Raw genomic sequence first — 144,179 nt, 5'->3', positions numbered from 1 at the left:
TATATCGGGCTGAATTGAATATGAAAACAATTATTTTCCCAAATTAAGTCTGAAATGAATTGTAAAGAGCGTGCAAATCATAAACAATGTAAATGCTAACTCTGTTCATTTGGGTTCTTTAGAACATCGTGTAGATCAGTGCTTCAGGATACAGATTTTACAAGGACATCAAGTGGTGACCAGCACAAGAGTGTTACTAGTACAAATGTTACAATGTATTCATATTACCATGAACTGCACTAGCACAACAATATGCAAAATGATTAAAATAACATTAAATATTGGCGAACTGTGGCAAAATTACTCTAAATCATGAAATAAATATTGAAATAAATCATTAAATACTTACAGTGACCCAAGAACACTACAAAATTAGTAAAGCAAACAAAAGTACAAATAAATAAAACACAACACAATGGAAATAAATCACAACACAATGGAAATAAATCACAACACAATGGAAATAAATCACAACACAATGGAAATAAAACACAATGGAAATAAATCACAACACAATGGAATAAAACACAACACAATGGAAATAAAACACAACACAATGGAACTAAAACACAATGGAAATAAATCACAACACAATGGAAATAAAACACAACACAATGGAAATAAAACACAACACAATGGAATAAAACACAATGGAAATAAAACACAACACAATGGAATAAAACACAATGGAAATAAAACACAACTCAATGGAAATAAATCACAATGGAAATAAATCACAACACAATGGAAATAAAACACAACACAATGGAAATAAATCACAACACAATGGAAATAAAACACAATGGAAATAAAACACAACACAATGGAATAAAACACAATGGAAATAAAACACAACACAATGGAAATAAAACACAACACAATGGAAATAAAACACAATGGAAATAAAACACAACACAATGGAATAAAACACAATGGAAATAAAACACAACACAATGGAAATAAAACACAATGGAAATAAATCACAACACAATGGAAATAAAACACAACACAATGGAAATAAAACACAATGGAAATAAAACACAACACAATGGAATAAAACACAATGGAAATAAAACACAACACAATGGAAATAAAACACAATGGAAATAAATCACAACACAATGGAAATAAAACACAACACAATGGAAATAAATCACAACACAATGGAAATAAAACACAATGGAAATAAATCACAACACAATGGAAATAAAACACAACACAATGGAAATAAAACACAATGGAAATAAAACACAACACAATGGAACTAAAACACAATGGAAATAAATCACAACACAATGGAAATAAAACACAATAGAAATAAATCACAACACAATGGAAATAAATCACAACACAATGGAAATAAAACACAATGGAAATAAAACACAACACAATGGAAATAAAACACAATGGAAATAAAACACAACACAATGGAAATAAAACACAATGGAAATAAAACACAACACAATGGAACTAAAACACAATGGAAATAAATCACAACACAATGGAAATAAAACACAACACAATGGAATAAAACACAATGGAAATAAAACACAACACAATGGAAATAAAACACAACACAATGGAAATAAATCACAATACAATGGAAATAAAACACAACACAATGGAAATAAAACACAACACAATGGAATAAAACACAATGGAAATAAAACACAACACAATGGAAATAAAACACAACACAATGGAAATAAAACACAACACAATGGAATAAAACACAATGGAAATAAATCACAACACAATGGAAATAAAACACAACACAATGGAAATAAATCACAACACAATGGAAATAAAACACAACACAATGGAAATAAAACACAACACAATGGAAATAAAACACAACACAATGGAAATAAAACACAATGGAAATAAATCACAACACAATGGAAATAAAACACAACACAATGGAAATAAAACACAACACAATGGAATAAAACACAATGGAAATAAAACACAACACAATGGAATAAAACACAATGGAAATAAAACACAACTCAATGGAAATAAATCACAATGGAAATAAATCACAACACAATGGAAATAAAACACAACACAATGGAAATAAATCACAACACAATGGAAATAAAACACAATGGAAATAAAACACAACTCAATGGAAATAAATCACAATGGAAATAAATCACAACACAATGGAAATAAAACACAACACAATGGAACTAAAACACAATGGAAATAAAACACAACACAATGGAAATAAAACACAACACAATGGAAATAAAACACAATGGAAATAAAACACAACACAATGGAATAAAACACAATGGAAATAAAACACAACACAATGGAAATAAATCACAACACAATGGAATAAAACACAATGGAAATAAATCACAACACAATGGAATAAAACACAATGGAAATAAAACACAACTCAATGGAAATAAATCACAATGGAAATAAATCACAACACAATGGAATAAAACACAACACAATGGAAAGAAAACACAACACAATGGAACTAAAACACAATGGAAATAAATCACAACACAATGCAAATAAATCACAACACAATGGAAATAAATCACAACACAATGCAAATAAATCACAACACAATGGAAATAAATCACAACACAATGGAAATAAAACACAATGGAAATAAATCACAACACAATGGAATAAAACACAACACAATGGAAAGAAAACACAACACAATGGAACTAAAACACAATGGAAATAAATCACAACACAATGGAATAAAACACAACACAATGGAAATAAATCACAACACAATGGAAATAAATCACAACACAATGGAAATAAAACACAACACAATGGAACTAAAACACAATGGAAATAAATCACAACACAATGCAAATAAATCACAACACAATGGAAATAAATCACAACACAATGGAATAAAACACAACACAATGGAAATAAATCACAACACAATGGAAATAAAACACAACACAATGGAAATAAAACACAATGGAAATAAATCACAACACAATGGAATAAAACACAACACAATGGAAATAAATCACAACACAATGGAATAAAACACAACACAATGGAAATAAATCACAACACAATGGAAATAAAACACAACACAATGGAAATAAATCACAACACAATGGAAATAAATCACAACACAATGGAAATAAAACACAACACAATGGAATAAAACACAATGGAAATAAAACACAACACAATGGAAATAAAACACAATGGAAATAAAACACAACTCAATGGAAATAAATCACAATGGAAATAAATCACAACACAATAGAAATAAATCACAACACAATGGAAATAAATCACAACACAATGGAAATAAAACACAACACAATGGAATAAAACACAATGGAAATAAAACACAACACAATGGAATAAAACACAATGGAAATAAAACACAACTCAATGGAAATAAATCACAATGGAAATAAATCACAACACAATGGAAATAAAACACAACACAATGGAAATAAATCACAACACAATGGAAATAAATCACAACACAATGGAAATAAAACACAACACAATGGAATAAAACACAATGGAAATAAAACACAACACAATGGAAATAAATCACAACACAATGGAATAAAACACAATGGAAATAAATCACAACACAATGGAATAAAACACAACACAATGCAAATAAATCACAACACAATGGAAATAAAACACAATGGAAATAAATCACAACACAATGGAATAAAACACAACACAATGGAAATAAATCACAACACAATGGAAATAAAACACAACACAATGGAACTAAAACACAATGGAAATAAATCACAACACAATGCAAATAAATCACAACACAATGGAATAAAACACAACACAATGGAAATAAATCACAACACAATGGAAATAAAACACAACACAATGGAAATAAAACACAATGGAAATAAATCACAACACAATGGAAATAAAACACAACACAATGGAAATAAATCACAACACAATGGAAATAAATCACAACACAACGGAAAACATTATCATTTGAATGTAGCATTGTTGTCCCATTATATCCTTGACAATAAAAGATCTCCTATCAGTTGAAATCACTTTCGTACATTACGCTGCTTCTGAATTTAATGGACATCTTTTATTTGTGATGATGAAGACTTTTCTTGTTAAAGGTCACCATGGCACCAGGTGCAGGTGTATTTCAGTTCACTTCATGTAGCCATGTGTTTAGAAAATGGGTTGACAAATGTCCTAGCTTGCATTTAACACCCCACCGAAGCATTCACAGTCTGTCCAAAACCTTTTAAAGGCTGCCATTCAGTCCTCTGTCTTCAGCCATTAGGTATTCCCCGATCCAAATGATGATCAGAGGTTCCGACATGAATAAGTGATGCTACATCACAGAAGATAATCCTGGAGCCATCTTCCCCCAAAACAAAAGCTTCGTTCCGCTCTGGGATAAATCGATGTGGTACCAATCGCCTGAAGGGTTTAATATGCTGTAAACTTTATGAGGCAATGTAAACACTTGATGTACTTTATATTAATGAATGTGTTCACACCACCATGTTCATGACAGCCAGTATCTTAGCGCACAGTTAAGCATTTCCAGATTATTATTGGACATCGTCGACCAGCTGACGATTGTCAAAAACCCTTTGAAAGGGGCCTGGGTATCTCAGCGAGTATTGATGCTGACTACCACCCCTGAGGTTACAAGTTTGAATCCAGGGTGTGCTGAGTGACTCCCGCATCCAAATTGTCCCGGTTGCTTGGGAGGGTAGAGTCACATGGGGTAACCTCCTCATGGTCACTATAATGTGGTTCGCTCTCGATGGGGAGCATGGTGAGTTGTGTGTGGATGCTGGATTGATGGTCTCAGACACGGAGGCAACTGAGATTCCATCGCCACCCAGATTGAGGCGAGCCACTACGCCACCACAAGGACTTAGAGTGCATTGGGTATTGGGCATTCCGAAATGGGGAGAAAAAGGGAGATAAAAAAAAACTTGAAAACAGCACAGAGACCATCCTGACCAGCTGACGAGTGCGCAAAACCCTCAAAAACCAGCAAACATGCCCACCTGACAAGTGCCCAAAATCCGTCGAAAATCATAAAATGGACCAGCCTGACCAGATGACAAGTGCCCAAAGCCCCTCTAAAACCAGGAAATGGATAAGCCTAACCAGCTGAAAAGTGCCCAAAACCCTAGAAAAACAACAAATGGACCAGCTGACAAATGCCCAAAACCCTCGAAAACCAGCAAACAGGCCCACCTATGGCTAATATGGTGGCTGGTGGTGTCACCCTGTAGCTCAAGACTGGTTGCCTACTGAAGTTAAGCAGGGCTGAGCCTGGCCAGTACCTGGACAAGGAGACCTCCTGAAAAAACTAAGGTTGCTTCTGGAAGAGGTATTAGGGAGACCAGCAGTGGGTGCTCTCCCTGCTGACTGTGTAGATCCTAATGCCCCAGAATAGTGATGGGGACACTATACTGTAAAACAAAAAACGTCACTGTCATTTGGATGGGACATTAAACTGAGGTCATGACTCTCTATGGTCATTAAAATGCCAGGACACTTCTTGAAAAAAGTAGGGGTGTAACCCTGGTGTCCTGGCCAAATTCCCCCATTGGCCCCAATCTATCAGGTGGATGCTACACACTGGTGGTGGTTGAGGAGAGTCCCCTTGTTCACTGTGTAAAGAACTTTGTGTGTAGTGTCAGAAAAGCTCTATATAAATGTAACGTTCGTTCATTCATAACAAGTGCCCAAAAACCTCGAAAACCAGCAAACAGACCAGCCTGACCAGCTGACAAATGCCCAAAACACCTTGAAAACCAGCAAACAGACCAGCCTGACCAGCTGACAAATGCCCAAAACACCTTGAAAACCAGCAAACAGACCATCCTGACCAGCTGACGAGTGCCCAAAACCCATTGAAAACCAGCAAACAGACCAGGCTGACCAGCTGATGAGTGCCCAAAACCCATTGAAAACCAGCAAACAGACCATCCTGACCAGCTGACGAGTGCTCAAACCCCTTGAAAACCAGCAAACAGACCAGCCTGACCAGCTGACGAGTGCCCAAAACCCCTTGAAAACCAGCAAACAGACCAGACTGACCAGATGACGAGTGCCCCAAACCCCTTGAAAACCAGCAAACAGACCAGCCTGACCAGCTGACGAGTGCCCAAAACCCCTTGAAAACCAGCAAACAGACCAGCCTGACCAGCTGACGAGTGCCCAAAACCCCTTGAAAACCAGCAAACAGACCAGCCTGACCAGATGACGAGTGCCCAAAACCCATTGAAAACCAGCAAACAGACCAGCCTGACCAGATGACGAATGCCCCAAACCCCTTGAAAACCAGCAAACAGACCAGCCTGACCAGCTGACGAGTGCCCCAAACCCCTTGAAAACCAGCAAACAGACCAGCCTGACCAGCTGACGAGTGCCCAAAACCCCTTGAAAACCAGCAAACAGACCAGCCTGACCAGCTGACGAGTGCCCAAAACCCCTTGAAAACCAGCAAACAGACCAGCCTGACCAGCTGACGAGTGCCCAAAACCCCTTGAAAACCAGCAAACAGACCAGCCTGACCAGCTGACGAGTGCCCAAAACCCCTTGAAAACCAGCAAACAGACCAGCCTGACCAGCTGACGAGTGCCCAAAACCCCTTGAAAACCAGCAAACAGACCAGCCTGACCAGCTGACGAGTGCCCAAAACCCCTTGAAATCCAGCAAACAGACCAGCCTGACCAGATGACGAGTGCCCAAAACCCCTTGAAAACCAGCAAACAGACTAGCCTGACCAGATGACGAGTGCCCAAAACCCCTTGAAAACCAGCAAACAGACCAGCCTGACCAGCTGACGAGTGCCCAAAACCCCTTGAAAACCAGCAAACAGACCAGCCTGACCAGCTGACGAGTGCCCAAAACCCCTTGAAAACCAGCAAACAGACCAGCCTGACCAGCTGACGAGTGCCCAAAACCCCTTGAAAACCAGCAAACAGACCAGCCTGACCAGCTGACAAATGCCCAAAACACCTTGAAAACCAGCAAACAGACCAGCCTGACCAGCTGACGAGTGCCCAAACCCCTTGAAAACCAGCAAACAGACCAGCCTGACCAGCTGACGAGTGCCCAAAACCCCTTGAAAACCAGCAAACAGACCAGCCTGACCAGATGACGAGTGCCCAAAACCCCTTGAAAACCAGCAAACAGACCAGCCTGACCAGATGACGAGTGCCCAAAACCCCTTGAAAACCAGCAAACAGACCAGCCTGACCAGCTGACGAGTGCCCAAAACCCCTTGAAAACCAGCAAACAGACCAGCCTGACCAGCTGACGAGTGCCCAAAACCCCTTGAAAACCAGCAAACAGACCAGCCTGACCAGCTGACGAGTGCCCCAAACCCCTTGAAAACCAGCAAACAGACCAGCCTGACCAGCTGACGAGTGCCCCAAACCCCTTGAAAACCAGCAAACAGACCAGCCTGACCAGCTGACGAGTGCCCAAAACCCCTTGAAAACCAGCAAACAGACCAGCCTGACCAGATGACGAGTGCCCAAAACCCCTTGAAAACCAGCAAACAGACCAGCCTGACCAGCTGACGAGTGCCCAAAACCCCTTGAAAACCAGCAAACAGACCAGCCTGACCAGATGACGAGTGCCCAAAACCCCTTGAAAACCAGCAAACAGACCAGCCTGACCAGATGACGAGTGCCCAAAACCCCTTGAAAACCAGCAAACAGACCAGCCTGACCAGCTGACGAGTGCCCAAAACCCCTTGAAAACCAGCAAACAGATTCTTATAAGTAATGAAATATATTTAATAATATATCACAGAATATTCTGGGATGAACTATCCCTTTAAGTATGCAGAGAATTGGTTTGTTAAGAAAGAAATGCAGCATTATTCTGACAATGCTAGCTGGAACGGAGCTATTTTTTCACAATCAGCTCTGATAAAATCAAACATTTCTGGGCAAACCAAGCCTTAAAGATCTGATGCATGAAAAGTCCAAAAGAAACATTCTTTGCATAGACTGGAAAACTCCAAGAAATCCTCCCAAACTTGTTCACCTGTTGCCTGTGAGAAACCTCCTGTGATACGTTCAGTTAGCGCTCAGTTTGACAGCGCGAGCGCGTTGCCAAATTAAGCAGTGACTCATGCAGCCAGAAGGGCTCACTGGGATGTTAAACACATTGAATATTTCCTGCTGAGTCACCGAGCTCGTTTAGTCATTACGCTGTAATTAGCCGAACTGCTAAATGGATAAGTAGCAGTAGCAAGCAGCCGACTGGAAACATCAGGTCTAACAGAGGGAGCACATTTTGGTCAGCCGCTCACAGAGGAGCTCTGCCACAGTGCCAGAGACTATTTAGCAGAGATGGGCCACTTCTGTTTAAATAAATGGGAGAAATTGGAATGCCCAGCCGAGGAGCTCGTGCCAAACGGTCAACAGATGTTGCAAGAAAGTCCCACCTCACAGGTTAAAGAGCCAATCACCTTTTAGATACAGACATCACCTGTCAATCAACTCAAGAATGCACATGCGCAGTAACAAAACAAACTGGTACAATTTTTCAGCATATCTGAAGTAAAGAAGCACAATTTATGATGCCAGTGTTTGATTTTTGAGATCTCGTTGCTCCTCAATTCAAGTAGATAGGAGCTGCACTGTCGTGACTGCGAATAACCTCCCGGGAGCATTCCAAAGATGGCCGACAGTGGACTGTCTTGCTAGAAAGTCTTTGGGTACATCTCAATCAGTTCCCTAGTTCAGTAGTCAGGACACTGATCAGTGAGTCGGCCATTTCTAGGGCTGTCTCATTCGCAAAATCGCTCCAGTGCACTGAAACGTTCCCTCCCTAAACAATCCCACAATGCACCGTAAAAACTAGGGAGCATCGTTGCTCAATATGTTCCCTTACTGGAAATGTCGTCATGTCTTCTGAAGTCGCTCAAGTCGTTAGAAGACGAGCACAAGTGTAAGCCTTATTTTCTTTTTAAAAGAGATGTTGTTTGTAATGTCTTTAATTCATAATTACCATGAAAGTGAAACAATCTTTTAAAAATTTTTGTTGTTGAACGAAGGTTTAAAATACACTCCAGTATATTTGTATTTCTTTATTTATCACATTTATCTGTTATAATAACACTGTACGTTTGAATATTTTCAATGAAAATTAATGATAGTGTTATTTATACAGCGATGATGCTGATTTATAACAGCTGCGCTTGAATGTCGCAGGTGATTGGTCATAAGTGTTCCAATGTTCGATGGATCAGTATCCTTACCAGTGCCCGAATTCATGTACACGATATACTGATTCACGACATAGGGAGCTGATTGAGACACAGGGTATGACTGGGCCAATGGGCCAGTTAAGTTCTACCGTATCATAGCAATGTTAAGCCATAAATCCACAGGCTCAAGTCCTGCTGTCGGGTCCATTGGTGTGAAGCATCCTCAGATACAGTGAGGTTTCCACTACACAAGAGCTCAACATCTCTTCAACAAAGCAAACAGACTTACCACCGGAGAGAGAAGACTCTCTGATGTGACGTAATATCATAGAGACTTGAGGGCTCTTTTGACTGTGGGCCTTTGAGCAACTACCCATAACCCCCTAGCAACAGCTAAAAACATGCTAATAATTACTATTAATTACCTGAGAAACACTAACAATGAATCAGAACACCCATCCTAACAGCTGCATAGCAACATGCTAACAATCACTCAGAACACCCACCCTAACAGCTGCATAGCGACATGCTAACAATCACTCAGAACACCCATCCTAACAGCTGCATAGCAACATGCTAACAATCAATCAGAACAACCACCCTAGCAACACACTAACAGTCACTCAGAACACCCTAGAAACTACATAGCAAAACACTAGCAATCACTTAGATCAGTCAACCTATCAACTGCATAGCAACACACTAACAATCACGCAGAACTCCCTAGGAACTGCATAGCAACACACTAACAATCTGTCAGAACACACAACCTAGCAACCATATTGCAAGACCCTAACAAGTACTCAGAACACCCTAGCAAACACATAGCAACACTATCACTTGGAACATGCACCATAGCAACCACATAGTAGTATGCTATCAATCACTCAGAACACCCCCATAACAACTGCTTAGCACAAAGCAAACATTCACTCAGATCTCCCTAGCAACCACATAGCAACATGCTATTAATAACTCAGAACACCCTAGCAACCATATAGCAACACACTAACAATCATTCAGAACAGCCACCCTAGCAACCATATAGCAACACATAAGCAGTCTCTCAGAACACCCAAGAAACCACATAGCAACACACCAGCAATCACACAGAGCACCCTAGCAACCACATAGCACTACACTAACAATTAGAACACCCACCCTAGCAACTGCATTGCAACAGGCTAACAAGTACTCAGATTGCCTTAGCAACACACTAACAATTGGTACAAACACCATAGTAACCACGTAGTAATGCACTAACAATTACTCAAAACACCCTTACAATCACAGAGCAACACACTAACAATTATTCAGAACACCTTAGCATCCGCATAGCAACACACTAACAATAATAACACCAACCCTAGCAACTGCATTGCAACAGGCAAACAAGTACTCAGAACACCCTAACATCCAAATAGCAACATGCTAACAATCGCTCTGAACACCTTAGCAAAACTAACAATTACTACAAACACCATAGCAATATGCTAACAATTACTCAGAACATCAAAACACCTTAGCAACCACATAGCAACATGATAACAATTAGAAAATACACCCTAGCAACCGCATTGGAACAGGCTAACAAGAACTCAGAACACCTTAGCAACCGCAGAGCAGCATGCTAACAGTCACTCAGAACACCTTAGCAACACGCTAACAATTATTACAAACACCATAGCAACCATGTAGCAATGCGCTAACAATTACTCTGAACATCAGAACAACCTAGCAACCACATAGCATCACACTAACAATATCTAAGAACACCCGAGAAACCGCATAGCAACACACGGTAATCACTCAGAAGAACTTAATAAGCACATAGCAACTCAACCACCCACAACACCCATTATCATGGCGGCTTTGTGTGGGCCAACATTTGTTCTTCAGAAAATGTAAAAATCTGAAAATTATTCATAAGAATGCGTCGTCTTCTAGTAACCAAGGATCTCCAGCTTGAGGCTTTGAAACTGAACAAGATAGGCAGCGCTGGCATGCACAGGTGCACACTTTAATTACAAAAGTCACCTCGCCAGGTTAGATATTAGCCCATATCAAACAGTCCATTCAACAGGCACCGCTAGATCAAAAAGACTACAGTGTATGTGTGCACTACCCGAGTTTTGATGAAGTCCTCTAAATTCATTGATCTCCCAGATTAAATACAGGAAGTCACAATGGCAGTTTATTATGCCAAGTTTGAAGCCATGCCAGAGAGTGAGTCACACAAGAGTCCACCTCACCCCGGCAACAAGTTCAATGTGCCCTGTTTGACAGCGCTTTAGAAGAATATGGTGCCTGGACAGAGTTGTTGGGTCAAAATGAACTTCACTTGTTCACTGCTCCCTATACACTAAGCATGGGTTATCTGTAGTAGTTCACTTCACTTGATACAATTTAGAATTTAGAGTATGATGACATCATATACTCGCATAATATAAAGACAATATAAATTGCCCAATTCCCAATGTGCTTTTAAGTCCCCGTGGTCACGTAGTGATTCGCCTCAATCCGGGTGGCGGAGGATGAATCCCAGCTGCCTCCTCGTCTGAGACCGTCAATCCATGCTTCTTATCACATGGCTTGTTGAGCCCGTTACCGCGGAGACGTAGTGCTTGTGGAGGCTTCACGCCATCCACCGCGGCATCCACGCTCAACTCACCATGCGTCCCACTGAGAACTAACCACATTATAGTGACCATGAGAAGGTGACCCCATGTGACTCTACCCTCCCTAGCAACTGAGCCAATTTGGTTGCTTAGGAGATCTGGCTGGAGTCACTCAGCACACCCTGGGATTCCAAACTAGCGAACTAGCGAACTCCAGGGGTGATAGCCAGCGTCTTTACCACTGAACTACCCAGAAAAAAGCTGATAACCCTTCACCTGATAATCAGTACAGCTGTGATGGATGTGTTGATTTGGAGGGAGGAATGGACTGATGATGGGGAGAAGGTATGTTTATGTACAGTATGCTAAAATGCAGTGCTAATTTGAAACTGTAGTTTGACAAGCTACTCATCATTTAAACTAGTTAAGCTACAGCAAAGCTACTCTTTTGAAAAAGTAGTTAGCTACACTACAAGTCATTATCAAAAAGTAGCTACATTGAAGCTTCTTAATGAGGCAATTCCGTGTATACCGCTACATTTCTTGAAAAACAGTGTGTATGTGCGTGGATGTGCGTATGCGTGTGTGCGTGCGTGTGCGTATGTGTGTGTGCGTGCGTGTCTGTGTGTGATGGAGAGACACTCAGTATAAGGTCAAGCCAATAATGTTCTCCAGTCCTGCCTAGAGATTAGATTCCACACATTCTGCAGAACCTCCTACACTGTGAAAGAGATTATTTAGCATAGACGGGTCACTTCTATTAAAATTAATGGGAGAAATTGGAACGCTCAACCAAGAAGCTCTGAGCGCCCAATGGTCAATGGATGAAGCAAGGAAGTCCTGCCTTACAGTTAAAAGAGCCAATCACCTTTTAGATACAGACATCGCCTGTCAATCAACTTTAGAACGTGCTGCTCATTAGCTATACAAGCCGGGAAAATGGCATGTTTTAGCGTAATATGAGGTAAAGAAGCACCATTTATGATTCCGGTATTTTCAGGTTACATTTATGCATTAGACCCCTTCTGTTCCCCGAGAACGCGGCGGGGCATTCTGTCTGCCAGGAGCTGGAGGACTGCCTCCGATCCGCCTGGAGAGGTGTGACTGTCGTCCGTTAGAGGGTGGAGGAGTGGCTGAGGAACAAGCTACGGCGTATCAGAGAACTGGCGTGTAAGTGGTTTTTTCACCCCCCCATTTTTTATATTTCTGTTTCCCTCCCCTTGTCCCCTCCCTCATCCAGGTAGGGCTTAAAGCACGCCCTCCCCCAGGGAAAGAGGGAGGGGGGGTGTACATCATGCCGTGGGCACCCCTGCCTGAGAGAACGAGGGAGGAATGTGGCAGGGCGGAGGGTGGGGCCGCCCTCCACCCTGTCACAACATCATACTGTTGAACATATGGTCAGATCAGAAATGTCTTGAGTACAACACAACAAATATTGTGTCACTCACATACCAAATACACAGTATATCAGATATTGCTGTTGGCCTGAGTAGCTCAGCGAGTATTGACGCTGACGATCACACCTGGAGTTTCGAGTTCGAATCCAGGGCGTGCTGAGTGACTCCAGCCAGGCTTCCTAAGCAACCAACTGGCCCAGTTGCTAGGGTGGGTAGAGTCACATTGGGGTAACCTCCTCGTGGTCGCTATAATGTGGTTCGCTCTCGGTGGGGTGCGTGGTGAGTTGTGCGTGGATGCCGCGGAGAATAGCGTGAAGCCTCCACACGTGCTACATCTCTGCAGTAACATGCTCAATGAGTCACTTGATAAGATGCGCGGCTTGATGGTCTCAGACGCGGAGGCAACTGAAATTCGTCCTCCGCCACCCAGATTGAGGCGAGTCACCACGACACCACGAGGACTTGGGAATTGGGCATTCAAAATTGGGGAGAAAACGTAAATGTAAATGTAAAAACAGCAGATGCTCCCGATTAAAACAAGCCCAAATGCAATGTGATATGATGCTTAGATCGTAAAATAGTCTTGGAGAAAATGTGATTCTACCTCAGACTTATTTTTTGTCATACGGGTGTCATATAATGGTGGCAAAGACAGACACAGGCGATGATGGTCACCAGACAGGGCTAAACGAAGACCCAATTCTCGATGGTTTTGTTGATTCATCAGGAGAGGAAAAAAAAGCCATAATGCTAAATTTCATTGTTTGTGTGTGTAACACAGTTAAAGGATGGGCAAGGAGGAGGCAAGAACCGGCTGATGAACCGGCTACTCCATCACCCGGCAGATGGCAGCGGCGCTCCCCAGGGTGGACGGCAGTGTCGAGGACTCTGCGACGGGCATCCCTCCTCCTTCCCGGGCTTCGGCACCAATGTAAAACAGTTAAAGGATGGGCAAGGAGGAGGCAAGAACCGGCTTGATGAACCGGCTACTCCATCACCCGGCAGATGGCAGCGGCGCTCCCCAGGGTGGACGGCAGTGTCGAGGACTCTGCAACGGGCATCCCTCCTCCTTCCCGGGCTTCGGCACCAATGTAAAACAGTTAAAGGATGGGCAAGGAGGAGGCGAGAACCGGCTTGTCAACATAAATAATATTTAATGAAAACTTAAACCAAAAGCACAAACATAAACACACATGACGGACATGCCCGTAAATCACTCTCTCTCGAACCATCGTCACTGGCCGCCTTTATCCCTCGCGCGCCTCATCAGGCCGATTGGGGACCGGGCGCGCGATATTCCGACCCGGCCCCGCCCCCCTCCGCTCCACAGTGTGTTTATCACATTTCAGAAGGTTTTTGTGATGTGGTTGCGACAGATTTTGGTCTGAATGATATTTCATAAACATTAATTCAGACATCCGTAACCCAGAGGGAAGTTGTTTGCAGACTTTGGTGTCTTGGCAAATCTGAGCACAGTGTGATTCAGTGTTGAGATCTCTTCTGAAATTCTAGAGGAGACAAATATGAGATTATTTTTCTAACAAGTAAAGAGTTAGGAGAAGCAAGATACTTGACCAAAAGTCTCTATTTGAATTAGTACTTAACTCATTCTGTCTAGAAGAAGCAATTAAGACATTAACAAGATTTCATTTGTGGTGTTCCTTTTCAACATGCTCACTAGAGATAAACCGATAATCGGTTTGACCGATATTTTTACCCGATATTTACACTTTTCCACTTAATTGGTTATCAGTTCTATAATATCAGGTTTATCAATAAAGGATGACCCAAAAGACTTTTACATTTTTAAATATGAATTAAGTAAAAGGCTTTGAACAAGAGTATATTACAGCTAAAACTAGTCAAATTAATACTTTGTTGGACCCATAGGTCATAAACGTATAAGCATAAACCGATCTGCACACGTACAGTAGATTTTTGCCCATTATCCCAAATTTGCGTCGCATCTAAACACTTTTACCAGCATTTCTACTGACCGATACTATGTGCACAAGTGTTGTCAACAAAAGGAGAGGTCTTACATTGTCAGTTTTTTGAATATGCTGATTTTGGTAGTTAGCAGCATACTAATGTGCATGTAAACATGCTCAGTGTTAATAGCTTAAGCTGACCTGTCGTGATTCCAAGCCGTCTTTCCATAGGCAGTTCTTAGAAATTCAAGCTCAGGCCAAAGACAACTGGTCAAATTGAAAACCTGCTATCCCAAATGAGCAACCAAGACTGCGGCGGGTGATTTATTCCACTCAACTTATGTCTAATGTCTGTCTGGGCACATGAGAAAAAGCTTAGGGCTTCCTTTTTTAGTATGTGCCTGTGCGTGGAGCAGCCGCCGCGGTTTGGTTTGGTGTGGTGGTACGATCAGCTGCCATTGGGTAAGGGTGGGCAAGTTGTGCGTCCATGGAGAAAAGATCCATATAAGTCAGAAGATGTGTTTGAATAGTCATGAGTCACTCTTTCTGTTTACCTAAAGGTAGTTTCGCAGTCATTGGTCTGACTCCCACCACCACGGCAACTGTCTTTTCCTCCTTTGCGGGTTTCCATACTTCACATGAGGAATTCTAGAATGGTGGCCAGGGACCTTTCCCATGTGGTTTTCCTCTTGATGTCGTCCCCTTCATTCAATAACGACATGTGCCATGTGTCCATAACTGGTGGACGTGCTTTAACAACCCCAGTAATTTTCTTCAGATTTTTAACTCAATATTTTGGGGGATATATATGTTGGGAATCAGGGTTATCTCACAAAAATAAACCAAGAAAATATCTAGATCATATTTCATTATAAAAAGTAAAATAATAAAAAAGGATATTTTGCATAAAAAACTATCTATCTATCTATCTGTCTGTCTGTCTGTCTGTCTGTCGGTCGGTCGGTCGGTCGGTCGGTCGGTCGGTCGGTCCGTCCATCTGTCCGTCCATCCATCCATCCATCCATCTATCTATCTGTCTGTCTGTTGGTCTGTCTGTCTGTCTGTTCGTCCGTCCGTCCGTCCGTCCGACCGACAGACAGACAGTCATCCATCTCTCATTTCTATCTATCTATCATCCATCCATCCATCTATCTGTCTATCTGTCCGTCCGTCCATCCATCTCTCATTTCTATCTATCTATCATCCATCCATCCATCCATCTATCTATCTATCTGTCTATCTGTTCGTCCGTCCATCCATCTCTCATTTCTATCTATCTATCATCCATCCATCCATCTATCTATCTATCTATCTATCTATCTATCTATCTATCTATCTATCTATCTATCTATCTATCTATCTATCTGTCTATCTGTTCGTCCGTCCATCCATCTCTCATTTCTATCTATCTATCTATCTATCTATCTATCTATCTATCTATCTATCTATCTATCTATCTATCTATCTATCTATCTATCTATCTGTCTATCTGTTCGTCCGTCCATCCATCTCTCATTTCTATCTATCTATCATCCATCCATCCATCTATCTGTCTATCTGTCCGTCCGTCCATCCATCTCTCATTTCTATCTATCTATCATCCATCCATCCATCTATCTATCTATCTGTCTATCTGTTCGTCCGTCCATCCATCTCTCATTTCTATCTATCTATCATCCATCCATCCATCTATCTATCTATCTGTCCGTCTGTCCATCCATCTCTCATTTCTATCTATCTATCTATCTATCTATCTATCTATCTATCTATCTATCTATCTATCTATCTATCTATCTATCTATCTGTCTGTCTGTCTGTCTGTCCGTCTGTCTGTCTGTCCGTCCGTCCGTCAAATTGGTCATAAATATTTACATTTACATTTATGCATTTGGCAGACGCTTTTATCCAAAGTGACTTACAGTGCACTTATTACAGAGACAATCCCCCCGGAGCAACCTGGAGTTAAGTGCCTTGCTCAAGGGCACAATGGTGGTGGCCGAGGGGTTTGTGGCCGAGGGGTTATTTATGTATTACAATAATGAGAATCCATTAAGATTACTGACAATTACTAATAACCGCAATGCAAAAAATGTTTCCTAAATTCATGCACTCTTCTCATTTGCTTAATCCATAAATTCATCATCAATGCAGTTCTAACATGTGTGGTCTTTAAATAAACTCATCATGCATATTGAATGATCAAAGAGTTTGTGCTGGGATGCATTTGTGAAACATGAGTGACTCCAGCCAGATCTCCTAAGCAACCAAATTGGCCCGGTTGCTAGGGAGGGTAGAGTCACATGGGGTAACCTGCCCGTGGTGGTGATTAGTGGTTCTCGCTCTCAATGGGGCGTGTGGTGAGTTGTGTGTGGATCATGGAGAGTAGCATGAGCCTCCACATGCTGTGAGTCTCCGCGGTGTCATGCACAATGAGTCACGTGATCAGATGCGCGGATTGACGGTCTCAGAAGCGGAGGCAACTGAGACTTGTCCTCCACTACCCGGATTGAGGCGAGTAACCGAGCCACCACGAGGACCTACTAAATAGTGGGAATTGGGCGTTCCAAATTGGGAGAAAAGGGGATAAAAATAAATAAATAAAAAATAATATTTATAATTCACTGGAACTGCTTGTGACTCTTTTATGTGTAAAGAAACATAAACCCCTTATAACACATTATTTTATTATAGGAGAACAAAAAAAATTATATACAACATGTGCAACCTATTAAGAAAAACAGTTTGACTCGTTTGGCATTTATTTTGATGGACCGCTACAGGAAGACTCCAGAAGAGTGTGTGTAGGCTAGTTCACAGTAGTTTAATTCACTTTTAATTCAACATCAAGTGAAATGTGCATCTGGTGCTGTTCTCAATGTGTGTTATAAGCGAATCAATCTATTTAGCATCTACATCTGAGATTACGTTTTTTTTGGAGTGCCCGCATATTGCACGCCTATGTGTGTGTCTACGGAGCGGTGCTCATTCACGGAAGGGCACTGCGAATGCATACTGTACATTTATATATTAAACGCAGCCTTTTGTGATTCACAAAGCTATCGTATGTATTCAAGAGTCTTTGAACAAAGTGCATGAGTTATATCAGTGGTTCTCAACCTTTTTTGAACAAACGCCCCCCTGACCTCTTCATGATCCTCTTAACGCCCCCTAAAAAAACCAAAAACACTTCAGAAATACTATTACAGGCAAACAATTGCAACACTGATACCTGAAGCCTGAGTTTTTGGTAAAAAAAAAAACTGAAACAGAAGTTTCTTATTGTTTAAACTACATGTAAAAGCCTCAAGTTGAGTAATATTGTGTTTGGAAAAAATGCAAAAACACATGGATTGTTTGAAAGGTATTTCAAATGTATTTAGAAATTCAAACAAATTCAGGCTCACACACAAATTTTTTTAAGATGAACCAATCACGTGAACAATAACGTAACTAACCTAAATGGCCAATGAAAAAGCAGCGGTCGCTCACAAGCACTCAATTAGGCAATATATACTAGGCTTCAAATTTGAATAGCCTACAAACGGTCATTTCTACCACTCTGACAGCTGCGGCATTTGTTTTTAGGCGTTGCTATGGAGATCATTTGCCGGTAACTAGGCGAGTGGGTTATTAGCAACATTTAAATATGAATTCATTAATTTGCACAGACATAATTTTATTTTACATTCAAATGAACATTGTATGAGTTGTCAGAGGCTTAAACGTTGTGATGAATAACAGTGAGTAACGTAGGGTGGCACCTGGCTATTGCTCTGTTGCAGGTCAGCAGACCTGATTTTATGGGACACGAGGGAGAGAACTTAAGTTAATATTAATATACTAGGTGAATAGCTGCAAAAGACAAATAATATAAAATCAATATTTATATTATTATGACTTTATTATTCCCATCGGCCAATTACACATTGCAGAGTAGAGATGCGCGGATCAGCTCTAACGTCACCCGAATCAGCTGTTAAAAACAAACTCACCATCACCAATGATTTTCTCCGATTAGATATCCGCGACCGATCATCACATTACAATTAAAATTCTCAGGGCCAGATGTACTAACGCTTTTAGCCCACTTCAGGCGTATTTGTTTCGCAAAGTGCGATAAAACCATGGCGAGGTATGTACGAACGGGACGCACCGAGATGAAAGCGTAGATTGCCTGTCGCAATTGAAAATGGCAAAATGCGCTTTCGTGTCATGCATATGCATTCATGGGATGGACAAGGGGAAAGTGGGAGTGTCACATAAATAGATGGGAGGGGAAGCGTAAACTGCGCCTAATTATGTATTCAGCGTTATGTACAGAAAAAGCCGGTGAAAGCCTCTATATTGCGCTTGAAAATTCTCCGCCTATTAAAAGCATGTGTAACTTAGGAAGCGGCTCTCCTGGCATATCCTCCTGGTGAAGTGGCAGAAGTAATCCGAGCAAGACGAAGATAGGCTAAGGAGAAGAGCTGAAAAGATTTTTGCGCAGGCCGCCTGTTGAGTACCTCTGAGTAACGCCCCCCATTTGTGCCTGAGCGCCCCCCTCTCTGCTTCCTCGTTCACACCGCCCCCCAACACTGTCCAAACGCCCCCTAGGGACTACTGTTATTGTGCTTTAAACATTATTATATGTAAGTCTTTGAGCTTAACGGTAACGACCATACAGTAGCGGTTCTAGCTTGTTTGGCGCCCTAGGCGAAACCCGCTTCAACGTGCCCCCAAAGGTGTTGATGGTGTATGTGATACGAAATGACGCCACCCCCAAAGTTGTGACTGGGGGCACCTGCACCCTGTGCCACACCACCACAAGATGCCACCAACCCGCGCCTGCGACCATAACTAATATGTGGTTTTGGAATTGGATGGGGCTCATCGAAAATGTCAGTATCGGAGCTGTTACCGATTCAGGTATCGGATTGTGCATCCCTAACAGGAATGCATATTTTACTAACACTAATTCCTTACCTAAACCCCAACCTTATGCCTAAACATCAGTGGAGTACAAATGTAATCTTTGTGTATTACATGGTTCCCACAGGACCAGTAACTGTGTCTCAAAAATCAGTAGCACTAGAGGACAATGTGTTCACACCATAGACTGTAAAAAAAGATGGCCGACGCCCCTTCGCTCTTTTCCATTGGTGAGAACTGAAGCCGCCAGTGTCCCGATATGGCGCTGACATCTTGGGACTTGAGTCTGCGCAGTTGCGATTTCGGGACCAGACCTGCACAGTAGTGAGCAGGAAGTAAAGCCACGAAATCAAGGCCCCGCCCTCACTCTCGCTGAATCAATCGCAAGCACACGCCCCTGCACTTTTGACTTTTGACTTATGACGGTGTGAAATAATTATAGAAATTTAGATATTAAATTTAAAGTTCCAATCTCCTCAGTCCTCCGAAGATCCCGAAAAAATGTCCGTTGGTGCTTCAGTGACTACTTCGCTCAGAGAACCTGTCAATCACAGCTGTCAATCATGATGTCACAGCAGCGTTTTTATAGCATCAAATAACTAAAAACACACTTATTTTGAAAACAAACACTTGAAATGACATCAACGTGATAGAAACGACAGTAAATGACAGAAACTATCTTTGGAACAAAGATATGTGAAGTGTAATTTAATTGTTTAGTTGGTCTCACGTCCCGTTGAATAACATGGGGAGGCGGGGTTTATGACCTATACTAGGACCAGCCACCGGGGGGCAATAGAGACGTTTTGGCTTCACTTTTGAGGGCTTGTGCGGCACACTTGGTTCACACTTGAACTGTTGCAAAACTGTCTGAAGAGGGGATGGTGCTAGTTATTCAGCTGAATGACGTTGAGTTCAGGGTACATGGACTTTTGGAAGCAACATGTTGATTGCTCATGTGATCATGCTGAAGTAACTGTGTTGTGAATGCCTTTTCATGTTAACTTCAAGTTTGCTTGACCAGTTAATTTTGTCGAAAACCCAATTTTTGCGTTCTGCATCCAAATAGGTTACCTTGTATAACTTTGTTATGTATTTTGTCTTGCAGAGAAAATTGAAACCCACTGCAAGTCATAGTTCAGGTGCACTTTCATTGTGGTCATGTCCTTGATATGACGTTTGATAACATTGTTAGAAAGTCTTAAATCAGCTGTTCTCTCCGAGATGTAAATCTATTTGCAGTGGTCTCCGAGGTCACTCTCGGATCCGTTTATATCCTGGCTGGGATTGGATCCATTCTCATCAGTGAGATCTCCACCATGCCAGCATGCACCGCAGTGAGGATCCAAGAAAAGATTGGGGGGCCTGTGCAGATAGCCACAAATCGAAATTCAGCCACACAAACCCCAGGAGTGCAGTGAAGCCATGAGGCTAGAACATGGAACACCTTTGGGTGATGGGCGAACGCAGAGGCTAAGACATCTAGGAATCCAAAGTAAACCTGCGACCGGATACCGAAACAAACCTGACCACACGAAGAACATCCATGCTACACACAAGAACCGATCACCCAGTAAGTACATGCTAGCCGGCATATTTGAAGCCAGTTAAGGTCTATGAAGCAAAGTGTACATTGGACATATGAATGGGCTCGTTTTCAATTTCAGTAGGGTCTTGATTATATTATTAAGGGTTTCCTTGCCAAGTACAAAAGGGCATTTAAGCAGATGAAAGCCACAAAAAATTGTCGCAAGATCAACCGTATAAAGATAGTTGCTCATGCTAGGCTTCAAAAAACGTGAAGATACATTTGTGGAAAAACTTTGTGACACCTCTATAGACAAGAACACAAGATTCCCAACTCAGATTCATCTCTATGGATCACTGTGTTACCTCACAAAGAGAAACCATAATTTGTGGCTTTTCCCCTCCATTTTCACTTCTACATTCACTCAGCAAGTTACAAAATGCATTTGGCTCTTAAACAGCTATATTTCCATGCCTCACTATGTCGTCTTGATTCTCTGAACTTGAAACATTGGCTCACAGAGACAATTGACAATTTTACAACCTCTTGGTCGAGTTTTATTCAGACGATAGGCTGAATTGTAGGGGACTATTAAAGAAGATTGGCGTATTGTCTCATGAAGCTAGTTTTGAAGTCAGATAAACCTTAAATCTGCCTAGTTCCCACTCCTGGACCATGTCTTCAAAGGGAAAGTGTATGTGTATGTTTCATGTTAAGATTCAAGATTCAAGGATGCTGACTGCTGGCAGGAGCCTTTCTGAAATGAATGTTTGAAATATCTGTGGTAAGAGTGTTATAGGAATGGGACAAACACAAATCCCAAAGTCTCCATGTGGCTCTGTGGTACCTCCCACCTTTGCACTGAAACTGAACACATTTTTGGTTGTGTACACAGATAACCCACTTGGCATTAAATATGTCCACATAAGTTGGTGTACAGTCCACTTGTAAGATAATTTGATGCAATGTTATAAATGTTACACTGAAGAACCCTGCACACATCCTACAATGATTGAAGAACAAATGGTTGTGATGTTATTTAGTACAAATCTGGCCAAAAAGGTGTTTTTGAATTGGATTTGGTGGTTCGCAACAGCTTGCTAAGGCGAACTTTCAGGAAAACGTTTTAGGGCTGCTAAACCCCTTCTTACTGCCATTGGTCCACGTCATCAGTATGAGTGACTTGGAGCTCCACCTACTTTGAGGTGACAGCAAATTCCCATTGAGTCAGTTAAAGGTGCTGTAAGCGGAATTTTCATTAGACTGATCTGTTGAATTAGCCACACCTCCTGTTCCAAAGCCCCGCCCTGCAAAGATAACGAGACCGAAACTGAGAGTGCATTTACGTGAATGCTACAGCGCCCCTTGTGGCAACAGTGAGAGTGCATTTACGTGAATGCTACAGTGCCCCTTGTGGCAACAGTGAGAGTGCATTTACGTGAATGCTACAGCGCCCCTTGTGGCAACAGTGAGAGTGCATTTACGTGAATGCTACAGTGCCCCTTGTGGCAACAGTGAGAGTGCATTTACGTGAATGCTACAGCACCCCTTGTGGCAACAGTGAGAGTGCATTTACGTGAATGGAAAAGCGCCCCTTGCGGCAACAGTGAGAGTGCATTTACGTGAATGCTACTGCGCCCCTTGTGGCAACAGTGAGAGTGCATTTAGGTGAATGCTACAGCGCCCCTTGCGGCAACAGTGAGAGTGAATTTACGTGAATGCTACAGCGCCCCTTGCGGCAACAGTGAGAGTGCATTTACGTGAATGCTACAGCGCCCCTTGCGGCAACAGTGAGAGTGCATTTACGTGAATGCTACAGCGCCCCTTGTGGCAACAGTGAGAGTGCATTTACGTGAATGCTACAACGCCCCTTGTGGCAACAGTGAGAGAGCATTTACGTGAATGCTACAGCGCCCCTTGTGGCAACAGTAAGAGTGCATTTACGTGAATGCTACAGCGCCCCTTGTGGCAACAGTGAGAGTGCATTTACGTGAATGCTACAGCGCCCCTTGCGGCAACAGTGAGAGTGCATTTACGTGAATGCTACAGCGCCCCTTGTGGCAACAGTGAGAGTGCATTTACGTGAATGCTACAGCGCCCCTTGTGGCAACAGTGAGAGTGCATTTACGTGAATGCTACAGCCCCTTGTGGCAACAGTGAGAGTGCATTTACGTGAATGCTACAGCGCCCTTGTGGCAACAGTGAGAGTGCATTTACGTGAATGCTACAGCGCCTTGTGGCAACAGTGAGAGTGCATTTACGTGAATGCTACAGCCCCTTGTGGCAACAGTGAGAGTGCATTTACGTGAATGCTACAGCGCCCTTGTGGCAACAGTGAGAGTGCATTTACGTGAATGCTACAGCCCCTTGTGGCAACAGTGAGAGTGCATTTACGTGAATGCTACAGCGCCCCTTGTGGCAACAGTGAGAGTGCATTTACGTGAATGGTACAGCGCCCCTTGTGGCAACAGTGAGAGTGCATTTACGTGAATGCTACAGTGCCCCTTGTGGCAACAGTGAGAGTGCATTTACGTGAATGCTACAGCGCCCCTTGTGGCAACAGTGAGAGTGCATTTAGGTGAATGCTACAGCGCCCCTTGTGGCAACAGTGAGAGTGCATTTACGTGAATGGTACAGCGCCTTGTGGCAACAGTGAGAGTGCATTTACGTGAATGCTACAGCGCCCCTTGTGGCAACAGTGAGAGTGCATTTACGTGAATGCTACAGCGCCCCTTGCGGCAACAGTGAGAGTGCATTTACGTGAATGCTACAGCGCCCCTTGTGGCAACAGTGAGAGTGCATTTACATGAATGCTACAGCGCCCCTTGCGGCAACACTGAGAGTGCATTTACATGAATGCTACAGCGCCCCTTGTGGCAACAGTGAGAGTGCATTTACATGAATGCTACAGCGCCCCTTGTGGCAACAGTGAGAGTGCATTTACATGAATGCTACAGCGCCCCTTGTGGCAACAGTGAGAGTGCATTTACATGAATGCTACAGCGCCCCTTGCGGCAACACTGAGAGTGCAGTACATACGATTGGGTTAAGCTCTGACAAATTTCAGAACATGAAAAATGTCAAATCAACCTATTAAAAAAAAATACCTGCCAACGACAATTTTTATAAATATTTTTTTCAATATTAGCAATACATTTTTCATGATATATTTGACCTATTTTGCATATTTTAAAATACATTATATTTACAGTATTTTTGGGGCCAAAATGTCATTCAATTGTGATGCGCTTGCTTCTGTTGCAGATTAACGTTAGCATATGAACTCTCGTCTGATGATGGAACTGCCTGAAGGTCAGATGTTGCGAGTGAAAACCTGGCTGCCATATTGTCCTGTTGTCATCACCAGGGTTTGCTCTTGGTAAGGAAAAATGTGGACTTTCCACAGAGTACAGAAATCCGTATGAACAGAAAAACAATAACACTACTTTTGCCTTATAAACAAGAATCAAACGTTCATGTGGGCTGTCACTCCCGAGTCGCCCCATTCACCAAGACTTAATCTGTCTTTGTGGTTTTCTTCTTAGCTATGAGAATGCACGTTTCATATTTCACATTTCTGATTCTCTTTTTTTAAGAGCATCATTCTGTGGTTTCATCAGTCCAGCGCACTTCCTTTAAAAACACCCAACTGACTTTGGAAAACTCAAATATATGATATTTTGCGACACTGCAGATGTAAAGGCACTAAGCGGTACCAGCATAAAATAGAGATGCTCTCAAAGGATTTTGGAAGCGGTTCAAAGACGCAAACCAAGAACATGTCACACACACGGCTGTAAACAGGAAACACTGGAACTTTAGGTGGCCACATACATCCTGCTGGATTGGTCAGTGGCCAGATAGTTATTTCTGAGTGTGACAGACAAACCGAAAAGAAAGTAGGTTAACTATAACTGGAGGTGGACAGTCTGTCCAAGGTATGAGTAAGATTAAATCATTACAGCAGTATATCACATTATAGATATTTTTGCAGGAAAATGAACAAAACATGGTTTATATTTTAAATAAACCGCCCAGCACTAACTATAAGAATATTCTATGATTAATATATATTTGAAACATACCAATTTGAGGTTGAAAGAAATACATTTTTCCAAATAAGTAATAAAATAAATAGTGTGCATATATGTCAAGTATAAAAAATATATTTCAACATTTCGGATACATATAAAAGCAAATTTAAGGATTAGAAAATATTATGGACAGTTTCTATTTTTATTTGAAAATATACAAAACATACAAATGGTCAAAAATATATCTGATAAAATAAATAAATAAATAAATAAATAACCAACCAAAATATTTTCAAAAATACATTCTTATAAATACGAATATTTGGATAAGAAAATAAATTACCAATATAAAATTTTTTTTAACATTTTATTTATATAAATCCAAGACTAAAAAATGTTGGACAATATTTTATTTCTAGATTTTGATTTTGAAATATTCAAAATCAAAATCTAGAAATAAAATATTGTCCAATTTGGCCAAAAATATATATATTTTAATACGTATAAATGGCCAAAAATATATATATTTTTAATACATATTTATATATATAAATGGCCAAAAATATATATATTTTTAATACATATTTATATATATAAATGGCCAAAAATATATATATTTTTAATACATATTTATATATATAAATGGCCAAAAATATATTTTTAATACATATTTATATATTAAAAAAATATATATATATATATATATATATATATATATATATATATATATATATATATATATATATATGGGAAAGAAAATAATTTTCAGATATAAGAAAAAATGATTTTATATATATAAATGTACATTTGTGCAGCTGGAACATTTTTGGACAGTATTTTAGTCCTATATTTTGAGTAAAAAAATATAAATATACAAAATATAAATGTTGTGTGCATTTTAAAATACATAACTTGTATTAATACATTACAATACTTATTTTATATACAAAGTCATTTAAAAAAACAAACAAAAAAAACACCACTAAACTAGAAAAATGTTTTTGTGAGCAGTGAGCACCCCTCAGTCATGTGTAAACATTTGCCATGACATTGTCTAGGATTTTGGATCTGCAACCAGACAGCTTTTGGTTCACCTCATTATCTCTCTCTCTCTCTTTTTTTTTTTTTTTGCTGATGTTCGTGATGAAGCAGTGAATAACCATCTCGTTTCCATTCAAATAATACCCTTATACAGTGCTCCAATGCCAGGCTTGGCCAGTCAGTGCCAGCCTGTGGCATTCACATCCTGTGAGCCTATGGAATGCCGGCCAAAAGCTGGATCTTTAATTGTTGAGCAGGAATCACCCGTCTACCGAGCGATGAGCCGGCAGTAAATTCGGCTCATTGATTAATCCCCTTAAAGTGCGGCTTTAGGAAACAAAGCTAGCTTAGCTAAGCTTAGAAGAAATAGACATTCCCCAATGAGTTGCATTAGACAAGTAGAGTGAACGGGGAAGATGTTCAGAAGACAAACAAGGTTTTGGATCATCGTTAAGATCGCGACGACTTTCCAGGTCAACACCTGCTTAGGCGAATCCCGGCCCCCTCTGGGACTGACCTTTAACTTGTGACCTGGTTTGCTTAGTTGTAAAAGATTCCATCCTGGGCTTTAATGACCGTTGAAGGGAATATTAGGAGTTTTAATTGGACCGCGAGCATCTCCAGTAGGCTAATCCATCCCTGTAGGCTTTTGAGGAAGCAGGAAGGGGTCCGAGCCTTTATAAAATGCATTGGCAATTTCACGGATTACACCCGCCATTGAGAGGTAGCATTTGGCAGGGCATCATGCCACCAGTTTGGTGGGGGTTGACTGGTTGGTAGGTGGTGCTCTTCTGGGGAAGAGGGTATCAGGAAGGCTTAAGCTCAAACATACAACTGAAACCAGAACATTCCGATGGTCACCATTCCTTCCCCTGCTCACCAGAGCAGAAAATAGGGCCGTTCTCCTGGAGTGACCTCTCCAGGAAGGTTGTGTGTCTTGGACAATACCATCATCCCTTGTGGTTTCAATAAAGTAGACATTTTTTGATAGTTATACGTTTTACAGAACTTCTCCTGGTCAAAATTAATTAATAAGGAAAATATTGTTCTGTTCTGAAAGTGACGTGGAGGAACCACATACAGCGTTTGACTTGGAGGGAACACTGGTAAAGACGCAAATATCTTTAACGACGTGTCACATATGAATCCTGTGAAATAGAGATCCTCCCGAAAATGTCAACAAACCGGGCTCTGTAACTTGCAATGGACCAGTGTTTTTCGTTAGGTCCACACATTTGTACATTTGGACAATTATTTGAATGGAACACATTGTTGTTTTTTAGTCATTGTGGTCGTGGTCACTGCACCGACTTTGTAAATGCTGTATATTTTTGCAAAGAGAAACTGTAAACGTTTCTGTAAGCTAATGTCTAAATGATGCCCCAAAGGCATCGTTGCCATCTTGAAACTGCCCTCTGTCTTTTCAAATGTTTACATTTACATTACATCTATGCATTTGGCAGACTCTATTATCCAAAGCGATTAATAGTGCATTCAAGGTGTACAGTGTATCAATTTGTGTCCCCTGGGATTCAAACCCATGGTCTTGGTGTTGCCAGCACCATGCTCTACCACCATGCAAGCGAGCGAAAAGAACGCAAGAATGCAATGAAGTTTCGTCTCATATTGACCTTTTGGATTAATACAAGAAATACAAACTTCAAAGCTACGTGGTTTGCATTGTTAAAGGAAAGTGGAATTGGTAGTTTTGTTTAGTTTCCCTATTGGAAAAACCCTGATCTTAAACCAGTCTGAGCTGGTTTGCTGGTCTTAGCTGGTTTAAGATGGTCTAGCTCAGGGCCGTTTCTAGGCATAGGCGAACTAGCTGGTTGTCTAGAGCGCCACCTGCTGGTGGGCCGCCAAAGAGCCAACCCTGTTGAAAACAATTTAAACCAGCCTAAAATGGTTTGCTGGTTTTAGCTGGTTTAAGATGGTCTAGCTCAGGGCCGTTTCTAGGCATAGGCAAACTAGCTGGTCGCCTAGGGCGCCACCTGCTGGTGGGCCGCCAAAGAGCCAACCCTGTTGAAAACAATTTAAACCAGCCTAAAATGGTTTGCTGGTTTTAGCTGGTTTATGATGGTCTAGCTCAGGGCCGTTTCTAGGCATAGGCAAACTAGCTGGTCGCCTAGGGCGCCACCTGCTGGTGGGCCGCCAAAGAGCCAACCCTGTTGAAAACAATTTAAACCAGCCTAAAATGGTTTGCTGGTTTTAGCTGGTTTAAGATGGTCTAGCTCAGGGCCGTTTCTAGGCATAGGCAAACTAGCTGGTTGCCTAGGGCACCACCTGCTGGTGGGCCGCCAAAGAGCCAACCCTGTTGAAAACTATTTAAACCAGCCTAAAATGGTTTGCTGGTTTTAGAGATTTACTGCTGTCCGACACATTTGTGTGTTTGTCTTTTTAAGTTTATAATAAAAATATTATTTATATTCTAAATACAGTTCTCACCTCCTCCTTTCCATTAATCCCTTTACACTGGTGCTGAAACCCGGGAAGGAGGAGGGATGCGCCGTAGTAGAGTCCTCGTCACTACCATCCACCCCAATGGAGCAGCCGCGGCCATCTGCGGGGGGGGACGGAGGAGCCCGGCTACCTGAGAGCGGATGAATGGCAGCTGACCACGAAGGGAGAAGAGGCTCCTTGCCGACCACCTTGAGTGGTCAGGGCCACTGCCAGGGAGGGGGGGAGACCCCTACTAGACGCTGACAACCGCCGACTGCGAACGGGGAGGGGCTCCCGGCCGACCACTTGGAGCGAGAGAACCGCTGTCAGGGGCGGGGGAGACCCATTCTGTTTCCCGAGAACACGGTGAGGCTTTCCGTCCACCAGGGGCCGGAGGACTGCCTCCGATCTGTCCAGGGAGGCGCGGCTGTCGTCCATTGGAGGTTGGAGGAGTGGCCGAGGACCAAGCTACGGCGTATCGGAGAACCGGCGAGTAAGTGTTTTTGTTTCCCTCTCCTTGTTCCCTCTCTCATCCAGGTAGACGGGGATGACCTGCCAGCAGATGGGGTGGAAGGCACACCCCTCTCCAGGGAAAGGTGGGGGGCTCACCGGCCTGGGAGAACAAGAGAAATGTGGTTCTCTAAAAATAATGTTTTCTTCGTCTGGTATACCATTTCTATTATATTTATTTATTTATTTTATTTATTTATTTCATTTTACCATGATAAGCATTAGTGCAAAGTTTAAACACAAGTAATAATAATATAAATATGTGTCCTATGTCATTGGTTTTATCAATGTCTCTAGTTTCATCAGTGAAAAAACATTGTGTTTTGAAAATACTAAGTTTTGTGGGAAAGTGCTGACAAGGACAAAGGTCAGAACTATTACACTGCAAAACCCAACTGTGGCTAATGCATACAGCTTAATAAACACAAAATACTCATTTATATTCACCAAGCTCCATTTATATTGACCTGTGTCAAGCTTAATGGCATTTTTTATATGTTTGCCAACTACATCACAATTACAGCATCATCCATTGCTGTCAAGCGTCAGACTATAATCGATTTGTTTCAAACCTGTAAAACCTGATCAAATGTCCTGGTGCAGGCCACAGCGCAAACATATGTTTACAAAAGCTTACCATACAGTATAAAGTGGTTTCAAGAGATCCAATACATCAAAATTATGGGATATGCATGGTTAGATTTGGAAGATATCTATCTGTCTATTTTTTCTGACTAAGTGTAGACTCTCGACTATTGTAGAGGTGAAAAATTGGGTCCTGGGACAGACAATGGGCCACGGGTAATGTATGCACAATGACAGATATAATAATGTCCCATTAACTTTCCCTGGGTAAAGAAATAAACACAATAACTGAGCACTCACTGTGTTGGATTGCATATTCGTGTTTTGGACAGACAGAGTAATAACTTTCAACTCATTCACAAAAAGCCAATGGGAATGTGCTCTGCATAGATGAGATCTCGGGTTTGAAGAGTTGAAGCTTTCAGAAAACTGGACAGCTCATTGTCTATCAGGTTGTCCATCAAAATAGAAATAGCCACAAGCCTCCAGAAGTCATAGTTACAGGGTTTTTGGGGGGTGGTGAGGCCCGTGAGCCAGAGGGTTTCGGGAACAGTACAAGAGACTGAAAACATAAACAAACAAATCTAAGATCGGTGGTTTGGGTTGGATATTCCTCTCATGCCAATGAGTGTTGGGATTCTTTGCAGACTCATGTGCATTATCAGCTTCCAACAATCGTAAGCAACACCATGGATAGGGTTGGGAACTGAGAAACGGTTCCTATTTAAAGCTGGATCCATTTAAGTAAATACTGGAACTGGACATTTATGAATTTACATTCAGATTTAATAACTGTTCTCGAATGTACTCTGTTATCTAAACTACTTAATACTCTGTGTTTTCTGCACAGTTACTGAATATACAGCGCCACGGGAAAAGAAACGGTGCTTTATCTGAGCTGTGAAGTTTGTAGTCTGAATTGAATGCGATGACAGAGAAAGACTGAGAGCTACACGTCCCAAAACAGCACATCTTTTAATTACGTTGTCCTATCTGATTGCATGCAACAACTAACAGACGAAATGGTAAATGGTGTGCACTTATATAGCACCTTTTGAAGCCTTAACGGTACTCAAAGCACTTTACACTGTGACTCATTCACCCATTCACACACACCAATGGTGGCAGAGCTGCTATGTAAGGTGCTAGTCTTCCATTGGGAGCAACTTGGGGTTCAGTGTCTTGCCCAAGGACACTTCAGCATGTGGAGTCATGTGGGCCGGGATTCAAACCACCAATCCTGTGATTAGTGGCCGACCCGCTCTACCAACTGAGCCACAGTCACCCAATGTGGCTCTCACATAATCACGTAACTATACCTAATATTTGTGCCAAACTATTTTTTGTCGCTCTTTGTACGTATCGCAGCAGTTTCCTGGATAAAGAAGACTAGAGGCGCTACAGCAACAATTACTTTTATTCACTTTCACGCAAATCATGAGTAGTACGGCAGATTCACAAAAACACAGTTTGCATACTACATTTGCAAGCTTGTTCGAGTGTGATCAAATTGCACGGTAGCTCAAATGAGCGAGTGTTGCACTTGTGATGTGAAGGAGTGGGTACGAGTCCTGAAGAGCACATGAGTCCACACGTGACCTGTAAATGTCAGAAGCACCACAAAATAACTTAGTTGTGTTTTTGAATCTCACATTTGAAAACATCATCTGTTTGAACATTTAACTCGCTTTTGGCGCCACACAGTGGACATTTCACCTCGGAATAGCTTCAGTACATGTAATGAACTGCGTAATATTATTGTGCAAAAATGTCGCAACATTTACGTAATTTTCATGAGATCAGACTGAACACACAAAGCAATCAGTGTAATTTGAGTCGTGAATGAATGACTCTTATGACTCAGCTCTTTTTTATTCTCCCCAATTTGGAATGCCCAGTTTGGAATGCCCAGTTTGCAATGCGCTCTAAGTCCTCGTGGTGGCGTAGTGACTCGCCTCAATCCGGGCGGCGGAGGACGAATCTCAGTTGCCTCCACGTCTGAGACCGTCAATCCGCACATCTTATTAGGTGGTTTGTTGGCATCCACGCACAACTCACCATGTACCCCATTGAGAGCGTGAACCACATTATAGTGACCATGAGGAGGTTACCCCATGTGACTCTACCCTCCCTAGCAACCAGGCCAATTTGGTTGCTTAGGAGACCTGACTGGAGTCACTCAGCATGCCCTGGATTCAAACTCGTGACTCCAGGGGTGATAGTCATCGTCAGTACTCGCTGAGCTACCCTGGCCCACATGAACCAGCTCTTTTTAATAAATCGATCAAAAGGACTATTCTGAACTCGACAGTTATCGGTTTAAATCAAGAGTTGTTGGGGGGGAATTGGGGGTCGCTGTCCGTTTTTGCGTTCTGCATAACGTTCTGCTTCATTTAAGCTTATCACAACCCTTTCGGCCCTTTTCGCGGCCAACCCACGGGACCCCTCGGTTCTCCGGATGGCCAGTCTTCCCTGATCGGCCCCAAAGTGCGTCGGCCCACCGAGAAAATGCCCGGTATGCCAGATTACCAGTCCAGCCCTGACACAATCTGAGTGCGATTGTTCCCGCCCGCAGCGTTGGTCTGGTTTCACACTCGATTCTATCGAACCTCGGCCCATCTGCGTTCATCTTACGTCATCACAAACACGCATGGTGAACACAACGCGACTTGTCATACTTCTTGTTTTTTTGTTATTTTGGTGCCATTATGCACAGCAGAGTGATCGACAACTGCGTATATGTGCGCTTCATGGCATAACTCGTCAGATGTCCAGGGGAAGGCGGCTTGCTGCTGCTCGCCAGCGGCGTTTTTTGAGAAAACAGCTGATTGCAAGGAATTCATTTGCATCTTTGTTTACACTGCACGCTTACGCTCATGTCCAAGGTAAAGTTATCGCTACTGTCATCTCCTATTATTTATAGTGTTGAATGTACTTGTATGTCATTGTGGTGTTGGGGACTTTCAGGAATGTGTGGATCCTCGTGTGTTGTCGATACTAATGATGTCATCATCGGCTAAAACACATGCGCAGGTTACTTTACTTCCTGAACTAGTGTGCACCCGAGTCCGAGTTACTTTCATATTCACCCGAATCGCACTACAGTTCCATTGCAACCGAACTCAGACCAACTCCTACAGGTAGACTCGGGTTCGGTACCACGGTGCGCACCCCGGTCCGCATGACAGCTTTCACATTACCAATTTTTCATGCGCACCGTGCTCTGTTTCGAACTAAACTCCCAGTATGAAAGCACCCTGAGAGGCACGTAAAGCCTCTTTCAAGATCATGTGGTGTACTGACCCGAGATATATCTTTAACATTTCAGTTGTTGCTCTTAGTCAGTGATGGGATTAAATTGAGAGCAATTAGACAATTCTTGCTTCTCAGACGTTTCTTCTGAGAAAAGACTCCCGTAATCTCACTCGTCTCATATAGAGTTACTCATGAGGTTTTTGCAACGTCTCAAAATTTGATAAGAAGCCAAAGTCTGCAATCAAAAGTCTCAAAATGAACTCTAGCATCAAATACTTTCAAGACTTCATCATCTGAGCTAAATTAATTCATAGGTCTATACTCTATCTGGATGTCAACAAGCATCGTTGTTTATTTCAGGAGAAACATCGGAGTCAAAGTTGATACTTAAATGAAACAAATGAGATCTCCATTAAGTTTCTATAGCTACAAAAAAAGCAACGTCTGAGCAGTAAAGTCCTAAAGATTGCCCATAATTCCTGTGTACACAAAGAAGAACAAAACACATTACATAGTAGGCATAAAATTATAGCCAGACTGCAGTCAAAAGAGGAATTTTACCATTGCCACAACAATTACAAGATTTTTGACTAATATGCCAAGGCATATTCATTTAGACTTTGTTTAGGTTCATTTTTGAATTGTTTGGTTTCATTGATTTTCATTTTCTTCTCCATTCTAGAAGAGTTCGAGGGCTTGGGAAAGACTTTTTCTGGTCCTCAGATGTATTAAATTTGTTCACCCTGTGAGTTTAGGGAATGTCTTTTGTGTAAACACTTAATGATAATCATCAGTCATTGAAAAGGACAAGGGACCGCTTTCATCCTTCATAAACCATATCATGGAGGAAAATATGAAGAACTCTTCACAGGCCATAATTCAACATCACTGTTCCCATGATCCCATCACGGGCGATACTTACGATAGACTCTTCCAGAATGTTCTACAGTCTGTGGAAAAGGAAACCTTTCCATATATCAGTATTCGGTAGCTCTGTTCCTCAACATAGGGAGCTGCCTACCTAGAGAGTATTTTATAACACTCAAATTTCAATTCCATCTTTGAACAGGTGCTTTTGGTGCCTTAACCTTCAAGTCAAGCCATTTTTATGTGCGCTTTTCACAACACATCGTTTCAAAGCAGCTTTACAGAAAATAAACTATAATATCTATGAAGTCTTAGTCAATGTGTAGTTTGATTAAATATGATTGTAAATTGTAAACACAAAACTCCCTATTCTGTTCTGAATTTTTTAACCGAAATCAATTCTTCCGATGTAATAAAAATCGTCTTGTTTATCTGAGTGATACAAGACTTGGTGACTGTAAAGCGGTCAATGGAAAGGAGGAGGCGAGAACCGGCTTGTCAATATAAATAATATTTTTAATGATAAACTTAAAAGACAACAAACACACATATGACGGACATGTCCGTAGACGATCTCTCTCTCCCGCACAATCCTCCGCAGTCTGCCTTTATCCCTCTCGGAGGCTTTATTTGCCTGATAAGGGATCGGGTCTGTATAATCACGCCCCGTCCTCCGCCCTGCCACATTCCTACCTCGTTCTTTCAGGCAGGGGAGCCCCCGGCATGACGTACACCCCCCCCCCTTTTTCCCTGGGGAGGGGAGTGCCTTTCGCCCCGTCTGCCGGCAGGTCATCCCCGTCTACCTGGACGAGGGAGGGGACAAGGGGAGGGAAACAAAAATAATTAAATAGGGGGGGGTACTTTCTGTAACAGTGTGGTACCCCCCAAAAAAAAACACTGTAAAATTTAAATGAGAGGGAAAAGGCCAACGCAGTGGGAGAGAGAGAGGAGAGAGAGATGAAAAAAAAAACACTTACTCGCCAGTTCTCTGATATGCCGTATCTTGTTTCTCGGCCACTCCTCCAACTTCTAAAGGACAGCTGTGCCTCTCCGGGCGGATCGGAGGCAGACCTCCAGCCCCTGGTGGACGGAATGCCCCACCGCGTTCTTGGGGAACAGAAGGAGTCTCCTCCGCCCCTGGCAGCAGTTCTCCCGCTCCAGGTGGTCGGCAGCGAGCCCCTCCCCGCCCGTTTCAGCAGCTGGCTGGAGTTCGAATCCAGGGTCTGCTGAGTGACTCCAGTCAGGTCTCCTAAGCAACCAAATTGGCCCAGTTGCCAGGGAGGGTAGAGTCACATGGGGTAACCTCCTCACGGTTGCTATAATGTGGTTCTCGCTCTCGGTGGGGCGTGTGGTGAGTTGTGCGTGGATGCCGCAGAGAATAGTGTGAAGCCTCCACATGTGCTACGTCTCCGCGGTAACGCGCTCAACAAGCCACGTGATAAGATGCACGGATTGACGGTCTCAGACACGGAGGCAACTGGGATTCGTCCTCCGCCACCCGGATTGAGACGAGTCACTACACCACCACGAGGACTTGTCCATTCTAAATTGGGGACCCTAACACCCTAGAAATGCCCTAGTAACCATCAAAATCACCTTAACATTGGATAAATATACAAGTATCAATGTATTTTTTATAAAAAAATTTTGTTTACTGTTTTTGACTCTTACCTGGGTCAAAAATGACCCGAAATAACAAAAAGGATGCCTTCCTAAGGGCCCTTAAGACTTATTTGTTCTCTCTGGCATTTGAAAATGTTTTATAAATTGTTGTCTGGTGTTGTATTGTCATATTAGTTTATATTTTCACGTTGTGGTTTTGAAAGTGCTTTAGAAATAAATATAATTTATAAATAATATAGTGTCAGGATTACACTAACAAATACTGTAGATGGCTTCAAAGCTAACAGACATGGGCTAAAAACCACTAAACTTCATATCTAATTTCATGGGATCTTCACCATTTTAACATATCCAAATCCCCTTTTGGTATCCATCTCTGTTAAACCCTTTCCAGGACACAGTGCTTCTTCATAACTGGGTCCGCATCTGAAACAAAAGCAAAATTATGGGTCTGGTTTGGCTGGGTGGGCGAGGAGAGGGGAGTGACCCTGGCGTGTGGTTCTCCTAAGCTCAACCAAGCTGAGGTGAAGCCGGGCGAGGAGAACAGATGAATCTACTGTGTATGTGAAGAAAAGCTGAACACAGCTAATTTAAATGTGTCATTAACAGGACTGGATGATCTAAACTGGTTCTGGCAGCAACGTTGGAAGAAAAAGCAACTTATTCCTGAAGATAGCCCTTGTTATGCATCTGTTGTTGAGAGATTCAGGGAGTGGTGAAGTGGAGCTCTCCTGCCCCTCGTGTACGTACTGTAGTTAACACCTCAAACATTTTTCCTTCAGGAGTGCCGAGTTACGGCTTCCTAATGACATTTCCCATGTAAACCCATTCCACACTGCCATTCAAGGAAAATAATGTGGTAAGACAACACATACTAATTGGAGTGTATATATATATTTAAGCAATATCACACGAGCAAGAGAACCGCTGCCAGGGGCAGGGGAGACCCCTTCTGTTTCCCGAGAACGCGGCGGGGCGTTGCGTCCACCCTGGGCCGGAGGTCTGCCTCCGATCCGCCCGGGGAGGTGCGGCTGTCGTCCATTAGAGGGTGGAGGAGTGGCCGAGGACCAAGCTATGGCGTATCGGAGAACCGGCGAGTAAGTGTTTTTTTTTCCTCTCTCTCCCACTCCTTTCCCTCTCTTTTTTAAAAATGTTTTGTTAATTTGGCACGATCGCCATTACGGCATGTAGGTGCCATACTTTTTTTTTCCCTCCCCTTGTCCCCTCCCTCATCCAGGTAGAAGGGGATGACCTGCCGGCAGACGGGGCGGAAGGCACGCCCCAACCCAGGGAAAGGGGGGGGGTGTACGTCATGCAGGGGGCTCCCCTGCATGAGAGAATGAGGGAGGAATGTGGCAGGGCGGAGGGCGGGGCCGGGTTGTGATTATACAGGAGGGGGGGTGTACATCATGCCAGTTACACTTTAGTTTAGAACTGCACGAACACAAGCAGAGTGATACACACAGTGAAATGTCTGAGTGCTGATGTTCTGCGACATCAGTACTCAAGGAACTTCTCTCGTCCAATCAAATTCGAGGACCAGAACTAACTGTTGTATATATACGTGTGTTTATATATATATATATATATATATATTATACTCTATATCCTATATCTATTATAGTAGTGACTCGCCTTAATCCGGGTGGCGGAGGACGAATCTCAGTTGCCTCCGCGTCTGAGACCGTCAATCCGCATCTTATCACATGGCTTGTTGAGCATGTTACCATGGCGACATACAGCGTGTGGAGCCTTCACGCTATTCTCCGCGGCATCAATGCACAACTCACCACACGCCCCACTGAGAGCGAGAACCACATTATACCGACCACGAGGAGGTTACCCCATGTGACTCTACCCTCCCTAGCAAGCAGCAATTTTCTCACTTTATATATGACGTTTTAGCGCTGAGCCCCCCTTAATTTCAGACCATGCAATGTTGTGAAAAAGCATATTTATAATGTTTAAACTGACATATGTTGTATTACATAGGATTAAAACATTAAAGGAACCTTTTTACAACTATAAAACAAAATTTTTACAATGTAACTGTGCTAGATGGCCCTCCATTAATCCAAAATGAATGGCACCTATCCGACCTTTTGGCAAAGTACCTCACTTGTACCTGACATGTCTTTGTCTCCCGTCGTCCTGACACGGTGTGTCCCGGTTTGCTTAAGCCAGTCATGGCCAGCGTTGTTCGCCTAGGCTAGGACAGGAAGTTTGGACGTGACCAGTACACTTTCACCTCTCATAATGTTCTCCACACTGGTCTGAGGTCAGGGGACTTGTGGCAGGTTGTTCCTGGTGTAAGGTGATGTGTGTGGTCTCGACTGGTCCAAGATCAGCTGAGGCCGTTGGCCGGAGTCTCTGTGGTACTCCAAAAGCAATGAGATTTTCTCAGGTTCAGGAATTGTAATTTTGGGGAGCCATGTTAAATACATCCACATTATGTGCTGAGTTTATGAAAAGATGAGAAGTTAGCCTGTAATTATCCTGGCCAGTGTTTACACCTCGATGAGCCCTGCCCTGAGAAATGCCACGCAATGGCTAAGCTTCACAATATTTTGAGCGTTGCAAAAAATAATTTCCATAATCAGCATTTTTGTCCCTTTATCCAGTAAAAAAAATCTACACATCCTTAAAAAGTATTAAACGTACTTGAGAATATTTTGTTTTTGCTAAATGTTCACTAACAATCTTCAGAAAGCTCTGAAATCTCATTCACAATTCAGATTTAGAAATGGCCCTTTAACTTGTCAAAAGATGTGTTTTTAAAAGTTAAAATTTTATTTTTTATTTTTTTTTTATGTGTGAGATGCTGGGGCTGGACATCCAGGGCTGGACTGGGAAGAGGAAATGGGGGGGTGTCACTGTCCCTATCTTCATATCGCGCCGCCGTGTTGTGGCCCGTTCTGCATAAAGCAGCGGCTCATTTTTGATTACCGCGGCCCATTCGGACAAGTTTCGCGTCCAACCCACCGTCCCGCTCGGTTCTCCCGATGGACAGTCCGCCCCTGATCAGCCCCAAAGTGCGTCAGCCCACCGGTATGCAAGATTGCCAGCCCTGCTCTTCACCACTCATTCAGTGTGAATGCGCTCTTAGTTTGTTTATCAACAAATCCTAATTCGGTAAGTCATCACTGTTACGTATACCTTGTCTTGTTTCACCGTTGCCCTTTGTTTATCATTTTTGTCACTTTTGTAATTCCTTAGTTTTCACTTTTGTCCTTTTTGTAGTTCCATAGTTTTCTTGTCAGCCTTCGTGTGCTCTGTTCATTGTTTTCACCTGCCCTCGTTTGTTGTCTTTGGTTTTAGTTCATCACCTTGTTATCTTGTTTGAGTTCTGTTTGTTCATTGGTTCCCGTCTTCCTATGTCCATGTATTTAAACCCTGTCTGTTTGTTCAGTCGCTGTCTATCGTTGAATGTTGTTAGCCTGGTATGTGTTCCCTGCCCGAGTTCTCTGTTTATGTCTCATCGTGTTTAGTTTCCTTTTTCCCATTGTGGCTGTTTCCTTTGTTCCCAAGTTTTCCGTGTTCCTGCCTTGTTTGTTTGTTGTTTTGTTAATAATAAAGTTAAACTGCATTTGGATCCACATCTCCTCGTCTACCTTCGCTGCTCAATTGTTACAATCACTTACTCGAATGACGGAACACAACAAAACGTTTTTGAAGCATTTATGAAGTGTTTTTATCAATGCAAGTCAACGGGGTCCAAAACATCAAGGTCGTCTATACGATCCGACTGGTTTAACCCATGTCTTCTGAAGAGATACGATGGCTTTGGTTGTGAAACAAAGCAAAAATGAATGCACGTTCAAGAGAGAAGCTAGTTCACCTGAAACTGACGTGTACATTATACAAACAAGTTCTCGCGTGAACGAGCTTCTCTTATTAACGTGCATTGGCGAGCTGGGTGAAAGAAGCGTTTTAGCGAAGAGATCATTTTTAGCTTTGTTTCTCACCCAAAGACATGGATTAAACCAGTCCAGTCATATGGATAACCTTTATTGGACCCCAATAATTGGACAAAAAGCACCTAACTCAGCGCATCCTTCATAATAAAATCCTTGTGTTCTTTAGAGAAAGAAAAAAGTCATATGAGTTTGAATAATTTATCATTCTGAACTGTCCCTTTAAGAAAGCTGCGTACACAACTTGTGTTGTCTCAGAGACCATAACTATGTGTCCATAATGGAAACAAAACCAATGATCAATTTTTTCATTTGAGACAGATGGAGCAACAACGTCTAGTCTGAGAGTGCCGTTCGGCCGCAAAGCAGAACGCTCTGTGACGAATCACTGCCCAGGAATTCGAGAAATACCAAAACCCTCTGCATTGTTTTAAAAAGACTGATCTACATGAGAAAAACAAATACAAGCATGTGTTCTAATTGAGACAACAGCTGGTCGTAGTTAATGTGATTTTGGAGCAAAAATGTATTGGCTCAAGTGAATCAAAGTAAATCATGAAGGGCTAATAACGTTGTCGAAAACAGTGATTGGGATCTAATTTAAAAAGGGTCAAAGGTTGAAGCTTCTAAAGGTTTATACAAATATAAGATGGTGTTCCACAGACGGATGATGCTTGGTGTCAAGACTGGCGGGGGTTTCAAACTACTCATTTGTTACAAAACCTAAATTATGTTGTTAATAAACATTTAATCGACAACTTCAAAAAAAATAATGTGTAGGTTGTTTTAAATCCATGAGCAATAAGCGTAATAGTGATGCATGCCATAACAAACAGATGTGACTCATAGTTGCTTGAGATGGTCTCTGGGTGGTCCATTACTGTGTCTAATCATTGTCATATTATACTTTAATTATTCACTGCTCTTTTGCCTTTAAATGACGATGATGATGATGATGATGATGATGATGATGATGATGATGCGACTCTCCCATATTGCACAAGTGAGTGATTCTGTTTTGGTCAAATTCTCCCACGCAAATTCACATTAAAACGTCATTGTGTAATTTAGCATCGTGAGATGTCCCTGATTAACATGACTTCTCTGTTACACTGCAAAATATACAATTAAATGATCTTGTTCATCAGTAAAAATATCGAAACATTCTTAAAACAAATACATTTGCTTGATGAACAAAATGGCATTCGTTACAAACCACCCGGCTCAAGGCAGAGTAACATGAAGGGGTGGCCACACGTGGATACAATTTTTAACTAAAATATAAATGTTTCTTAATTATAAAAAACAAATAACATACTAAATCCAGATGATGTTGTCTTCATGTCATCATCGGTCTGTGACCTTCAGCTCTCACTGGATCGCTTGGCAGTCGAGTGTGAGGCGGCTGGGATGAGGATTAGCACCTCTAAATCTGAGGCCATGGTTCTCAGCAGGAAACCGATGGAGTGCGTACTCCGGGTAGGGAAGGAGGTATTGCCCCAAGTGAAGGAGTTCAAGTACCTCGGGGTCTTGTTCACGAGTGAGGGACAATGGAGCGGGAGGTTGGCCGGAGAATCGGGCAGCGGGGGCGGTATTGCACTCGCTCTATCGCACCGTTGTCACCAAAAGAGAGTTGAGCCGGAAGGCAAAGCTCTCGATCTACCGTACAATTTTTGTTCCTATCCTCACCTATGGTCATGAAGGCTGGGTCATGACAGAAAGAATTAGGTCACGAATACAAATGGCCGAAATGGGCTTCCTCAGAAGGGTGGCGGGCTTCTCCCTTAGAGATAGGGTGAGGAGCTCAGTCATCCGTGAGGAGCTCGGAGTAGAGCCGCTGCTCATTTGCGTCGAAAGGAGTCAGTTGAGGTGGTTTGGGCATCTGGTAAAGATGCCCCCTGGGCGCCTCCATAGGGAGGTGTTTCAGGCACGTCCAGCTGGGAGGAGGCCTCGGGGAAGACCCAGGATTAGGTGGAGAGATTACATCTCCACACTGGCCTGGGAACTCCTCGGGTCCCCCAGTCAGAGCTGGTTAATGTGGCTCGGGATAGGGAAGTTTGGGGCCCCCTGCTGGAGCTGCTGCCCCCGCGAACCGACTTCGGATAAGCGGTTGAAGATGGATGGATACTAAATCCAAAAAGAACACAAAAAAGGTGCTGGTGAGAGGAGAGGAAAACACACTGGGGGAGGGGCCTTTATAAGCCTCTCAATCCAGGACTCATCAGGAAACTCATTGCACCGGTTCCTAAACTCCATCCTGGAAAAGAGGCAATGCTCTCTAGTGGACAAAATGGCACTAACACCCAGGGCCATAGCACATTAAACATTTTGTCTTGTTTTCTGAAAAATTTCTGCTTGAAACAAGAAAAAAACATTGCCAACGGGAAAAGAATAATAACCTTTTAATTAAGCTAAATCTTGCTTTCTTGCATCGTAGGTCACACAGAGCGGAGGTCATGTGGCCGACACGCTTTTTGTTCCTTTGTCTGGTAAGATACAGGAATCCGATTGCGTCAAAGCCACCGCGAGTCCCTCGGATGTGTTGAAATAAAGCAGGCCTCCTAGAGACTCTTTGATGGCGTTAAGCATTAACTAAGCCGACTCTATGAAAATTGGTACCAAAACAAAAACATACTGATGGATATCCTCCCACCACCCAACAAAAGAAGCCTGGAATTGCATTTAAAAAGAGAAGTGCGTGCATTAATAATTACCGGCCGTGACACGCCAAGGCTTTGTTTTGATGGGCCGATTATTCACGGCTTTTCGCTGGCTTCAAAGCCCCTGAATTCAGAAATCGTGGATAGACAGCTCCTTGCCTCCCTTGCTGTGCCACATTTCTATAATGCTCTTGAGACTTACAAGTAACATCAAGAGGCAACAAAAGAAGAAGTCGAGAGCATGACGTACTCAAATGCCAAACATAGGCCCTCAGCTTCATTGCATTGCATAAAACTGTACATTCGATTATACCGTTTGACAGCTGTGAACTTTTTGTGATTTGCCACTGCTGGGTTGGACTCGGATACAATAGAGCATGGCTTAAATGAAATACCGGGGGTCTAATGTGTAAATTCCTAGATGTTGACGGTGGCTTTTGTTGACCTATTGAATAAGACCTCACGAAGAGGACATTAGAAACAGCTCTTTGGCAGTCATTGATGGTAGTTGTATATTAATGATATAAATGATGACAGACAGACAGAACTATGTTCTGGATAGGTGCAAAGCCACAAAGCCACTTTACACCTGGAATAAGTCCAATGAAATCAATCGCACAAATATTTACACATTGCATTACTGCACTCTGTTCATCTGGTGTGCTTGAGTTCATTGTTTGGAGTTGTGTATTTAGACACAGACAAAGCAATGGCCTTGTTTTGTTGTCAGGAAGACCCAAACTTCAGGGTCAAAGGTTCAGTGATGTCAGTCCAATTGAGACAAATCCTTGTCAAATTCAACCAATGTGGGTGTTAAACGTTTCAGAGAACCGGGCCGACATCGTTCACTCTTTAACAATTCAAGAAGTCGAGGTATTGTCTGTTTCATGCACTTCAGAAAACCATTAACTTTGCATGGTGTTCCTCAAACGTCACTAAAGCCATTTTCCGAATTTTGCCCTCCACTTGCATTGACGACACTGGTCTGGCTATTTCTCGAATAAATGCACCATCAAACTTGACCTTCACTCGAGCACAAACCCAAAGCGACTTCATGCAAAACGCTGCCGTATATCTCCACAAGACGAAAGAATAAAAAGCTTAAGCTGTTGTTTGTTAGTTTCAACAGACAGCCTTGTTCGCTTTCATCTTCTAAAGCACACTTTTATGTTGCAGCCAGTGTGTCGTTTGGTGTGCGTGGTTATTTTCATCAACAAACAATGTGCTTTTCTTTCTTCTGAAGAGCACATTTGTTTTAAATGTCACCCTCAGCCATAAAAGCCAAATTATTATGTGCTTGTCATAAATAAACGTAATGCTAAAACTATTCGTCAAATCCCCAAACGAAAAGCAACTTTTACAATCTGATGTCATGCTCTATTTTCGGACTCTCAGCATGCAAAAACCCGCTGGTCATTGGACAACCTGTCATCATAAAGCGTTGTGCAAAGGTTTTTGAGCAATCTTACGACAGCGGCACAACTGTTGCATTTAGCCCTCACTTCTGTACGCTATATCTCCCGTGTGTACTCTGGCTTGGGTTTTGAGAGCGGTTCTGGCTATAGGCGGTTTGGACGGGCGCTATAAGTTATGGGGAGTCACACATTTCAATCGAGCTCTTTGGTTTTAGGTGAAGGTGGCGCCCCTGATTACTCGCCTGCTTGTAAAACCTCAAAACCTAAATGACACCAATTGATCATGCAAGAGGCCATTTTGAATGGGTTCTTTTATGATGTTTCTGAGCATATACACAGTATAATAACAGAGATCATGGTTTTATGTCTGCAACCCAGTAGGAACAGAGGTTTGAAAGTAGACCTAGAGTTGTGTATGTCTGCCCCCTGTTGGGCGACAGTAAAACATGAGCAGTCATGACACTGCTTATCTATTGAGATAACCATGCAAACATTTAGTGACTACTGATGACTGGGGTTTCTAAAAATACCTTTGAATATATTATTGAACAGTCTACTGCTATCCATTTTGCATTGAGGTAGATTTATCATAAGGGCGTCAATGCACACATGCTTCAGACGGATGCTTTTGGAGCATCTCAATATGGTTACGTTGTGTCTATAATCAGGGTTTTAGGTCACTGTGTCAAGTTAAATGTAGTTTACAAATGAGAAAATCACTGCTTGAGATCCCTTCTGTACATCTGTGCGTTAGCGGTAACACTTTCCATTAAGGTTCCCTTTGTAAAGATTTATAAAGGGGTTCATAAATTAATAGTAACTCATTTAAAAATGCATTATAAAATATTTATGTGGTTGTAAAGCGGATTAAGGAAAGGAGGAGGCGAGAACCGGCTTGACAATATAAATAATAGTTTAATGAAGAAATAAACAAAAAACACACGAGCATAAACACACAGAGCAGCTGCCTGTCATTATCTCTCTTTCTTGAACTGTCGTCACCGGCCGCCTTTATCCCTCGCACGCCCCCATCAGGCTGATTGGGGACCGGGCGTACGTTGTTCCAGCCCGGCCTCCCTCTAGAATCCTTCCGGCGTTGCCTCAGGCTGGGGACCCCCTGGCATTGACGTATACCTCGTGGGGACACTCCTCCGCCCCTGGCAGCGGCCCTACCGCTCCAGGCTGTCAGGGAGGAGTGAACGTGGACAGCAGTCTTCTTTCGACCCCTCCGGGTTTCTGGGGGACGGCATGATATATGTCATGATGCAGCAAAACAAAAGTGAAATTAAATGGTGTTGTGTTTTGTCACTTTCTTTGTCACTTTGATGTCAAATTAAATGGTGCTACTCCAAGTGGTGACAAGCAAAGTGACATGAGTCAAGACATTAGAGTGATAAATACTAACACAACACTTTTTATTCTCATTATAATAATCTATTATTGCTGCATCATGACATAAATCATGAATTGTGGTATTAATAAGTACCTTTATTAAGCATTCTGTCACGAACTCCAGTTCCCGAATCCACCCTGCCCCTTCCAACTCTCACACTCGTCCCCAATCACCCGATGATTAGTTTCACCTGTACTGTTTGTGTTCTCTATTTATACCCTGCCCTTTCACGTTAGCTTTGTTGGTTATTGCTTTATTATCCCTTGGCTTTGCTAACTCTAGTGTTTTGCTTGTATTTACCCATTAGTCCTTTCTCATGTTTGTTTTGTTTATCTGAACTCCTGGCTTTGACTTTTGCTTTCGTCTCGACTACGCTCCTCTGGATTTGCCCCATTGTACTTTCACCAGTCTGTGAATAAAGCTGTTTTCTGCTACTGAATCCATCTCGTCCAGTTTCGTCACACATTCATAGTGGAGTGGTGGTGGCGTAGTGGGCTAAAGCACATAACTGTTAATCAGAAGGTTGCTGGTTCGATCCCCACAGTCACCACCATTGTGTCCTTGAGTAAGGCACTTAACTCCAGGTTGCTCCGGGGGGATTGTCCCTGTAATAAGTGCACTGTAAGTCACTTTGGATAAAAGCGTCTGCCAAATGCATAAATGTAAATGTAAATGTCATAACATGTGAGTTTAAATTGGCTCACTATATGGCAAGTATCACATGAAAGTCACCCTTTGTATTCATGTTGTTATAAATGCATATAAATGATTTTTAATGCAGTTGTAGATGAGTTATTAGTTATTAATGAACCCCTTTAGAAACCCTTTACAAAGGGAACCTTATTGTAAAATGCTACAATGTTATCTATACAACTGGAGTGTTGCTTATTGCCCCCTGCTGAAAACTGATGGTACTTCAAGAATTGCTCAAGTGGCAGAAATATTCCTTATTACTCTCCGACGAAAGAATTTCTTAACATGTTATTTTTATACATAATTAAAAACATCAAATCAACGTGTTAAATCGACAGCCCTAGAATTTATTTTCAGCCGCTCTTTCAAATGCCATTTTTACCGTTTCACCTAAATAAATGGGTGCTAATCATTATACGTCCATTTTGAGGTGAAATTACTCTTTCGAAAGACATTTACAGACATTTCTCATTTTGAAATGACATATGGTTCTGTGAGCTAACTTTTTACTGATTTGATTTCAATATGAAATCAACATTGATATCAAAGTTACGTCACATTTTTTTCTGTTTGAAAATCACGTTTCACTTGAAAATGCCATATTGAGAAAATAAAGGTGGGCTTGAATGATCCCAGGAACTCAAAGCCACAGTATACTTCGGTTTTCCGAGTGCCGGTACGTCTCGCGCACACTTCGCTTGATGCCAATTTCGTCATCAGAAAAATATTCACGGACTGTACGTGTGCAGCCTAGTTTTACTCGCCACCAGGGCTGGACTGGTAATCTGGCATGCCGTAGCCATTTTCCCGGTGGGCCGACGCACTTTGGGGCTGATCAGGGGCGGACTGGCACTTGGGAGAACCGAGTGGGCTGGTGAGTCAGCAGCGAAATGTGCTGAATGGGCCGCGATAAGCTAAAATGAGCCGCCGTGTTATGCATAACGGACAACAAAATGGCGGCGTGATATGCAGAAAAGGACAGCTAACCGCCCCCCGCGCAACATGTTTTGGGCCAGCTGCCATGTAAAATCCCAGGCCGATTTCTCTTCCCAGTCCAGTCCTGCTCGTCACACGGACAGTCCATGTCTTTGTGTGTTGTCTGTACATGCACCTGCCATTGACTGTATTACAAGAGTATCACAAAGCAACCACAGCACCCAAATTTGTCTAAATGATATCGTGCGACTTTCACTACAGCCAATGATGTCGCGGGACATCGTTTCCAACTAATATGCGACAATGCCTTGCTTCTGTCACACACAACAGCTTCCTACCATGTTTACACACTCTACTGATTGGTTAAGTTTAGATAAGTGGTTTGGGTGCGGGTGATATTAATAAGTATGTCCTTACGCGGAACTCGCACTTCCGCATTAGACATTCGGGAATTTGCACGTGATGAAGTCAGAACAAAATCGTGCAAGATCATGCAAACTCGTAAATTTTGCATGACTTTTCATGGGATCGGGTTGGTAAAAACTTAAACAAGAAGCAATGTCAAAGTAAGCCCATAGTTGTGAATGATTTTCAGTGAGCGATTGCATAACTCTGTGGTTTTAAATGATGTCTCTGTATTTAAAATCACTGAGCCAATGACACATATTTACATACTTACAAACGTTTCTCCGACAAGAAGCATATTTTGTTCTGTTTAATGAGAAAGGAGAAATTCCCCCAACATTTTCATTAAAAGAACTCGCATACATCTTAAAACACGTGTTGTGGTGAAGGGCAGGGGTGCCGGCCAGGAAAATGCAGAGGGGGAGGAGAGCGCGTTGTGTGTGTGTGTGCATTTGAAGTGACCCCGTCGAGTGCTTGTCCCAAAGCTGGGCCCCGTCCCAGACAGACTCTCCTCTCTGCTCTCAACCCTCTTTTCTCCTCCCTTCCCCATGGGTCTGGACCACCACCCAACCAACATGCAGTCCACAAACACACCAGTGTTTTTATTGTATCCTAAAACAGTTTAAACCAGGCTTAGTTGCCAGCTGGTCTCCCAGCCTGATCAGATGAAAAGTGCCTAGGATGATGTTTCTCCTAAAACAATTGTTGAGTCAAACGTTGACATACAGTTAGGGTATAGCGTAGTAAAATTAATGTGGACAGCATAGCTTAGATCAGGGGTCGGGAACTTTTTTCACTAAGGAGCCAATTTGGTTGATGCATTTTTTTTTATGGAATATGGAATTGAGTACAGGTGTTTGTGTGGGTCTCTTTAAAATTACTTAATATTTAATTTGTTCATGAAAAAGTTTACTGCCCTTTTGGGCTGGGCGATATGTAAAAAAATATATATTTTAAAGATAATTGACTGCCCGCGATCTAGTTTGGTGATCCCCCCCGCTTGAAAACCCTTTTGGGTAACCACCTCCCCAAATCCAAACATTAACCGTCTCCTACCGCCCATTAGCCATCACGCAAATATTCGTCAATGACAACAGGTGAAAAATGACTTATAGCCAACATATGAAGAACTAAAGACAATTCTAAATGTAAATATAATAATAATCATAATAAATAAGCCCATGAATGAATTCCCATGTGTTTCCCAAAAAAATGCTGCCAAATAATTTCTGAGGTCTTGGCTGATTTCTTTTGAATACCCCATGATGTCAAGCATAGAGACACTGAGTTTGATGGTAGGCTTTAAAATACATCCACGGGTACACCTCCAATTCAGTACACGTCCAATCAGAAGCTAATTGTCAAAAGGCTTGACATCATTTTCTCGAATTTACCAAGCTGCTTAAAGGCACAGTTAACTGGAATTGTGATATAGTCAATTACAAGTGAAACAATCGGTCTGTAATCAATTGTTGGAAAAATGACTTGTGTCATGCACAAAGTAGAATTTGTTTAAATGTCTTCAACCTAAGTGTATATATATATATATGCATTTGTGAAAAATTTCAAAGTGAGAAAAGTGAAAAAAAATAAAATAAATGACAATTATTTTTCATTAATCCCATAACATCATACAAAGTCAAGTAAACACAAAAAAGCTAAATCAATATTCGGTGTGACCACCTTTGCATTTAAAAGAGCCTCAGATCTCCTACTTACAACTGGACAGTTTTTTTTGTTGTTGGCAGATCGGATGTTTCAAGCTTCTTGGAGAATTCGGCACAGTTCTTCTATATATTTCGGCTGTCTCAATCGCTTCTGTCTCTTTATCTAATCTGAGACTGACTCAATGTTCAGTGGGGGGCTCTGTGGGGGTCATGCTATCTGTTGCAGGGCTCCCTGTTCTTCTATTCTAATCATTTCTATTTGTGGAAGGAATGTTTGGGAGTCTAACATTTATATTTCCTATTGACACTCTAAAGATGAAGATATAAATAACCATCTTATGACAAATGCTTTTGTGAAACATCTTATGTGTCCAAGACGTTTTCACAGTACTGTATATATATATATATATATTACTAAACCTGCAGAGTTGCGTTCACAAAGCATAAGAGCTAACTGCTCCGTGGAAATAAAGAAATACTCACAGCACCTCAAGAGATGATCGGAGATCATTTGCAGCATTCTCATAGACTACATTGTTCTTGCAAACAGTTTTCAGACGAATGAAACAGAGAAACTATCAGACAGGGTCGCAAAATTACTCACGCATGAAATACCTGCATTGAGACTCAATGCTATTTCACACTCTGGGCGAACATAAAATAACGAACATTCATAAAATCACTAGTAGAAAATGCTCTTAACTGCTAAGATTAGTAGTTATTGGGAAATGTGTCCCAGAACTCAATGCATGTGTTTGTCTTGGAGAATCGCTTTCATTGCACACATTTAAAATCAGCTGCATTTCTTTCATCTGTTCTTCAAAATATAATCACACATGTTTTGTCATACATGCGCACGTCTTTCTGTCTAATCTGTTGTCATATCTCTTTGAGAAGTCTTACAGGTCACCCTCCACAGTGGCTGGTACATCAGCAAAATTACTCACCACTCTGCATGACAAATCTACATTTGGCGGTGTTCATTCCAAACCTTGTTCACCAGGAGTAGGCTGTACAACAAATTTGGGAGAAAAGAAATTAAAACTGTGTCACTGACTTCAAGCTTTGCACCCACCCACCTTGTCACTTTCTGCAGGAAAATGATCTCTAGAAAGTTTTAAATGATCATGTGTTGGTGAATGGTGAGACACTTGATTTTTAACAAAGAGCCTCTTGTGGCTCGTGAGACATAGGATCCCGACCCCTAGCTTAGATCATTTGGTCTTGGAAGAATTTGATGATAAATGTTTGGGTTTATTTTGAGACTTTGATGAGTGCAGTTGAAACCTTGTTGAGGTCTCTTTTAGGAGACACATGCTATGCTGGAGAGTATCTAGCGAGTCTACTAACTTGTTCAACAGTGTGAAATAGATGCTTTAACAGTAACAAGCCACTTTTTCAAACAAGTAATGGTGTTGTGCGACCAAACAATATATCTCTGAGCTTAGAGAATAATCAAACATACTCTCAAGGGTGTGTTACAATCAGCTCCCTAGTTCAGAAGTGATGGCACTGACCAAAACCCTTCTAGTGCTCTGAAATGCACGCTCCCAAAAAAAACTGCACAGAATGCACCGTAAAAAAAAACCCTCACTAAGCTCTCTAAACAGAAATGTCGTTTTGTCTTCTGAAGTCTCTCGAATCATTAGAGGATGAGTGCTCTTGAATGTCTCTTTTAAAGAGATGCTGTTTGTAATATATTTAATTCATAATGTGCATGAAAGGAAAACAATCTTTGAAATAGAGTTTTAAGAAGAAGTTTAAATGTACACTCCTTTGTCTTTAATTGAACCTTTTAAGTAATTTATCTTCCTTAATAACACTGTACGATTTAATAACTACTAGAGGAAGACCGATATATTGGTTTTACAGGTTAATCGGTGCCGATAGTTGCTTTTTGGAACTAGCATTTTTGTCATTTCAAAATTAGAGTCCCTCGAGTCTTTCTGGCTTGTATATACTTAAAAGTCCCACGTTATGCACCAAATCTTAATTTGTTTGGGATTTTGGTTGAACAATAAACTGCATCTGGGATTTTATTTATTTAGGACTCTTTGGCTGTGCATAAAGAGTATGCACATGTATCATAGTAAGGAAAAAATTATAATTGTTTTGACATTCTATAAATACATTTTCAAAACTATCGGCCAATTAATCATGTATCGGCCTTTCCCTATCGGCAGCCATTATCAGTATCGATATCGGCAACCATGCCACAGTAGTTTGAGACATAAGTGTTCCAATGTTCATTGGATAAACACCCTTGCCAGTGCTCGAATTAGTGTTCACGGCATACTGATTTACGACATAGGGAGCGTGATGAGACACGCCCGTCGTCTCGGAACATCTGAAGGTACGTCCCAAACTGTACACTTCTGCACTATTTTACGTCGTTTTGTAGTGTAAGTAGTGCGAGTACTATGTCAGCACTGAAAATGCAACAAAAAGAAGTGTACTACGAGTACCTGGATGATGCACTTCTTTAACCGTCTAAACAGAGTGTGGAATGTTGAACATGCACTCAGCGCTCGCAGCTTGCTGTATGCAGCGGAAAGTTAGCTGGCTACATTGCTGGTCTAAAATAATGGAGAATACAGCAAGTAGCGAAACCACAGTGAAGACAGCACCTCATGAATGTGAGTTGAATGTTTTACCATCACCCCACGCTGTGAATATGAACGTTGTTTGAGATACAAGTGTTGAAACATGCTAAATGTAACGACAACACATTGCTTCATGTATAAAACCTCACTTCTGTCAGCCTGTTCTAAAAATGGTGTGTTAGTTTAATTTATCATCACATTGAGATCCCATTGCTTTGCTAATCCATTTATGAATTATCTCCATGTAGTTGCTTTTTGTAAGTAGCTTGTAGTGTAGCTAATTACGAGCAATAGCTTGACTGTAGTTTAGCTACATTCGATTGCTAGCTGTGGCAGGGCGGAGGGCGGGGCCAGGTCGTGATCATACACACCCGGTCCCTTATGAGGCAAATTAAGCCTCCGAGAGGGATAAAGGCCGATGACAGCCGGTGGTGCGACGAGAGAGAGATAGTTTACGGACATGTCTGTCAAGTGTGTGTTTGTGTCTTCTGTTTAAGTTTTATATACACTCCTCCTTTCCATTGATCGCTTTACACTGGTGCCAAAACCGGGAAGGATGAGGGATGCCCGTCACAGAGTCCTCGACACTGCTGTCCACCCAGGGGAGCGCCGCTGCCATCCACCGGGGGAGGGAGTAGACCGACCGCCCGGACTCGGTAAATGGCCGCCGTGCACGAGGCGAGTGGGGACTGGACTCCCCGACCACCTGGAGCAATGGAGCCGCTGCCAGGGGCAGAGGAGAGCGTTGCCATCCCACAGAAACATGGAGGGGTCAGAGGAAGACCACCGTCCGCGAGGGGAGGAGGGAAGTGTTCCCTGAACGCCTGGAGCAGTAGGGCCGCTGACAGGGGCGGAGGAGTGTCCCCACGAGTCGCCGAGAACGCGGAGGGGCTTTCTGACTGCTGGGGGTCGTGAGTCTGACTCCGGCCCGCCCGGGGATAAGCGGCTGTCATCTGCCTGAGAGGGTGGAGGAGTGATCGAGGACCATGCGACGGTGTATCGGAGAACCAGCGAGTAGTTTTTTGTTTGTTTTTTTCATCTCTCTCTCCTCTCTCTCTCACTGCCGCTCTGCGTTGGCCTTTTCCCTCTCATAAAATGTTTGTGTTTTTTTGGGGGTGTACTAAACTGTTCCCCAGCCTGAGAGAACGATGGAGGAATGTGGCAGGGGGGCCGGGTCGTGATCATACACACCTGGTCCCTTATCAGGCAAATTAAGCCTCCGAGAGGGATAAAGGCCGATGACAGACGGTGGTGCGACGAGAGAGAGATAGTTTACGGACATGTCCGTCATGTGTGTGTTTGTGTCTTCTGTTTATGTTTTATATTAAAATATTATTTATGTTGAAATGCCGGTTCTCGCCTCCTCCTTTCCATTGAACTATAGTTCCAATGTAGCTTCCCCAACACTGATATTACTGAGAGGAAACATTTTAGAAGCAAAACTCTCCATTTAGTCTCTGTTGAGTTCTCATTTGTGATTTTTCTTTCTTGTGTGACGTTATCAAGCAAGATGGACATGCAGAACAACATATTATGCTATTATACATTAAGTTTCCTAAAATATGTATATACTTCGCCTTTAGTTTCACAAGCAGTTTATGCATTATAATGCTCTTCAAGCAACCTTTTGAGACTTCAAAGCTGGTATTCTGATGTTGTGGACATCATTGGAGGAGTAACCCTCAATCCAAGCACAAAAGAACAACGTTAAACCATGATAAATGAATCCCTCGCTGTGCTCCATTGTCTATGTAAAGCTGCTCGATGGCGGCTGCTCGCAACCGCAGCGGTCTTAAGAGGCCTATGACTACGAAGCAGCTCTCCATCTGCTGAAATGAGCTGGAGCTGCCTGCTTCACGTCCCCTGACATTGAGGAAAGACAGTCTTGGTTCAGTGGCTGCTTGCTAAAAGGGATGTGGTCTTAAATGTCTCCATTCACCCCGGCCCTCCGAAAGCTGTGACCAAGTTTCCACTGCAGAAAACGTACAGCACTTAGTGCGATTTATCAATGCATGGCATGACCGTAGCCAGTCTGCTACTCCAACTAGAGGATTGTGGGAATGATTGGCTTGTGCTGGCATGCGTTTTGCTTTTAAATCGACCAATATGCAAAAACCAATGGTCTTTCATTTGTACAGATGACCGAGCCAAGTTACATGGAAAGTTTGATTTACTAATGATTTGAAACAACCCGAGCAAATTATGGTCAAATTATAAGCTTGTGAAATAATTGAATTACTCATTTTTACCAGCTAATTCTATACGGGAAGTTTTGTGGAGGTTTTACCCAGGGATGGGAAGGTTATTTAAAAAGTTATTCCAGGATAAATGACTAATTACTTATTGGGCGATGTTGCTGGAATGATATAGAGTATCTTATTATATCTCAGTTATATTTATGTATTTGCTCTGAAATTGCATATGCATTAAATGTTTTAAGATGATAACTAAATGTACAATTAAGTTGAGAGAACATTTTCAGGACTATTTAGATAATATTGCTTCAGTTTAGGTTGGACTACATATACTATACATGAATCACGTTCTTGCAATGTAATCATTATACTTTAAGTTTACACATTGCCTTGCTAATATTTTGAATATATGAACAATATCATTAATTCAATGAATACATGACTACTATCACATTTTATGTTACTAGACATTTGGCATATGTAAAACTGTGCATTTTGATCCACAACAGAAATGTAAACTTCACAGGTTCTAGTCCAGTGGGAACCAGGAAGTGATTGTTTACATAAACAATAGTGAGCGCACCTCGAAGATTGCATTTTTGCAGTAAAATTAAATGTTTATGCCACTGACGGTTATGTTTAGGGTTAGAGTTTGGGTTAGGATGTGCACTTAATAAAATATGCATTCATGTTGACTGTATTACACCATTTACAACAAAAATACTTGTTTTTGGCGCCACCCTGTGGACATTTAACCTAGGAAATTGGAGCTCATGCGTAGCCATGCGTTCAACAACACTTCCAGCTTCAGCCACTGGGGGCAGTGATTACACTGATTTTAGCAGTAAAACTTTCAACCTATATTGTTGCCGAATTCACAGTTTAAACATGAGACAGCATCTTAAAAACACATCGCCAATGAAGGACATTCTAGGGCATTGTTACATAGACCAACAATTAAACCGTGCAGACGAAACATGAGAATGCGTCCAATGTGAACATCCGTTCCAAGTATTCTGTGACGCCCCAAACCTCATTCCCTATAAGTCAAAAAATTAGGAGTAGAAATCTAAAAAAAAAAATTTAATGACACAGTCTGTGATGCATACAATACATTATGGAATGCGGAGTGTGTACAAGCATACAATCAGTGTCGATTCATCAACCAAACATTCATTTCTTCAGCTCTATAAAAGATGAGCTCACATCGATTCATAGAAACGCCTTCAGTCCAACTCTTAAAAGCAGCTAAAGAGGAAACCAGTAGCAAATAAGAAAAAAATAACATGCTTTTTCATTCTATAATAAAAAGCATTAGAGCAGCAAATTGTGTCTTCCCGCCGATTTAAACAGGGTGGCGTCTAAAGCAGGGCATCAGTCCCAGCATGCAACATTCTTGAATATCCTATTGTGATGTTCCTCTTGTAAAACTTGTGTGGTTGGTTAAAAGATGGAAATCATTCATTTTAGTTGTCCATTTATATGCTTATGCGGTTTCATGTAATTCAACTGGTAAAGCATTGTGCTACCAATGCTAGGGTCATGGGTCCAATTCCTAGTGAACACACCACCTGATAAAGGTCGAACAATAGTTGATTTTACCAATACCTAAGATGTTGGAAATGGCATATAACCAATTAATCGGCCAATAGTGTTTTAAAATCGATTTCTAGAAAAATGTATACAATTACAAAAGCAGATATGGTGCATTACGCAGGACTTTTGACTATAAACAAGCCGGAAACACACCAGGGACTCTTATTTTGAAATGATAGAGACTTGGGTCTGTTATGGTGCTCAATATGTATTTACCAAATGCAGCTTTTTAAAGCCTATATTTTCCCAAGATGAAGAGTTTTGTATGTATAAATATCACCAGATCAGATTTATTGATAAGGAATAAAAATAAAGAATACATTTGAAATCAGCAACTATCAGAATATTTTTTTTTGATAACTAATAGTTCCAAAAATCAATTATCGGTGAACCCAATATATATATATATATATACACACACACACACACACACATGGGCAGCTAAAAGTTACTAAAGTTGCATTCAACTGATCACAATGTATAATCAGGACATTAATAACGTGATAAATTACTATTACAATTTGAAAAACATGTTCAGAACTTCTGTAACTACTTCAAAGAGTTTTTCATCAATAAATCCTCCATGTGCAGCAATGACCGCTTTGCAGATCCTTGTTATTCAAGCTGTCGGTTTGTCCAGACACTGAGGTGACCTTTGACCCCACGCTTCCTGTAGCACTTGCCATAGATGTGTCTGTCTTGTCGGGCACCTTACATTCTAGCTCAGGGGTCTTGTAAGCTACAAGTGGCTCGCCAGGTGTCTCACCAGTCACCAACACATGATCGTTTAAAACTTTCTAGAGATCATTTTCCAACAGAAAGTGTGAAATCAAAACAGCGTCATTGACTTCAGGCTTTGCAATCGCACCGATTGCAAAGCCTGAAGTCAATGACGCTGTTTTGATTTCCTTTCTCCCAAATTTGTAGTACAGCCTACTCCTGGTGAACAAGGTTTGTTCGATTTTTCATGCAGAGTATTTTGCTGATGTACCACCACTGTGGAAGGCCACCTTTAAGACTTCTCGGAGTGACATGACAAGAAATTAGACACAAAGACGCGCATATGATGAAATATGTGTGATTATATTTTGAAGAACAGATGAAAGAAAAGCCGCCGATGCACGTCTGATTTGATATGTGTGCACATTACGTTCTGCTGTTCACGAGTGCAATGAAAGCGCATAGAGTTCTGAACCTCATTACCCAATAACTACTAATCTTAGCTGTTTTTTTACAAATGCTGTGATTTTACGAAGGTTTTTGTTATTTTTTTATGTGCGCCCAGGGTGTGAAATGCACCCGCCACCCTCAAAATGCGACAAGCCTCAATCCAGTTCGCGAGCTCCTCATTCAAATGCAGGTATTTTATGCGTGAGTAATTTTACTCACAACTGCAACGGGCGGGAAAACTGTAAGACGTCTCGGAGTGACACATGACAAGAAATGCTGTTAGTCAAAAAGACACGTGCTTGAAGAAACGCTCTTTATTATATTTTTAAGAACAGACAAAAGAAAAGTCGTCAATGCTCGTGTCTGATTCGCTGTTTCATTCGACTGAAAACTGTTTGCGAGAATAATGTCGTCTATGAGAATGCTGCACATGATCTCCGATCATCTCGTGAGGTGCTGTGAGTTTGTATTTTTGCAGTTTGCATTTAATGAACAATTGTAAAATAAGTAATTTCATGGAGACCCGCACAAACACGTGTACTCAAATCCATATTGCAACATGTTACCTATTAATGTTTGCATATTTGTTTGTTTTTGAGTAGTCTATGGGCATAATAAACATCGTATTTTATTGAAAAACTTTGTTTTAGAAAATTGTCAATTATTTTTGGCTCTTTTGAAAAAAATGCATCAACCAAAAATTTTAAATGTGTCTCCTTAGTGAAAAACGTTCCCGACCCCTGATCCAGCTGATCCCAGAAAAGCTCAATGGGGTGAAGATCCGTAACACTCTTTTCCAATTATCTGTTGTCCAATGTCTGTGTTTCTTTGCCCACTCTAAACTTTTCTTTTTGTTTTTCGGTTTCAAAAGTGTCTTTTTCTTTGCAATTCTTCCCATAAGTCCTCCTGAGTCTTCTCTTTAATGTTGAACATGAAACTGGGGTTGAGCGGGTAGAATTCAATGAAGCTGTCAGCGGAGGACATGTGAAGCGTCTATTTCTCAAACTAGAGACTCTGATGTACTTATCCTCTTGTTTAGTTGCACATCTGGTCTTACACATCTCTTTCTGTCCTTGTTAGAGACAGTTGTGCTTTGTCTTTGAAGACTGTAGTTACACCTTTGGATGAAATCTGCAGTTTTTTGGCAATTTCAAGCATTGTATCACCTTCATTCCTCAAACCAATGATTGACTGATGAGTTTCTACAGAAATCTGTTTATTTCTTTGCCATTTTTGAGCTAATATTGACCTTAAGACATGCCAGTCTATTGCATACTGTGGCAACTCAAAAACAAACACAAAGACAACGTTAAGCTTCATTTAATGAACCAAATATCTTTCAACTGTGTTTGATATAATGGCAAGTGATTTTCTAGTATCAAATGATCAATTTAGCACGATTACTCAAGGATAAGGTTACTTTTTCAAACAGTGATGGTGCTGTTTTACATCAGTAATGTCCTGACTATACTTTGTGATCAGTTGAATGCCACTTTGGTGAATTAATTTACCAATTTCCATCCGAAACAGCAAAATCTGTACATTATTCCAAACTTTTGGCTGCCATTGTGTGTATATATATATATATATATATTGTCTACAACCTGATTAATATATATATATATACCTTGAATGCATTGCTTTCGATAAATGTGTCTTCCAAATGCATAAATGAAATATAGTTACATGTACTGTATAGGTCATGGGTTTGGAACAATATGTGGGTAAGTGGTGGTGGCGTAGTGGGCTAAAGCACATAACTGGTAATCAGAAGGTTGCTGGTTCGATCCGCACAGCCACCACCATTGTGTCCTTGAGTAAGACACTTAACTCCAGGTTGCTCCGGGGGGATTGTCCCTGTAATAAGTGCACTGTAATTCGCTTTGGAGAAAAGCGTCTGCCAAATGCATAAATGTAAATATAAGCTAAATTTGAATTTGTGTGTGCATTATTCCTTTATGTTTCAATTAGTTTGTCTAAATTGGTATGAATTGTATCTGTTTGTCAGGCTGTACAGGATTTACATTTTCTTTCTTTTGCAATCATTCAGAACATTGCTAGAACATGTTTTGGGGGACTCCAAGGTGAATTGATACTTTCATAAATGGACACCTAAAATATTAAAACAGAAAGTCTGATGGGGACATTTTTAAAACCAGAATTCAGACACATAGATGTGAACGTTGATGATGTTCCGGTGAGAAACGACCCCGTTTGTGACGTAGTTCAATGCCAACTTCAGTATGGTGCTCAAAGGACCGACCAACGGCTTCACCTGTCTCACCACACCTGTAAGACGACAAAAACACAATCAGAAAAACAAAAACAAAAGTTTGCAACACAGGTAAACGTGACCCAAAACCTCATATGGGACAGATCTTGGGCTGGACTAGGACTAAAGTCCAGAAGAAGGTATCTAGATATAAATGATTCCCAAAAATCAATCTTTTTGGGAATTGCGAATATTCTTAATTCAGAAATGAGATGACTATAGTAGTAAAGAAGTTTCCAATTATTATTATTATTATTTATTTATTTATTATTTTTAAAGTATGAATGACAAAAATCACATTTCTTTTATTAGTTTTTTGCATCCTGACATTAGAGATTCTTGATTTGGCCCTGAATTGGCCAAACTTTCCCATCTGCGTTTGCATGATTACATAAAGTATGTTTTTATCCTTAATTAGTTGAAAGCAGTCTCTGAAGTTTAAAATTATGAACCTTTTATCATTTACAGAGACAAAACATTGTCGTAACTATGTCTGGATTATAAAGTTCCTATAATTGGTGATATACTGACTTGCTCACGGTTTACAAAAATAACAATAATTCATGGCCATTATGGAGGGACTCAAAGGAGCGGTACAAATGCGGTGATGGATGTCGCATCCACACTCATTGTTACAGAAACAAAGAAAAACTGAGTTCCTCAAAGGACACGAGACATACATTACAAGCCTGGTCGACCACACCCGCTTCGACCATTATGAGCAAAGAATGCTGGAAAATCACCTTAAAGTGAACAAATGATTAGAAGGGAATGAAAATACTGTGTTTATGGAGGCTGTCAGCACTGAATCTCTTGCCAGAGAATTGGTGACATTAAGCACTCAAATCCGAACACACGCATACAAAAGTCTTTAAAGGGATAGTACAGACGCACACACACACACACACAAAACTTTTTGAAACTCTTTTTGAAATGCCATCCTATGGATAAAGATGTCTTTTACCCCACAGTGGTGTAGTTACAGCATCTACCAGCAGGGGCAAACTGAGTCATGCTGCTAATCAGCCATGCTTGTCATTTATGATGTCATAGAACCATTTTTTGAATTCAAAAAGGTTTGAGAGATACAGCATAGAACATAGAACTTTTTTGGCGTAATCCTCAGATAAAACTATCGTGTGGCTTCAGAGGTCTTCGAATATAGCACTTGAGTGGCACAGACTATTTATGTGATCCTTTTTGTCAGTTTTGAAGCTTGGAAATGTAAGTCACCATTTGCATTATTTAAATGGGCAAAATAAGTTCGGAAACAACCTAATGGTGTGTAAACAATTTTCAAAATGTTATTTTTCGGCTTTGAGAGGCTAGCTGAAGTGGCAGAGAAGTGTATGTTAGCATGTTAGCGTATTAGCATTGTGAACTTCACTGTCTATGGTAGGCCTAATGAAGGGTAAATGAATGCTGTTAGTCACGCACAAATTATATTTTGTCGTCATCGTCAGCTGGGTTGTGAGTATTTTCTATGGATAAAGGGGAGGATTGATGCCTTTATGTTCTTACACATTACATGCTAGGCCACAGTTTAGTTTCCTAACATTATACATTTCAAAAGTATACAGTTATGGTTTTGTAATCCTCAATTATCGTTGATGAAAATGCCGCGCTAGTTTTGACGAGAGGTGTATATGTAGTGAAATAAATGCTTACTGTGGAGGTGTCCTAAGACTTTAAATTTCAAGTTTGGCCATCAAAACAAAAATCACAAGTCCTCCGGCCCCTGGTGGAAGGAACGCCCCGCCGCGTTCTCAGGGAACAGAAGGGGTCTCCCCCGCCCCTGGCAGCGGTTCTCCTGCTTCAGGCGGTCGGTTAGGAGCCCCTCCCCGCTCGGGGTCGGCGGTCTCAGACCCCACTGCGTTTCAGCGGCTGGTAGGTGTCTCCTCCGCCCCTGGCAGCGGCCCTGACCACTCCAGGAGGTCGGTTAGGAGCCCCTTCTCCCCTCGCAGTCGGCGGCTGCTCCTCCGCTTCCAGGCAGACAGCCGCGGCTGCTCCGTTGGGGTGGATGGTAGCGGCGAGAACTCCACTACAGCGTATCCCTCCTCCTTCCCGGGTGCTCGGCACCAGTGTAAATGGGTATAAGTGAAAGGAAGAGGCGAGAACCGGCTTGACAATAGAAATAAGAGTTTAATGAAGAAATAAACTAAAAGACACAAACACACACATAGGATGGACAGCTGCCCGTAAACGTTCTCTCTCTGTCGCACCACCTTCCGCAGTCAGCCTTAATCCCACTCGGAGGCTTGATTAGCCTGATAAGGGGCTGGGTGTGTAAAATCATGACCCGGTCACAGTTAGCAAAATGCATTTTTTAAAAGACACATTAATTACGCTCATTAATTCATGTGCGTAATTTATATTATAGAGCAAAACGTTTAACGTTTTTCACCATTTAACTTATTTAATGGTGTAACTTGTGTAACATAATGAGTATCTTGCATATATACTGCCCTTAAATGACATTTATGTGGTCAAATGTCTGTGCAGTATATAACAGCGCCATGGACCAACATGATACACTCAACACTTGATATTCAGTCAAAGAAAGCTTTGTCGTGGAAACTGACTGTCTTAGCTCTAGAACTTCAACAGATGGTCAAATGCCACTTGATGTTGATCACTGAGGTGGACCACATCACTGTAATCTTTGCAAACCATTGGCTGGTCAACGACTGAAAGATAAATACAAGCAAACTCTAAAACCTCTGCAAACATGTCTTCGGCCAGCAATAACACCACATAACAGCCGGACCTTGGAAAAAAGGTCAAATTCTGGGACCAGAACTGAAAATGGTGGATGCTGATTTTAGCAGTCCTGACCATTCAAAATGCCTAAGGTCCAAAAAATGAAAGAGAATGTTTTATGTTATCTCATAGCACGTGCTCTTGGCTTTGCTGTTGGTGTATAGTTTTGAGACATAAGACGCATTCTTTCATTCAAAAACAGCTAGCGAGATATCAACACACATGCTACCATAATACTGCATGATCATTACCACAAATCACTCAAAGAAAAGACCAACGTTTTTGAAAGTGTTTGTGGTCTTCCAAACCACTAAGATGCGCGAAATGTTCCCACGCTAATTTCAAAATGCCATGAAAGAGCAAAGAGAAGAAAATAGCTTGAGATAAGTGCATGCTAACAGCGTACACACTTGCCACAAAACAAATTCGAGTCGATGTCAGCAACCATTTGTCATGCTAAATGGCAATGTGGGTTGCGATATTGAAGGTTTACATGTAAACAGTGCAATTTCGGGTTTGTCGGTCACCCCAGATTTGAGAGCAGATGTATGACAGCATCCCAAATAGGCAGGTTTAACACTAGTTACAAAAGCACAGAATGAGTTTCAGGACCACAGTATTGGATAATAACATGCTAGCTTATGGGTTACGCAGGAAAGGGCGATGCAATCAGCCCACATGGTGAAAATGCCAAAGTTTATCTGCTCTATGGATGTCTGGTACAAATACCCCCAAAGTGGTACCACACAAGGATACAAAAAGCCTGGCCACTTGTTTGTTGGGAAGCATGGTTGCGTTATCCAAAAAGCCCTTAACAACTAAAAAGAGAACTTATACTTGTGCTCTTTGAAAGGCCTCGTATGCGGTTCGGTGTTTCAAGCTCAATTAGCAATGAATCATTGAGGTCAACAACTCCGATAGAAGTGGAATGTTTGTTTTAGTGGGAACTCTATTGAAATCTGAAACACACTGTCATGTTTTACAATTGAGTGCTTGGATTCTTTATAGCAGAGAGTTAAAGTGGAGTACATCTAGTAAGAAATTCCCACATTTTGGGAATTTTGCTGAGAACATCACGTTTCTTCAGGCAATACATTGACAAATATAGATTTGTGATACTGGAATGATTGACTTTTAAACTCACAAAGATCAAAAATCACATTTCAGACTGTTTCTGCACCACCAGGGTAATGGTAAAAATGGTCTGCACTTATATAGCGCTTTTATAATCTTAGAGGTTACCAAAGCGCTTTACACTGTGTCCCAATCACCCATTCACACACACACACACACACACACTCATACACCAATGGTGGCAGAGCTGCTATGTAAGGTGCTATCCTGCCATTGGGAGCAACTTGGGGTTCAGTGTCTTGCCCAAGGACACTTCGGCATGTGGAGTCATGTGGGACGGGAATCAAACCGCCAACCCTGTGATTAGCAGCTGACTCGCTCTACCACCTGTGCCACAGCCTCCCCAATTATTAGTAAAATAGGATATTCAATGAGAATACATTTAGAGTGGAAATGGTTGATTTTATCCATTGTAAATTGATGGGATTGTGAAAGGTGTCCGCTGTGTACCAGAATGTAGCTGGGTGGGTGGAGGGGAGCGGTTGAAATTAAGAGGTATTTGTGACATCAGACGAAAAAGAAAGTTGCTTTGGAGACAGAGCAAGTTATAGTTTAGCAATAGCCAAATAGCTAATAAGCCATGGTTTGTTTTCATAATCTTTCATCAGAAACTTGCTCCGCCTCTCAAATGACTTCCCTTTCCATTGGCGTCGCCAAGTCCATCCAGACCATTGAATAAAGTTCAATTTAGCCATTGTTTGGATTCCATTTTGGAATGGAACGCCCACTTTTCACAATGCAATAAATTCCAATTGGGTCACATTAAGTACCTCCTTTCGCAACACACGTTGAGTATCGTTTTACTTGGAAGTATATAACATTATGGAAGTAAAATGGGTTGTGAATGCCATTTCATGTTGACGATTAATTAAAGAAAATATTTCTCTTGAACAACTCCTGGCATCAAAGAAGTTCCTAGGTCCTCTCGCCTCCTTGCAGTCGCTGCCCTTAAATACGCCACACTAGATGATGAATCAGTCATGATGCATGACCGGGATCCCTCGCCGAGCTCTGTCGGTGAGTGAAAAGTATCTGTGGGGTCCGTAGACCACCTCAGGAGAAAAGAAACGGTTCAATTTTCAGTGCTAATCCCTCAGCTGACAGGCAGAGGAGTCTTTGTGGGTTTGGTCCTGCTCATCGTATGGCTAATTTTGAATCATTCTGTGATGTGTTGCTATCGAGAGGCCAATGTTTTAGACTGTACTCTTCTTGGCTTCAACGTGTGGTGCGCTAAACATTATCCTGCTATTCTGTCCTCTCAGATAAGATAAAGAGCACTCCAAAGACACCTTCCTCAAGCATAAGTAGAACTCAGTTGCGAGTAAAATAGTTGAAGACTAACCTTAACCTGACTAAGTGGCAGTTCGTCTTCTGTTCTCTTCAACATAAGGTAAAAACAATTCATTCGAGTCTCTGCTGAGAATTTTACGTCTTTTTGTGGCTAAATATTTATTTTAATGCTGCTGTTCATCACTACAATTTCAAATAGTTTTATTGTTTGGTTTTTTTTGCCAGATGATTACTTAGCTACTTTTCTTAACTTGTAGTGTAGCTTGCTACCTTTTGAAAGAGTAGCTTGACTGTAATTTAATTACTTTAAACACTCAATAAAATCGCTTGATGGGTGCAGTTTCCTTTCATGGGTAACATGTTTTTTCTGTTAAAACCGAATGTTGGGCAGGACATATTCAAGGACTTGTCCCTTATTTTAATATCCAATAACCATTAGCCTTTAGCTTATATCATAGCCGTGTGCTATGATTTGCTACTTCAAATTGCTAGTTAGAGGTAGGTGGTAGTAGGGAGATTTTTTAATTTAGATATTTGTATTGTATAAAAATGTGAATACGAGTGAGTTCAAGGTAAGCCATCAATATTTTTGGTCAATTTTGTTGCCTGGAAAAGCAAGACTATGGACTGTAAATGCATTTTTGCTCAAGGTTAGGTAAGAGTATGCTATTAATTACAGGGTGGCCCAAAGGAAAAAAAGAGGCCACTTTGGTTGATTGCTCATAACTTAAAAATGCATAAAAGTAGGGGCCTGGGTAGCTCAGTAATGGTAAATGGTCTGCACTTATATAGCGCCTTTTTAACCTTAGTGGGATTCAAAACAATTTACACTGTGTCCCATTCACCCATTCACACACCAATGGTGGCAGAACTGCCATGCAAGGCGCTAGCCTGCCATTGGGAGCAACTTGGGGTTCAGAGTCTTGTCCAAGGACACTTCGGTATGTGGAGTCGTGTGGGCCGGGAATCGAACCGCCAACCCTGCGATTACATTTACATTTATGCATTAGGGAGACACTTTTATCTAAAGTGACTTACAGTGCACTTATTACAGGGACAATCCCCCGAGCAACCTGGAGTTAAGTGTCTTGCTCAAGGACACAATGGTGGTGGCTGTGGGGATCGAACCAGCGACCTTCTGATTAACTGTTATGTGCCTTAGCACACTACGCCACCACCACTAGTGGACGCGATTAGTGGACAACCCACTCTACTCAGTGGTAAAGACACTAGCTACTACCCTTGGGGTTCACTAGTTAGCTGAGTGACTCTGGCCAGGTCTCCTAAGCAACCAAATTGGACCGGTTGCTAGGTAGGGTAGAGTCACATGGGGTAACCTCCTTGTGGTCATTATAATGTGGTTCGTTCTCAGTGGGGCGCTTGGTGAGTTGAGCGTGGATGCCGTGGTGGATAGCGTAGATGCCATGGTGGATGGCGTGAAGCCTCTGCACATGCTATGTCTCCATGGCTCAACAAGCTACATGATAAGATGCACGGGTTGACAGACATGGAGGCAGCTGGGATTCGTCCTCCGCGCCACTACGCCACCACGTGGACTTAAAAAGTGCATTGGGAATTGGGCATTCCAAATTGGGTGAAAAATTGGAACCCCCCCTCCATAAAAGCATTTGCATGATTTTTGGCTTACCTGTACGACTTTTTGTAAACAACAAAATGACACCACTGTGACGTCATCGTGAGCAACAACTTGCTACAAATAAATAAATAAGTAAATCGTTTCGCTTTTCAAAGTTTTCAATGGCAGCAAACTTAGCTGCTTCTCTTTCACCATGTGGATTTTTTTGGGGACAAACAATTTACTTATTTATTTATTTGTAGCAAGTTTTTGCTCACGATGACGTCACAGTGATGTTATTTTTAATACAAAAAGTTGTAGAAGTCCGCCAAAAATCATGCAAACACCTTAATGCATTTCTGAGTTATGCCTCGTTTTTTTAGGCCACCCTGTAGATGGCACCAAAGCTAACAGACTAAAATCCACAAAACTCAATTCTTAAACCATTTAATTACTTTTTTAAGATTATGAGTTGCTTGTAGAATGAAAAACTAGAGTTTCACAGTAGCTTCCCAAACACTGGTTGGAAAGCTATATGCTACTGAGCTAGCGGTTGATGCAAAGCAATGCCTCATCCCTCCATTGCGTCTACATTTCTCACACGCTTGACTAAAATTCCTCTGGTCTGTGTGAAGGACAGTAGCCATAGCCAACATCACATACCTGATCACAGACGGCCTGTCTCTACAGTCACCTCCACTGTAACGTTAACTTCCCTGCGTTAAAATATTGCATCACTTGGATGGAGCCCCAACCACAGGTGCATATCCCTACCAGATGTTTCAACCGAGTGGAATTTTTATCCCGCTTTTTTTAATCCAACCTGAGGTGTAGCCAAACTGAGAGCTGCTCAAGTGAAGATGCCGCAGCGTTTGATTTTCCACCATTTGCGCCTGCGGATGTCGGTACATTCCCCATGCTCGTGGTAGTCAAGAGAGTCACCACAGTTCTGGGCTTTTCCAAGCTTGCAATTCTGATATCAATACGTCATTTGCTAGTCTCGTGTTTAGACAGGCCTTGGACTAAACGGCAAAAAGCCTGGACCAAATTGATGCTTATTCTGGCCAAGAACCACCCACTTAGACTGGAAGAGTCATCTGACTGACACGATAAAGCCACCAATCACAGTTTGTTACATGTGTCCAAAATTGTCCCACATAAAATAAGTATTTTAATAGCAACAAAGCAGCCAACCGGACAGTTCCGCTCTTGGATATCTAGTTTGCATGCTATTAAGTGCCTCAAAATGTCACTAACCTGGCAAACTGTCAAATCCTTCTATAATTTCATCGTTAAAAGTGCTTGTTGTATCATCTCTGTACCTTGTAAACACAACTTTGTTTCCAGGCAGACAGACATAAAAAGCCAATGCACCATACTCGTGGGAACCAACAGTGGCGGAGCTAGGGGGTGGCCAGGAGTGGCCGTGGACCGAAACCTGGCCACCCCATTGGCCACCCCACTCGCGATCATCTCTGTACAAATGCACAAACTTAACATATGCACACACCAAGGTCCCCAACCCCCCCCCAGGTAGCTTGGTAGCTTGCCCCTACCTGGTCACCCCTTTGAAAAACTCCTGACTCCGCCCCTGGGCACCAAACCAACCAAATAGATTAGCGCAAAAAGACAGTGTTTTCCAGTTTTGTGTGCATTATGCATCAGATGGTTAGTGACGACTGTGGCAGTGCCATCTGAGGCTGGTACCATGTCATTGACGTCTAAGGCCCATACTGTACAAGAGTAATTCACACTTCATGCCCGCTTGGACCACACACACATTGATACAGACGTCCATTGCGCGCCACTTTCTCAACAGCACCACAAATAAAAGTAGGAAATTGCACACAGTCAGTGACATGCTGCAAAACATAATTTTTATATTTAGTGATTTCCAATAAAAATATCAAAACATCCTTAAAACAAGATAGGGGTGAATTCACAAAACAGTTGCGCCACTTTTGCGTTCCTTATTTCTCCACTCAAACCTGCATATTATTAACCGCCACAGTCCAGTTTAACTGTGTGATATCTGCGTAAACTGTGATTTATCTTACATAAAAACACCGTTACTGATATTCTTACTGACTTCATTGTGCGTAAGTTTACATTTTGACATTTTGAGAATAAGCTGATAGTTATCAACGTATTGCTATGCATGTAAACACTCATTGTTATTCTTTTCAGTGCAAACACGCCTCCTTTATATGTAAATTAAGGGTATGTTTACACGTCAATGATGTACTAAAAACTGAGATGTTTTTCCTTTGTGTTTTTGGAAAGTTTCGCGTACAAACGACAACATTGTCAAAGCAATCCCCGTTCACACGGATCCTCGAAAACAACTAAAAACGCTGTATTATGCACGCCAGGCCAGTAGTTGGCGATGTCACTTTGTAAAGAAACACTACGCGCCTGCTCACATAAGCATTCTTCCACAGAGTGGTAAATACAAACAATGAAGATGGCGAAAGCATCGAGCAAATTTGTCTGGACAGACGATGAAGTTGCTTTATTACTACAAGTGACCCTGGAATATAAAGCACGCCACCTTTTTAAGGACTCCAACTGGTGGGCGTGACATCATTGTCACATATTCGCGTTTTTGTATGTTTACACGGAGACGATAACGGCATCGATTTCAAAAACGTGCAAATTGAAACCCGTTTTCAAAAGTGTCCGTTTTCAGGCCCAAAAACGCCGTTGGCGTTTATACGAACAGCCAAAACGCTGTTTTAGTTGAAAACGTTGTCATGTAAACGGCCCCTAAGATTATAGGTTGTGCCTTTTTTCACACAAGTGTTATTTCCCAGGAACAATTACACACACTGGGATGGGATGGCATGAGGGTGAGTAAATGATGAGAGAATTTTCATTTCTGGGTGAACTGTCCCTTTAACTTGGAAAGTCTGTCAATCGTGGTGAAAGTAATTCATTAACATTACATTATAAAACAACGCAGACAGTGTGTGCAAATAAACAAGGTCATCAGCGAGCAATTCGTTCTTTCTGAATTCCCCCTTGAGTGTATCCCAGATCACTCAAAGTCTCCATGGAGACTGTAATTCTGCCCGCATCTCTTTGTGAAATGTTGACTTTGTAAAAATGAGCCACCACTTTGAGTCAGACAACATAAAACGGTGTTAAAAACAAGCACACGGTGCTATTTTGATGCATTGGGTTGGTCACTATAGACACAGCTTTACTTGGTTTTGCTCGAACGATTGCAGCCGGCAGTGTTTTCACTCAATCGTAACTGCTGAGGACAACGTGTTGATGACAGATGAGAGACGAAAACTGCTCCTAATAACTAGGAGCCATTGAGGTTTTCTCCTATTAAAACTTTACCTGCTTTAAGTTTGAGAAAGTTAATATTTCTCAAACACGGCACCTTAGAATTTCACTATTGCAAGCCATTTTGACGTTTAATAACAGTAATAATAATAACAGTAAACAATAATTATCTATATAATAATTTAAGCCAATCAAATGTACATTAGTTAAAATGCTTATTCTTGGTGTCAACAATGGAGTCACTACTAGTGAAATTTTGTATATATAAGTAATTAATGAGGTTTTTCACTAGTTAAAATGTAAATGGTCCGTGTACCTTCGGAATATTTAAAAATGTTTTTGTCGTTTTTGTCATCAATGCTTAAACAATAAACTGACTGTTTACTCGTTTTTCATCTAGAATTTTTTTTTATATAAATTGAGAAAATGTCTTGGTTACTGTCGTAACCTCGGTTCCCTAATGGCGGGAACGAGACGTTGTGTCGATGTAGTGACACGAGGGGTCGCTCTTGAGAGCCCCGAACACCTCTATTATTTTGAGAAAAGGCCAATGAGAATTGGCGAGTGGAATCTGTATGCCACTCCCCCGGACATACGGGTATGAAAGCTCTCAATCTCATTCAGGTTTTGTGCTGAGGAACCGAGACAAGGTCTGGCCATTTCAGCGGCTAGTACAGCGGTGTGGCATGAGGGACACAATGTCTCGTTCCCTCCATCAGACATACTGTCGTCAGTTCGTCGAGCACCTCTGGTAGGAAAGGATCCGGGGAAATGGCCGTGAGCGCGCCCTGAACCCAGGAACCAAACATCAAGCCGCAAGCGCTCAGGGGAGGGTGGAGGGTTCCAGTCCAACCTCATAATTGCGTCGGCCTGGGAAAGCATGGCGGTCCGCTCTGCGTCAGTCCCAGACTGGGCGGGCAGACCCGAAGGTGGCAGCCCAGTCGAGTCCTCAGCATCCGACATCGCCAGTGCGCTCTCCAATGCAGCGATCGAAAACTCATACTGCTCGCAGGCTCTGAAAGAGACGTCAAGCTGGCTATGAGGCGGGCTGGTCTCATTTCAGAACCGGACAACAGCAAACAAGCGTGCTAGGGAATGGGAGGTCTGCGGGAAATTACCCATCGAAACCTCGCCCATTTAACTCTCCAAATCCTCCAGCACCAGCCGGGCTGGCCTCAAACCCGTGGGTAGATGGCGCAGCATGGAGGGCAGCTAGAGTGGCTTTCTCGCTTCGGAAGGAAAGCTGCGACCGAAACGTTGCCATGGTCATATTTTCGCATTGAGAACATGAACCACCCACAAACGCAGCCTCAGTGTGATCACTGCCAGACACGTGAGGAAGCGCCCGTGACCGTCGGAGGTGGAGAGATAACAACCGCATTCAGGAATCACACAAATACTGAAAGGCATCTTTAAAAAGACTTTCGTCGTGCAGAAGGAGAGAAAGCCGCTTGAAATGTGCCGTATTTCTTTTGTTTTTTTTTTTTGTTTTTTTTTTTATTCACAATTTAACTATTTAACACATTACACATAACACAATCACAGAAAACACCAAGAAGAATACCGCTAAGTATATCGACAAGACACACAACAACAACAACAAAAAAAAAAAGGAATCTACACAGTCTATGGATTATCCATTATTCCATTTAAGTTGATAATTGTATAGTCTCTGTATAATTTAATACTAAGGACCATGTGGTTTGGATCTCTTGCAGTCTTGAATGCTGTTTACTTGTAATTTCTTCAATGGGCAACAAATCTATTATCTGATCCAGCCATTGACCCAGTGTGGGTCCTGACTGGGAAATCCATGCAGTAAGTATGCATTTTTTTGCAAAATAAGAAAACATTGTAAACACACATTTTTTGTAAAGGGAAACTTATTTTCAATATCATAATTCAATAAATATAACATAGGGCATAGCTCAAAAGTACAATTACACATATCTTGAATTACTTTATGAATCTTCTCCCAAAAAGAAAAAATAGCTTTACAATACCAAAATAAATGCATGAATGTTCCTAATTCAATTCCACATTTTCTACACATAGGAGAGTTTGTGTCATTAAATGTATTAAGCTTCACTGGAGTTATATAGTATTTATACAGAAATGTATAATTAGTTTCTTTAACTTTAATGTTCACACTCAAAGGTAAGGTCAAATTAATACACAAAGTTAACCATTCTTTTTCGCTGAACTTCCTTTTAAGCTCTAATTCCCAATTTGTTCTCAGAGAAGAAAAAGAATTTGGGGAGCTTTCAATCAGAATTTTATACAAATGAGAAATCTTCCCCTTAACCGAAGTAGCAGAAATAATAAATTTTTCCAACTCTGTAGGATATTAATCTAAGTTGTCCCTTTTTCTGTAGAGATGTAATAATGGGACGAACCTGCAGATATTTAAAAAAATCTGTTCTAGGAATTTGATATTCAACACAAATAGCAGTAAACGATTTAACAGACTTAGAGACTTCATCAAACATATGCGCAAAAGTTTTCAGCCCATGAAGTGACCAGTTTCGAAAATCAGTTTGGAAAAGTGCTAAAAAGTCAGGGTTAAATGCAATAGGAGAGTTTTTACTTATATGACCTTTTGTGCTCAAATACCTATTACAATCCTGCCAAGCTTTCAGTGTGGCTTGTAAGGGGGGCAGCCCCTCTACACTCGTCAGAAACTTCAAGTTATTAACATAAAGTGTTGATGTAATCTCCAATGAATAGCATACTAATGATTCCAAAGTTACCCACAGGGAACTATTTTCCAGCTTCCAGCCTATGATATTTCTAATTTGGCAGGCCCAGTAATACCACTGAAAATTTGGAAGTCCTAAGCCCCCTTTTAGATCTAATTTTGTTAAAGTGGACAACTTAATTCACGGAGTCTTGTTGTTCCATATAAACTTTGTTAAACATCTATTAATTAGCTTAAAAAAAGAAAAAGAAATATAACATGGTAACATATTAAAAGCGTAAATAAACTTAGGGAGTATACTCATTTTAATAACATTAATTTTCCCAATAAGAGATAGTGGGAGGACAGACCAGGTCTGAAGTTTCTTTTTACAAATCTCCAGTAAAGGGTTATAATTGTCCTTAAATAGTTTATCCAAAACGGGTGTCACTTGAATTCCAAGATATTTAAAACCATATACAGACCAGGGAATGGGGCATTCTTTCTTGACATTATTTTCATTTGGGATATTAAGAGGACAAATGAAAGTTACTTTTTGTAAGTTAACCTTGTACCCTGAAATCGCAGAGAAATGTGCCGTATTTCTTAAGAGGTGAATGGAACAGCAGTAGTATTCAGCTCGCGGATAGTTCAACCGCTTGGCTCTGAAGAAAAAATCTGAATGAGAGTGGGCATTCCTTCTCCTTTATTTACATTTATCCAAAGTGACTTACAGTGCACTTATTACAGGGACAATCCCCCAGGAGCAACCTGGAGTTAAGTGTCTTACTCAAGGACACAATGGTGGTAGCTGTGGGGATCAAACCAGCAACCTTCTGAATACCAGTTATGTGCCTTAGACCACTACGCCACCACCACTCGTACACCTCCCTAGGGAGTTGTTTCAGGCACCAGCTGGGAGGAGGCCTCGGGGAAGACCCAGGACTAGGTGGAGAGATTACATCTCCACACTGGCCTGGGAACACCCCGGGGTCCCCCAGTCAGAGCTGGTTAATGTGGCTCGGGATACGGAAGTTTAGGGCCCCCTGCTGGAGCTGCTGCCCCCGTGACCCAACTTCAGATAAGCGGTTGAAGATGGATGGATGGATGGATGGATGGGCTGATACCAACCCCGTCTCTGCTAAATTGCTCTCAGGGCCCCTTGGCATTCTTTGAATGCCCACTGGGTGGCGGTACTGCCCTATTGAGAACCCCTGTGTTACAATATCTTTAAGTGCTATTTCATTTATTCATGTCTGAAAACCATTTCCAGACATCTGAAATGCCGAATCTAACATGTTGAATTTTCTTTTACTGAGATCAAAATTTTTAATTTTTACTAAATTTTGATATCAAACTGCAAGAAACTCATAACATCCTTAAAACATGTAAAAATGTATTGAGAAGCAAAACGGCATAAAATATTAAGTCTTGTTATCAGACCAAATTTGATGCAGTACAATTGATTACTAATATAAAAAATATAATCTAGAAACTCCATTGTTTACTTCAAGAATTAGCATTTTAACTAGTGAAAACGGAATTATAGATATCTAGGTCCAGATTCAATAACCTGCATGTGATTAAATGTGAAAGTTCTTGCGATATGCTTGAAAAATTCCATATCTGAAAATATTTTCTTGTATAATTAAAAAATGTTTTAGTGAATGAAATGTGGTGATGTATTGTGTTTAATGGATTCGTATAACGATCTGTTTGGACAGTCTCCATGTTGCTCAGACACACCACAGCATCAACAAACATTGTTTTAACAGTGACATGTGACATAAATCAAATTAAGCCTTTTTATTCTAATCCAACCCCCGGGGAGATGCGATGGAGGACCCACTGCACTCATTCATGATTTATCTATACCAGCTGTCCTCGAAACACAGCCGTGGTCTGACTCATGCCCCGTCTGCCCATGCAGAGACGACCGTAAGACCACCGTTGAGTTCTAATTGAAGCAGCTTCTAATCACGAAATGAGGCCCCTAAGTGGGACAAACAGGGTATTGTGGGGCCCCGAACCAAGGCCCTTGTAGATTATAGTTTGTTTCAAAACCAAGTAAGCTGCTTCACTGTCTACATAGTGCATCTGAACCATCGAGGAACATGAAAATTATACATTGAGAGTCACACAAACAGCATGAGAGACTCGATTCGCGATTAACAATAGAGCAAAACAGTCTGGTCCCATTAGTCAAATATACCATTCATTTTCTCCATAGGGGAATTTGTATTTAATGATAACTTATAAATAGGGCTGGGCGATAAAACAATACCGATATATATCATGATAAAGAAACGAGTTGATAAGCTTTTGAGGAATTTTCGATATTTACTGCGTGTCGCTAAAACACAAGCAGTTCGGCTTTTTCAGGCTGCGTTTACACTGGGGTGGATGAAATCCGCTCAAAGGCGCACACAGCGCTAAGAAAGAGCTCGCTCCGCACTGCTGCCAATCCTACGATCCACCTTGCGATGGTGACGCTCGGCGCTAGGAGAGAGCTACCGCTGCCAATCCTACGATCCACCTTGCGATCGTGACGCTCGGCGCTAGGAGAGAGCTACCGCTGCCAATCCTACGATCCACCTTGCGATCGTGACGCTCGGCGCTAGGAGAGAGCTACCGCTGCCAATCCTACGATCCACCTTGCGATCTTGACGCTCGGCGCTAGGAGAGATCTACCGCTGCCAATCCTACGATCCACCTTGCGATCGTGACGCTCGGCGCTAGGAGAGAGCTACCGCTGCCAATCCTACGATCCACCTTGCGATCGTGACGCTCGGCGCTAGGAGAGAGCTACCGCTGCCAATCCTACGATCCACCTTACGATCGTGACGCTCGGCGCTAGGAGAGAGCTACCGCTGCCAATCCTACGATCCACCTTGCGATCGTGACGCTCGGCGCTAGGAGAGAGCTACCGCTGCCAATCCTACGATCCACCTTACGATCGTGACGCTCGGCGCTAGGAGAGAGCTACCGCTGCCAATCCTACGATCCAACTTGCGAGCATGACGCTCGGCTATCATAAGAATTAATTGAAAAATGCTCTCCGTGCCAGTGGTAACGTAGGGTCAGACTGGATGAAGTTGCTAATGCTAGCTGCCTTGCTAACGATTAGGCTATGTCGGACACCGGATTGATGCCATCCGCACCGCAAGACTTCATGACAACGGTTGCGTCCTCTCATCGTCTCTAGTGAAGAGCGCGACAAATCAACAGTGATGTGGACGACAGCTCTGATCTTTCTGCGCTGTAATCTTGAATATTGTCCTCTAGCACCAAACATGCATCGTTTCTGCCTCGTCCCGCTCAGCACAAACAGATGGTAAATGATCCCGCAGACCCCACTGCTTTGGCCGTCGCTGGACCCCCTGTGCAGTTTTGTTGAATATCAATGATAAATATCAATATGGAACAATATGAAAAAGATTATCGTGATAACAATTTTGGCCATATCGCCGAGCCCTACTTATAAACCTTTAAAAACAGACCTACTGTGAGTTCTGAGGGTGTTTATCGATGGTATGCTTCTGTTGTTGAAGCCATCAGTCCACGTTATTTCTTTTACATTTGTAAAATGTCAAGTTTCATTGCAGAATTCCTGTTGAGGAACTGCACTACCCATAATTCAAGAGAAAGATCAACCACTCAGAGAATTGTAGCCAACAAAGTGCATCAAAAGAGCTCTGCAGTGACCGCCCACTCCCATGACTCACCGTGAATGATGCAAATGAGTCTCTTAAACGGTTTTGACATTTGCAATAAATCTGAATGTTTTGCATTAAATAAAAATTGCTTGTTTATATACTCAGAATTAACAACTTTAAATCAATAGTTTAATATTTGTACACATATATTATTGTTTTATTTGATTACGTCATTCACAAGTCTTGTACCTTTTTGACTGGTTTGGTTCATGGCTTTTAACTCTTTTATGAAGGATTTTATGGGGAAAAAACTTCTGGAACCAAGATGGCCAAACAAATGGACGGACGCTGTTGCACTGTTTAGAGTACTATAATAAACATAAAAATACAGCAAACACAAAGATTTGGAAATAATGAAAACCATTATTCTCCCCCATTTTCCACTTTGAATCAAGTTTACTTTTCTTAACTATAGAAAACAAGACAAAAATACTGAGAAAGAAAATGATGAAATGATTAAATAAAAATTGTCTAGGTAACTTATTAGGCATTATAATGAAGTAACCTTCCTTTTGGAACAGTGATGCTTTAGGTTTTAAGCATTTGTGTGAGTGAAACGACTCCATAAAAACATTCGATTTCATGAAAGTTGTTCCTCCTTGCATTGAGAAGAGGACAGGCTTTCATGTGGTACCCTCACAAATGGCCTTGGTGCCAGGCCTGACAAACACACATGCAAACATACTTCATGACATTATGCCAGGAATCCACACAACCACAAGTGTCTGCTGTCTGCATTATTGCCGGCTGTTTTTGGATCTTTTGTGTTATGTGATTTAGGAAGTCTATTCTCTGGGTTAGAAAGTGGAACTACCCATGAGGTCTGCTCATACAAAGATGGTCATTACACACTTCAGGATTTCATTACAATGGCTTTCAACTTAGTTGCACAGATCTTTAACGTTCAAATCCTATTGTAAAGTGAATGAAATCAGGGACTAAAAACGTAAATGTTTTCAATCTGGTTCAGAAGTGCCGTAGCCTCCTTTCCAAAAGGTTTCCCGTTAGAACAAAATAAATGTCCGGTTAATAACGTTCTTTTTAAAATGACAGTACTCTGCGCTGAGGGGTGGGTGAAAAACCCAGAGAACCAACCGTCATGGTCTGGAAAACCAAGCCCAAAATAAGCCACTGGCCTCTCCAAAATAAGTGAAAATAAGCACTTAATTTTTTTCACGTGTGGTGGATTCATCGGCATAGAAATCATAACAAGCAGTAAATTAACAGTTAAATATAATTTGATCTACTTCTGAGTCAAAACCTGGAAGCATCAAACCTCATGTTTCATTTTTACATTTACATTTACATGCATTTGGCAACTGCTTTTATCCAAAGCGACTTACAGAGCACTTATTACAGGGACAATCCCCCCGGAGCAACCTGGAGTTAAGTGTCTTACTCAAGGACACAATGGTGGTGACTGTGGATCGAACCAGCAACCTTCTGACTAACAGTTATGTGCTTTAGCCCACTACGCCACCACCACCATTCAGGCATCACGATGCGGTGTATTTCCAAAAATGTAGGGGAAAAAAGGTAATCCAGGGCTGGGGCAGAAGGCTAAGGGAACGGGACCAACCGGACCGGTAAGTATGAACACTATAAAAAGCTAGACCAACCGATAGACTGACAGGAATATACAAACAAACACACTGGACTGGAAACAAGACTAACTGGCACTGGACAGCAAACACTAGGAGACTAAAATAGGGAGAGAATTCAAACAGGTTAACAAGACAGGGCAGGTGTGACTAATAAACTAATAATGGGAAAACAAGGAGGCGGGGTATGACGTAAGACAGAGAGACACGCTGCGATACAGAAACAAAACAAAGCCATGTGCTCTCACAAGACAACTTAACACCCGAATGGCATGAGCACACATCGCCAAAACAATAAGGCAATATACGGCCATGCCAACCAACAAACAAAACAAGAGAATATGTAGCAACGGCAAACAAAGCGATGCAATGCATTCTCACACTAAAAGGAACCTGAGTGTACATCGCGAGGCGACACAAGGTACCTCCTGGTGTCCCAAAATGGGAACATCAAACTTTACACAAGACAGACAAAATGAGCACTAACATAAAACATAAAACACAACAGAAAGGGAGTGAAACCAGAGAGGGAACTTAAGGAAAGGGGCGGGGTCTGGCAGCATGGGGGAGGCCTCTGGATGGAGGCAGGGTCTGGCCTGGAAGGAGGCCTCAGGGCAAAGGATGGGTCTGGCAGCTTATGAGGAGACCCCAAGGCAGAGGTAAGGCCTGGCGGTCTGGGAGGCAGCCTTTAGGGCAGAGGGGTCAGAGTACTGGGTGGTGGCCGCTGGATAGGGGTCAGAGGAATGGGTGGCGGCCGTTGGACAGGGGTCAGAGGACTGGGCGGTGGCCACTGTACAGGGGTCACGAGGCAACGGCTGAGGGGGTAGAGCTAGGCTTGGGCACTGGCCACCGTAGCCAGTGCCCAAGGGGAAAAATGGTAATCCAGGGCTGGGGCAGAAGGCAGAGGGGAACAGGACCGACCGGACTGGGTAGGAATGAACAGGACAGGAAGCTAGACCAACTGACAGACTGACTGGAATAAACAAAAAAACAAACACACTGGACTGACTGGAAAACATGATTGGAAACAAAACAAACTGGCACTGGACAGCAAACACGAGGAGATGAAAATAGGCAGATGATAAGGTGACAAGGTGTGGCTGTGTAGTTGCTAGGGGGTTCTGAGTGGTTACCAGGGCATGGCTTTATGGTCGTCAAGGTGTTAGGAGTGGTTGTTTGTGTTGCTAAGGTGTTGTGGGTGGTTTCCATGGTGTGACTACAAGGTTGTTAAGGTGTTAAAAATGGTTGTTTGTGTGTTGCAATGTTGTTGCTAGGCTGTTCTTGGTAATTTCTGATGTGTTGCTGTGTGGTTGCTAGGTTGTTCTGAGTGGTTACGAGAACATGACTTTATGATTATAAAGGTGTTCTGTGTGGTTGTTTGCATGGTGCTATGTGGTTGCTAGGGTGTTATAAGTGGTTAATATAGAGTGGCTTTGTGATGTCAAAGTGTTCTGAGTGGGTGTGTGTGTTGCTATGTGGTTGCTAAAGAGTTCTATGTCACTGTTTGCATTTTGCTATGTGGTTGCCAGGGTGTTCATGATGGTTACCATCCTTACAAAAATCGAGAGTTGCCCTAAACTTGCAGCAAATTTGCCACTGATCCTTTTTACATCCAAATGAGAGACAGTTGTATAATATTAACAGTACCATAATCTGATGTCAAAGAGGTTGTTTGCGTGTTGTTATTTGGTTGCTAGGGTGCTCTAAGTGGTTACCAGTGTTTTAATTTGTGGTTGCCAAAGTGTTCTGAGTGGTTGTATGTGTCACTTTGTTGCTTAGATGTTCTGAGTGGTTACCAAGGTGTGTCTGTGTGGTTGCTAAGGATTTCTTATAGGTTGTTTTCATGTTGCTATGTGATTGTAAGGGTGTTCTGAGTGGATAGCAATGCGTGGCTTTCTGGTTGTCAATGTGTTCTTAGTGGTCGTTTTTGTTGCTATGTGGTTGCTAGTGTGCTCTCAGTGGTTACCAGTGTTTTAATTTGTGGTTGCCAAAGTGTTCTGAGTGGTTGCATGTGTCGCTATGTTGCTTAGATGTTCTGAGTGGTTACCAAGGTGTGTCTGTGTGGTTGCTAAGGATTTCTTCTAGGTTGTTTTCATGTTGCTATGTGATTGCAAGGGTGTTCTGAGTGGACACCAGGGTGTGACTTTCTGGAAGTCAATGTGTTCTGAGTGGTCGTTTTTGTTGCTATGTGGTTGCTAGGGTGTTCTGAGAGTTTAAGAAGGTGTGGCTTTGTGGTTGTCAAGGTGTTCTGAGTGGTTGTTATTGTTGCTATGTGATTCCTAAGGTGTTCTGAGTGGGTTAGATTACCAGACCATGGTTTTGTGTTTGCTAAAGTGTTCTGAGTGATTGTTTTTGTGTTGCAAGTTTGTTTTGCTGGTTGGCTGTAAGGTTGATAGGGTGTTCAGGGTGGTTGCTAGGATATTGCTTAATTGCCCAAAAAAAGTGTCCACTCCCAAGTCTCTATGATATTCTGGTCCCTAGATATGGCTCAGGTTGTTCATTGTAAGTTTTTCCCATTTTATCATCCATCTGATAGCTTTGAAAAGATGTATCACACCTCTCCTCCAAAAGCCGTAATATGTAAGGTATAATGAACAAATAGTGCGGGTTGTATTTTGCACCACAGATTAATACTTAGAGTTATGGATTTTGATAAATCCCTGTCCTGTGGCACTCACCTTAGGAATGTTTTTAGAGGTTTTGGAACATTTATTTATTTTATTATTATTATTATTATTATTATCAAAGTTATAGCTACCACTTTAGCTTATATGATCCATGTGTGAATTTCATTTGGTCAGGGAATGCCAAAAGAGTGTGTGTTTTGCATCAGTCTCAGCCGCATTGACTTTTCTAAACTGACCATGGTAACCCTTTCCAATAACCTTAGTGTGAAAGCACACCAACAATAACCATCTGGACACCAAAAAACCTCTTTGTGAACTTTTCAAAGTGTCCTGGAAAAACAGAGTGAGTAGACAAATTAAAGTTAGTTATGCTACAAAAGTGGGAAACCAGTCCACATGCTCAGTGAAGGAAAATCACTGCCTCATTCGTCAAAAAACAAAACATGGACAACTGTCTTCAAAAGAGTCTAAGAAGGCCACAAATGCCGTTGTCTCTACAGGGCTATCATCAGCCCAATCAGATAGGAATCACACTGTCGGAATGAGTTAGATTGAATACATTTCTCCTGGTAGATTCATGCTTACCGCTAATGTCCCCCTCTCTTCTCCCGCAAAGAAAAACATGTGCATTTGCTTTGTTTTAAGAAAAAAGAATGAGGAGAATCTTTCATAGTGGGAAATTAGGTCAGAAAACCACTTGATGCCAATTTAATTTCCAGAGAGGGACGTCTTGGGGTTTCGCTGTGGCATTGTTAGCCAGATGCCAAAGTGACACTCACCCACGATCATGCCATGATCGAGACGCTTGACGATGTCGAAGGAGTTCTGGGTGTTTCCTTCTAGAATGTCGTAGACGATCTCTTGGGAGTCCATGTGAGGGAAGTGTGAAGGAGTCGTGGATCTCAGGAATACGATTTCTGTTGACGAAAATAAAACTTTGATTTGGGGAAAAGCCAAATGTTATTAGGATACGTTTATTATGAGAGCACTGTATGGTGCTGAGGTGTTGCAACCAAAGAAACATCACAATTGAGGCCCTATGTTTGGCTCAACGATTGTCGTTATTTTGTCCTACTTGGATAGACTCAATCAATATCATGTAAATCGATGTTTAGCCTCTTAGGCCAGATACATACTCATCATATGTATGCAAACACAGACGAGAACTCTTGTCCAACTCTTGTCCATCTTGTGCATTGCAATTCATATTGCAATGCAAGTATTAGCGGAAAATCTTCTTCTACGGTCAGTTTTCTCTATCAGGTTAACTTAATACTGTCATGGCAGAGCGGCAGTTGCTCCTCAAGTTAACTCAAGTCGATATGTTTATATTTTATAGCTACCTGAATAATGATAAGTTCAGATTAGTGGCTCAAACATTAAAGGTATCTTTATCGCCCCCTTGAAAACTAGGACTTTTTTACCGCAAGAGCAGCACAAGCAGGGTTGGACTGGTAATCGGGCATTTTCCCAGTGGGCCGACGCATTTTGGGGTCGATCAGGGGCAGACTGGCCATCGGGAGAACCGAGCGGGCCGGTGGATCGGCCGCGAAATGTGGCGAATGTGCCGCGATAAGCAAAAATGAGCCGCCGTGTTTTGCAGAACGGACCACAAAATGCCGCTATGCAGAAAAGGACAGCGAACACCCCCCATCCCGCTCAACAAGTTTTGGGCCAGTCCCCGATTTCTCTTCCCAGTCCAGCCCTGAGCACAAGTAATGTATTTTCAGTTGTACCTTTTACATTACAATCCCAGTGAGGTGCCCAATAATTTCTTACTGCGCTTGTGTACTTGAGTAAAGTATAATCCTAGACTGATACAATACAATAATGAGCACAATGGCAAAGTAGGAGATTAATATGGAAAACATGGCTAATACCTTCTGGTTTGGTGAATTCTCTGAAGGTGGGGAGCGAGATGGCCGTGTGGGAAGTGGAGTGGATGGGATTGAGTACGCAAGAAATGTCATTGGGTTGGCAGGACTTCACACAACGAATGATATCCGCACGGTCGACCCTTGGCCTGCTGGAAGAAAAGGGAACACACATCAGTACCAGCCAAGCAAAAAAAAATACAATAAATTAAACCAGTCTAAATCAGTTTGCTGGCTCTCAGCCTGACCAGCTCACAAGTGCCCAAAACCCCTTTAAAACCATCACAACAGACCACTCTAAGTAGCCTGACCAAGCTAGAAGACCAGCTAACCACTTTAGGCTGGTTTAAGCATTATTTTGCCAGTAGGGCTGACCTTCATCCTGAGAAATTTGTACGCTACTTTTGTGATGAAAACAGCTTCTCCCAAAGGAGCATTCGGAATACATGTTAATAATCTAGGATTAGATTTCTCTCTGTCTGCATTAGGGGTGTAACGGCTCCCTGTAAAAAGCATTTGCTCGGTGCTTCATCTCTAGTTTAATAACATATCTGGAGCACAAGGTTTGGCGAAGAAAATAAAGTGCCAAATAGACATGCGCCGTTGTAAACTACGCTAACGCACCTGTATGGCTCTGTAGATGGACACACTTCGCCTGTGTTTCACATGGGACGATTTTCTACAGAGAGAAGCTGTCCTATTAACTGTTAGTATGTTAAATCAGTTGATGACATCACAGTTCACATGCATTAGTTGGCAAAATGGCAAGCTCGGACAGACATGAAACAAGAACTAAAGCGCTTGGGCTGTTCATAGCCAAAGTTATGTTGCCCTTAATCCGTTGATGAAGACGTGGGATTTCCAATACTCAAGTCGCGTTATGACATCCATTCTTGTATTCATTTTAATAGCCAGTTTATTTCTTCTATAGTGATGAACATCTTCTGAATGTTGAATATACGTTGAGTTGAGTTTGAAATGCACTTCATGTTGATGCATGTAGCGTAATAATGCAGGTATAAAGTTAAAATGTTGAGCTAGAGAACTACTGTTTTTTAGTTATGGAACCTAATGAAAATTAACCATGGTTTTACTATAGTAATATTGCAGTAACCATGACTGCGGTCACCACTGTGTTCCATTGTTTTCCATTGTGTTCCATTGTTTTCCATTGTGTTCCATTGTTTTCCATTGTGTTCCATTGTTTCCCATTGTGTTCCATTGTTTTCCATTGTGTTCCATTGTTTCCCATTGTGTTCCATTGTTTCCCATTGTGTTCCATTGTTTCCCATTGTGTTCCATTGTTTTCCATTGTGTTCCATTGTTTTCTTGGCAGAAATCTTAGTTTTGATACAATTAACCATTGTTTTACAACAGTATTACTATTGTTTGTAACCAAGACAGTAACCATGTTAATTTTGTGGTTACTATGATTTTACTACATATGTATTGTTTAAACTATGTTCACAGGAGTAAACTCATGGGGATTTGTAGTGAGGGCAAATCTCTTGAAGTGCTTGTTACAAATAGTATATTTTGACTTTGCATTTGTCAGTAAATACCGAACAAATACCGAAACCGTGACCCTAAAATTGCGATACAAACCGAACTGTGATCAATGATGGCATGCTAAAATGCAAAAGCAATCCAGGCTGAGGAAGGTCCATTGTGAGATGTCTTGAGTAAGCAGGCCATGATCTCTGGTGTTGACTGGGGAAAATAATCTTCCTTCACAGTTGAAGGTCTCCAACAACTGGATGGTTTCCAGCAGAACCACCACAAAACCAAGAAGCCAGCGGGACGGGTGAAAACTTTACTACATAAATATTATTTGCACAAATATACAGGGCATGAAAGTTTTTTTTCAAAGCTTTTATTGAAAAATTTCTCCCAAAAATATGTGGTTTAGCAGAGGACTCCCAGTTCCTTATTCCAGAATCTCACTTGGGTCCTAAATCCTAGACTTCCTGACAACTCCACTGACTTTATTTAAAGCTGCATTTGGCATTTGAGCTGAGCAATCAGAACGCCTCTGGATCACAAATGACATTGCTTTAATATCTTGATTGCTTCTCCTTGGCAGCAATTAGATGAAACGGAGAGCAAATTGAGTCTCATCGGATGTTTCTCCTATACCCCAAAAAGTACCCAGTAATCTCACACGTGTCTCCTCTAGACTTTCAGAAAAGATCTCAACAATTTGGCTCAGATTTGGGCTCAAGATACCAAAGTCTGCAAACAAAAATCAGATCTAGAACTAGAAGTACGTACCATCAAATGCTTCAACAAATGTCTTGTTTGTTTTCGTTTGAGACAAAGTTGTTTCTTCATTAGACACATTTTAATTGTTGACATATGCTAAGAGTACAAAGCTTTACAATCAATGTGGATGGTATCTCAGATCATTTGGTCTTGAAAGAATCTGACGAGAAGCTGAGGCAAATTATGGTTTGTGTTTAGTTGGTGCATTTGATTCTGTGAGATTCACTTTTGCTGCTAAATAAACAAGCGTGACCACAAAGGTAACCATGCAGACACGACTGCAAATCTGTGCATCTGTTTGGGCTAGCATTCAAACAAACTGGCCCTCGCTCAGCCAATGAATGCTGAGGTCTTACAGACGTGCGGTGATCAGTTATCCCTCCCTCTGCACTCTTTCATCGAATGCAAGAGCTGCAGCTAAACCCCAAATCTCAGATCAGGTTACTGATGGGTTTTTTTTCATTCCGTGAGGGTTGAAGCCCCTTACGAAGAAGTCAAGGCATCGAAGGGCAAGGACCTGTAATTAGCAATTAGCAATTAGCGGGCGTGTCCACGTTTTGCTTAGGTCTGAGCCAAAGCCACAAAATGTTCTTCTGCTTTTAATACCCAACTTGTGCACGACATGCATAGTGAGAGGAAGATACTCTCGATCTTGCCACAAATAAAGACCAGAGGCGAACAGGCCTCTGCGTCAGGGTTGGGGAAGCTACTTTTGAAATGGTAGCTTTCCAAGTTGCATGATACTCATCGTTTAAAGTTATTAAACTACTAGGGCAGGGTAAAATATTGGGGTAAATTTTGGTTTTGTTTTGGTTTTGTGATTTATAAGTGATTCTTGGAATTCCAAGATCATTCTTTTACTCAATGTGCAACTCTCGACAATGTGAGTAAATCACTTGCATTTGCAACCAAATTCCATGCTAAGCCATTACAAATGTCTGACTAGCCACTGGCTGGTCAATTTTCAGATTAAGTTGTACTGTATATTGGCAAAGAAGTTCTGCAGTGTCACACTTTCAAAACTTTTTGAGAGTAAATGTTTTAACCAACTCCACTCCACATTAATATACGCTCAAGCAAAACACTTCTGCGAGACGCTTGCTGAACTGCCGCTATTCTTAAAGAGACAGTTCTGTTTTTGCACTTTTTTTACAGATCATTGTAATGTAAGCGTGTAAACAATAAACATGCAACACATTTAGATTTATTTTAAAATGTATGTTCATTGGGGTCTGGGTATCTTAGCGAGTATTGACACTGACTTCCACCTCTAGAGTCGTGAGTTTGAATCCAGGGTGTGCTGAGTGACTCCAGCCAGGTCTCCTTAGCAACCAAATTGTCCCGGTTGCTAGGGAGGGTAGAGTCACATGGGGTAACCTCCTCGTGGTCACTATAATGTGGTTCTTGCTCTCGGTTGGGTGCGTGGTGAGTTGTGCGTGGATGCCGCGGAGAATAGCGTGAAGCCTCCACACCGACTATGTGTCCACGGTAATGCGCTCAACAAGTCATGTGATAAGATGTGCAGATTGACGGTCTCAGACGCGGAGGCAACTGAGATTCGTCCACTGAGATACGCCACCACGAGGACTTGGAGCGCATTGGGAATTGGGCGTTCCATATTAGAAGGTCTTGTGTAATAAAACAGCATTAACCGAGAGAGTATTTCTTTTTATATGCAAGCAAAATGGCCATTATAACTGAAATATACCCAAATGTATCAGAAATGGAAGCGCAGCGTAGTTCTAGCGGGAAGACTAGCAGCTGTACATCACGTCATGAGCAGAGTAACTCCCAGCCAATCACATGCAAGCCATTGCTTTTTAAGTCTGCTCACAATCTATCACATTGCTGTTTCAGTGTGCTAACACGGCAACCTCCTCCACCCCAGCACCACCAGTTGAGCCCTGTCCCACATAGGGGTAGGCTCCTCGCCCCTGCCTCCTATCTCCGGCAGGACATGACGGTTCTGGGTACAACTCCCTCGGACCGCCAGACGGGGCCTACGCCAAAGAGAGAGTCATTACTTCCTGTTTTACATCTATCAAATAAATGATATTTATACAGATATTTAGACATATAAGAGGTAACTGTACTATAAAAACAGACTGTAAATTTCAGAACTCTAAAAAGAGTTTTTATAGTTCCCACCTGTTTGAAACATCAGGTTTAGAAATCGGTGTGTTCAAGACGTCACATTGCTCAGTTCTATTTACACGCTCTATAACACGTGTCATCGCACCCTTGGCCCCGCCCACTGGTGTTTAGTTCGTATCGTAACCAGAGAGAGACCTAGTGTGTACGTTTTTTGTGCATATGACATGCATTACACGGACATCTTTGACCGTTGTCATGTTTGTCACACTGCTTTTAAAAGACCATTTCTGTCAAGTAACAATTCAGAAATGGAAATGGAAATGGCATTCAGTTTCATTCAGCTGCTCTGCTTGCTGTTCTTGCGGCCATCTCAATTCTATCATAATTTATTCACCCTCATATTGTTCCTAAGTGAGTGAGTAAATGAACAAAAATGAAAACGCCAAATCCCAATTTGTGATTTGAAGGGGAAAATATCGCTTTTGGATGGCCATGCTTTTGGTCAAGCGAAAGTTCTCTTTTACTCTCTGGTAATTGTTATTTATAGTTGCCGTATTGATAACGCACCAACACAAACACTGTGGTCCAACATTTCTTGGTGTGCAGCGGCGATGTAGCTCCACCACAAATTGTTCAGACCACTGCCCAAATCCCAGAACCCCATAACTCACTGTCAGAAAGCATGTGTGTGTGATAGAAAGGGAAGAAAACCAAACTAAACACCACCTAGTGGTGTCTGGAACCCGAAAGCTTTAATGTAGAGTGTCTTAGCGTTAGCATGACACCTTTGACCAACTCTGAGCTAACAGTTAGCATCTTTCTGACTTCTCTTGTGGTTCTCCTCTCAAGGATTGATGTCATTTATTTAATATTTTTCTGTTTCACAGCTGTGCCAGCTAACTGTGTGTGTGTGTGTGTGTGTGTGTGTGTGTGTGTGTGTGTGTGTGTGTGTGAGTGTTTGTGTGTGTGTGAGAGTGTGTGCGTGTGAGTGTGTGTGTGTGTGTGTGTGAGTGAGTGAGTGCGTGTGACTGTGTGTGTGTGAGTGTGTGTGAGTGAGTGTGTGAGTGTGTGTGTGAGTGAGTGAGTGTGTGTGTGTGTGTGTGTGTGTGTGTGAGTGTTTGTGTGTGTGTGAGAGTGTGTGCGTGTGAGTGTGTGTGTGTGTGTGTGTGTGTGTGTGAGTGAGTGAGTGCGTGTGACTGTGTGTGTGTGAGTGAGTGAGTGTGTGTGTGTGTGTGTGTGTGAGTGTGTGTGTGCTTGTATGTACGTGTGTGTGTATGTCTGTGTGTGTGTGTGTGTGTGTGTGTGTGTGTGTGTGTGTGTGTGTGTGTGTGTGTGTGTGTGTGTGAGTGAGAGAGTGAGTGTGTGTGCGCTTGTATGTGCATGTGTGTGTGTAAGTGTGAGTGTGTGTGTGATTGAGAGCGTGAGTGTGTGTGCTTGTATGTGTGTGTGTGTGTGAGAGAGTGTGTGTGTGTGTGAGTGAGTGAGTGTGTGTGTGCATGTATTTGCATGTGTGTGTGTAAGTGTGAGTGTGTGTGTGTGAGTGAGAGAGTGAGTGTGTGAGTGTGTGTGTGAGTGAGTGAGTGAGTGAGTGAGAGAGTGAGTGTGTGAGTGTGTGTGTGAGTGAGTGAGTGAGTGAGTGAGTGTGTGTGTTAGCGTGTATTTATCACTTTGTGGGTACCAAATGTCCCCATAAGGATAGTAAAATCCAAAATTTTTGACCTTGTGGGGACATTTTGTCGGTCCCCATGAGGAAAACAGCTTATAAATCATACTAAATTATGTTTTTTGAAAATGTAAAAATGCAGAAAGTTTTCTGTGAGGGTTAGGTTTAGGGGTAGGGTTAGGTTTAGGGGATAGAATATAAAGTTTGTACAGTATAAAAACCATTATGTCTATGGAAAGTCCCCATAAAACATGGAAACACAACGTGTGTGTGTGTGTGTGTGTGAAAGTGTGAGCGTGTATTTATCACTTTGTGGGGACCAAATGTCCCCATAAGGATAGTAAAACCCGAAATGTTTGACCTTGTGGGGACATTTTGTCGGTCCCCATGAGGAAAACAGCTTATAAATCATACTAAATTATGTTTTTTGAAAATGTAAAAATGCAGAAAGTTTTCTGTGAGGGTTAGGTTTAGGGGTAGGGTTAGGTTTAGGGGATAGAATATAAAGTTTGTACAGTATAAAAACCATTATGTCTATGGAAAGTCCCCATAAAACATGGAAACACTACATGTGTGTGTGTGTGTGTGTGTGTGTGTGTGTGAGTGTGTGAGTGTGTGTGTGTGTGTGTGTGTGTGTGTGTGTGTGTGTGTGTGTGTGTGTGTGTGTGTGTGTGTGAGTGTGTGTGTGAGTGAGTGTGTGTGTGAGTTTGTGAGTGTGTGTGTGAGTGAGTGAGTGAGTGTGTGTGTGAGAGTGTGTGTATTTGTGAGTATGTGTGTGTGTGTGTGTGTGTGTGTGAGTGTATGTGCGTGAGTGTGTGAGTGAGTGTTTATGTGAGTGTGTGTGTGAGTTTGTGAGTGTGTGTGTGAGTGAGTGAGTGTGTGTGTGAGAGTGTGTGTATTTGTGAGTGTGTGTGTGTGTGTGTGTGTGAGTGAGTGAGTGAGTGTGTGTGTGCTTGTATGTGTGTGTGTGCATGTATTTGCATGTGTGTGTGTAAGTGTGTGTGCGCGCGAGTGCGTGCGTGCGTGTATGTGTGTGCATTACAAGAATCAGTATCAGAATGAGCTTTATTGTCAAGTGTTCTCACGTACTTAAGTGTTTATGTTTTGTTTTGGTGATAGCAGAAACAAGTGCACACAGAACATTACAGTGAGACACAGAATATAAATCATTAGTAGGTAATCGGCCTTAAATACAAGCTAAAGCAGTGATTCTCTCCTGGTTTTGCTTCGACACCCAGATATTACTTTGAAACCAGAGTGGTGACGCAACACCAGAATTGTTTATTGTACTTAAAAGTCAAACAATTAAATATATATTTATATTACCATGTACTGCATAGGCCCAACAACATGCAATATTATTAAAACGATTGCTAATTTTGTAAATGCATAAACAACAGTGATATTAGCCATTCTACCAAGGGACAGATAAAACCCCAAACCAACTCCCCCCTCCCCACCACCATCAGTCAGTAACATTTTATTAGAAAATAATAGACTAACTGAATAAAAAAACATAAGGCTATTAATGGACAACAGATCACTTTTGTTGAATTGCTTTGCCTTAAAGCTCCATCTAGTGGCCAGAACCTCCAGAACTTGCTCAAGTCAAGTATCACAAAACATTTTAGGGGAGTCAACATTGGAAAGCAAGTGGCTTTCACAGTTTGGACGTCAGTAAGTAGTTTCTACTTTTAGCTACAGTCATAGACTACAGTATACGTATTTCAAATAAAAGGTTAATAATTGACAGCAGTTTTAATGCGTGAAGAAAGGCAACAACAGTACCTCATCTTACATCAGACACCTGATCTGGCCTGTCCTTTCAGCAGGCCACTACATATATCATGTCTTAATGATTGTGAGACATTTGTACTGGAAAAAAAGACAAAATACTGATTTCATAAATGACTTTCCATTTCATTCGATGATTGCATTGCTCAGTTCATCAGGGGTCACAAACAAGCGAATCTTGAAGAGGTAAACGCTAAGGTGTCCGAATCGCCTAAGTTTCATTTCCATAGAGATTTCAAAGTCCTGAGGAACCACGATCGGTTTCTGGACCACCAAGACGCCGCCGTGGTCCAGATGTTTGGCGGCGAAGTAGCCTCCCTGGTTGCCGTCGACAACGGCCACCTCGATGTCGTCCCCGACCGCGGAGTTGGAGGGGCCCATGCGGAAGATGTCGGTTGGAATGGGAATTTTGGTTGGGAATGTCAGGTGGTAGTAGGTAATTCTCACAGGCAAGGCGACACACTCGCTAGTCTGATTACAAGGCAAGCGTTCGCAGCGACTGCAAAAGGGAAATGGGAGGAAGAGATGAGAGAGAGAGGGAGGGTTAGAATGGTGCGGTGCACAACATGCAGAAAAGTGTGTGATTTTTAAAGGAGGAGGGGTTTGCTTAAGGGGGTGTGGCATTCAGAGTGACATCACAGATCAATCAATCTCCAGTTCAAGGTGTGTGAACCTGCAGAACTTGCAAAATGTTAAACATGGATTGAAAAATCAAAGTGTTGGACTTTCATGCATTGCATTTGCAGCCATTATGGATGCAACGTTCATGCACATTGTGACTTGCAGAATTGTTAGGGACCCCCCAACGTTATTGCATTAATAATACCAACCCACGGCTCTTGAGCTTGACTTAAAACTCCTTATAGCTACTTAAAACTATATTTGTGACTCATCAGGAGGCATTGACTACAAATGCGTTTGTGAACTTATTTACTGTCTTAATGCACATTCCTGGTTTAATTGTGTATGATACATCATGCTGTGGAGCGGAGGGGGGCGGGGCCGGGTCAGAATATTGCGCGCCCGGTCCCCAATCGGCCTGATGAGGCGCGTGAGGGACAAAGGCGGCCGGTGACGATGGTTCGAGAGAGAGAGAATTACGGGCATGTCTGTCATGTGTGTGTTTATGTTTGTGCTTTTGGTTTGAGTTTAATTAAATTATAATTTATATTGACAAGCCCGTTCTCGCCTCCTCCTTGCCCATCCTTAACTGTGTTACATTGGTGCCGAAGCCCAGGAAGGAGGAGGGATGCCCGTCGCAGAGTCCTCGACACTGCCGTCCACTCTGGGGAGCGCCGCTGCCATCTGCCGGGTGACGGAGTGGCCGCCGTGCGCGGGGCAAGTGGGGACTGGATACCCCGACTGCCTGGAGAGAGGGAGCCGCTGCCGGGGGCGGAGGAGTGCCCTGCCGTCCCCAGAGACGAGGAGGGGTCGAGGGAGACCGTCGTCCGCGAGGGGAGGAGGGAAGAAACTCTCCGACTACCCGGAGTGGTAGAGCCGCTGCCAGGGGCGGAGGAGTGTCCCCATTTGCTGCCAGAAAAGCGAAGGGGCGTTCTGCCCTCTGGGGGTCGCAGGTTTGACTCCGGTTCGCCCGGGGTTGGAGCAGAATTACGGGCATGTCCGTCATGTGTGTGTTTATGTGCTTTTGGTTTGTGTTTAATTAAATTATCATTTATATTGACAAGCCGGTTCTCGCCTCCTCCTTGCCCATCCTTTAACTGTGTTACATACATACATGTTTTCATCCCCTCCAGCCAACTGTTTCCATTCTTGTATCTAACGCCTCCTCGGAAAAATGGAACATTATGGAAGTCAAATGGGTTGCAAACGACTTTTTCAAGTTGACATTAAACTTTATTGAAGCTTTGCTGCTGTTTGAGTGTTCGATTCTGTATTTTCCTATTGTGCTTTTTTAAAGAGGCTTTCAATTCGCATCACTTACGTTTCTCCGGAGCGTCTGTAGTTGGCCGGGCAGTCGAATTTCAGGCACCGGAATCCACCCTGAACATTGAAACAGCTCTCGGACTCCGTACAGGTGTGTGTGCCGGTTACACACTCATCGATATCTGCCAATGTGGAACAACGCGGAAGGATATTTTAATTCGATTTTTGATTGATCATTGAATCATACCTGGTAAAATCCCTGTAGCATAACACACGGTGTCTTGTGGCTTATTGACCTGTTTAATAATCGATGCATTTATATGGGCTATTTCACAACATGATCATTTAGAACCAGAACAATGCGATAATTCTGATTTAATCAAAGCGTGCTGTATAGAGTTAATCTTTCATTTTAAGATGGATAATAATAATAATAATGTGTTTCTGACCCTGGCAGCTGCGTCCATTGGGGGTGAGAGTGTATCCTGTCATCGGACACGTGCATTGGAAGCTTCCCGGTGTGTTGTGACATCGGTAAGAGCAGATGTGTCCACCAGTGGGCAGAGCACACTCATCAATATCTGAGGAAATAAGATAACATGACAATTACTTCCTCCTTTATACAAATAACGGAGTTTTACACCTTACACTCAGTCTGTCTGTATATCTGTCTGTCTGTCTGTCTATCTGTCTGTCTGTCTGTGTCATTTCTATCTATCTGTCTGTCTATCCGTCCGTCCGTCTATCTGTCTGTCTGTCACTCATTTCTATCTGTCTGTCTGTCTATCTATCTATCTATCTGTTTGTCTGTAATTTCTATCTATCTATCTATCTATCTATCTATCTATCTATCTATCTATCTATCTATCTATCTATCTATCTGTCTGTCTGTCTGTCTGTCTGTCTGTCTGTCATCTGTCTGTCTGTCTGTCTGTGTCATTTCTATCTATCTGTCTGTCTTTCTGTCTGTCTGTCTATCCGTCTGTCTGTCTGTATCACTCATTTCTATCTATCTATCTATCTATCTATCTATCTATCTATCTATCTATCTATCTGTCTGTCTGTCTGTCTGTCTGTCACTCATTTCTATCTGTCTGTCTGTCTATCTATCTATCTATCTATCTGTCTGTCTGTCTGTCTGTCTGTCTGTCTGTCTATCTGTCACTCATTTCTATCTATCTATCTATCTATCTATCTATCTATCTATCTATCTATCTATCTATCTATCTATCTATCTGTCTGTCAGTCTATCTATCTATCTATCTATCTGTCTGTCTGTCTTTCTATCTATCTATCTATTTATCTATCTGTCTGTCTGTCTGTCTGTCTGTCTGTCTGTCTGTATCACTCATTTCTATCTATCTATCTATCTATCTATCTATCTATCTATCTATCTATCTATCTATCTATCTATCTATCTATCTGTCTGTCAGTCTATCTATCTATCTATCTGTCTGTCTGTCTGTCTGTCTATCTATCTATCTATCTATTTATCTATCTGTCTGTCTGTCTGTCTGTCTGTCTGTCTGTCTATCTATCTATTTATCTATCTGTCTGTCTGTCTGTCTATCTGTCTGTCTGTCTGTATCACTCATTTCTATCTATCTATCTATCTATCTATCTATCTATCTATCTATCTATCTATCTATCTATCTATCTATCTATCTATCTATCTATCTGTCTCTCTCTCTATCTATCTATCTCTCTGTCTGTCTATCTATCTATCTATCTATCTATCTGTCTGTCTGTCTGTCTGTCTGTCTGTCTATCTAGCTAGCTATCATGTGGCAATCTGTGGATTATCTATCTAGCTGTTTTTCTTACTAACATTATCATGAATCATTTTGTTTATATTGCATAATGCATAGTTTCATATTATTTAAAAAAATTGTATGCATTAAATGCTATTCCAATGTAACATGTGTCTGTGTCACTCACCCTCACAAGTGGTTCCATCCACATCACTTAGCTGGTAACCACGGCGACAGTAACACTGGTAGGATCCATACACGTTTGCACACTCCTGACTGCAGGGATTCGACTCGCATTCATTGAGATCTACGAGTTAAATGACACTCCAGTGAAACTTTTATATATTCCGTAAGGAAAGAATACACTGCAGAAATGTATTTCATAAACAGTATATCTAAATAATCTTACTTGAGACGCAAGCCAGAATAAAATATTAATGAACGTCTTTTCAGAATCACTGTAATTACGAGAAGACATTTCGGAGATTCAATGTTCACGTCGTCGAAATGAGAAATTATTTGTTGCAATGGAAACGCAAATGACGCCAAAACAGAAACTTGAGTGGTTTTGTTGATGACGGCAAAATATTTGATCACTACATAAATGAATGAATTGACCTCTATATTTTATTTCAAATGTTTAAGAGTAAAAAACTGGATATAAAATATCAAGTTCAATGTCATATCAAACAGGTCTTTGTGTTCACACTGCAAACATTTCAAATGTTTATTTATTTTTGTCTAATTTTTCAGTAAAAATATGTAAACATATTGAAAATTAAATACATTTACTTGAAAAGTAAAATGACAAGATATTTTGTCTTCTTTTCAGAGAAATTTAATAACAAAAAATTCAGTAACATTTATGCTGGAAACAAGAAAAAATCTTGTAATCTTGTAATTATGGTAATTCTGAAGTTACAAGAATGCAACTTAAGACTCTCTGTTTTCAGAGAATATATCTAGAATCAAGTTTATTTTTGTATCCCTGCTGTTTTTTTCTTTTTTTTTTTTCTTGTTGTTTTAAGTATAAATGTAATAAACTTTAGGGAGTTTATGCTTAAGATGAGAAAAAATTGCCAATGAGGTCATTTTGCCTCTCAAGTAAATTTATTTTCCTTTAAGGATGTTTTTTACTGTAAAACAAGAATAATATTTTGCTGTATAATTGAGAATAAATAGCTGATAATTAGTTATTCTTATTGATTTGTTTGTACCTTCACAGTTTCTCCCATCACTGGCTAGCTTGAAGCCAGTTGTACAGCTGCATTTGTAGGATCCCAGGACATTCTCACACTTATGAGCACATAGACGTCCAGGATAATTCCTGCATTCATTGACATCTGATGTTCAAGAGACAGAAATGCAGAATTGTTAATCTGACAGCTGACAAACTATAGAATTTGTCATTTAATAAATGCTTTTGTCAAAAATAATTTACATAAAGAACATTGCATGGCTTTGGAACGATATAAAGATAAGTAAATATATCAGTTATCAGCTCTTTAACTGGGTCACATCACATCACTCACCTTCACAGACTCTGCCGATGCTATTGAAGGTGTAACCGGATCGGCATTCGCAGCGGTATGAGCCCACCAGATTAATGCAGCCATGACCATCGCAGGCATTATCAGGTCCAGCACACTCGTCAATATCTGAGAGAGAGAGAGATAGAGAGAGATAGATAGAGAGAGAGAGAGAGAGAGAGAGAGAGAGAGAGAGAGAGAGAGAGAGAGAGAGAGAGAGAGAGATTAAGTTTAATGAAAACTAAATTAGGACAGATATTTGATCGGAACTGAATCTTGATTAAAAAATAATAATAAATATAGCTGTAAGCAGCTATGACGGGCACAAGCACCATGTGTCCATTTCCACCTGGTGGCTTTCGAAAAACAACGCAATGGGGACACATGCATTTGACATTATTCTCAACCATTTTGAAGAAATTTGGGTAAATATAAGAGTGTTTTAAAGTCTGTTATAAGAGCAACACTTCCTGCTGCCAGGGGTTGGCGCTATGACCGTGACCCAAAATAGTCACATCCATGTGATTACTACCCTAGACTAAACATACATCTCAATTTTGATCTAAATCACACATCGCACACAAGATATAAGACACTTCCTGTTTCTCATTTTTCAATATTCATTTATTGCTTCACCATGGCGATGCTGTCCAAAATGGCCGACTTCCTGTTGGGCGTAGCTAATGACTGGGAGTATGAAAGTTGTTTGGCTTGATGAGAAATATATACATACCAATTTTGGTGACTGTAGGTGAAAATGGATGTGCTACAGAGCCCCCCCTTATATGCCCATTTTTAAGGGGGCGCTACAGAGTCCCTCCTACAAACACCACCCCCCCATTGCAACTTTGCCCAGCCCTAATGGTTCTGATGTGTGTGCAAAATTTCAAGAGTTTTCATACATGTTAAGTATCCCAAAAGCAGAAAACCTTGAAAATAATAATAATAATAAATATAGCTGCAAGAGTGAAGATGGGCCCAAGCACCATGTTTCGGTAAACAATGCAAGGTGGAAACATGCATTTGGCATTGCTTTATTTTAAAGAATTTGGAAGCAATTCAGGTAAACATAAGAGGGCTATTTCAAAGTCTGTTAAAAGTGCCATACTTCCTGCTGCCAAATGGTGGGGCTATGACTGTGGCCCATAATAGCCACATCAATATGATCAGCCCCCAAACATACAGATGAATTTTCATCAAAATCACACAATGCACACAGAAGAAATAAGGTACTTCCTGTTTCCCATTTTTTACCACAAATGTATTGCTTTGCCATGGCAACACAGTTTAAAATATAAAAAATTTGTTTGCAATTTAGAATCTACAATATCTTGCAGAATGTGGCACTGTAGGTGAAAATGTGGGTGTTACAGAGCCCACTTACATGCCCATTTTCAAGGGGGTGCTACAGAGCCCCACAAGCATCTTTGCCCATCCCTAATGGCCGACGACTCTGATGTGTGTGCAAAATTTCAAGAGTTTTCATGCATGTTAAGAACCCCAAAAGTACTGAAAACCTTGAAAAAAGAATAATAATAATAATCCTTAGAAGAACAATAGGACTTCCACACTTCAGTGCTTGGGCCCTAAATATTATGCTGATAATTATTATAAATAATATGCTTAAATAATAAACCATATGCTTTGTGTACCAATGCAGCGAGTTCCCTCTGCATTCAGGTGATATCCACGGCCACAGTTAACCGTGTTTCTCTGGCATGTGTACGATCCGACTGTATTAAAACACATCTGACCCGGTTGACATGGTCCGGTTACACTTAAACACTCGTTTATATCTGTCAAAGAGGAACAAATAACACGTATTAGCAAGCATCATTATTACTATTGCTCATAGTGATTTGAACAAACCCCCAACGCTAAATATTAAACTTCCACCTAGCAACCACCCAGAACACCTAGCAACCACACATTTTGCCTCACCGATGCAGCTCCCAAGCGCGTCCTGTATGAATCCTGCGCTGCACTGCACTTTGGGGCGGCATCGGAACGACCCGGCAGTATTCTGACACTGGAGTTCAAGAGCGCAGTTGTGTGTGCCCATCTCACATTCATCAATATCTGGAACATCACACACAACACAGTCAATACCATGTTTACTAGACATATACTATGCCTAACCCTAACCCTATTTTAATGACAAATGTCTTTTGGAAAAAAATAATCATGCTGAATTGCACTAATTGAACAAATAAACGCATTGCATTGACAGTGCCTGAATTACCGACCGGGCCAATGGGGCCAGTGCCTAGGGGCTCTCGACTGCCCCTCAAGAACCCCTCCACCGGTCAACAACTTTTGGAGGGGGGTCCTTGGAGATAATTGACCCCGGAGCCTTTGCAAGCCATTGCATTTTTGGCCAATGCTATTTCATATGGTGATATATTTAAGCTGTGAATATTTCAATTTAAAATATTATGCACAAAATTTCATCTTTAGAAATTCAATAATAAATGTATAGTTCCAAAATATTCTGTTTTTCAATCATTATTTAATCTTTATTATTTGACAGGTCCATTATGTATTTCGCTTTGCAGATTCACCTTCAACATTTCAATGGTTAAAATAAGGTTGAAAATTCAACCTCGAACATCCTGGCATTGCAGGTACAGCGGTGCTGATGCGCCACCTTCACTTGCTTCTACTATTCCTTACCACTAGGTGGTGCAATCGAGGGTTGATTTTTCAATTAGTGCAATTCAGTGTGCTTTTCTGTTGTAAATACATTTGTCATTAATATACTTCCATAGACATTTATCATGGTAATACCATATTTTTATGCTTTTATCATGGTAATACCATGACATATGCATGTTAACCATATGATACTATCATTACACTGGTAGTTTTGTAAAGGCAGTGTTTCCCATCATCATGTCTTTCCAGGATATTGTTAATTTTTTCACTGTTGATTCATTTATCATTAAGTACATTTTCATGTCATCTGTAAATTACAAATGTGTGTTTATATGCGTTTGACCTTCACACTTGTTGTTGTCCGTGAGTTCGTAACCCGTGCCACAGCTGACCTCTCGCTGACAACGATACGAGCCCATTGTGTTGATACAACGTTCACCAGTACGACAGTGATGAGACCCCAACAAACACTCGTTAATGTCTGCAGAGAGACAGAAAACCTTTCTAAAGTCATGTTATTGCTCGCTATAGGTTCACTACGAAATACACTACAGTTCTGAAATAGATCTAGAGTTTATGAGGGTTGTGATTGTTGAATATTTACTGACCTTCACAGGTTTTTCCATCGGCTTTCAACTTGTGTCCCTCAGAACAAGCGCATGTGCCGTTACCGACACATCGATGAGCACATCTGGCAGCTTCAATTCAAGACACAGACACAAATGAGTGATTACAGCGGGGGTAATTATTACTTAAGTATAAAATATGTAATATCTAATTGTAGAGTAGATGAGCAGCTACCTTTGCACTGGTCCTCTGCAATCGATATTGCACCATGTGAATTTGGATCTACAAGACAAACAAATTAGATATAAACATATAGCATATTTTTATTTCTTTTAGAATTGTTAATGGTGGCATTAAGATTGTTTAAACGACTAGCTACACATTAGCATGCAGTGATCACTGGTTAAAAAGCAGTTTTAACTTCCTGAGCTGTACACTAGAGGGCAGCAGAAACCATTTTTAACTGGCGCACTCAACTGGGTAAATATAATGACCCAAGAGGGTCATTTTTACTTTGATTGTTGCTCCTTATGCCTTACAAAATGCCACTTCTGTATACGTTTTGTTTTGTTTTTAAACATAAACACCAATAATCTGTGATCAATACAACTTCAGCTCTATGGACAGAATGGGAGTGCTTTCGACAACTCCTTCTGTTGTTAAAAACAGGCCGTAGTAACAGTCACGCACGTACAATGGCCGTTTAATTCGTTTTGAACAAGGGACATTCCTTTAAAGAGTCATTGGAGTTAAAGGCTGTTGTTTGGTTCTCACCTTGTGTATACTTTCCGTCACTGTCCGGCGAGCGGTCCACGCAGCATGCTCGGGAAACCAGACCACACTGATACCCCACGGGGAGACTGAGGTCACATGACAGACCCCGTTCCTGGGCCGCCCGGCCAAGCAAACAACACTCGCAGCACATCTGCGTATGAGGAGAACTGAAAGTCAGAGATGTGGCAGAACTGGCTTTTTCCTTGTGGTGGCGTAGAGACTCACCTCAATCCGAGTGGTGGAGGACGAATCTCAGATGCCTCCACGTCTGAGACCGTCAATCTGTGCATCTTGTCACGTGGCTTGTTGAACGCGTTACCACGGAGACCTAGCATGTGGAGGCTTCACGCCATCCACCGCAGCATCCACAAACAACTCACCACACACCCCACCAATAGCGACCATGAGGAGGTTACCCCATGTAACTCTACCCTCCCTAGCAACCGGGCCAATTTGGTTGCTTAGGAGACCTGGCTGGAGTCACTCAGCATGCCCTGAATTCGAACTTGTGACTCCAGGTGTGGTAGTCAGCATCTTTACTGAGCTACCCAAGACCCCCGGTTTAAATTTAGAGTTCTGGCAAACCCCTGTGGCAAACTTGTCGCAAATTTGGCAATCGTTATTTTCAAGCGCAATTGAGCTTTGCGGTAAACTCTTCATTGTTGCCAAATGTTTGCTACAGGTTTGCTACAGGTTCACCACTGAAGAGCTGCAGACATCTGGCAATAGTTTGCAGCAAATTGCCAGCTCATTTCCATGTAAAAATAACGAGTGGCCGTTTTCCAGCAAGTCTGCCTGAATTACAGATTTTTGTGACATCCGTGACATAGTCTTGGCCCGCTTGAAAAGACCATCAATGCAAGTCTATGGGATTTTAAGGCCACTTTCAACATCCGTTATGAGAAAACCATAAGTCAGTTAGATAAGACATAAAACACCAAGTCAGAACAGTTTGAATGTCTGTGCATAGTTTGGCGGATGTAGCTTTAAAGCTTTATGGTGTGTTCACATACAACATGAAGATAATTTTCACCTCGCATTGCTCCCGCGAGTTTAACCGCTGGATTATAAATGTGTGTTTAAACTCCCAAGTGCGAGTAACGCAAACCCATGAGTATTCCCCCTTCTCTCCCAGAAAAGGACAGGAAGAGGGGCTTCTACGACTTGGTTCATAGTAAAGTACAACCAATAGCTGGAATCAATTAGACGTGCATATTTTCAGAACTTAACAGGCAGTTTAGAATGAATGCTTTAAAACGGACCAATCAGAGCAGAGTATGCTCTCTGAAAGGAGGAGTTTAGATTGAATCCTTTAGAACGGACCAATCAGAGCAGAGTATGCTCTCTGAAAGGAGGAGTTTAGAATGAATCCTATAGAACGGACCAATCAGAGCAGAGTATGCTCTCTGAAAGGAGGAGTTTAGAATGAATGCTTTAGAAGGGACCAATCAGAGCAGAGTAGGCTCTTTGAAAGGAGGAGTTTAGAATGAATGCTTTAGAACGGACCAATCAGAGCAGAGTAGGCTTTCTGAAAGGAGGAGCTTAGAATGAATGCTTTAGAATGGACCAATCAGAGCAGAGTAGGCTTTCTGAAAGGAGGAGCTTAGAATGAATGCTTTAGAACGGACCAATCAGAGTAGAGTAGGCTCTCTGAAAGGAGGAGTTTAGATTAAATCCTTTAGAACAGACCAATCAGAGCAGAGTAGGCTCTCTGAAAGGAGGAGTTTAGAATGAATGCTTTAGAACGGACCAATCAGAGCAGAGTAGGCTCTCTGAAAGGAGGAGTTTAGATTAAATCCTTTAGAACGGACCAATCAGAGCAGAGTATGCTCTCTGAAAGGAGGAGTTTAGAATGAATCCTTTAGAACGGACCAATCAGAGCAGAGTATGCTCTCTGAAAGGAGGAGTTTAGAATGAATCCTTTAGAACGGACCAATCAGAGCAGAGTATGCTCTCTGAAAGGAGGAGTTTAGAATGAATGCTTTAGAATGGACCAATCAGAGCAGAGTATGCTCTCTGAAAGGAGGAGTTTACAATGAATCCTTTAGAACGGACCAATCAGAGCAGAGTATGCTCTCTGAAAGGAGGAGTTTAGAATGAATGCTTTAAAACGGACCAATCAGAGCAGAGTATGCTCTCTGAAAGGAGGAGTTTAGAATGAATCATTGAACGAGTCGTTTGTGACACTGGCAAAAAAAATGCTAATGATGAGTAAATTAAAGTGTTTTTTGACTTTGGATGCATGTAAATCTATTGTATGAGACCTTTAAAACAAAATTAGGCACATTTAATAACCATAATTGGTGCACTTTAAAACACTCTTTGGCTAGGAATCCTTTTTTTAAACCACACAGTGCTTCAGAATTGAGTTTTCTAAGACACTCATGAGACAAGAGAGTAAAAAAGTCTCTATAACCACAGAAAATACTGGATGTTCCTCTAGAGAGACATGAGACAAGACAGCACAAATCTTTACGGTAACCATTATGGCTGATTTCCCAGACACAGATAACGTCCTGTCAAGGACTAAACTGCACACTGTCAGTGATAATTCACCTCATTAAATCTTTCTGAATTTAAGGCCTAAGATGTGTCTGTGAAAGTCGCCCAGGGGCATCATAAAGGTTTTGAAATGAGGGGGAGTAAACATAGACAGAATTTTCATTTTGGGGTGAATTATCCCTTTAAATTGGATTAAACTGATTGAATCAGGTTTGCATTAATTAACACCTCAGGTGACAAACTCCCCTCGATTAGAAGAAATACCAACAGATCAGCACTGAGTTTACTTCTCTGAAAATCATCTAATATTTCCCTTAGAATGTTTAAAATACATCAGGCTAGTGGTTAGCATTAGCGCAATATTTCTGACACTTTAAACGTTTATACATCCACTGAGTGCGGTTCACAAGCAAAGATGTTTCCTTGAAGACAGCAGGCATTCAAGTGTGTATTAAACATCTTATAGACTCTCCATCTGTGTGTTTGTGGAGCACCTGTGCGTATAATCTGACATGAACACACTTCACTTTTCCCATGTGGGCAAGTTCCCTCCTGTTCAATGTAAACAGTGTTGAGAGAAATATATCTTTCTATCCATCTTTGGGAAACATGTTGCCTTATTGTGATTTGTCAAACACAAGACATGTGTGCACAAGTTTTCTCTACAAAACACACATGAAATTGATCTACGGTGGGCCTAAAAAGTATTTGGACACATGTGTCACACTTAACAACGTGTGAATTTCATTGCATTTCAAGCAAAACCCCTCACAAAAACACGTTTGTTAGATTGTAATTGGTTAGATATAGTTCAGCTGTTCATAATTATGTTGGCTGCATGCCTATGATGCCTTAAAATGCTGCCTATGTAGACAGCTCTCTAGTTTTTTTTTTGCGACGGAGTCGACGATTCTTCTTCCTGAAGGGTTATATATATATATATATATATATATATATATATATATATATATATATATATATATATATATATATATATCGATTCTTACTTTGAGGAAGAAACATTTGGAAATAAGTCCAACATTTTATTTTACGGTAAAAGTTATTGGCTCATTGCGAGCTGGACATGACAAGAGTCATAATATCCAGGTGTCTTTGATTCACTAAAAAGAACCGGCTCGTAAGAGTCAATCGTTAGGAATCGTATTACACTGATCACACTGTGTGTTTCACACTATAGATTCGAAAGAATTGGCTCATAAGAATCATTCGTTAGGAATCGTATTACACTGATCACACTGTGTGTTTCACACTGTAGATTCGAAAGAATCGGCTCATAAGAATAATTTGTTCATGAATCGGTTTACACTGTTTGTTTCACGCTATAGATTCGAAAGAACCGGCTCATAAGAATCAATTGTTCAAGAATCAGTTTACAATGTTCACGCTGTTTGTTTCACGCTATAGATTCGAAAGAACCGGCTCATAAGAATCATTTGTTCAAGAATCAGTTTACAATGGTCACGCTGTTTGTTTCACGCTGTTTGTTTCACGCTATAGATTCGAAAGAACCGGCTCATAAGAATCAATTGTTCAAGAATCAGTTTACAATGGTCACGCTGTTTGTTTCACGCTATAGATTCGAAAGAACCGGCTCATAAGAAATAATTGTTCAAGAATCAGTTTACAATGGTCACGCTGTTTGTTTCACGCTATAGATTCGGAAGAACCGGCTCATAAGAATCATTTGTTAAAGAATCAGTTTACAATGGTCGCGCTGTTTGTTTCACGCTATAGATTCGAAAGAACCGGCTCATAAGACTCATTTGTTCAAGAATCAGTTTACAATGGTCACGCTGTATGTTTCACGCTATAGATTCGAAAGAACCGGCTCATAAGAATCAATTGTTCAAGAATCAGTTTACAATGGTCACGCTGTTTGTTTCACGCTATAGATTCGAAAGAACCGGCTCATAAGAAATAATTGTTCAAGAATCAGTTTACAATGGTCACGCTGTTTGTTTCACGCTATAGATTCGGAAGAACCGGCTCATAAGAATCATTTGTTAAAGAATCAGTTTACAATGGTCGCGCTGTTTGTTTCACGCTATAGATTCGAAAGAACCGGCTCATAAGACTCATTTGTTCAAGAATCAGTTTACAATGGTCACGCTGTATGTTTCACGCTATAGATTCGAAAGAACCGGCTCATAAGAATCATTTGTTCAAGATTCAGTTTACAATGGTCACGCTGTTTGTTTCACGCTATAGATTCGAAAGAACCGGCTCATAAGAATCATTTGTTCAAGATGCAGTTTACAATGGTCACGCTGTTTGTTTCACGCTATGGATTCGAAAGAACCGGCTCATAAGAATCAATTGTTCAAGAACCAGTTTACAATGGTCACGCTGTTTGTTTCACGCTATAGATTCGAAAGAACCGGCTCATAAGAATCAATTGTTCAAGAACCAGTTTACAATGGTCACGCTGTTTGTTTCACGCTATAGATTCGAAAGAACCGGCTCATAAGAATCAATTGTTCAAGAACCAGTTTACAATGGTCACGCTGTTTGTTTCACGCTATAGATACGAAAGAACCGGCTCATAAGAATCATTTGTTCAAGATTCAGTTTACAATGGTCACGCTGTTTGTTTCACGCTATAGATTCGAAAGAACCGGCTCATAAGAATCATTTGTTCAAGATTCAGTTTACAATGGTCACGCTGTTTGTTTCACGCTATAGATTCGAAAGAACCGGCTCATAAGAATCATTTGTTCAAGATTCAGTTTACAATGGTCACGCTGTTTGTTTCACGCTATAGATTCGAAAGAACCGGCTCATAAGAATCATTTGTTCAAGATTCAGTTTACAATGGTCACGCTGTTTGTTTCACGCTATAGATTCGAAAGAACCGGCTCATAAGAATCATTTGTTCGAGAATCAGTTTACACTGATCACGCTGGAGCTTTAAAAGAACCGGCTCATAAGAAACAAGGACATTTATACATGTGCAGGGAAAATCACACACACACCTTCGCCGTCTTCGTTTCACATGTACTGCTGGACAAGAGGGCGTGGCAGCTTCCCTGGTCTTTCGCCATGTTGATGCCGTTGGTACAGGTGTTGTCTTCAAGTACCGCAGCACAACACTGTTCTTGGGCTATCCTATAAGACACATCACACACAGTTAACGCATACTGTACACATTATGATAATTTAAATACCCCCATGGCTGATTGTGCATTATAATTCACTTTTATTTGTTTAATTCTCCTTTCTTTTGCTTCCTGCCCATATAAAACCACAGGACAGATGTTAGAGAGCAAGAGAAGTTGCAGAATGTTCTTTCAACTAAAGGACGTCACTGTTTGGGTTTGGTCCATGTTGGGCCGACGCTTGGAGTTGAATTTACGGTAAGATGCTCACTGTTTGACAGAGCCGAGAAACTCCTTCGCTTTCACAATAAACCCATCAATCCTCACAGGAAACCTCTGAAGATCCTTTTAAGGCAGCAGACACATGATTTCTCCAATTTCTCCTCATTATTCTCTGGACTTGTTTTCCCCTTTTCGGTGTGTGCAATAATCTGCAGATTTCCTGTTATTCGGCCCTCCGTCTGAGTGTTTCACCTCAGTGGAATTTCCTGGATTTGGAAAGACTCTCGTCGCTGAAGCTGTCCTTTTCTGTGAGCCCCCTACCAAAACGCTCCCCTTCCCCAGCCGTTTCTTCATCTCAAATGCCATCTCAAATTTCAACAAATTCTGGATCACTTTGGATGGCCAAGACAAACCGATTCAACGGCAGAGGGCTCAATGGAGTAACACATCCGGCTTTAATTGGCACTGGGAGCTTGGCAGTTTTCTTTCTCCACTTTTCATTTATGTCATAGCGACTATGGCCACATTTGGGACATGAGGGTGCACAGTTTGAGGGGGGGTTTCTTCAGTTTGATGGGAAACAAACTTGTCCCAGACTGCTACAATGAGCCAGTTCACTGCAAACAGGGCTGGGCTGGTAATCTGGCATACCGGACATTTTACCGGTGGGGCCGATCAGGCCATCGGGAGAACCATAGACTGTAAAAAAAGATGGCCGACGCCCCTTCGCTCTTTTCCATTGGTGAGAACTGAAGCCGCCAGTGTCCCGATACAGCGCTGACATCTTGGGACTTGAGTCTGCGCAGTTGCGATTTCGGGACCAGACCTGCGCAGTAGTGAGCAGGAAGTAAAGCCGCGAAATCAAGGCCCCGCCCTCACTCTCACTGAATCAATCGCAAGCACACGCCCCTGCACTTTTGACTTTTGACTTATGACGGTGTGAAATAATTATAGACATTTAGATATTAAATTTAATATCTCAGTCCTCCGAAGATCCCGAAAAAAAGTCAGTTGGTGCTTCAGTGACTACTTCGCTCAGAGAACCTGTCAATCACAGCTGTCAATCATGATGTCACAGCAGCGTTTTTATAGCATCAAATAACTAAAAACAAACTTATTTTGAAAACAAACACTTGAAATGACATCAACGTGATAGAAACGACAGTAAATGACAGAAACTATCTTTGGAAAAAAGATATTTGAAGTGTAATTTAATTGTTTAGTTGGTCTCACGTCCCGTTGAATAACATGGGGAGGCGGGGTTTATGACCTATACTAGGACCTGTCACCGGGGGGGCGATCGAGACGTTTTGGCTTCACTTTTGAGGGCTTGTGCGGCACATTTGGGGAGAACCAGCCGGGCCGAAGGGCCACGATAAGCTGAAATGATCCGCTGCGTAATGCAGAATGGGCCACAAAATGGCGGCGCTATATGCCTAAGGGTGCAGCGATATGCAGTAAAGAGACACCCAAGCAGAATGGCGTAAGATATTAAGTCTTGTTTTCAGAGAAATTTGGTGCAGTTTATGCTTAAAATAAGAAAAAAATATTTGCCAATGGGGTAAGAAAAATAACCTTGTTTTCCCCTAGAATCAAGTTTTTTTTTTTTTTATTCTTACTCCATTGGCAAATAGTTTTGTCTTGTTATACGCATAAAGGTTACAAACTTTTGTTTGATTTAAAAAAAGACAAAATATCTCGTCATTCTGCTTCTGTCACCTCTGGAGTTCGCGAGTTCAAATGCGTGCTGAGTGACTCCAGTCAGGTCTCCTTAGCAACCAAATTGGCCCGGTTGCTAGGGAGGGTAGAGTCACATGGGGTAACCTCCTCATGTTCGCTATAATGTGGTTCTTGCTCTCGGTGGGGCGTGTGGTGAGTTGTGCGTGGATGCCGCGGAGAATAGCGTGAAGCCTCCACACGTGCTACGTCTCCACGGTAACGCGCTCAACAAGTCACGTGATAAGATGCGCGGACTGACGGTCTCCGACGCGGCGGCAACTGAGATTCGTCCTCCGCCACCCGGATTGAGGCGTGTCACTACGCCGCCACGAGGACTTGGAGCGCTTTGGGAATTGGGTGTTCCAAATTGGGCATCCAATTGATCCAAAACGACTTCAGTTCCATTCTGTTCGTCGCACAAAATGATCTGATCACATTTTTACAATAAGAAATGTTTTAGTTGTGTAGTTCTTGGCAAGATGGCAAGAAGTGTGCAGACCTGCAGGTTGTGGATTCTGAGATGAGTGGAAGACTCGTGCAGTCCTGCGGCTCTTGGCCTCTCTCCTTGCCATCTTTACAGCAGTCGTCCAGCGAGATCGAATCGTTGGCCTCTGGGGAAAAATAACAGGAATGACATGACGTAAAATAAATCCGCACAAGACTCTGGAAGTATCATGCCAATATCGTTACATACATGTAACAAGTAACAAAGTAACCATGAACATGTACCATGGCATTCTATGTACAGTAAATGTCATGGTGCATGTCCAAAACCATGGTAGTACCATGATACTTTTTGGTACTTATTTGTAAATGACGTTGTATTCTTTGTTAATGCCTTGGCCTATCCGAACACCATCACTTGACTGAAGTACCACGGTATTCCCATGTTTTCTGTACTGCTATGTGTTTTGGACATGTAACATGGCAGTACCATGGTATTCTTGGCAGTACCTTGGAGAACCACGTAACTACCATAGTACAATGTCAAAATTAGTTGTATTAAATGCCTAGGAGTTTGGGACATGCACTATGGTAGTACCATAGGATTCTTGGAAGTACCATGTAAATACCACCAATTACAAAACAATACAGAGACGTACCGTGGTATAACCATGGGCCATGTTACCAGGATACTACTTTGGTTTTTGTACATGTGCCTTGGTAGCACCATGGCATTCCTGGAAGCACAATGGAGTACCATGTCAATACCATGGTACGATGCCAAAAAAAACATATATTTAGTTGTTTTAATTGGTAATTAACTTTGATGCGTCACATTTGTGGCCAGTGGTGGCTGTGCCCAGTGGTAGCTCAGTGGTTAAGGCTCTGGGTTACTGCCCGAAAGGTTGGGGGTTCAAGCCCCAGCACCGCCAGGCTACCACCTGGACCCTGTCTGCTCCAGGGGCGCTGTTTCATGGCTGACCCTGCGCTCTGACCCCAGCTTAGTTGGGATATCCGAAAACAACTGCATTTCATTGGCTCTGTACTCTGCACAATGACAATAAAGTTGAATCGTAATCTTAAAAATATACATAAGTCAAAAAGTACCATGGTACTACCATGTTTTTGGGCATACCCTGGTATTCTTGGAAGTACAATGGTATTACTGTCCGATACCATCACTGCTCCATAGTGCTCCATAGTAGCAGTGATGGTAGTTTTGGTTGATTAAGGTCAGCACAGGCTCTTTGAACGAGGTGATGCCAGGAAGTTTGCCTTATTAGGAATAGACCGCACATGGAAACCCCCTGTTTAAAAAGCGTGACTGCCCTAAAGCCCCGCAGCGAAGGATAAAGACCTGGATGCTCGGTAGGGGACCGAGTCCTGCCTGCAGCCCGGCAGGAAAGGATTTCATTTGTTATTAGGGAAAGATAAGATGTGATGCATGTTGTTGGGACTTGAGGTCAACATCAGTCCATTTGCGTTCAACAATTTCTATTATATTCTATTATGTACTACAAGTCTCAGCATTGCCTCATTCACCCACAGAACTTCCAACAAACTGACAATGGAGTCTAGACTTTGTTTATAGTCATAAGTTTGGCTGCTGGTCTGATAAAGGTCTGTATCTTTATTAAGGTTTGGTTCTCTCGTAATTTCTTTCCCCCGCAAGCATTTTCCCATCATGCTGAATAAAGTTGGGGAAGCAGCCGAATTTGTTGATGGGCATCTAGTCAACTCCATTCATCACGTCTGCCTCTCTTCAACATTTCCAAACAACCATCAGCTGACGCAACGGGACCCCGTTGGATCATTAATTTCATTGTGGTTTTCTTCATCTGCCAAAACATGACATATCTTTGGCAGATGAGATGTTCTGGATTTTTCTCCTTCAGGCTTGTGCAGAGATCCAAATGCCAAATTGGGTTTATTTGCAGTAATTTCTCCAGATGAGCGCAATTTTTGTTATTGTTTAAATTCGCAAGAATTTTCCTGTTACTTGAACGAACGCCCCCCCTCTTGGGGTTGATCCAGATTTATTTTATATATAATTGTATTGCCTCTGTCTTTGTTTTATTTCCCCTTCATATCCTTAATTTCTGCATTTACTGACCGGGTTAGTTTGACACGATTTAAACTGATCCAGTTTGTCGCTCTGAATTATGACCTAATAATTATAATTCAGTAACTGTCACCTTTCAAGACAGAGCTGAAGCATGTGAGCATCTCTTGATCATCATCATTCTGTATTTTTTCAACGTCATTTTTAAGGTGCACCAACTGGAGAATCACAGCAAACATTTCGCAGCAAAAGAACTCTGCAGTGACTTCCCACTCCCATCGGGGTTGTTTCTGAACATATGGGGGCCCTTAGCGAAATCTTACTTGCCCCCCCCCACCCCCATCGCCCATGGAACCTGACTTGTATATGCGCTTCATGATGATGAAAAACACTTTGTGCGTGTGCGTGCCGGTCACATCTAGCTTCAACTCTCTCTTCTTGCAGTTACATACTCCCTTCCCTCTGTGGCCACAAGGGGGCCCCCTATAACTCTCTAATTAAAGGTATATGAAGCACTACGAGCAACATAAATTGATTCAGTATTCCTAAACCCTCAAACTTAAAAATGTTTCTCGATATTTCATAATACACTTAAAATGTATCAACTTTAAATCAATATGTATATACTGTGTGTGTGTATATATCATACACACACACACACACACACACACACACACACACACACACACACACACACACAGTATATACATATTGATTTAAAGTTGATACTGTGTGTGTGTATATATCTCGCACACTGGCAAAAGAAGCCCCGTCTTGCTTGCCCGCAGGGAGAAGCTTCTCACTTCAGGATCACGTTAAAACATGCGTTGCAGTCTTTTGGAGAATATTTCAAGATTTCTATGTGAACTAAAAGATATGTGGCAAATTACAATTTATCCATTTTTATTTTGAACGTTTCTTTTGTTTTTGTTTTTATTAGATGGCAATTCCATGATAAATTTTTTTTTTCTCATCAAATTTAGAACGGCCAATTCCCAATCCGGGTGGCGGAGGACGAATCTCAGTTGCCTCCACGTCAAGACGTCTATCCGCGCATCTTGTCACGTGGCTTGTTGAGCGCGTTACCGCGGAGCCGCAGCGCGTGTGGAGGCTTCACGCTATTCTCCGCGGCATCCACGCACAACTCACCACACACCCCACCGAGAGCGAGAACCACATTATAGCGACCATAAGGAGGTTATCCCATGTGACTCTACCCTCCCTAGCAACCGGGCCAATTTGGTTGGCTGGAGTCACTCAGCACACCCTACATTCGAACTCGCGACCCCAGGGATGGTAGTCAGGCGTCAATACATGCTGAGCAATCCAGGCCCCCATGACACTTTTTATATATATATATATATATATATATATATATATATATATATATATATATATATATATATATAAATAAATAAATAACAAAAACATTGTGTTACAGTGAGGCACTTAAAATGGAAGTGGATGGGACCAATTAGTAAACTTTAAAATACTGATTAATTCAAATTTATAGCCACAACACATAAACAATATGCACGTTAACATGATTTTAGTTTAATTAAATTTGGGATTTACTGGCTTGACAGGCATGATGTTGTTGTCAAGACAACAAAGTTGTGAAATATTTTATTACACTAAGCATTTTAACACTTACAATGTTTACATCTTGTGCCTATACGTTTGAAACGGTGAGTATTTTAGCTTTCATGTATTGGCTCCATTGACATCCATTGTGATTGCTTCACTGTGACCTCAAAATTAGTGGGCGGTCACTTTTGCGCTCTGTCACCTCACTTGAAAAAACGCCCCCCCACACACACACTGTGAAAATTGGCTTGATGTGAGTGGCCTCGTGCCTTGGTGACCCCGGCCTGGGTGTTAAAGCATAAATCACCTTCTAGAAATCAATGGGGGGCTTTTTGGCAATGCCACACTATCTCTGCCCTGATCTCTGGTCAGTGTTTGTCTACTGATTCCAGGTCAGATTTACAGAAAAGCCTCCACAGATTCACAGTTTGACATCTGAGCACATGGTTTGTATCAGGGGCTGAACATATGTTGGGGGCTGTATCTTGTACTGTAACACCTCACTGGCTCCCACAACTCTCGTCATGATAGACCACGCCCACTTCATCTGAATATTCATACTACCTTCTCCCTATTCGGAATAAAATGTTGTAGTTTTGGGAGCACAGCCTATTTATTAACAGATTAGTAAGTGATTTAATTGACTATACCTAAACTGGAATATATTATATATTATACAGTACTATACTACAGTATATCCAGGGTTGGAATGGTAATCTGGCATACCTGGCATTTTCCCGGTGGGCCGACGCACTTTAGAGCCGATCGGGGGCGGACTGGCCATCGGGAGAACCAAGCAGGCTGGTGGGTCGCCCGCGAAACCTGCCGAATGGGCCAGTTTTGCACTGAGTGGGCCCACCTTGTTGTCAGAGGCTATTTACTAACTCCGCCCACCACTGCTCAGACCGAACTCAAGACACCCAGGACAGATTGATTTGGGGTCAACTGCTGATATTCAACTGGTTAACAGATTAGACATTTTTAAATGAGATTTTTAAGAGCATTTTATACCTTTTTAATAGGGCTTTATTTTATAGAACTAAATCAAAAACATTAGGTGTTGTCATTTATGTCAAATATTTAAGGTGAATTGAACCAACTAATTAAAATAAATAGTCTGTATGAATAATTATTGATAATTTGTAACCTCATAACATTCAATCAACACATATTTGATACAATAATATGTATAAATAGACTTAAATAGAGGAATTCATTAATATGGGGCAGAATATTTGGGACATTTTTGTCACTTTCAGTGGCATTTTTGCCCTGAGCCTCCTTAATTTTTGACTCTTGTATTGTCCTATACTTTACATATAACAAGAGCTATACCATACCTGTACTACACAATACCTTTCCTTAAGAGAACAGTGACTTAATTACATAATAATACAATAAATATGCTACAATTTTTATTTTCATTAATAGATTTGCAAGTGACTGTTTTACTGAACTATTTACTATTTTATCTTATTTTCCATTCTAGACACGTTTAAACATCTTTATGCACTGTTTCAGGAATAAAAACATGTACAGAATTAGTTCTATGAAATACGAAAAGACGCAAACTATGCGTGCGCGCATGCGCACACAGAGCAAACTTTAGACGTAAATGGTCACCATAATGTTTCATTCAGAAGCTGCTGTTCTGCAGTGAATTAGCGCATGATATCGCTAAAGAAATACTTTAAAACTGCAATTGAAAGATGGTGTTAAACTCACCTTGTGCCTGCAGGACCCCGCACAAAGAGAAAAGCACAATACAGAAGGGACCCATTTATCCAAACTCTCCCGACGCGTCAAAGGTTCTCTGGCGAGCGGACTTTAACAGTGAATGACGGTGAAGCTCTTCGAGAGGAGGCAGACTGGTTAAATGAGCTGTGAGGGACCGATGATTGTAGGTTTTAATGAGCGCGTCTCCCGTGCGCGCGCTCTGGGGTCCGGACACGCGCGCAGTCACAAAGACGCAAGCCTTTTTTTTTTTTTTTCTTGGCCCCTACGAACGTCCCGTATCAGATGAAGTCATAACGAATCAAACTCTAAACAAACAACGATTACGTAACATATAAACAGTGGGGGTGTCTATAAGCCTGAGACCATGAAAATGCATCTATTTTGCATTTAACGCCTATATTTGAGTGAAATTGCGGGAAAATTAGGTGACAAATGTCTTAGTATTTGGTATGAATACCCTGCAGATATCCTGTACTGTGCATAGCCTTAACTTGCCACTATTGTTTCATTGCCACATGCAACATTAATATGATTTATGATGCATGAAGTGTTTAATATTGTTTAATATGATGTTACGGATACATAATTGCCCATATAGCACGCAAACATCTCCGAGATGTCTGCTTTAGATCTTTTCATCTGAAAAGCCTCACATTCAATTTATAATCTGCTAAACACCTTAAAAAGATCAGCTTTACAAACATAAATCATAAACATCTCGAATACATCTGCTGAACGTCTTATAGACAACAGAGAGGAAACTTCTTATACACGTCAAACAACATAAAGAAAAACATGGGTAACACTTTATTTTGATGGTCCCCCTACAGATATTCAGTTAGTAAACAGTGTTTCAACAAACATTCAGTAGACTTTCAGTAGCCAGTATATAGATCTTAATAAAATGATCTACTTACATTATTTGTTGATATCATTAATATCGTTGACACTTATTACATTTATTGGAAAAAACAATGACTTTGAATATTTATATTTCTTTTACATACAGTCTATATGCTGGTTGCAATGTGGTGCTGCTATTCCTGTTTGTTATTATCAGTATTGGTATTCACCATCTGTTGATAGTCGGTTTCAAAAAACGAGACATGTAGCCATCAGTTAACCGTATTCCTGATATGTTCACTTTATTTTGATGGTCTCTAGGTTACTATAGATGAACAGTTGATACTACCTTAAAGTAGTGACTCGGTACTGATGGGAAATTCATATGCAAGAGTGAGTAGAGCATTTCCAAAAATCCTTTGGGTATCTAAAGGTGAAATAAGAAAATGAGCAGGTAAGCAATGAAATGTAAGTAGATCATTAATTAAGATCTGTATACAGGCTGTTGATTGTCTACTGAATGTTTGTTGAAACACTGTTTACTAGCTATAGCATGTCAGTCGATAAGCTGTTATTTTGCTGCTGTTATACAGGCTATTGATAGTGTACTGAATGTTTGTTGAAACACTGTTTACTAGCTATAGCAAGCCAGTTCATAAGCTGTTATTTTGCTGCTGTTATACAGGCTATTGATAGTCTACTGAATGTTTGTTGAAACACTGTTTACTAGCTATAGGAAATAAGTAGATAAGCTGTTATTTTGCTGCTGTTATACAAGCTATTGATAGTGTACTGAATGTTTGTTGAAACACTGTTTACTAGCTATAGCAAGCCAGTTCATAAGCTGTTATTTTGCTGCTGTTATACAGGCTATTGATAGTGTACTGAATGTTTGTTGAAACACTGTTTACTAGCTATAGCAAGCCAGTTCATAAGCTGTTATTTTGCTGCTGTTATACAGGCTATTGATAGTGTACTGAATGTTTGTTGAAACACTGTTTACTAGCTATAGCAAGTCAGTTCATAAGCTGGTATTTTGCTGCTGTTATTCAGGCTATTGATAGTCTACTGAATGTTTGTTGAAACACTGTTTACTAGCTATAGCAAGCCAGTTCATAAGCTGTTATTTTGCTGCTGTTATACAGGCTATTGATAGTGTACTGAATGTTTGTTGAAACACTGTTTACTAGCTATAGCATGTCAGTCGATAAGCTGGTATTTTGCTGCTGTTATACAGGCTATTGATAGTCTACTGAATGTTTGTTGAAACACTGTTTACTAGCTATAGCAAGCCAGATGATAAGCTGTTATTTTGCTGCTGTTATACAGGCTATTGATAGTCTACTGAATGTTTGTTGAAACACTGTTTACTAGCTATAACAAGTCAGTTCATAAGCTGGTATTTTGCTGCTGTTATACAGGCTATTGATAGTCTACTGAATGTTTGTTGAAACACTGTTTACTAGCTATAGCATGTCAGTCGATAAGCTGTTATTTTGCTGCTGTTATACAGGCTATTGATAGTCTACTGAATGTTTGTTGAAACACTGTTTACTAGCTATAGCATGTCAGTCGATAAGCTGTTATTTTGCTGCTGTTATTCAGGCTATTGATAGTGTACTGAATGTTTGTTGAAACACTGTTTACTAGCTATAGCATGTCAGTCGATAAGCTGTTATTTTGCTGCTGTTATACAGGCTATTGATAGTGTACTGAATGTTTATTGAAACACTGTTTACTAGCTATAGCAAGTCAGTTCATAAGCTGGTATTTTGCTGCTGTTATACAGGCTATTGATAGTCTACTGAATGTTTGTTGAAACACTGTTTACTAGCTATAGCAGTGATATAGTGTGCTATCAGGATAGGTTTTCAGCTATGTCATATTACAGTTTATCTTGATTAGTTTGATTAACAGACAGGTTAAAAATAAAAGACATTTCTGTCATAATATCAGCAGAGTGTTCGGTTTCCCTCCCAGTCCATCTGGAGAGTATCCGTATCAGTTGATCTGCAGACATACATTTTTCAACAATCTGTTGGTTTGAAATGTTATTCTCTGAAATCTCCAGAATGAAATCGGTCCATGCAGCCCCAATATTTTGGATAATTCGCATGCAGGCTTTTGTGCAGTAAATCAGGCTGCTGAAATCATGACTGATTGATTTTCTTCCATTTTTCCAGACGTCTCTGTGGTAAACCTCTGGTTTCATTCCACCAAATGGCCCAACAGAAGACTCGCAGGCGTGCGGAGGAGCGTTCTAGACAGTAACCCAAACCGTTGACTTTGGGGAAGCATTTATGGGGCATGGAGACTTTTTTATAAGCTTCTTACAGTTTGTTGACAATTTCATCGAGGAGGTTGGAAAATAGATTTGTGATCTTTCATTGCACGCGAAACAACAATCCTAATTTTGTCTTCTATTGCTGGTTTCACAACTGGTTTTGCCTCCATGTTAACATACACGTACCTGCATCAATTATGCTAAATAAAGTTAAAAATGTGTGTTGGCATATAAACCACTTGGACGGCTTTCCTTTATCGCGGCATGGTCATAACTGGTTTAAGCATAAACCGTTCAGCACGCATAGATATTTTGTAAGTATTGCTGCAGACTCTCTCCAAAAGAGTGTGGGGTAACTATATAAGGGTGCGGGGTTACTTAAGAAGGGGACGGAGTTACTTCAGAAGCACATGGTTGAGCTCCAAAATAGGGCGACACTTCCACACATGTTTAGGGTTAGCTGGGGTTAGAGAAATGGTTAGGTTAAGGGCTCTGTTTATCTTTACTGGTGGTTTAGAGCTCCTGGCCTTTTTTTTTTTGGAGCAAGTTGCATGTAAACACCTTTACCAGCATTTTACAAGCTTATCCAATGTGCCCAAGTGGCATTGATTTAAAGTGTTTTAAAATCTCATGTAAACTCAGTTTTATTACATTTTCAGATTTTCTGAATAAGCTGGTTTTCGGTAGTTTTCAGTGTAATGGTGTGGATGCAAATGCACGAAGTGAGACCATTTGCATGCACAGCAATACTCTGATCAAAATTCTGCTTGTCTAAAAAATCCTACATAGGAAGAAAACCGCTTTACTTAATTTTTAATAATCGCCTTCGCTCATTACTGACATCAAATGGCGACCCAACGCAATACTAAAATTGTTTATTGTACAAATGTGAACAAAACATTTTAAATAATATAGCCATGAACTACATAGGTCTGAAAATATGCAAAAATATTACCTTGACCATTTTGTAAAAGCATAAACAACATAAATTTGAGATTTAACAGCAGACTGTACATTAAACAAATACTGGGCCAAATATTGTGTTCGTATTACCCATTATCCAGTAAACAAGTTTGATTGAATGCACAGCCTTTGTCAACAAAAGATATTTTAAAAGTTGGTTCCTCATGCATCACACACGCGCTCACACACGCACACTCCTATACACACACACGCACACTCCTATACACACACACGCACACTCCTATACACACACACGCACACTCCTATACACACACACGCACACTCATATACACACACACGCACACTCATATACACACACACGCACACTCCTATACACACACACGCACACTCATATACGCACACATACACACTCCTATACACACACACGCACACTCATATACGCACACATACACACTCCTATACACTCACTCACTCACACATACACACACATATACACACGCACACACATACGCTCACGCACATGCACACACTCACACTCACACGCACATGCACACACTCGCGTGCACACGCGCACACACACTCCTATACACACACTCTCTCACAAACACACACACGATTTTCTCTCTCACTCCGTTTCTATCCCACACATAATCTAATTTCCTGAAATTAGAAAGCATGAGTAAAATAATTGCCAGATGACATAATAAACAGTTTTCTGGCAGGCCAGAGTCTGGAGTCTCAATCAGGCTCCCCTGGGCAGAGCAACCAATAATCAAAGCCACATGAGCTCAGCTGGAGAACTGCTCACACACACACACACACACACACACACACACACACACACACACACACACACACACACACACACACATACAAAGACACACACACACACACACACACACACACACACACACACACACACAAAGACACACATACACCTTAGCAGTCTAAATGAAGATATATTATAGACTTTTCTTATATAAAGCTAATAATAATGACTAACACACACACAAATATATATATATATATCTACCAAAGTGACATTCAACTGATCTCAATGTATAGTCAGGACATTAATAATGTGAATAATGACTATTACAATTTGACAAAAATGATCAGAACTTCTGTAACTACTTCAAAGAGTTCTCATCAATAAATCCTCCATGTGCAGCAATGACCGCCTTGCAGATCCTTGTTATTCTAGCGGTCAGTTTGTCCAGGTGACCTTCACCCTCACTCGGTAGCGTGACCTTTCACCCCACACTTCCTGTAGCACTTGCCATAGATGTGACTGTCTTGTCGGGCACTTCTCACACACCTTACAGTCTAGCTGATCCCACAAAAGCTCAGTGGGGTGAAGACCCGTAACACTCTTTTCCAATTATCTGTTGTCCAATGATAAAAACAGGAAAGAGGATATAGATAAACAGAAATACAATTTTATATATGGGGAACAATTTTGTACACAAAGTATACATCAACCTACTCATAGCACAGCTGCATCCATTGGGTTGTGGATTTCATGGTTAGAAAAATGCATAGATGTAGATTTAGGTAGGGATGATGATTTAGGGGGCATGTCCCTATCAACTTTCAGAAAATTGAAAATGTCCCAGCCAACATTTGGGCAGTTTTAACACTTATAAAACAACTTAACTTTATAATATGTTTTTATTCTAATTTAAATGACTATAACAAATCCTCAGTTTCATTATTCATGTGTAAATCATTGTCCGACGTCTTCTGAAGCGGCACATAAAAGGCGTTATCATGCGGCACCTGTTACTTTTCTCAGCGCTGCACCAATCAGTCATTTGTGATTACTGTATAAGGGCTTTTTTAATCATTCTCTGGTGAGTTTTACATTTGTATCTTAGGTGCAAACCTTTAAACTAATAGATTTTTTTACCAAAAATATAGCCCATATCATGGTCAAGACGGTTCTACCGCCAAATAATAGCAATGATAATAACTAGATCTTTACATTTGCTTAAAGTCCCCATGAAGTGCCCTGAAAAACACAATCAGGACTGGACTGGTAATCTCACATTCCGGGCATGGTTTAGGTTTGGGGTTAAACTTAATACTATAATTCGTTTACAATATCTAGTAAATTTTCACCAAAGTTGTGTTGCGTTTGCATGAATAAACATGACCATATATGGGTTTCTACAGATCCTATAATGGAGACCAGATTCACGTCTGTTTAGCACAAACTCCCGAGACATCTAAAACTCAATTTATGCACCCAGCACAGACACTGCAAGCCCTCATTGCTCTGCTATCTTTAGTCCTCTGTCTCATTCTCTCTTTAGAGTTTAACAAGGACCAGCGGAGAGCCAAACTGCAGCTTTTAGAGGGAAATTACCACCGCAGAGGTCACCTTTAAATGGCTGTAATCTTTCAGGGGGCTCCAACACTCTTTTGAACTCCGAATGGGTCCGTCCTGCTTTATCTGTGTCACACAGCAGTGGGCCCCAATCAATGCAGACCCCCTCAGACAGCTTTTAAAGGAGCCATTGAAGTTGAGTTTAATGCATTTTCAATTTCAACAGATTATTCTGACATCGTGAGTTGAGTAATAGCTTTATTTGCAATTACAGTAATATCTAGAGCACAATGTCCGCTACTGAAAGATAGTTGGGGGTCATTCACTAACTTCAATAGGTCATTTTTGAGTTTCGTCTCACACAACCCAAATTGTCTTTTGGCACCCCGAATGTTAACCAAATGCGAAGTTCATTTTTGGGATCAATAATTACTCATTAAAATACACACAAACATGAACACTGGCCTAAATTTGTTCATTTATGGAAAACCAGGACATTTTAAAAATGAGTTTTCGAGGCCTGAAAAAGTACAGTGCCATGATCATGCCATGTCATGACTTTATATCTCTCAGTTCTGAATTTATTACTCACAATCGCAGCTTCCTAAATTGCCATTCCAAGAAATGAAGTCGCAATTGCATGATCTAGACTCGCAATTACGAAACTTTTCTAAATTGTGAGATATAAACTCACACGTGGAAGAAATAAAGTCACAATTGCATCACAAAGCATAACAACATTTTGTCCCCTGATGGTCTTTTTATGAAGCTGTTCAGATTCGCCCACAACTGGTGATTGCTTTGGTGATGGTGAGATTATAACCAGGACATTTCAGATGGAATTCTTTAGATCACTTAACTGAGACTAGTGTCTCTCCTCCCCTCACACACACACACACACACACACACACACTCACTCACTCACTCATATATACTCACTCACTCACTCATATATACACACTCACTCACTCACTCATATACACACTCACTCACTCACTCATATACACACTCACTCACTCATATAAACTCACACACACACACATATACACACTCACTCACTCACTCACTCACTCATATATACACACTCACTCACTCACTCATATACACACTCACTCACTCACTCATATACACACTCACTCACTCATATACACTCACACACACACACATATACACACTCACTCACTCACTCACTCACTCATATATACTCACTCATATACACACTCACTCACTCATATACACACTCACTCAATCATATACACACTCACTCACTCACTCACTCACTCACTCATATATACTCACTCATATACACACTCACTCAATCATATACACACTCACTCACTCACTCACTCACTCACTCATATACACACTCACTCATATACACACTCACTCACTCACTCACTCATATACACTCACACACACACACTCACTCACTCACTCACTCATATACACACTCACTCACTCACTCACTCATATACACACTCACTCACTCACTCATATACACTCACACACACACACTCACTCACTCACTCACTCACTCATATACACACTCACTCACTCACTCACTCACTCACTCATATACACACTCACTCACTCATATACACACTCACTCACTCACTCACTCATATACACTCACACACACACACTCACTCACTCACTCACTCACTCATATACACACTCACTCACTCACTCATATACACACTCACTCACTCATATACACACTCACTCACTCACTCATATACACTCACACACACACACTCACTCACTCACTCACTCACTCATATACACACTCACTCACTCACTCACTCATATACACACTCACTCACTCACTCACTCATATACACACTCACTCACTCACTCACTCACTCATATATACTCACTCATATACACACTCACTCACTCACTCATATACACACTCACTCACTCACTCATATACACACTCACTCACTCACTCACTCACTCACTCATATACACACTCACACACTCACTCACTCACTCACTCATATACACACTCACTCACTCACTCATATACACACTCACACACTCACTCACTCACTCACTCATATACACACTCACTCACTCACTCACTCATATACACACTCACTCACTCACTCACTCATATACACACTCACTCACTCACTCACTCATATATACTCACTCATATACACACTCACTCACTCACTCACTCATATATACTCACTCATATACACACTCACTCACTCATATACACACTCACTCACTCACTCATATACACACTCACTCACTCACTCATATACACACTCACTCACTCACTCACTCACTCATATACACACTCACTCACTCATATACACACTCACTCACTCACTCACTCATATACACACTCACTCACTCACTCACTCATATACACACTCACTCACTCACTCATATATACTCACTCATATACACACTCACTCATATACACACTCACTCACTCACTCATATATAGTCACTCATATACACACTCACTCATATACACACTCACTCACTCATATACACACTCACTCACTCACTCATATACACACTCACTCACTCACTCATATACACTCACACACACACACTCACTCACTCACTCACTCATATATACTTACTCATATACACACTCACTCACTCATATACACACTCACTCACTCACTCACTCATATACACACTCACTCACTCACTCACTCATATATACTCACTCATATACACACTCACTCACTCAAATACACACTCACTCACTCATATACACACTCACTCACTCACTCACTCATATACACTCACACACACACACTCATATACACACATTCACACACACACTCATATACACACATTCACACACACACTCATATACACACACATTCACACACACATACACACGCACTCTCTCACACACACACACACACACTCTCTCACACTCACTCATACACATGCACATACACACGCACACAAAAAAATGCACTCATTCACACTCACACACACTCAAAAACACACAATCAATCATACAAAAACACACACACTCACTCCCACACACACACACACTCGCGCGTGCACACTCTCACACACACACTCATACATACACAAACACACACTCTCACACATTCACACTCACACACACTCAAGCACACACACACACTCATAAACACACACACAATCACTCACACACACAAACACACACACTCACATTCACTCAAAAACACACACACACACTCAAGCACACACTTCTCTTCCAGCTGGTTCTAAGAATTCTCAGTATTAGAATTAGTATATAGAATTATTTTCAGAAGTCTGTTATGTTCTGAATCCTGCGGCTCCCACTAGTGGACTTCCACTTGTTTGTGCCCCACTTGCCTTTTGTTAGCTGCAGATTCTGAAACTGATTTTCTATCTGAAAGTTAAACATTTTAGTACATATAATAACAAAACTGTCAGCCCCAAGAGCCCAGACACAATTCAAACACTAGATATCCAACCACAAAAACAAAGCAACATTTAAGAATGATCAAAGAAATGAGACACACCGTAAAACATGCACGTCTTTATTACAGTTTGAAGAGCTTCATTTCTACATTGATTTTATATGAATAGAATTGACACAATGGCATGCATTTGCAAGCTACACAGTACACCGTTTGAAGTGTCGCCATAACCAAATAATGTTGTCTTCAGCAGCTTGTTTGAATCTGCACTTCGCCACTCAGGACTTGTTTTCATTTGCTTGTGAAATCTAAACATCTAAAAGCAATCACGGCCCAATCAAAAGCCCAGAGTGCTTGTGCAACTACCACAAGGAGGTCTAGACTAAACAATTTCACACAGCAGACGTCAACAGAGACTGAACTCTTACAATAACACATGAACAGGTGCTCTGGCTAGAATTTGCAGTCAAGCGATTTATCGATGTTTTTGTAAGCGTGATGCTGACACACTCCGATGGTTGTCGACTCCATTCGAGATAAAGTCATCAAGTTATTAACCCTTCACTGGATAAACTCACTGAATCAGTCAATAAAAACCAATAAACAGCCTTTATACCAATGCTGCTGATGCCATCCGGGACTTACCTGTGATGCGTCAACAAGTTCTGGTAGGGTGTGAGAGAGGGTCATATGTGGTGTTGTTAACTTCTACCCATGCTGGGGCCCGGTGGGGGATGTGCTCTATGATGTAACCCCCCTCTGAGAGACCCAATGTGGGGTAAGGGTGAAGGTTATGATCAGTTTCTCTGGGTTGACTATTTATAGATATGCGTTTGAATTTCTGAATCACCCCCGGATCATCACTGATCCTCCACCTGGTTGTCTAATGGTTAGACGGAGACCTGGAGACGCCTTCAAGCCACAGTGTCTCGCACCCTCTGTGAAATTTGATGGAGGATCGGTGATGATCCGGGGGTGCTTCAGCAAGGCTGAAATCGGCCAGATTCATCTTTGTGACTGTTGCATGAATCAAGCCATGCACAAGGATATCCTGGACGAAAACTTGCTTCCTTCTGCTCTGACAATGTTCCCAAACTCTGAGGATTGGTTTCTCCAGCAGGACGATGCCCCATGCCACACAGACAGGTCAATCAAGGTGTGGATGGAGGACCACCGGATCCCTGTCATGGCCAGCCCAATCTCCAGACCTGAACCCCATTGAAAAGCTTGCGATCAAGAGGAAGATGGATGGTCACGAGCCATCAAAACAAAGCCGAGATGCTTGAATTTTTGCGCCAGGAGTGGCATAAAGTCGCCCAACAGCAATGTGAAAGACTGGCAGTCAAGACGCAAGAAAGCTGTGATTTGAAAATCGGGATTATTCCAGCAAATATTGAGTTCTGAACTCGAGATCTCGCGATATTACAATGTGACGATATTTCTCGTCGAGGTGAAAAGCTGTCTCGCGATATCAGCATGACGGAATTTGAGGGTGAAATTAGGATAGCCACATTATAATCATTTGTGTGGCAGCATTTTGGGTACCCTGTGGAAACGATAAACGGCAGAGAATGTGACGAGACAACCAATATGTAAGTACTGTAAGAAAATGGTGCCGTACACCGCGGCTAACACCTACAGAACCACCACAGCTCTCAACTAAAATCCACCAGGTCTGAAGAGACTCAAGCAGTACCTCCGCTCCCTATAAGCAGACTACGCAGTCTGCGTAGGGCACCAACTCCCTAGGGTGGCACCATCTTACCCTAGGAGGGCACCAGAAAGTCCACCGGCTGCTCTTACTCGCATGTTATATGTTATACAAGGACCCAAAAGAAGTTGCGAAACACAGACGATCGCTTTGCGCTCATATCGTGCGAAACCCCGTCCACCTGGAACTCTGCATAGGGCATCAGTTTGGCCAGCGCTGGCCCTGGACTCATTTGAAATCCTATAGGAGAAATGCCAGTCAGTTGAGTTTGTGGCAGAACCTTTTACAGTGCTAGTATATTGCATGCCGTCCTTTACTGCATATGATAATTCATACTCGGAAAGTAGAACTGAAGTGAGATTCATTACAAGATGATTGGTTAAAATCATCTTGCACCTGCATTGTCTGTGTTCGAATTTACCTGGATTTGCATGACTTGGTAAGAGGGTGGTGATGGGTCTACCGAATAGTAATTCTGCAGGGGATGGTAGGTCACTGTCAATGGGTGTCACTCACACCAGTAACAGTGTAGTTGCTGGTTCGATCCCCACAGCCACCACCATTGTGCCCTTGAGCAAGGCACTTAACTCCAGGTTGTTCACAGTAAGTAGGTACTGATATCCATAGATCTCAAATAAATCAGACACCAAATACTGCCATGGCTTTATGGGTTTTTGTATGGAATAAGGGGTTCTTTTGGTTGTGCATCTTGGTGCTCTGCACAGGTACTGCAGGATCTGCACACATTTTCAGTGTTGTCATTCATCTTTGTTCAATGTATACTTTCTCGAGCTTACCTGCATGTATTCTCAATGCTTTGATGGGCTGCATGGAGTTGTGTCAGAATGCCATCGGTCATAGATGTCTATGTCTGCCCTTAAATATAACTCCTGTTTCTATATGGAGTGGCGGTGGCGTAGTGGGCTAAAGCACATAACTTGTAATCATAAGGTTGCTGGTTCAATCCCCACAGCCACCACCATTGTGTCCTTGAGTAAGACACTTAACTCCAGGTTGCTCCAGGGGGGATTGTCCCTGTAATAAGGGCACTGTAAGTCGCTTTGGATAAAAGTGTCTGCCAAATGCATAAATGTAAATGTATAGCAAGTTCATCTCTGAAAGACCTGCCAATCGTAGGTATTTTGGCAGGTCTTGAAATGTTATGGCCATCCCTGGTGGATGATTTCTTTTAATGCACTGAGCTTGGGGTCTTTTGCAGACTCAGTTCTGAGAGTATCCTCTGAGAGTATGTTTGGGGAGAAGTTAACAATTGCAACGGTGTGATGCTCAGGATCCTCCAATTCTGCATCCACGCCATCAATGTGTTCATCCAGCACAATGTCTTCATTGTTTTCAGGGTTTGGCAGTCGGCTGAGAGTGTCTGCTAGAATCATTTGGCTTCCAGGACGGTACACAATGCTGTAGTTGTACCCCTGTGATTTCATCAGCATGCATTGAAGCCAGGGGGAGCAGCATGCAAAGGCTTTGTGCATATGGTGACCAGTGGTGTGTGGTCAGTTACTACAAAGGATGATTTGCCATAGAGGTATGTGTGATATTGCTGCATACCATACACAATAGCAAGCATTTCGCTTTCAATGTTGCTGTATCTTGATTGACATTCAGTTAGTGTTTTTGAGCCAAAAAGCAATTGGCCTGTTGTCCTGCGCTAGTGCTACGCCAATGCCTTTTTGCGATGCATCTACAGTCACTGTTTTCTTTAGATCATCAAAGCAGTTCAGATAGTCCGTGTCCCATGTCCATTGCATGTCACTTTTCTGCAATCCCTTCAGATTGTGGGTTTTATCTGCAAAACTAAGTATGTTGGGTGACTGGTGGTTCAGCATGCCCATGAATCAGTGAAGGTCATCTTTGCTTTGTGGTGTTGACATTGTTTGTATATCATGAACACCAGACCTGTTTCTGCAGCTCTTTCCATGAGGCTTATCAGATTTCTGTCATGATCATCCTCGCTGGCTCCACATACTGCAACGTTGTCAGCTATACTGATTACATCATGGAGACCTTCAAGATTTTGGTCCATTTTGGCTTGGAAAAGGTCCTGGGACACACTGAGACCAAATGGGAAGCATCTTCAGCAGTATTAGGAAGTGGAAATGGTATTAGGGAGGCCAGCAGGGGGTGCTCACCCTACGGTCTGTGTGGGTCCTAATGCCCCAGTATAGCGACGGGGACTATATGTAAAAAGGCACCGTCCTTCAGATGAGATGTTAAACCGAGGTCCTGACTCTCTGTGGTCATTAAAAATCGCCGTTGAAGATGATGTAACAGAACATCCATCTAGAGTCAAATTATATTGTAGTGGCTTATTTTTAGAGTTTTTTTGGTCCAATAATTAGTACCTCTGTTTTGTCAGAATTGAGTAGAAGGAAATTACTGGCGATCCTATCTTTTATTTCATTGATACACTCAGCTAATTTGGTTTGATAACTGCCATTTTAAAGTTTCTTGGGACATGTCCTAAGCATAGCGAGGAGTTAATGATATTAAGAAGAGGTTCTGATATTACAGGAGATACCTCTTTTAAGAGCTTAGTTGGTATTGGATCTAACAAACATGTTGTGGCTTTTGATGTTTCGATAAGTGGTTTTCAATCTCAGTGGGACGTGTGGTGATTTGTGAGTGGATGCCGCGTATAATAGCGCGGGCCTCCACAAGCGCTACGTCTCCACGGTAACGCGCTCAACAAGCCACGTGATGTGTTGATTGACGTCTCGGATGCGGTAGCAATTGAGATTCGTCCTCCGCCACCCCGATTGAGTCACTATGCCACCATGAGGACTTAGAGCGCATTGAGAATTGGGCATGCCAAATTGGGGAGAAAAGGGTCACGGACACTTCCACAGACAATGTTACAGTTCTTTATCGCTGCCAAAAAGATGTATGACTGGACAACATTGGGGTTTTGCTAGAACATCTTTACCATGTAACTCAACATGCATCAGTTCACGCGATGTACATGTCCGGTATACGCACACAGCGTATTACGTATCACAACACAATTTGGCATTTTATACTAGTTTGTAATCTTGTACCTGTTTATATATCATTGTCTATAAATGGATGAAGAGGTAAGAGAAATGAAAACAAAAGTTTCTTAGCAGTTGTACCAAAATGTTCTTTGCATTCAGCCTAATGGTGATATTTCACTGAATGGACAATTTTACATGTATTTTGTGTATTTTCAGGATACAAAATGCTCTCTTTTATTTTGATAAATGTTTTTCCACACAGTATTTGGTATTTTATATTTTAAATACACTTTCATGTATTTGTGCACATCACTGGTTATAGTCAAGTAACCTCATAATGGCAAAATATTGGCTGGTTTATCACCCCAGTCAAAATTTAAGTATATCACTAGACCAACTACCAAACAACTAACAATATGTCATTTGGTAGCTGAAAAAACACCCTGATTCAGAATGCATTACACATGTTGGATTATGACCTGTTGACTTTTGATCAAAGGTACCAAATTGGTTACCCATAAACTTGATAAATGGAGAGACCTGTCACAAAATCAGCCATGAATCCTCCACTTAGCATGGAGAGCCACTCTGTTCCTATGAGCGATGGAAAACTAATCCCACTCATTGGCCTGGGGACGTACGAAGACCCCCGCAAGGTGAGATTCCTCATTGTATCATGGTGCATTGATGGCGTTTTTGAATGTCTAACAATATCTTAAAGCAAAGTAGATATTAAATGTACCGTGTATCACAGACTCCTAAAGGAACAGCCTACGAGTCTGTTAAGATTGCCATAGACGTGGGTTACAGACACTTCGATGGTGCGCTGGTCTACTACAACGAACATGAGGTTGGACAAGCCATCAGAGAGAAGATCGCTGATGGAACTGTGAAAAGAGAAGATATCTTCTACTGTGGAAAGGTATTTAGATGGTCTCTTTACCTCATGCACATTTAAGAGAATTTGGATTTCATGTTGAATTCAGTGCTGATCCACAAGCCTTTATTGGCCCACACTTGGTCCACGTGATCACATTTAAGGATTCAGCGTATTATGATACAGTTAATGTTGAAATGTAGCATTTAATTATTTTCGTTTTGCTGATTGACAGCTATGGGGCACGTTCCATCTTCCTGAGCTGGTCAGACCTGCATTAGAGCGAACACTAAAGGAGTCAGGACTGGACTATGTGGATCTCTACATCATTGAGATTCCAGTTGCGTTCAAGGTAACTGAGTGTCGCTGGCCACTTTAACTGCTGATGTTTTGTGTTTTTAACTGTTGCGTTTACAGTTTTCGTTTTGAGCTTATGGGCGGGAAACCTTTCGAGGAAAATAGAGGTTTGCCTGGTAAATGAATATTGAAATGTGTCTCAGCCAGGTGATGTGTTTTATCCTAAAGACGAGAATGGAAAGTTTGTGTTCGACAACAGTGACCTCTGCGCCACATGGGAGGTGAGCTGACCTTAACCTTTGACCCCATATATAATGTAGTTATTGTGCAACTACATGCACAAGACATTTGCTGCTACTGAGGTTGAGGTATGGGTAGGTAAGGAGTAGGGTTTAGGGTATGGTTGGGGTTAAAAATTAAATATGCTGCAACAAATCTTGCGTCTAGAGTTTAAATGAGAACACTTTAGTCATTGTTCTATCTTCCTATTTAACAAAATTAGGAATTAAATGGTGTGTAGATATGCTCATTTGATGTTATATGTGTTCACTATTTAACAGGCATTAGAAACCTGCAAAGATGCAGGATTGACAAAGTCTCTCGGTGTATCAAACTTCAATCGACGACAGCTTGAGCTGCTTTTGAACAAGCCCGAACTGAAGCACAAACCTGTTTCCAATCAGGTATCATAATGGGCCAAACATTTAGCACAAGTAGACATCTGAGATTGCACGTCATGTGAAGTGTGTCATTTCTGTGCATTTTAAATGGCTTTATAAACATATTCCTTGATGCGTACTTTACAGGTTGAATGCCACCCTTATTTCAGCCAACCCAAACTATTGGACTTCTGTCGACAGAATGACATTGTGATTGTGGGTTACAGCCCGCTTGGGACGTCCCGAGATGCATCCTGGTATCATTTTCAGAAATTAATCTACTAAAAAAGCCTGTGTAACATTCTTTAATGTCAACCCAATGTAAAAAATCTTCTTAACTCCTAATAATTTTACTAAAAAGTACTGTGATGTAACCATGCTACAGTGATGGTTTTACATAACAACACCATGGTTCTTCGATATACTGTATATATCATGATACTAAATGATTATTTCCATATTCATATACCATATTTACATGATACTCCAAAGAAAACGATGGTATTTTCATGGTACATATACAAAAAAACACGGTATTGCCATGGTAAATATCCAGAAAACATGGCATTTCCATGGTACGTTTTCAAAGACATGATATTTCCATGATACATGTCCAAAAACGTGGTATTTTTATGTTGCGTCCCCAAAAACATGGTATTGCAATCATAAATGTACAAAACAACATGGTATTATCATGGTAAATGTCCAAAAACATGATATTACCATTGTAAATGTACAAAAACATGGCATTGCCATAGTAAATGTCCAAAAAAAACATAGTATTGCCATTGTAAATGTCCAAAACAACATGGTATTACCATGGTAAATGTCCAAAACAACATGGTATTACCATGGCAAATGTCCAAAACAACATAGTATTACCATGGTAAATGTCCAAAACAACATGGTATTACCATTGTAAATGTCCAAAACAACATGATATTACCATAGTAAATGTCCAAAATAACATGGTATTACCATGGTAAATGTCCAAAACAACATGGTATTACCATGGCAAATGTCCAAAACAACATAGTATTACCATGGTAAATGTCCAAAACAACATGGTATTACCATTGTAAATGTCCAAAACAACATGATATTACCATGGTAAATGTCCAAAAACATAGTATTACCATTGTAAATGTCCAAAATAACATGATATTACCATGGTAAATGTCCAAAAACATATTATTACCATTGTAAATATCAAAAAACATGGCATTGCCATGGTAAATGTCCAAATAACATGGTATTACCATTGTAAATATCCAAAACAACATGGCATTGCCATTGTAAATGTCCAAAACAACATGGTATTACCATTGTAAATGTCCAAAACAACATGATATTACCATGGTAAATGTCCAAAAACATAGTATTACCATGGTAAATGTCCAAAACAACATGATATTACCATGGTAAATGTCCAAAAACATATTATTACCATTGTAAATATCAAAAAACATGCATTGCCATGGTAAATGTCCAAAACAACATAGTATTACCATGGTAAATGTCCAAAACAACATGGTATTACCATTGTAAATGTCCAAAAACATAGTATTACCATTGTAAATGTCCAAAACAACATGATATTACCATGGTAAATGTCCAAAAACATAGTATTACCATTGTAAATGTCCAAAACAACATGGCATTGCCATAGTAATTGTCCAAAACAACATGATATTACCATGGTAAATGTCCAAAAACATATTATTACCATTGTAAATATCAAATAACATGGTATTACCATTGTAAATATCCAAAACAACATGGTATTGCCATTGTAAATGTCCAAAACAACATGGTATTACCATGGTAGATGTCCCAAAAAACATGTCATTGCCATGGTTCTTTTTAATAAATGTTGGCTGATTAATGGTTGAATGTTACATCCAGGTCTGTTGACTATCTGAAAATCATCTTTCTATTATTAGGGTGAATCTTAAATCTCCTCCACTGTTGGAGGACACAGTGCTGGTCTCCATCGGGGAAAAATACAACAAAAGCCCTGCACAGGTGTCCCTGAGGTTCAACATCCAGAGAGGAGTGGTCGTCATTCCCAAGAGCTTCAGCCCGCAACATATAAGAGACAACTTCCAGGTCTGTCCGTTTCTGCTGAACTTTAGTTCTGAAGTTCGGGAGGCAGTATAGGATCTTTGATGACCTATCTATATTGCTATTGTTTTATTTTCCTATGTTTGGCAGATATTTGACTTTTCAATTACGGATGATGAAATGGACGCCATCGAAAAGCTGAACAAAAACGTCCGCTTTGTGGAACTTCTGATGTGAGTTTCTGCTCTAAACTAGTCGAACCTTTTCTTCCAATAGATTGAATTAACATCAAGTGATTCATGTATGTTAGTAGCTAAATTAAGCTGTTTTTTAACAGGTGGCGTGACCATCCTGAGTATCCATTCCATGATGACTACTAATTTACACTTTCTTCAGTGTGGGCTACATACCGTCATATTGTCATTTTGGTGATCTGCTCCCCTCACAGAGCTCTGGAGCCTTTGAAATTTGTCATTAAAAGAAAAGTAAAGCTTGTTCACTCTATTATACCCTACAGTAAGTGGGTTCTTAAAAATGACGCATATGTACACAGACGAACAATTAATAAAATATCGCAAACTGAATCAAATAATGTGTCCTGTGTGAACAGCCCCTTAATGTGGGTTGGAAATACTGCAAATCCACCGAGTCGTCTCTAGAGATCGGTTATGTTCTCATTTCAGTGGCAGTTCAGAAAAGTGTTAAAAACTATCAAACTTCATTTTTTCCCCCCATTTTAAACAAATGTAAACAGATCAATCGTGGCAATTATTTTTCATCTCTGGTGATTTCTATTATGTTTAGCTGAATGTCCAGAAAGCAGCGTCTTCGTTCTTGTGAACCCTCACTATAGTCATTCGGTTTATGAGATTTTAAGTATAAGCATGTGATGTCATAGTTTGTACAGGTTTATCAGTGGCCAAACAAAAGTGTGTCTTATGTTGTGTAAGGTTTTCTAAATTCCTCATGAGGGTGCAATTGTACAGCGCTGTTTGGAAACACTGCAGAACAAATGTTGTTATAGGGTTTGTACAAAAATCTATAAAGAATATACAGTACACCATATGTTAAATAACGGTATAGTGGTATAATGGTAAAGCAGCCAGTCATTATTGCAAATTATTACACTGCTCTCTGGAATATTCTGATTGGGCAATGGCGCCATCTAGTGGTGTGCTATTTCACAGTAACAACCGCACATCCAAGTATTTGCAATCACTTTCCTGCTTCTCGGATCACTGTGTGATCTCTACAAGTAACCTAATAAAATAACTTCAACTCAAATCAATGTTTCATGAGCATTTATTTATATAATAAGAAGTCAAACGGTCATTAATTACAAAATACACACCAGCAGTGTTTTCAGCTGTTCAGCGGTTTATTTCTTGTCACATAATTACATAATTTCAATGCAAATCAATAACTAAACTAAAACTAAACATAAAGACAAACACACACAGGTGTCAGACAGCTGTCCGTAAATCTCTTCCTTAGGCTTGATTAGCCTAATTAGGAGCCGGATGTGTTGCATCATGACCCGACCCCGCCCTCCGCCCTGCCACAGTCCTCCCTCGTTCTCTCAGGCCGGGGAGCCCCCGGCATTACGTACATCGGTTCTCCGATACGCCATCGGTTCTCCACCCTCTAATGGACGACAACCGCGCCTCCCTTCCCCTGGTGGACGGAACGCCCCGCCATGTTTTTGGTGGATGGTAGGGGTCTCCCCCACTCCTGGCAGCCGTAACCGCTCCAGGCGGTTGGTTGGGAGCCTCTCCTCCCCTCACGATCGGCGGCCGTTCCTCCACTGTCCTCCAGCGGATGGCCGCGGCTGCTCCGTTGGGGTGGATGATAGTGGCGAGGACTCTACTATGGCGCATCCCTCCTCCTTCCCAGATTTTGGCACCAGTGTAAAGGGATTAACGGAACGGAGGAGGCGAGGGGCTGGATGTGTAGCATCACAAAACGGCCCCGCCCTCCGCCCTGTCACAATTTGTTTAGTAACCATGTAATAAGTGGGATAATGTAATCGTATCGCAAAATAAACCTCTACATTATCCTTTACATAATGCTGCCTTCTTGTGCCATCGGAAATATCCTACTTTTGCAGCGGTCACTAAAAGTACAGCACGTTCAAGTGCTTCGTTGTCGAAAAGAACAGGAAAAATGGACAACGTCAAGTTCATTCATACTTTTATTTTGACACCATAATACAAATTACTCCATTAGTTAAAAATGTACAACATGCATTAAATGGTTGCTGATATAAGCTATAATGCTGCTGATAAAATGCACGGGCCAAGTTTTAACCAATTTTCCTGAACATCAGAGAAGCGGGGCATTCAAACAGTTCTTTCACACTTTCATAAATCAGAATTTATGCCGTTTTTAAACTATGTGAATCAAAGAATAATCTCTTAATATTCTGGGTGGGCCTGAGTCTAATTGGGGTTGGCCTCGGCCCACAATTGGCTTCGCTACTTTTTGATATATACTGTATATATTTTTGACCATTCAAGACATGATGTAGACCTGAGAGGTGGAAACATTGTACTTGAATAAAGTTTGGCTCAAGGCTGAAGTCAGTCAGTCTGTTCTGTGACATCAGATCCACTAGAGGTCTCTAGAGAGCTCTTAAATTACCCTCCAGATTTCTTGGGTTTGATTTACAGGATCTTTCAGTAAAACTGAGTTGGGATGGGACATCTTTATATCCAATGATATAAAAACACCCATCTTAGCCAAAAACAAACCAACTAAGGTCCATACAGAATTCTTCACCCTTTGGGGTTGGTTCACTAAAATGAAATGATAAAAGCTTTTTAAAGATGTTGATATGTCCAAATATGAATTAAAAGGATTATTGTATTAAAATAACCTTTATCATAAAAGAACGTCTGCTTTCTATCTTATACCAAGTATTTTGTCGTGTCCCGGAGGCACTTCAATGAATTTGTACCTATAAAATAATGAATAAAACCCCCGTTGACTCTATACTATAATTAAATTAAACATTTATTTGAGTTCCTTTGCTGAGGAAGATATTTTACCAATAAATAAATAAGCATGATATATATATATATATATATATATATATATTAGGCTGTCAATTGATTAAAAGTTTTAATCAAATTAATTACATGGTGTCCCGATTAATTAATCGCAATTAATCACATATACAATATGCTGAGAAAACCCCTAATATAACAATAATTCAATATATAATGATTAAATAATGATACATAGTTATCTTTAAATATAAAAAAAAAAAATGTATGTATATATATATATAATATTCATATAATTAAAATGCGTTACATTCTTGTTGCAGAAGAGTTCATCATTGATAAGACAATACAAAAAGCGGCTTTAGAATACAATGTATTGTTATTGATCATAAGCCAATCATTGGCGTCTCGGGTGTGTTACGTCATAAACATAAATTTTTAGGTCGCTGTGTCAAGTTAAATATAGTTTAATACTAAAACGCATCTTGAGATCTCTTAGTTCCATCAAGTGATTTGAACACAAGAATGTAACGAATGTTTGTGTTGTTTTTTATTTTTTTATTTAGAGAAACAGGGACAGCGTACAATAAACATTAACCTCAAGGGGAAAGATGCATAGTACCAGGTTTTAGCTCAAGAGCTAATTTCCACCCGTAGTCCCTGGGCAGGCTGATGTTATAATAAAATACATAATACATCATACATACATGAATAATGAAATTTACATTGACCAAATAAATAATAATTAAAAATTCAAGTCATTACATGCACAACATCGGTCACATATGGGTGCAAATTTGATTTGACAAAAGCCATTTCTTTGCCAGACGTGAGAATGTGTAAATGTTTGTACTTCTTATCAACTCTATAGGCAACATATTCCACTGATGAGAAGCCACACAAGAAAAAGCAGTTTCCAAATGCTGTCCTGCGTTTAGGGATCCTGCATTCGCCTCGCACTGTAGATCTAGTGGCTCGAGCTGTTGTTTCAGAGCCCAAAGTTATAAACTCTTTTAATGGAGGAGCAGCGTTGTCATAGAGGATCTTATACATCAAACACAGGTTTGTGTGGATTATCAGGTTTTCAAAACTGAGAAGTGTTCCGCTTAAGTGTTTTTCTTCACTGTATAAACTGTGTGTTGCTCACACAGCTGAAGTTTCACTTACTGCCCCCTGGAGTAAACAGGTGGTACTACAAGCATTTCTCAGGAATCTTCCTTATTATGGTCCGGGGGCATTACGATTAATTGCGTTAACTCTTTTAACGCGTTATTTTTAATAAAATTAATCGCACTGAATTAACGTGTTAAATCGACAGCCCTAATATATATATATATAAACAAGGCTATAAAGTTTGTCCATCAGTCTGATCTCAACCCCGTAACGCCAACCATTTTCAGCCCATAAAAATGTTGGTTCCGCTCATATGTGACATCATAAACCAGAAGTGACGTCATTCAGCTTTCTTCAACCGCTGTAGAAACTGATAATTTATTGTTCATTGTCTTTAGTGTCCTAATTAGGCACTTAAAGTCATGGAGAAAATGAATAAGTTTGGGTATTGTTGAGGAAAATTTACATTTATGAATAAAGTGTCAAAACTGTTAAATTGTATGACAAACTTTTGATTGTAGCATAATTTGTCAATCCATTGCCTCTGTATATTTAATTTATGTATTTGGATACTTAAGGATTTTTTTTTTTTTTTTTAGTATTCTCCATTTTTGTACTATTTTGTCATCCAATGTTAATTTACGTAATTGTTCAAGTCTCATTGAATTATTCTTGTATTATGTGTTCGCATAATTTTCCAATAAAAAAAAATAAAAAAAATAAAATAAATAAATAAACTGATCGTTTGTATTCATATTTTGAAGTTTAATATTATCAGATGGTATGTTCAAGCTCAACAGCTCAACCCCGTCACATGAACAAAAAATATATATATTAAAGTAGCACATTCCAAAATGATATTTTAATCCAAAGATGCCAATAAAATTAATTATTTCACACATTCTGTGTGGTCTTCTGTCCTAAATCACACAAGGAACAGTGTCAACCTGTGAAGGGGTCGAGTTAATCAATACATCTATGAACATTGCAACAAAAATATGAAATAGTCAATATATTATACATTAAACGTTCTATATATTTACTGGAATGAAACTTGGTGGGAGAGTTGTGATGGGGTTAAAAACAAAAGGAGCCCAAATTGATGTCTGAGGTGGGAAAATATGATTTGTTGGACGTTTAAAATGTGCCTGATGTTGTGGAGAATTCAGACAATTAATCAAATGTAGTTAAAGTTGAAATATTCCCAAATCCCAGGAATGACCCAGAAACATGTGCGAAGCCAGGGAGTTACTTTAGGGTGGGCCTCAGTAAAAATGGATGGGCCCAAAACCATTTTTACCACATTTTCCTTAACATTAGAGAAGCGGGGGACATACGGGACATTTCTGGTGCTGATCATAGACGTTACAGTAAGATTCATTTAGTGCTAGTAGTGACATTATCAGTTTGGACACATTCCTCTTTCACTTACTCTGATGTAGTCTTCACACTTCTCATTTGTTGCTGTTTTTCTCTGCCAAAATCTTTTATGCAAGAAGTCTCCAACTGCGCAACCACGGGACTGCGGCCGCAGCTCAACCGTTAACTGCACAACGGGACTCTTCGTATGTTCAAACTCATAATTAGTGGCGCTTTTGTTACGTTTAAGACGAGGTGATGTTAAACGAGAGAGACAGAGCGACTTCCTGTGACCTGTGGACAACATTTGGGTGAAGGGGCGAGACAAACATTGCTTTTTTTATTTGAAATGTTTCAGAATAACATTGTAGAACAATTAGTTTGGACAAGAGCTTCTTTATTTTCTCTCCCCCTTGTTCAGAACATGTGCGGACGAGTACAGAAGCTGTGCTGACAGTTTACGGGCGGCGTATGTTAACTAGCATTGCCTGAAGAGCTCAATAGTTTCTTATGTTTCTTAGTTTCCATGTTGAGCAGGGGGGTGTTCGCTGTCCTTCTCTGTGGACCGTGCTGAATAATGCGGCGGCTCGTTTTAGCTAATCAGGGCCCGTTTGGCGGCCGGCCCACCGGCCCGCTCGGTTCTCCCGATGCCCATTCCGCCCCTGATCGGCCCTAAAGTGCGTCGGCCCACCGGGAAAATGCCCGGTATGCCAGATAACCAGTCCAGCCCTGATTCAGGGTGCAAATTGCATGTTTGTTTTGGTTCAGGTGAATCTCCTAAATTTGTCAAGAACATGTCCGTGTCATATTTCACCCTAAAATCAGAATAAAGAAATAAGAAATGACCACAAGTGAATCTTATTCACTGCAATGTCAAATATATATAAATCATGGGGGTATTTATGGAGAGACAAATCGACTTTTAATCATTTGCAGGATATGAATTGTTGATATTTTCATTGAAGCATTTTCACTAGTTAAAATACACATTTGTGATACCAGTAAAAACACGAATTCTTGATGTCATTAAGTCATTCTTGATATAAAAAGTGGAATTTCAGCTTGTAAAAGCAGAAATCATTGATATCTGTAATTGCATTTTCACTGTTAGTCATATTTCCTGTTCAAAATACAATTACGGCTCTCTAAAATTAATTCTTACTAGTTGAAATTGCAATCTCCCATATTAGAGATGCACTCGTTAATATTAAAAATGATCATTTTTTGTATCAATAATTACATTGTTACTAGTACAAATATCCATTCCTCATATAAAATGTTAAATAACGTTAAATAATTAAACATATTAGATTTAATATTTCAGATTTCAGCAAATGGATTTCAGATATCAATAAATTAGAGAGTAAAGATATCTTAAAGGCTTCATTTTTTTATTTTTATTTTTTTATTAATTACTGTCACATTACAGATATCAGATATAAACTGATTTATTTATTTATTTTTTTATTTTTTTATTAATTACTGTCACATTACAGATATCAGATATAAACTGATTTTTTTATTTATTTTTTATTAATTACTGTCACATTACAGATATCAGATATAAACTGATTTTTTTATTTATTTTTTTATTAATTACTGTCACATTACAGATATCAGATATAAACTGATTTTTTTATTTATTTATTTATTTTTATTTTTTTATTAATTACTGTCACATTACAGATATCAGATATAAACTGATTTTTTTATTTATTTATTTATTTTTATTTTTTTATTAATTACTGTCACATTACAGATATCAGATATAAACTGATTTATTTATTTATTTATTTATTTTTATTTTTTTATTAATTACTGTCACATTACAGATATCAGATATAAACTGATTTATTTATTTATTTATTTATTTTTATTTTTTATTAATTACTGTCACATTACAGATATCAGATATAAACTGATTTTTTATTTATTTATTTATTTTTATTTTTTTATTAATTACTGTCACATTACAGATATCAGATATAAACTGATTTTTTATTTATTTATTTATTTTTATTTTTTATTAATTACTGTCACATTACAGATATCAGATATAAACTGATTTTTTATTTATTTATTTATTTTTATTTTTTATTAATTACTGTCACATTACAGATATCAGATATAAACTGATTTTTTTATTTATTTTTTATTTTTTTATTAATTACTGTCACATTACAGATATCAGATATAAACTGATTTTTTTTATTTATTTTTTTATTAATTACTGTCACATTACAGATATCAGATATAAACTGATTTTTTATTTATTTATTTATTTTTATTTTTTTATTAATTACTGTCACATTACAGATATCAGATATAAACTGATTTTTTTATTTATTTTTTTATTTTTTTATTAATTACTGTCACATTACAGATATCAGATATAAACTGATTTTTTTATTTATTTTTTTATTAATTACTGTCACATTACAGATATCAGATATAAACTGATTTTTTATTTATTTATTTATTTTTATTTTTTATTAATTACTGTCACATTACAGATATCAGATATAAACTGATTTTTTATTTATTTATTTATTTTTATTTTTTATTAATTACTGTCACATTACAGATATCAGATATAAACTGATTTTTTATTTATTTTTTATTTTTTATTAATTACTGTCACATTACAGATATCAGATATAAACTGATTTATTTATTTATTTTTTTATTAATTACTGTCACATTACAGATATCAGATATAAACTGATTTATTTATTTATTTATTTATTAATTACTGTCACATTACAGATATCAGATATAAACTGATTTATTTATTTATTTTTTTATTAATTACTGTCACATTACAGATATCAGATATAAACTGATTTATTTATTTATTTATTTATTTTTATTTTTTTATTAATTACTGTCACATTACAGATATCAGATATAAACTGATTTTTTTATTTATTTTTTTATTTTTTTATTAATTACTGTCACATTACAGATATCAGATATAAACTGATTTTTTTATTTATTTTTTATTTTTTTATTAATTACTGTCACATTACAGATATCAGATATAAACTGATTTTTATTTATTTATTTTTTTTATTAATTACTGTCACATTACAGATATCAGATATAAACTGATTTATTTATTTATTTTTTTATTAATTACTGTCACATTACAGATATCAGATATAAACTGATTTATTTATTTATTTTTTTATTAATTACTGTCACATTACAGATATCAGATATAAACTGATTTATTTATTTATTTTTTTATTAATTACTGTCACATTACAGATATCAGATATAAACTGATTTATTTATTTATTTATTTATTTTTATTTTTTATTAATTACTGTCACATTACAGATATCAGATATAAACTGATTTATTTATTTATTTTTTTATTAATTACTGTCACATTACAGATATCAGATATAAACTGATTTATTTATTTATTTTTATTTTTTTATTAATTACTGTCACATTACAGATATCAGATATAAACTGATTTATTTATTTATTTTTATTTTTTTATTAATTACTGTCACATTACAGATATCAGATATAAACTGATTTATTTATTTATTTATTTATTTTTTATTAATTACTGTCACATTACAGATATCAGATATAAACTGATTTTATTTATTTATTTTTTTATTAATTACTGTCACATTACAGATATCAGATATAAACTGATTTATTTATTTATTTTTTATTTTTTATTAATTACTGTCACATTACAGATATCAGATATAAACTGATTTATTTATTTATTTTTTATTTTTTTTTATTAATTACTGTCACATTACAGATATCAGATATAAACTGATTTATTTATTTATTTATTTATTTTTATTTTTTATTAATTACTGTCACATTACAGATATCAGATATAAACTGATTTATTTATTTATTTTTTATTTTTATTTTTTATTAATTACTGTCACATTACAGATATCAGATATAAACTGATTTATTTATTTATTTATTTATTTTTATTTTTTATTAATTACTGTCACATTACAGATATCAGATATAAACTGATTTATTTATTTATTTATTTATTTTTATTTTTATTAATTACTGTCACATTACAGATATCAGATATAAACTGATTTATTTATTTATTTATTTATTTTTATTTTTTATTAATTACTGTCACATTACAGATATCAGATATAAACTGATTTATTTATTTATTTATTTATTTTTATTTTTTATTAATTACTGTCACATTACAGATATCAGATATAAACTGATTTATTTATTTATTTTTTATTTTTATTTTTTATTAATTACTGTCACATTACAGATATCAGATATAAACTGATTTATTTATTTATTTATTTTTTTATTAATTACTGTCACATTACAGATATCAGATATAAACTGATTTATTTATTTATTTTTTATTTTTATTTTTATTAATTACTGTCACATTACAGATATCAGATATAAACTGATTTATTTATTTATTTTTTATTTTTTTTATTAATTACTGTCACATTACAGATATCAGATATAAACTGATTTATTTATTTATTTTTTATTTTTTTATTAATTACTGTCACATTACAGATATCAGATATAAACTGATTTTTTATTTATTTTTTATTTTTTTATTAATTACTGTCACATTACAGATATCAGATATAAACTGATTTTTTTATTTATTTTTTTATTAATTACTGTCACATTACAGATATCAGATATAAACTGATTTTTTTATTTATTTTTTTATTAATTACTGTCACATTACAGATATCAGATATAAACTGATTTATTTATTTATTTTTTATTTTTATTTTTTATTAATTACTGTCACATTACAGATATCAGATATAAACTGATTTATTTATATTTTTACAAAATTAGTAATTTGTACAATATATATATATATATATATTTTTTTTTTTACTATTAGAATTTATTTGTTGATATCAGGAATGGATATTTGCACTAGTAATAATATAATTGATATAAAAAATATGATTATGTGCATTCTTGATATGGATTTAAATTGTAATTTTGACTAGTCAGAAATTAATTTTAGATACCCATAATTGTATAAAGTTAGATATAGTGAAAATTAAATTTTGTATATGAAGAATGTGTATTTCTGCACGTTTGAAATCAAGAATGCACATTTTTACTAGTGCAAACTGATGATAACATTCATATCCTGCATGTGATTAAAAGTCAGTTCGGCTTGTCATGGGTATTTTTTATACTGCCCTTAATATATTTTAATTGAAATAATACATAAAAAAATATTAGTGTATTTTATTGCAATACAATAAATAAAAAAAAATACAGAAATCACAAAATAATATATCTTCTTTCTTTTCTCCCTTTTGGTTTTGGGGTGAAAACTGACATATTGCATTATAGAACTATGAGGTTACTGCAATTGTTTTTGAATGTATTTCCAATTACAGATGTTTTTTTGTAATGACAATTATTGTCATGATGCACATTAATGATTTCATGATAATGGCAGTATAACAAATACGACCATACACCATAATGTACTGTTGTTTCCCTTTAATGAAAAGTTCCGAATGAAATGTATGCACGATGCCGTTTGTTCTGTATTTTATTGCTGATTTATGTGATTTGTGGAGCTTCATTATTTTAGCACCGATTCACTTTCATTGTATGGACCAAAAGAGCTGAAATATTCTTCTAAAAAATCTTAATTTGTGTTCTGCAGAAGAAAGAAAGTCAAACGCATCTGGGACGGCATGAGGGTGAGTAAATGATGATTTTTGGGTGAAATATTTCTTTTCAAGAGTGATGTAGCCCCTGTTACTCTTTTACTCTTACTTCAGTAGTTTTTAGGCCAGTTACTTTTACTTTACTCACACTTCATTTTTTTGGGAAGTAACAGTGACTCTTTCCACCCCTGAACATGTCCACCCATTTAAATGACTAAAATAGTCATTTAGTTTGGCCAGTATGATTAATACAATCTTTCATATGTCCCTGTAATGATGAAACACGAAGAAACTTTCAAAGCCGGAATGTCACCGGATTATAGGAATGAGCCATTTACGATATGTCAACATGCCTATACACACCTGGACTTGAAGAACTTTGAGTGCTTTTTACTGGCCTTGAGCGCAGAACAGGGCAGGTAAGTGTCCTACTTCTCAGATATCACTCCTAGGGGTATTCTGGAAGAGATCTCAACAATGTCTCAAACAGTGCTAAGATTTACCAACATACCGAAGTCTGCAATCAGAAGTCAATATGTTCTCAAACATTTCTCATCAAATTCTCCCAAGAGCAACATTGAGAGTATAATTTAGGCATAATTACATTAAATAACCAAATTGCTTTAAGCATAAACATAACTATGTTATGTTAGATTCCTCTGAAAACAAGACAATAATACTGCAGCAAATTAACCACCACAGACCACCATCCATTTAGTCAGTCGCTCAATAGAGTCCTCTAAATGGGCATCACTGAGCGACTTCGAAGAAAAGGACTCTTCCTGGAACATCAGTATGCAAGAAACGATTGAAGACACAAAGAACGAGGAGGCTAAAGGAATGAATAAACAACCGTTTGAATTCACAGACCATTAAAAAACGTAGGATTTCAATAACTAGATTTGTACGCATCCTGAAGAGCATTTGCTAGGATGTTCTAGATGGTTGCTAGGGTGTTGCGGTGGTAACCAAGGCATTGATGTGTGGTTGAAATGGTGATCTAGTTGGTTGCTAGGGCGTTGCTGGAGTTTTTCTACGGTGGTTCACACAGCGTTACTATGCAGTTGCTTAGGTTTTCTGAGTGTTTTTTATTGTGTTGCTATGCAGTTGCCAGGGTGCTTCAGGTGGTAACCAGGGCATTGATGTGTGGTTGAAATGGTGATCTAGTTGGTTGCTAGGGCATTGTTATGCAGTTGCTAGGGTGTTCTAGATGGTTGCTAGGGCTGTTGCGGGTGGTAACCAGGGCATTGCTGTGGGGTTGAAATGGTGATCTAGTTGGTTACTAGGGCGTTGATGGAGTTTTTCTACGGTGGTTGACACTGTGTTGCTATGCAGTTGCTTAGGTTTTCTGAGTGTTTTTATTGTGTTGTTGTGGGGTTGCTAGGGTGCTCTAGATGGTTGCCAGTATGTTTCTGGGTGGTTTCCAGGGCATTCCAATGTGATTGTTAGCTAGATATGCAGTTTGGGTGTTCTGGGTTGTTACCAGGGCTTTGCTAAACGGTTGCTTTGCTAGAGGTATTGTGAGTTGTTTTTAAGTGAATTGTTAAAAAGTTTCTAGTGTGTTCCAGGTGTTTCTGGGTGGTTGCCAGGGCTTTGTTAAATGGTTTCTTTGGTATTCTGAGTGGTTTTGAAGTGTAATGTTATAACATTTCAAGGGTGTTCCAGATGGTTGCTAGAGCGTTGCAGTGTAGTTGTTGGGGTGTTCTAGTTAGTTGCCACAACATTGCTATGCAGTTGTTTAGGTCTACTGAGTGTTTTTTATTGAGCTGCTGTGGGGTTGCTCAGGTGTTCTAGGTGGTTGCCATGGTGTTCCAAGGTGGTTGCCAGGGCTTTGCTAAGTGGTTGCTAAGGTATTCTGGGTGGGTGCCAGAGCGTTGGTATGCAGTTGCTAAATAGTCTTGAGTGGCTTTTAAGGTGCTGCAGTGCAGTTGCTAGGGTGTTCTAGATGGTTGTTAGGGCTTTGCTGGGTGGTTACAGGGGCATTGCAGTTTGGTTGTTCGGGTGTTTTAGATATGCAGTTGCTTGGATGTTCTAGCTGGTTGCTATGGCGTTGCAACCAGCTAGAACTGGCTGGTTGCAACGCCATTGCCAGGGTTTTGCTAAGTGGTTGCTAAGTTATTCTGGGTGGGTGATATAGTGTTGCTATGTAGTTGCTAAAGGGTCAAGAGTGGCTCTTAGGATGCAGAAATGCTGTTGCTAGGGTGTTGTAGATGGTTGCTATGGCATTTCTGTGTGGTTACCAGGGCGTTGCGTTGTGGTTGTTAGGGTGTTTTAGATATGTAGTTGCTGTATGACGTTGTTATATGGTTGTTAAGGTATTGTAAGTGGTTTTAAGTGTATTGTTTTAAAGTTTCTAGGGTGTTCTAGAGGGTTGCTAGGCAGTTGCTATGCTGTTGCTAAGGTGCTCCATGTGGTTGCCACAGCAGTGCTATGCAATTGCTTAGGTGTTCTAGGTGGTTGCTATGGTGTTTTCTTGGTGCTTTGTAAGGTGTTCTGGGTGGTTGCTATGGCTTTGATAAATGGTTTTTAAGGTATTCTGAGTGGTTTTTAAGTGCATCATAAAATTTATTGGGTGTTCTAGATGGTTGCTAGGGCATTGCTATACTGTTGTTTGGGTGATCTAGGTGGTTGCCATGGCATTACTATGCAGCTGCTTAGGTGTACTATGCATTTGCTTGGGTATTTAGGTGATTGCAGTTGCTGGATGGTTGGTAAGGTGTTCTCAGTGGTCAGGGCTTTGCTAAGTGGGGTTAAAGAAAATATGCGTGGTTTTAAAGTGTGTTGTTTTGTGGTTGCTAGATGGTTGCTTATTGGCCCAAGTCAAACGAGTCCACC

At 40.5% G+C, this 144,179-nt stretch overlaps 2 protein-coding genes across 4 annotated transcripts; one reads left to right on the top strand and one right to left on the bottom strand.

The window, feature by feature from the left end:
* Positions 1–54,241: 54,241 nt before the first annotated feature.
* Positions 54,242–111,983, bottom strand: LOC127640373 (fibulin-1-like). Of its 3 annotated transcripts, none has more exons than XM_052122887.1 (17): positions 111,769–111,983; positions 106,450–106,561; positions 103,887–104,019; positions 98,392–98,542; positions 97,852–97,899; positions 97,659–97,748; positions 97,394–97,531; positions 96,337–96,474; positions 96,048–96,191; positions 94,399–94,524; positions 94,084–94,209; positions 93,054–93,173; positions 91,565–91,696; positions 91,174–91,297; positions 81,425–81,570; positions 80,324–80,461; positions 54,242–58,886 (listed from the first exon to the last, which is right to left on the bottom strand). In XM_052122887.1, exons 1-17 carry the CDS (start codon positions 111,821–111,823, stop codon positions 58,747–58,749), a joined length of 2,061 nt encoding a protein of 686 aa, XP_051978847.1. In that variant the 5' UTR covers positions 111,824–111,983; the 3' UTR covers positions 54,242–58,746. The 3 variants fall into 3 exon arrangements, with proteins under 3 accessions (XP_051978847.1, XP_051978848.1, XP_051978849.1); XM_052122888.1 differs by having other exon boundaries at positions 81,425–81,567; XM_052122889.1 differs by lacking the exons at positions 54,242–58,886; positions 80,324–80,461; positions 81,425–81,570 and adding an exon at positions 88,475–89,730 and having other exon boundaries at positions 111,769–111,982.
* Positions 111,984–126,788: 14,805 nt separating this feature from the next.
* LOC127640539 (aldo-keto reductase family 1 member D1-like) lies at positions 126,789–131,442 on the top strand. The gene is made up of 9 exons (XM_052123158.1): positions 126,789–126,930; positions 127,029–127,196; positions 127,387–127,503; positions 127,652–127,729; positions 128,009–128,131; positions 128,255–128,364; positions 130,051–130,216; positions 130,322–130,404; positions 130,509–131,442. Exons 1-9 carry the CDS (start codon positions 126,805–126,807, stop codon positions 130,549–130,551), a joined length of 1,014 nt encoding a protein of 337 aa, XP_051979118.1. The 5' UTR covers positions 126,789–126,804; the 3' UTR covers positions 130,552–131,442.
* Positions 131,443–144,179: the final 12,737 nt, after the last annotated feature.

This window comes from Xyrauchen texanus, chromosome 49, assembly GCF_025860055.1.
Source record: "Xyrauchen texanus isolate HMW12.3.18 chromosome 49, RBS_HiC_50CHRs, whole genome shotgun sequence".
Classification (NCBI taxonomy): Eukaryota; Metazoa; Chordata; class Actinopteri; order Cypriniformes; family Catostomidae; genus Xyrauchen; species Xyrauchen texanus.
Note: the sequence above shows the minus strand (reverse complement) of the source record. Positions and strands in the feature narration are given on the sequence as shown.

Coding starts and splice junctions, on each gene's coding strand:
- LOC127640373 (XM_052122887.1), bottom strand. CDS start 111,823: ATGGGTCCCTTCTGTATTGTGCTTTTCTCTTTGTGCGGGGTCCTGCAG. Junction 104,020..106,449: donor TCAGAATCCACAACCTGCAG/GTCTGCACACTT, acceptor TGTGTCTTATAG/GATAGCCCAAGAACAGTGTT. Junction 58,887..80,323: donor CGATCATGGCATGATCGTGG/GTGAGTGTCACT, acceptor GTCGTCTTACAG/GTGTGGTGAGACAGGTGAAG.
- LOC127640539 (XM_052123158.1), top strand. CDS start 126,805: ATGGAGAGACCTGTCACAAAATCAGCCATGAATCCTCCACTTAGCATG. Junction 126,931..127,028: donor CGTACGAAGACCCCCGCAAG/GTGAGATTCCTC, acceptor CGTGTATCACAG/ACTCCTAAAGGAACAGCCTA. Junction 130,217..130,321: donor ATATAAGAGACAACTTCCAG/GTCTGTCCGTTT, acceptor TATGTTTGGCAG/ATATTTGACTTTTCAATTAC.